General features: G+C 36.7%; 1 protein-coding gene and 1 long non-coding RNA gene across 5 annotated transcripts; both read left to right on the top strand.

Moving 5' to 3' along the window:
• The first annotated feature begins 8052 nt into the window (after positions 1–8052).
• On the top strand, positions 8053–10509 carry LOC149958601 (uncharacterized). The gene is made up of 3 exons (XR_016478636.1): positions 8053–8270; positions 8441–8556; positions 10370–10509. It is a non-coding gene; the product is annotated as an uncharacterized LOC149958601 (long non-coding RNA).
• Positions 10510–10990: 481 nt separating this feature from the next.
• LOC149958600 (uncharacterized) lies at positions 10991–114044 on the top strand. 4 transcript variants are annotated; one of them, XM_090165946.1, is made up of 4 exons: positions 112514–112776; positions 112879–113005; positions 113176–113290; positions 113753–114044. In XM_090165946.1, exons 2-4 carry the CDS (start codon positions 112990–112992, stop codon positions 113940–113942), a joined length of 321 nt encoding a protein of 106 aa, XP_090022072.1. In that variant the 5' UTR covers positions 112514–112776; positions 112879–112989; the 3' UTR covers positions 113943–114044. The 4 variants fall into 4 exon arrangements, with proteins under 4 accessions (XP_090022074.1, XP_090022075.1, XP_090022072.1 ...); XM_090165948.1 differs by lacking the exons at positions 112514–112776; positions 112879–113005 and adding an exon at positions 10991–11013; XM_090165949.1 differs by lacking the exons at positions 112514–112776; positions 112879–113005 and adding an exon at positions 112489–112507.
• The last annotated feature ends 1147 nt before the right edge of the window (positions 114045–115191 follow it).

Genomic DNA, 115191 nt, shown 5'->3' with positions numbered 1-115191 from the left:
TCATTTTGTTTGGCCCCAGCATAGTTTTTTATATAAACATCGTTAGGATTTGAATTGACAACATTTTCCCAGCATTAAACAAATATGAATAGTCTAACTATAATTTGGATAATCATGGTCCAGTTATTACTTCCTTTAAGTGGGTGCTATGGAATTTTTATTTATTTTTTGGTTTAAGTTACGTTGTGAATTTTCACTTATGGAATTCAGGAACGTATGTAATTAAGTGCTTCGTCTTAGAGGGGTAGGGCGAAAAGTTAGGGTTTTGCCTAGTCAAATAGAAAAAGGTTGGTTTTTGGGTTCAAACAAAGTTTAAATAGAGAGGAGCATGCAGTGGCATAGCCAGATGGGTGGACCAAGGGGCAAGTCCACCCCTACGCTACTGAGAGCATGGACGCCGGCAGAAATTATTTCAAGTCATATAGCGAACTCGCCCGATGAAATATACAACCTTTACACATACAAAGATCCGATAAATGAACGAGCTATAGCTAAAGCTTAGTAGGAATAGGGATATAAGTTTCCCGAAATTGATGTAACACACATTTCAAGTAACTGGATCACTCTTCTTCGTCACTGCACTACCCAAAAAGTTCGACAGAAAAAAGAGGTATGGCTAAAGAGAGGGGTGGTGGAGCAATTTCCTCGTTTGCCCACCTCTGCGGGCGCCCATGGAAAAAAACCATTTCCCATTTTCAAAATGGTCATTGTGTCAACTCTAGAAAAAGTTGGTTTGCTAAGCTACCCTCTTACTCCATCCTTGAGTCCTCTACTTGTATTAAAGGGGCCCCCGATAGCCTAGTGCCTAGAGGCCCCCAAGGGTCTTAATCCGGCACTGGTTGTGGCTATTGCTTTGATTTTTTTGACCATCTGCCACACGATGGTGCAGGCATCAGATGATTCGACGAACCAAGAAAATTCGGATGGTAAGTATATTTAACAATTGGTCAATTTTTTTTGGTTGAAAAGATAACCGATAGCGATAGTTCAGTATTTCAACCGAAACCGATAGTTCAGTATTTTAACAGATAGCGATAGTTCAATATTTCAACCGTTATTGATAGTTCAGTATTTCAACCGTTAGTGATAGTTCAGTATTTCAACCGTTAGTGATAGTTCAGTATTTCAACCGATAGCGATAGTTCAGTATTTTAAAAGATACCGATAGTTCAGCATTTTAACAGATACCGATAGTTCAGTATTTCAACCGATAGCGATAGTTTAATATTTCAGCCGATTGCGATAGTTCTAAAAAATTGCCTCGCGCGTAGTCTCTAGCGTTCACCGTAGTCACCATGGTAACCAACGACCAATAGGTTAATACAGCAACCGATCGAAGCCCATTTTTCGGAGGTCAGGTTTCAGTAGTGGGTAAGCGCTTCGTTACAAAACCGTCAATCGGAAAGTTCTCTGAATACCAATCTATGTTCTATATAAACTTCGCTCTCGACGAAATAATTTTAGAAATATCTAGGCAATTTTACGTTTGAGATGATTTTTATTTGGCCGTAGCTACACGTTTATTAAATAATATTGTTTACTAACAAACTAATTACAATGATAGTAGTATTGCCTTCTTGTTTTGTTAAAAATAGCGGGGTTCACGTTTTGGCGCTAAATTGTTCATTTTAATATTAGCAGTTCACATAGTACTAACTATTATTACTAAACATTTTAATTAAAGTTAATGGTTTATTTGGTTGAGCTGCTTTTAATAATGTGAACATTGTTTATTAAAATATTAAAATAACCATAATCTTTTTAAATTAATTATATTTCACTATTAAAAATTTATGCCTACGCACGCATGAATGTAACACGGTAAGAGCTGCAGTATCAAAAATTCCCAGTAAATCAATTATTATTATTTTAATCATTGTTAACTTTTGTCAATTATTAAGGGCTTTACCGTTTAATAAAATTTTTAAATTGGCGCCTCAAAGATAAAAATTAGTATGACATATCTCGTGGGCTATGGGAAAAATAAAACCTTGATCAGTAGAGAGGTGGGTTTAAGAAATATTTCGCTGACCTGCTTGTATCTTGGATAAATTATTTTTACAAGCTTTTTGCCACAAATAAATAAACTATTGTACATAAATGGTAATAATTAGATAAGGGTTCTTACAAGGGTATTCATTCACTATTTTTAATCAATATTACATTACGAAACTGATCTGTAACAATGTTTTCCCTTGTTCATTTTCATATTACATAATCACATTGAGTGCAAATGTCAAAATATTGTTTATTTAATAAAAATAACTTATCCAAGTAGCTTTGTTTTTCAATTTCAATATTAATGACCTTATGCAAAAATAACCAATTACATTCCGAGGATTCAATCTGTGAAATTCTACAATTGTTGATTCCAGATTATCTAACGCTGGGTCACTTTTAATGGGGTTGTTAAATAAAAAGTTTCGCAAAATAAAATCTTCCACTGGGAAATCAAGAGCAGTTTTCTCTGAGATTTGTGTCTTTAACTGGTACTCACGCTCTCGCAGCTGCTTCAACATTATCAACGAGTCAACAATAACTTTTTTAACTAGTCTGGTAAAATTATCGTATTTAACATGGTCACTAGAGCCAGTTAAACATCTATAGCTTGTTATCTAAACCCTAATGTACAATTAAAAGTCAATTTGACATAAAAAATTATACGTTACGTTGAGTATAATATATTTAAAACTATTTTAAATACCGTTAATTACATTCAATAATATAGCACAATATCCTATAGCAAAGTACTGATCTGTAATATTAAAAATAAAAACGTTTTATTTTCCAACTTCTGGCTTTCTTTTACAAATATAAATTTTAGGCAAAATATGCCCTGTGAGGCAGAGAAAATGAATAGCTATTAAATAAAAAATGCTTTAATCAAAGCAGTTGAAAGGTTGAATTAAGGGGAAGTAGTTGAAATCTATGAAGGTGCAGATATTGAAAATGATTTAGGTTTAAAGAGTTTTGTTTTTGGAATTTTCAAAAGCGAAATATATTTCTAAAATAATTTACATCGATTTTCCTTAGCTTTTATATATTTTAAAACTCTTCCCATAAATTTGACACTTGTAACTGTAACAGTAAACTGATAATATTTTAAATTGTAAAGGAGTACGTGTAAAATGACAGCATTTAACTTCTTTATATACATATATAACAGAAACTAACCTAGAAAACAGTCATAAATAAAAGAGTTGCAATTTAATCAAGACTGTGTTCAAGTTAACAGAGAAAATTTGGATGTAACTATAACTTCTATTTTCAGGATCAACAGATGACATTCTCTTCCTATAGAGAGAGCCTGAAAGAGCAAAGAGAGCCGTGTGTCCCTTTGGCTTAGAAAAAAATGATAAGTAATGGTTTTTCTTCCAATAACAATAAATTCTAAAAGGCCTTTTTAGAAAGAAACATGGCTGTTTTAATGTAACTCTTAAGTCACTTTCTTACTACCAGCGCTTACTCGACTTGTGTGGAGCTTCAGATTTCCATTAGGCATGCCAAAACTGTATAAAGCTCTGTGTAGTTATGTGTAATTTTACCATGGATTAATGAGATTAATTAATTCATGATTCTACTTTAGACGAAAGGTTTTTAATAAAATGCAGACCAAGATAGATGGAATTTAGTAAATGACTTATATAACATCCATTAAATGCATCAAGATAATTAGCTTACATAGAACGTTGCCAACTCCTTTAACCATTTAATTTCTTTTATATTCATACAACATTTTTAATTTAAGATATAAAAAAGCAAATTAATTAGGTTATAACTCATTATGAGAACAAATTTGCAAAATAAATTTGCACGATCTAGTTACAACAACCAAAGACAGTATATTTTGTCCTTGCAACAACCAAAGATAATATAACTACGTACCCTAGATTCGAAATCAAGCTCCTTTCAGTTAACGGAGGCTCTTACTGAGTTCCCGGCGGAAGTCGGAAAAAACTGCCTCCATGGAGCTGGCAGGGCTACCGACACATAGTTAAAACGTAAAGTATTAGTGAAAATTGCGCCGTGGTTTTTTGACTTGCGGTTTTCAAGATACCAGATATATTTTTGCGTTATATTGTTTTAAAACAATAATGGATCATGCCTGTAGCTCTAAAAATGTTTCTAAACGAAAGAAAACTAAAGATGAGTAATATAATCTTGGGATATCTATTGAAATTCCTTATTTCTCACCCTGCTATGGAGCTCGATTTTTCCGACTGCCGGCGCGAACTCAGTAAAAGCCTCACGAGAAAACGCGCTATCAAGAAACGCCATGATTCCGAATCTAGGGTACGTAGTTATATTATCTTTGCAACAACGAAGCAGACGTCTATCGGATTGAAAAGCAACGCCAGAAGCCCAGAAATAACCTTTTCATTTGAAAAATATGGTGCCGTATCAACTATCCAGCAATTTAGCCTACCTCGTATTATGGTCATTCTCTTTCTATATTTGGCTCATACAGCCCTAGTATTTATCCATGGCTAAATGCGCGTGATTTTAAAAATTTGTTTAAATATTTCGATTAGAATATAAAAAATTCAGAACTAAACACGCGTACTCCTTTACAATTTAAAATTTTCTCAGTTTGCTGTTACAGTTCAAATTTAAGGGCAGGGTTTTAAAATATATAGAAGGTGAGGAAAATCGAAGGAAATTATTTTAGAAATATATTTTGCTTTTGATAATTGTCACCAATCTAGCTTGCTCGTACAAAACGTTTATTGTAAATTAATTGCATTTTTCCAATATATTCCTGTGATTTCTATGGAATCATCCAATTTATTCTTGTAATTGTAATGGAATTTATTATTTATTTTCCTGTTATTTAAATGAAATATATCCTTTATATTTCTGTTATTTAAATGGAATTTATTCTTTATTTTCCTATATTTTATAATAATTTCTATGAAATTTATCATTTATTTTCCATTAGTTTCAATGGAATTTATTCTAGATTTCCTTTAATTTTAAAGGAATCCATAATGTATTTTCCGGTATTTTTAATGGAATATAGCCTATATTTCCTATAATTTAAATGAAAATTATTCTTTAATTGTCTGACATTGTCTTGGAATTCATCCTAAAAATTTCCTGTAACTTTAATTAAATTTATCCAAAAGTTTCCTCTAATTTAAATGGAATTTATTTTGTATTTTCCAGAAATTTTAGACAATTAATCCTATATTTCTTGTAATTTTATTAACTTTTATCCGATATTTCTTGTAATTTTAAAGAATTTATTGTATATTTCCTATGAGTTTAATGTAATTTATCTTTTTTTCTGTAATTTTATAGAATTTATCTATTCTTACTGTAATTTTAATGTTGTTTATTATATATTTTCCTGTTATTTCAATGGAATTTTATAGAATTTATCTATACTTCCTTTAATTTTAATGTTTTTTATTATTTCAATGGAATTTATTGTAAATTTTCCGATAATTTCAATTGGAATCTATCATATCTCCTGTAATTTGAATAAAATTAATATTATATTTTCCTGTAAATTTAATGGAATTTATCGCACATTTAACTGTTATTTCAATGTTATTTAACCTACATTTTATAACGGAATGTATCCTTTATGTTTTGTTATTTCAATGGAATTTATCATATATTTTCCTCTTTTTCAATAAAGTTTTTTTTATATTTTACAGTAGTTTTAAAGGAATTTATTTTATACTTTCCAGTAATTTTAATGGAGTTGATCCCATTTTCCTGTAATTTCAAGGGAATTTGCCGTATATTTTCCTATTTTCGCAATGGATTTTGTTGTAAATTTTTCTGTAATTCCAATGGAATTTATTCTCAAATTTCCTGTAATTTTTAAATTACATGGGATATTTCCTACATTGTCCTATTTTTTTCCTGATATTGTAAAGAATTTTGTTCTATATCTATCGTAATTTTCCTAAAATAACCGATAAAAACCTTTATTATTTTCTTTTTTTTTTCTTTAAGATTTTTTTTAGTTAATAAGCTAGGCTAGACAAATACCCAAGGCACCGCTTTATGCCCAAGTTATCAAGTGACTTTAAATAAATTTTATTCAGGTTACGATGAGTGGGGTTTGTTGAGTGGCTAGCAGTGTCACCTCGCAGCAAGAGGAGCCGGAAATTACACGAAATTGTGTGGAAAATTCCATTACAATTTCAAGAAAACAGGATGAATTCCATTGAAAATGTTGTGTATATTCGATTAAAATTAGAGGAAAATATAGTTTTTTGAAATTAAAGGAAAATATAGGATAAACTCCATTGAAATTTCAGGAAAATATAGGATAAACTCCATTGAAATTTCAGGAAAATATGGGTTAAATTCTATTAAAATAACCGGATAATATAGGATAAAAACCTTTAAAATTACAGTAAAATGTAAAATATATTCCATAAAAATTACAGGAAATATATGATAAATTCTATAATATTACATGAAAATTGAGGATAACTTACATTAAAATTACAGGGAAATAAATGTTTCAAGTACTTCTAATATTCAAAATTTACTTCAAAAAATCATTGCAAATTAATAGAAAACTTTAAAATATCAATTGAAATCACGACGATTTCGGGCAATTTAACTTCACTCTGTAAGACAGTTCATTTTGCGGAAACATTCAATGAAGCAATAATATTTCGTGGCGATGAATCTAAGAAACACGTGCCATTTTACGACCGAAGCAAGTCGGGCAAGCTCTAGCCGTAGTAGTCGCACATCAGAACAAATATCGTCGGGTTGATGATGTCATGTAAAAGCTACTAATTGGAGGGTTCCCCCAATTTTGCCAGTAGAAGAAACCTCTCTAGAAAATTGTTTCTGGGAGTAACTGCTAAATCAAAGACGTGGAATACGAACTTAAAATGGCTTTTTATTGTACCATTCTGCCTTAAGCCTTGGTTTAGCTGTACGAGATCGATATGGAGAATTTCAATAGCTTATTTGTCCCCGCATTGAAATTTTACAGAAGACTAAATTGAATTCTAGTAATTGCGCGTAGAGATTAAATGTAGAGAATACGTCAATTCAATAACAAACGCGAGTCACATAATTACACCAATCAGATTGCAAGATAGATTGGTGAAAAACGTTGAAGACTAAATGCAATTAACGTTTAGTACGAATAAGATAGATTGGTGACATTTGGCGAATCTTTATAAACAGAAGTCTGCAGACAGACATCACATTTACACTTTCAAGCCACAAACGATCAGCGAATTTTTCTCTACAACAATAGGCAGTAAGTTCATTTTTGAAACCCTTTTCAACCCATCTTACGAGGCTGGTCGCGGAGAATAACACATAAATCAATATCACGTTCTTGAACAAACAATTGTTTCAGATAGAATGAAATCTTCAGTTGTGACTATTGCTTAAATTTTGTTGACCATCTGCCACAATATGGTGCACACATCGGATGTTTCGACGACCACAGCTAATCCGGAGAGTTAGTTTATTTTTGGTTGAAACGATTATCTCTAAAACAGGCGGGCGATAAACTAAGCGATAGTTCCGTATTTCAACCGATACCAATAGTTCCGTATTTCAACCGATACCAATAGTTCAGTATTTCAACGGATAGCGATAGTCCTGAATTTTAACCGATACCGATAGTTAAACAAAAACGTGGTTTTAATTATAAATTTAACAAATTTGATAAGAATGCAACGGTAAATTTGTCATCAAGCGATATTAAATGCTTAAAATTAATATGTGTCCGTTAAGCCGTATAAATAGATACGTTGAAGTGTTCAATGAACACTACGAGAGTAAAATGTTTTTTCCATTCTAATTAACCTAGTTATTAAGGAAGCATAATATTATGTTGCATATGAAGTTATTTCTAAGCAAATAACGAATTTCCAGTGTTAACACAAGCTTCTAAAACATGATTCCACTGTCCGTCATAGCGTTGACCCCCTGTCTCATGGCAAACCCTAGTAAACGCCAATTTTGAAAATTTAGAGTTAGTTGTAAGTATAAATGCGATTTGTACACCTACTGATAAAATTTCAACCCCACGAAATAAATCTTCAAAGTAAGTTCCACTTACATTACCGTTAGAAGTCACGTCACTCAAAACAAAAAATTAACTATCTCAAATTCCAAAATAAATGGCGTTTACTATGATTTGTCATAGGACTGCCGATCTCTAGATTCATTGCTGATCTAATAATTAGACTTTCTAAATGGTGGTTTAGAACCTAATGTAGAGATAGCGCTATAGTACGAATAAAAACGATTACGAGCTATGACAGGAGTTTGCGGTAGGTGGAATCTGTAGTATATTTTCAACCAAATCATCCACTTGCTCTATCTGCTCTTGCTAGAATGGCTATGAGAGCTTTAAATGGCTTCTGGGAAGGACGTTGATGGACCAAATTGGTTTGAAAAGGACGATGCCAAATAAATGTGATTAAATAGTTCTTTTCAATAGGTGAAACATTCGGGAAAGTTGAAAAGCCAGCATGAAGTTCCTTATTATCAGCCTGATACTGACCTCGCTGGCGATTTCCTCTTTGGCAGAAAAGATGTTTCCCAGGCTACATTGGGGTAAGCGGGCCGATTAACACTCTTTCGAAGTTATTGATCCGGCTTAAGACCTATTACAGGGTTGCCTGACCATCTGCGGAGATTTTCCCGAGACTAATTTTGTTCGAAACATTTCCTAATTTAACTCGGAACGGTTTCCTATTGGCAACCGAAATTAAATTCCCTGACCTTTAGACCCATATTCAAATTGCCTGACCTTTCCAGGTTTTCAAGATAACCTGTATTTATACGAGCCACTATTTTTGCTCTGCTTTGTTGATAGTTTAAAGACTTTAATTCGCGAAACGTTGCATTTTCGGGCACACGTTCGATAAAAAATTGTCGAGATTTCGCGGAATAATAGTTAAGAAAACGACGCCTTTAGTTCAAAACGTGTCCAACATGTAAAAATATTTTTCCCTTCTCACGGAGCATCTTGCTTCGGGACTCGTGTTCACCAACAAAGTTTTGCGGAAATGTTTATTCGTGTGGTTAAGCCTCATTATTAAAAAATATGAGCTTCTAGTAGCAACAAGATGGCAAAGACCATATTATTAGCCCTTAACCATTCGTTTTCCAGGGTAACAAATTATTACAATCACCGTGACTGATTGTCTGTGGGTCTGTCTGTCTGGACTGCGCAGGGGCGTAGGATCGTTCTAGAAGTTGGAGGGGGCAAAGATAAACGAAAAGGGGTGTGGAGAATGGTTTTTAATTTTTAATGGAGTGTAGCTTCTCCGAATGCATGTGTACTTGTTACTACTATGTAAATTGGCGGGAAAAGACTGAAATTTAAACACATTTGAGGTTCTATAAACTGTAAATTCTTTTAAAATGATAATTTGAGCCTTTTGGAGATTTCAACTGACCAAAGGTTGGAGGGGGCAATAACATTAGTTGCCCCTCCCAGCAAAATTCTAGGGAGGGGCATTGCCCCCCCCCTGACCCTCTCGGTTCCTACGCCCCTGGGACTGCGAACGTATAATAATAATCAGCTAGGCTAACACCCAAGGGAAAGTGTAATCACTGCGTTTAAAGTTTCTTGGAGTTAGTGGAAAGCTTTTTCATAAACAACCCTCTTTTTATCAGTGGTTGTAGCATAAATTTATTTTCAAATAGCAGAGTATCGTGCTGGACTCGAACCCGAGTCCTACTGCAAGACAGGTTAGTGATCTACCACAGATCTACGGATACATGTTGTAGATATATTTTGGCTTGTTATCATGTTTTTAGATTTATTAGTGGGCGAGGTTGGTGTGGCCTTATTGCTAAAAGATCCTATATAAGACACAGAAATTCAAAATCGTTAAGAGTTGGACAAATTGGTTTTTTGAATTTACATATTTCTTCCGTTTTCAATTTGCGGTGTTTATTACGAAAAACGCTTTATAATGATTAATGTCAAAGAGGAAACAAGCATCACGTAAAACATTAGCCCTTGGCTGCACAGTAAATTGTTGTGTAGAAAATCAAACACTCGTTTCGCTATCAACATATCAATTTTCATTGCATTATCTCAAAGTTAAAGAAATTTCCACGTAAAAAGTTTGAGGGCTGAAACCCCATTCCCCTTTGGGTATTTCAAACGGCGGAACGGCACTGACATGGTAAGATAGAGGGATCTCTTACCGATATAACGACAGCCCAACAAATTTTCTATCATGCACTGTTGAAGGGAATTCAATGTTTAGCGGAGTCACATTCGCACTCACGCCACTACCCACGCCATCGGCAGCGTCGAAAATAAAAACCACATTCCCTTTTATAACTACGGGGTCAATTTCAAATCCTACTTTCTAGCCCCTTTAACATATTTCGTTACCTGTTGTTCTAGGTTGCATCGGGGAGCATGCCAGCTATTGCGGCGCTTACTGTCATTGCAGCGTGTACTACCGCAACTGCCAATGCAACGAACAACAGTACAAGAAGGACATGGAAGCCAAGAAAAAAACAGTAGTCGACGGAGAAGATTAATAATATTAATTTCAAAACGACTTGTCATATAATTTAAATAAAGCAAAATTAGAGCACTAATTCGTGTCTTTTTCAATTATTCGAGTTAGTTCGTTTCGGTGCACTGAAAATTCATCTTCACGAATTCCGAGGATCAAATTTAAATCCAAAATGTGAAATATTCGATATCTATGAAATTTAACTTAATTCAGATTCGATAAAATGTTATCAAATACAAACAATGTGTCTGGTTTCTAATGGCAATCACCATTTTGGACATTGGATTTCGTCCCAAATCTCCAAAATCCAACAATTAGAAAGAGAATAATATAATACAATTTATAATAGCCAACACGAAAGTGACAATAAATTTTGGCAAAATAAGATTAAAATTAAAATAATTTGCAATTGCATCTTGAAAAGAATGCAACAGTAAATTTGTCATTAACCAATATTAAATGCTTCTAGGTAAAACCTGTAGTTGAAAGATATGTGAATGTGTTCCATCAGTTTGACACTACGAGAGTAACTTCTGTCTTTCCATTCTTTTTGGCATAGTGATTAAAGAAAGAGTTATTCTAATAAATAAAATGCTCAACATAGCAAAGCCTAGTAATAGCCAATATTGAAAATTTCAACTTAGTTGAAAGTTTAAATGTGAAAAATTGCAACCCTACAAAAACACTCTTCGAAGAGAGATAACAGAAATTACCACTTACATTACCTTAAGAAGTCACGTCACTCAAAATGAAAAAAACTTAAATATCTCAAATTCCAAAACAAATGGCGTTTACTATGATTTGTCATAGGACTGCCGATCTCTAGATTCATTGCTGATCTAATAATTAGACTTTCTAAATGGTGGTTTAGAACCCAATCTAGAGATGGCACTATAGTATGATTAAAAACGTTTACGAGCTACACCAGGAGTTTACGGTAGGTGGAATCTTTAGTACATTTTCAACCAAATCATCCACTTGGTCTTACTGCTCTTGCTAGAATGGCTATGAGAGCTTTAAATGGCTTCTGGGAAAGTCGTTGATGGCCCAAATCGGTTTGAAAAGGACGATGCCAAATAAATGTGATTAAATAGCTCTTTTCAGCAGGTGAAACATTCGGGATAGTTGAAAAGCCAACATGAAGTTCCTTATAATCAGCCTGATACTGACCTCCCTGGCGATTTACACTTTGGCAGAAGATATGTTCAGACTTAAGACCTTTTACAGGGTTACCTGTAACTAATTATGTTCGAAACATTTCGTTATTTAACCAGCAAAGGTTTCCTATTTGCAACCGAAATTAAATTCCCTGACCTTTTGACCCATATTCAAATTGCCTGACCGTTCCAGGTTTTCAACCCGGAATTTACACGAGCCACTATTTTTGCTCTGCTTTGTTGGTAGTTTAAAGACTAATTCGCGAAACGTTGCATTTTCGGGAACACGTTCGATAAAAATTTGTCGAGATTCGGCGGAGTAATACTTAAGAAAACGACGGCTTTAGTTCAAAACGTGTCCAATATGTAACAATATTTATCCATTCACAATGAGAAACTTGCTTCTGGATTCGTTTCTACCAACAAAGTTTTGAAGAAATGTTTATTCGTGTGAATAAGCCTCATAATTACAAAATTAGCTTTTAGTAACAACGAGATTGGTCCATTAACATTCGTTTTCCAGGGCAACAAATTATTCTGAGATGTATTAGTTAAATTTGGCGAGGATGGTGTCGCCTTATTGCTAAAAGATACTATATATGTGATAAAAATTGAAAATCGAAAAGAGTTGAACAACTTTTTTAAAATGATATATTTCTTCCGGTTTCAAACACAAGACACTCGTTTTGCTATAAACGTAAAAAATTTCATGGACATAGCTCAAAGTTGAAGCAATTATCGCGTAAAAAGAGTGAGAGCCTAATACGAAAAGCGAGATAAGACCCAAAAGTGTGACAGCGCGGTATGGTGTTTAAGGAAACATTTTGCGTAGTAAAAACAGGGAGTGGAGGAGGAGGTTGAAAATACTACATCAAAATCAGAAATTATCTTCATAGCGTATGTCCATGGGAAAGTACATCGAAGCGGGACAATTTTGGACATTGGATTTCAACCCAAATCTCCAATACATTTGGAAAATTATAAATAAGAATTTTGGCTAAATAAGATCAAAATTAAAATAATTTGCAAATTGCTTCTTGATAAGAATGAAACATTAAATTAGTAAAACGTGTAGTTGAAGCCTATAAAAGGATTTGTGTACTTGTTCCTTCATTTGGACACGAGATTAAGTTCTATTTTTTCCATCCTTATTAGCATAGATATTAAAGAAAGTGAGTTGAAATTACAGGAAATTAAAGAATAAATTCCAATAAAATTACAGGAAAATATAGGATAAATTCAATTGAAGTTACAGGAAAATAAAGGATAAATTCAATTGCAGTTACAGGAAAATAAAGGATAAATTCCATTGAAGTTACTGGAAAATAAAGAATAAATTCCAATAAAATTACAGGAAAGTATAGTATAAATTCCATTGAAGTTACTGGAAAATAAAGGTCAAATTCCAATAAAATTACAGGAAAATATAGGATAAATTCCATTGAAGTTACAGGAAAATAAAGGATAAATTCAATTGAAGTTACTGGAAAATAAAGGATAAATTCCAATAAAATTACAGGAAAGTATAGTATAAATTCCATTGAAGTTACTGGAAAATAAAGGTCAAATTCCAATAAAATTACAGGAAAATATTGGATAAATTCCATTGAAGTTACTGGAAGATAAAGGATAAATTCCAATAAAATTACAGGAAAATATAGGATAAATTCCATTGAAGTTACTGGAAAATAAAGGATAAATTCCATTGAAGTTACTGGAAAATAAAGAATAAATTCCAATAAAATTACAGGAAAGTATAGTATAAATTCCATTGAAGTTACTGGAAATAAAGGTCAAATTCCAATAAAATTACAGGAAAATATAGGATAAATTCCATTGAAGTTACTGGAAAATAAAGGATAAATTCCAATAAAATTACAGGAAAGTATAGTTAAATTTAATTGAAATTACAGGAAAATATGGGATATATTCCATATAAATTACAGGAATATATGAGAAAAATTCCATTAAAATTACAAGAAAATATGGTAAAAATTCCATAAAAATTACATTAAAATATGGGATAAATTCCAGAAAAATTACATTAAAATATGGGATAAATTCCAGAAAAATTAAATTAAAATATGGGATAAATTCCACTACAATTACAGAAAAATATGGGATAAATTCCATAAAAATTACATGAAAATATGGGATACATACCATTAAAATTACAGGAAAATATGGGATGAATTCCACTAAAATTGCAAATCTTGTTGAATTTGATATCAAAAGATATAATTGCTACAATTGAAGCGTGATAAATTACACAAATATAGAAAGTTAGTAAATACCGACCTTCGACGATTGAAACGTCCACTCGAGGGTGTAGACACTTCAGAAATCAGATGAACACCTCCGTGGGTAATAATGGTAATTCACTTAAGCAAATCGTTGAAAATTAACAGAAAATTGAGAAAAATCTAGAGAAATCACGAGCACATTTTGTAAAATCGCGGAGGATTTTGAAGTATAATTTCACCCTCAACTTACACTACAGTTCTGTCAGGTTATTTCGTAAGCTGCGGACTATTTCTGCAAAATTGTAACAAACCAAAAACTGACCAAAGACTAAATCGTCGTTTTAAATGAAAGTGGTAATGAGAGTGCTAATGAGAGTGCTACTGAGGGTGCTAATAAGAGTACTTATGAGAATTCGCGTACTCTTGAAAGTCTGCACCTTTAACAGTGTTGAGTACGCGTAATCGATGAACAGTGTCTCTGACCGTTGCTCGCCCTTCGGAAAAGAATGGTTACAGGGCTGCCACGGAACCTGGAAAACTTGGGATTCCTGGAAAAATCATAGACTTTGAAAATGGGTATAAAAATCAGGGAAATGTCAGATAATTTAATTTCTGTTCCAAACCTTTACTAAAATATTGGCTAAAAAATAAAACAATTTGGTACGAAATGAGTCAGGGAAACTTTCCGTTGATAATCTGAGAGAACCTGGAAAAGTCAGGGAATTTGCAAGTGAAAAAACTGTGACAACCCTAAGTGAAGTTAGCAATTACAAGTAGAGTTACACTAGGTTAGTGTTAGTGACATAATAAGATAAAACCTTAGATTTAATAGAGGTGATCTTGAGACATTGAATGGAAATTGGATTTTGAGCCTTGTGAAATGCTTCATGTACCTTCGCAAGCACCACGCAGATTCCATTGGTTTAAAATGTAAAAATTATACCGTGTAGATACATTTAGCTATTAATAGACCATATTGAACGGATGAATTATTAATATTAAATCAATTTTTGACAACCCTTCAGCTTCATGCTCATGTTCAACCGTTAGTTGTTTAGCTAAAGGTTGCACGATCAATTTGGCCACGATAAACTACGTCCGCGCTAACAAACCACGTTGGCAGGGCGTGTAGACGTCACTTTGTCGTAAACAGGCTATGCTCTTACTAGTTCTCCGTACACGATTTATTCATCATTACCAAACTTGGTAGTTTTTTTCGTCATATTTTATTATTATAATTATTCCATCATCAACTTTGATTTTATTTTTTTAAGAGCTCATGCACTTGGAGATTATGTGCTGTCGGTCCGGCACAAATGCAATGCGCCGGTGAAGACGGAACATTCGCCATACAAATACAACCTTTCATTACTTTTATAATCACCCTTTTTCTGTTTTCCCCGCATATGGAAGCACTGCATCTATTGCATTAAAAACCAATGCCAGAAATAAGCGTTTCAAAAATATGGTGCCTTATTAAGCAAAATAACTCAGCTCGTAGTACGTCTTTTTCTTTCGAATTTTTTATCCCACAGCCCTATTTTATATCCATGGCGGCCGATTTTAAAATTCATTTTAAATATTTCCATTTGAATATACATAATTCTGAACTAAACACGCGTACTCTTTTACAATTTAATATTTTCTCAGTTTACTGTTACAGTTTCAAGGCTCAAATTTAAGGAAAGGGTTTTAAAATATATAAAAGGTGAGGAAACATTTATGGAAATTATTTTAAAAATATATTTTGCTTTTTAAAATAATTCCAAAAAATAACTCTTTAATTCCAAAACATTTCCAATATCTGTGCCTTCATTGTTCCCAACTACCGTTTAAATCAACCTTCCAACTGCTTTGATAAAAACATTTTTTTTATTTAATAGCTGTCCCTTTGGTCTGCCTCACAGGGCATATTTTTCCTAAAATTAATAATTTAAAATAAAAGCCATAAGTTAGAAAATAAAGAGGTTTAATTTTAAATATTTTGAACAGAAATTTTAATATTATTGAATGTAATTTAATACATTGAATATTATTTTACTTAACATTGGGAAATAATGATGATAATTGGTTATGTCAAATTGAGTTTTAATTTCCCATTAAGACTTAGATAACAAGATAATAGACCTGTGTATAACTGGTTCTAGTAAGCAAGTGAAATATGCTAATTTTGGTAAAAATTTCAATCAAAAACAGAATTTGATGAGATAGTGTTTATGGGTAGCATAGCATGATTTGTGAAGAACTTTGAATCGTTTACTTTTCCAACTCTGCCGAGCTTTCAAATTAAAAACCAACCATGTGTAATTTAAATTCACCGACGCAAAGTGTAAATTATAGCCAAAAAGGCAAACATTTATCAACAGTACTTGAATGGTGGGTCTCTCTAGCCCTGTTCTGGCTGTACTACCTTACAACGGTATAGCTCGTATACTACTGATGATAACTGATCCTCAAATAACAATAATTTCAGTCTACTTACTCGTTAAGCTTTTGAATAATTAAGACGCCTTTACATGGAGTCATAGAGGATTAAGTTTGAATGCCCAGAACGTTTATTGTTATGAAAAATTATTCAAATATTTACCATACTTCATTACTGTAATTAAAATTCCCAAAATTATTTACACAATGCTAGATGGATACACCTAAATTAAAATTCAATGATTCATTTTTTTAACTATGTAAAAAATCAGCTAGGTAAAAAAACTTATGGAAGAGATAAAACAAAAGTAACTTTAAGCTAAATTTCACTTTCCACAAAATTGTTTCTGGTACTACTAAATTATCTAAATACGTTATTTTTTACCTAGAATATATGATCGGGTTCTACGGGCTAATTTTCCCTACGAAGCAAAGGCTTAACAGGTTAAATGTTAATTACTTTTAAACTGCAATTTAATTAATTACGATAATGATAATTTTTAGTTAAAAAATACTTAATTACGTATAAATAATGATATTCAAATAAAGTTCCCATAAGAAGTGGTTTATTATTTCTTGAGTAAATGGCGAAAAACAACGTTAACTCGACGGACAAAATTTGATTTTCGCATTTTTCCGGGAAACTGGATACAAGCTGATCAGTTGGCCTTCCATGTCAAAAATGGTACACTAACTCATTACAGTACGAAGTTTCTTATCTACAGTCGACTAACTTTCGTTAAATGACGGGATTCTAATACGTTTCTCGCTGAAGTTGACAGTAGCAACAAATGCGTATGGATATCTCTGTACTGTACACCAACGCTGAAACATTAAAATTAATTGTAGTACTGAGAGACAACAATTGTTGACAGTAAGAATAATCCCGCTAGGCATCCACAATACGGAATCTTGGGCATGAAAATCGCTTAAAATAAAGTCTTAAAATTTTTAGCGACCCGACTATTGATTCTCCTGCGCTTGGCTGTATTAATTTTAGCCATAGGAAATCGCGCTGACCCCTTAAATAAGACAGCGTTACATTTTTAAAATCAATAATACAAATAAAACTTATTATACTGTTTAATGTGCGATAATTTTCAACACCCTGACTTGTTTTGTGCCAAAATTTTGTTTTTTAGCCTATATTTTAGTAAAGGCTTGCAACATAAATTAAATTATCTGAAATTTCTCTGATTTTTAGACCCATTTTCAAATTCCCTGATTTTTCCAGGAATCCCAAGTTTCCCAGGTTTCGTGGCAGCCATGTAACTATTCTTTCCGAGGGGTGAGCAACGGTCAGAGAGACTGATTATCGATTACGCGTACTCCCAGGAAGCAAAATTTCGTTGATAACCCGTTGAAAAACGATTGACGAATAGTTGATAATTAAACGTTATTGACTCTTTGATCATGTCCGGCTAAGGTACATGCTAAAAAACGGTTGATAAAACGTTCCTATAAACTCAATTCTAACCAATTATAAACGTTTATTTAAATAACGTAAATTGAACGTAACTTTTGAGACGTATTTTAAATGTTTATTAACGATTTTAAAACCATTTTAGTTATCGTTGATAAACCATTGATAAATAGTTGATGATTAAACGTTATCGACTCGTTTATCATGTCCGGCTAAGGAACGTGTTAAAAACGGTTGATAAATGTTTCTAAAAACTAAAACGTTTATTAGAGTAACGTAAAATATACGTCATTTGCGGAACGGTTTTTAAACGTTTATTTAACTTCGATGAGCTCGACTTAGAGCGAGGGGTCGGTGTATGGTCGCACAGTCGGTTAAGAGTAATCGACGCCACACGGACTTTAAAACGTTCCTACTAAGCGTGCGTACACAAAAGTGTCTGTAGTTTGGAGTCGATTTAAAGTCGGCGCCTAATCGGTTCGGCGACTTCGATGAGCCAGACTTAGAGCGAGGGGTCGGTTAAGAGTCGGTGCTTGGTCGCACATTCGATTAAGAGTTATTGACGCCACACCGTCTTTAAAACGTTCCTACTAAGCGTGCGTACAAAAAAGTGTCTGTAGTTTGGAGTCGATTTAAAGTCGGCGCCTAATCGGTTCGGCGACTTCGATGAGCCAGACTTAGAGCGAGGGGTCGGTTAAGAGTCGGTGCTTGGTCGCACATTCGATTAAGAGTTATCGACGCCACACCGCCTTTAAAACATTCCTACTAAGCGTGCGTACAAAAAAGTGTCTGTAGTTTGGAGTCGATTTAAAGTCGGCGCCTAATCGGTTCGGCGACTTCGATGAGCCAGACTTAGAGCGAGGGGTCGGTTAAGAGTCGGTGCTTGGTCGCACATTCGATTAAGAGTTATCGACGCCACACCGACTTTAAAACGTTCCTACTAAGCGTGCGTACAAAAAAGTGTCTGTAGTTTGGAGTCGATTTAAAGTCGGCGACTAATCGGTTCGGCGACTTCTATGAGCCAGACTTAGAGCGAGGGGTCGGTTAAGAGTCGGTGCTTGGTCGCACATTCGATTAAGAGTTATCGACGCCACACCGCCTTTAAAACGTTCCTACCAAGCGTGCGTACAAAAAATGTGTCTGTAGTTTGGAGTCGATTTAAAGTCGGCGCCTAATCGGTTCGGCGACTTCAATAAGGTCGACTTAGAGTCGGCTTATATCCACGTAGCATTAATGGTTCGGTTAAGAGTCGGTGTCCTAGTACGTCACCCATGCTCTTTCCTATAGATAAAAAATTTGCGACCAAAATGGCGGTCGTGGCCAAAGCTACAGAGTGCTACTACTCTATTAGACTATTAGTCTATTACCAGTGTTTTGGTTTAGCGCGGAATTATCTATAGACTTTCACAAGTTTCATTGCCTTTTCATATGTAAAATTGTAAAATTAAATTGTTTCTTGAAAATATAATATATTTTCAAGAAACAATATATTTAATAAACATAATATATTTAATAAACATAATATATTTAATAAACATAATATATTTAATAAACATAATATATTTAATAAACATAATATATTTAATAAACATAATATATTTAATAAACATAATATATTTAATAAACATAATATATTTAATAAACATAATATATTTAATAAACATAATATATTTAATAAACATAATATATTTAATAAACATAATATATTTAATAAACATAATATATTTAATAAACATAATATATTTAATAAACATAATATATTTAATAAACATAATATATTTAATAAACATAATATATTTAATAAACATAATATATTTAATAAACATAATATATTTAATAAAGATAATATATTTAATAAACATAATATATTTAATAAACATAATATATTTAATAAACATAATATATTTAATAAACATAATATATATAATAAGTTATTTTATTTAATAAACATAATATATTTAATAAACATAATATATATAATAAGTTATTTTATTTAATAAACATAATATATTTAATAAACATAATATATTTAATAAGTTATTTTATTTAATAAACATAATATATTTAATAAGTTATTTTATTTAATAAACATAATAAATATAATAAACATAATATATTTAATAAACATAATATATTTAAGAAACAATAATAATTTATTAAACATAATATATTTAATAAACTTAATATATTTAATCAACTTAATATATTTAATAAACATAATATATTTAAGAAACAATAATATATTTAATAAACATAATATATTTAAGAAACAATAATATATTTAATAAACTTAATATGTTTAAATAAATATATTAAAAGGCTTTAAAAGTCGCTCGATGACTTAGGCCTAGGGTGGTGCCTTGGGTATTAGCCTGGCTGATTTATTTATTATTAACATAATATATTTAAGAAACATAATATATTAAATATTTTTAAAATAAAAACCCAATAAAACCCATAAATACCCAATAAAACCCGAAAAAACCCACTGGGCTGGGTATTTAAAAAAAAAACGGGTTTTTTTAAACCCTGTTTTAAATGGCGGGCTCTGAATCGTTCCTTTTATAGCGGTTCATTAATCCCCATCAAGATATCGGTTATCTTTCAACCGTAATTTGAATTTATATTAATGACAAAACACCATTGATGTAGTGAAATGCGGCGACGAACCAAAATGTGACGAAATGTGACGAAGGTTGTATTTGTATGGCGAATGTTCCGTCTTCACCGGCGCATTGAATTTGTGCCGGACCGACAGCACATAATCTCCAAGTGCATGAGCTCTTAAAAAAATAAAATCAAAGTTGATGATGGAATAATTATATTAATAAAATATGACGAAAATAACTACCAAGTTTGGTATTTCACGAATAAATGATGAATAAATCGTGTACGGAGAAATAGTAAGAGCATAGGCTGTTTACGACAAAGTGACGTCTACACGCCCTGCCAACGTGGTTTGTTAGCGCGGACGTAGTTTATCGTGGCCAAATTGATCGTGCAACCTTTAGCTAAACAACTAACGGTTGAACATGAGCATGAAGCTGAAGGGTTGTCAAAAATTGATTTAATATTAATAATTCATCCGTTCGATATGGTCTATTAATAGTTAAATGTATCTACACGGTATAATTTTTACATTTTCAACCAATGGAAGCCGCGTGGTGCCTGCAAAGGTACATGAAGCATTTTACAAGGCTCACAATCCAATTTCCATTCAATGCCTCCAGATCACCTCAATTAAATCTAAGGTTTTATCTTATTATGTCACTAACACTTACCTAGTGTAACTCACCATGTAATTGCTAACTTCACTTAGGGTTGCCACAGTTTTTTCACTTTCAAATACCTGACTTTTGCAGGTTTTCCCAAAAATTTTCCTGACTTATATTTTCCCAAAATTTTGTATTGTTTAGCCTACATTTTAGTAAAAGTTTGCAACAGAAATTAAAATATCTGACTTTTCCCTGATTTTTAGACCCATTTTCAAATTCCATGATTTTTCCAGGAATTCCAGGTTTTCCAGGTTCCGTGGCAGCCCTGTAACCATTCTTTTCCGAAGGGCACGCAACGGTCAGAGAGACTGTTCATCGATTACGCGTACTCAACACTGTTAAACGTGCAGACTTTCAAGAGTACGCGAACTCTCATAAGTACTCTCAGTAGCACCCTCAGTAGCACTCTCATTAGCACTCTCATTATCAATCTCATTATCACACTCCTAAGCACTTTCATTTAAAACGATGATTTAGTCTTTTGTCAGTTTGTGGTTTGTTACAATTTTGCAGAAATCGTCCACAGCTTACGAAATAACCTAACAGAACTGTTGTGTAAGTTGAGGGTGAAATCCTCCGCGGCTGATTACTGATTTTTGGGAAAGTTTCAGCGATTTTACAAAATATGCTCGTGATTTCTATAGATTTTTCTAAATTTTCTGTTAATTTTCAACGATTTGCTTAAGTGAATTACCATTATAACCCACGGAGGTGTTCATCTGATTTCTGAAGTGACTTCACCCTCGAGTAGACGTTTCAATCGGCGAAGGTCAGTTATGACCAATTTCCTACATTTGTGTGATTTCTCGCGCTTCAATTGTTGCAATTATATCTTTTGATCAGTGTTGCCAATGTGCGGGAAATTTCCCTTTTTGCGGGAATTTTCGTCGTTAAATTGTCGGGAGGGGAAAAGGGACTTTTTCTCGAAATACTCATATTTTGCGGGAATTTTGGGGGGATAAGAGACAAGATAGAAAAAGTGAAGGCAGCATGCGATAGTTTTGTCATGCGCAGTAGATTCCGGTTTTTCTATCCCCTCCAGGTCAAATCTGAAAGTCGCTGCTCCGCCATTGCGGCTCTCAAAACAAAATTATATAGCTCATGCCTGGTTTTTGTTGTCTTTTATTTAATACGTTTTGTCACATATATTTAATTTTTTTTAATATTTTTATAATTTCATTAAAATGTTAAATATTTGGTCGCTCCCGAAATATTGTGCCTGTTTTCCGAGGAGTTTTCACGAATGTAAGGGGGTTGGGGTTATGGAGGGAATTTTTGACCCAAAAAGGGAAATTTTTACCTTCTGAGAGGTAAATCTTACTTTCAGAACTTGGCAACACTGCTTTTGATATCAAATTCTACAAAGTTTGAAATATTCCAAATTCCACCATAAAACCAAGGATTTTCACTCTCTAACTATTTGAAACCTATATTTTCCTGTAATATTAGTGGAATTCATCCCATATTTTCCTGTAATTTTAGTGGAATTCATCCCATATTTTCCTGTAATTTTAATTGTATGTATCCCATATTTTCATGTAATTGTAATAGAATTTATTCCATATTTTAATGTAATTTTTATGGAATTTATCCGATAGTTTAATGTAATTTTTATGGAATTTATCCGATAGTTTAATGTAATTTTTATGGAATTTATCCCATATTTTCCTGTTTTTTAATGAAATTTATCTCATATTTTCCTGTAATTTTTATGGAATTTATCCCATATTTTCCTGTAATTTTATTGGAATTTATCTTTTATTTTCCAGTAACTTCAATGGAATTTATCCTATATTTCCTGTTATTTTATTGGAATTTAACCTTTAGTTTCCTGTAACTTCAATGGAATTTATCATATACATGTTGGACATGTTTTGAACTAAAGTCGTCGTTTTCTTAACTATTACTCTGCGAAATCTCGACAAATTCTCTCGAACGTTTCGCGAATAAAAGTATTAAAACTACCAACAAAGCAGAGCAAAATAGTGGCTCGTGTAAATACAGGTTTGCCGCCGTATGTTGAAAACATGGAAAGGTCAGGCAATTTGAATATGGGTACAAAGGTCGGGAATTTAATTTCGGTTGCAAATAGAAAACCTTTGCTGGTTAAATAAGGAAATGTTTCGAACAAAATTATAGTTACAGGTAACCCTGTAAAAGGTCTTAAGTCTGAAACGTCTGTGGAAGCCGGACCAATAACTTCGAAAGAATGCTAGTCGTCACTCTTACCCCAATATCGCTTGGCAAACAAAGTGGAAATCGACAGCGATGCTGGTATAAGGCTGATTATAAGGAACTTCATGTTGGCTTTTCAACTATCCCGAATGTTTCACCTATTGAAAAGAGCTATTTAATCACATTTATTTGGCTTCGTCCTTTTCAAACCGATTTGGTCCATCAACGACCTTCCCAGTAGCCATTTAAAGGTCTCATAGCCATTCTAGCAAGAGCAGACAGAGCAAGTGGATGATTTGGTATAAAATATTCTACAAATTCCACCTACCAACAATTCCTGTCATAGATCGTAAACCGTTTTAACCATACTATAGTGCCATCTCTAGATTGGTTTCTAAACCACCAATTAGGAAATCAAATTATTAGTTCAGCAATGAATCTAGAGATCGGCAGTCCTATGGCAAAGCATAGTAAATGTCATTTGTTTTGGAATTTGAGATAGTTAAGTTTTTTCATTTTGAGTGACGTGACTTCTTATGGTAATGTAAGTGGTACTTTCTGTTATCTCTCTTCGAAGAGTGTTTTTGTAGAGTTGCAATTTTTCCCGTAGGTGTACAGTTCACATTTAAACTTCAACTCAGTTGAAATTTTCAATATTGGCTATTACTAGGCTTTGCTATGTTGAGCATTTTATTTCTTAGAATAACTCTTTCTTTAATCACTATGCCAATAAGAATGGAAAGACAGAAGTTACTCTCGTAGTGTCAGACTGACGGAACACATTCACATATCTTTCAACTACAGGTTTTACCTAGAAGCATTTAATATTGGTTAATGACAAATTTACTGTTGCATTCTTTTCCAGATGCAATTGCAAATTATTTTAATTTTAATCTTATTTTGCCAAAATTTATTGTCACTTTCGTGTTGGCTATTATAAATGGTATTATATTATTCTCTTTCTAATTGTTGGATTTTATTCGAGATTTGGGACGAAATCCAATGTCCAAAATGGTGATTGCCATTAGAAACCAGACACATCTGTTTGTATTTAAAAACATTTTATCGAATCTGAATTAAGTTAAATTTCATAGATATCGAATATTTCACATTTTGGATTCAAATTTGATCCTCGGAATTCGTGAAGATGAATTTTCAGTGCACCGAAACGAACTAACTCGAATAATTGAAAAAGACACGAATTAGTGCTCTAATTTTGCTTTATTTAAATTATATGACAAGTCGTTTTGAAATTAATATTATTAATCTTCTTCGTGGACTACTGTTTTTTTCTTGGCTTCCATGTCCTTCTTGTACTGTTGTTCGTTGCATTGGCAGTTGCGGTAGTACACGCTGCAATAACAGTAAGCGCCGCAATAGCCGGGATGCTCCCCAACACAAGCTAGAACAACAGGTAACGAAATATGTTAAAGGGGCTAGAAAGTAGGATTTGAAATTGACCCCGTAGTTATAAAAGGGAATGTGGTTTTTATTTTCGACGCTGCCGATGGCGTGGGTAGTGAAAGAAAATTTGTTGGGCTGTCGTTATATCGGTAAGAGATCCATCTATCTTACCATGTCAGTGCCGTTCCGCCGTTTGAAATACCCAAAGGGGAATGGGGTTTCAGCCCTCAAACTTTTTACGTGGAAATTTCTTTAACTTTGAGATAATGCAATGAAAATTGATATGTTGATAGCGAAACGAGTTTTTGATTTTCTACACAACAATTTACTGTGCAGCCAAGGGCTAATGTTTTACGTGATGCTTGTTTCCTCTTTGACATTAATCATTGTAAAGCGTTTTTCGTAATAAACACCGCAATTTGAAAACGGAAGAAATATGTAAATACAAAAAACCAATTTGTCCAATTCTAACGATTTTGAATTTCTGTGTCTTATATATGATCTTTTAGCAATAAGGCCACACCCACCTCACCCACTAATAAATCTAAAAACATGTTGGCAAGTCAAAATATATCTACAACATGTATTCGTAGATCTGTGGTAGATCGCTCACCAGTCTTGCAGGAGGAGATCTAGGCAATATTACGTTTGAGATGATATTTTTGGCCGTAGCTTCACGTTAATTTAAAAATGCTATTGACTAACAAACTACAAATAATGATAGTAGTAGTAACTTCCGTGTTGTGTTTAAAATGGCGGGGTTCACGTTTTGGCGCTAAATTGTTCCTTTTAATAATATCGGTTCATTACTTTAATGCCATCACGATATCGGTTATCTTTCAACCATAATTTGAATTTTTACTAATGACAAAACACCGTTGACGAAGAAAAATGTAGAAAAGACAGTGACAGTGAAGAAGGTTGTTCTTGTTTCAAAAAGGGCGGCGTGGATTTGCGGAAAGTTCCATTTAAATGGGCGTATTGTGTTTGTTTAAGTTCATGGGATGTGGATGAATACGCGGATAAATGGGGACCCTGAAATATGAACCTCGGAGCAAATACGCGATTAATAATGTATTGACGAAATATATATGGAATAAAAATAATATTCGTTAATCTAATTTAGTACTTAATTTAATTTATATCTAAAATGACCCTTTTAAATTGAACCTCCAGAAATATCATTTGGCACGGAATCTACTTGAAGGCCCTTACGAAAACATTGCGGCGGTATTTTACCCGATTTAAGATGCTGCGTACATAACACGCATAATCCCTTTTCGTCCAACATAAAACCAACTCCAACCTTCCAATTCTGCCATATCATTATCTGCAATATAAACCTTTAAAATATCTGTCACTGTGATTTGAGGCTCTTTGAATTGCCAGGCAGCAATTAAAAGCATTAAACCTTCGTGGCTATCTAAATTGTGTGACTGTGTGTGTCAAAACAATTTCCCACAAATTTGAGCTTGCTATTCTTAAAAAGCTTTTCACATCTATCGGAATGCGAATCATGAAACGTATACATCTCTTTATAGCAACTTACTAGCTGCTCGCCATACTTAGATAGCAAATCAGACTCGTCTAATGAAGGTTGCACTACGTCTGAGTCAGATTCAATATTCGCTTTCCGTAAACCTATCTTGAACGCGGCAATGTACTTAATTAGACACTGTAGCTTATCAAAATTACCTATTTTAATAGCCAGACACCGTTTTTGATAAAGGTCAGACCAAGCTTTAACTGTGTAAATATCTTTTAGAAGAGTATACGAAGCGCACTAAGATGTGGAGCTACTTCTCTCAGAATTCTCAAACAACTCGTACATTTCTTAGAATCAAGGCACACTTGTCAATGGTGCTAAATATTTCAAGCTTACTTTTTGGAATAACCTATTGTCTTGAAAAGTTTTACAATTATTTCTACAGACTTAGGCCTAATATAACAAATAGCGCCACAATTCCAAGAATGTTTGTTATCTTTTAGTTTTTCACCATTCCCCTCATCAGCATTTACAATTAGAGGTATTATGTTATGAACTCATCCTTTAACATCAATTACAAGTGGTTTTTCATCCATCATATGTGTGCATGGTTGATACGACGTTTCCCAAAAATACGATTCACTGGTAGCATTGTGATATTTTTTACCACTAAAGTAATCAACTAAATGATCAGCATTTACAGTTGCATTTAATAGATAGTGTTTAACATAATGTATAAAATCTTTTCTGTATTATCGCTTTATAATTTAAAGCTTTCCTAGACAATAATTGGTAAATAATTTTTAATTCAATATATTTGGGGTTACATTTAGAAATAAATCTACCTGGTCCATCTTCAAATTCGTGTTTTAGCATTTTTTATACCAACAAAGTTTGCTGAACACTATGACAATTGTTTTTTTTTTCTTTTAAATAGGAAATATCTAAAAAACCCAAAGATTCATCTGAATTTTTCTTATTATGTAGTCATTTCTAAATCCCGAGCTTCTGTAACACTTTAAATAGCTTTAGTTATACGACACTAACCACACTCAATCGATAATTGATTTTCTAAAGTCAGTATCCTTTTTTAAGGGGTGGAAGGGTAATTTTTTGTACGTTTTCTTTTAATTTTTTAATTTTTTTAATTTGTTGTTGAACAAATTAACGGCCCTGGTTCATTGTATTACCACTAGAATTGTGAACAACCAACCGTTCAAAATTCCAATTATTATTATTATCAGAATTTAAACTACTGAGGTAATTTTTTTCTAATCAGCTAGGCTAACACCCAAGGCACCACCTTATGCCCAAGTCATCTAGCGATTATAATGCAAGCCCTTCATGCCACGCGAGCCAACAGCTCCCTACTCTAACTATTACCGTTAACCTACACAAGTTTTAATGGAAGGGGAAACCGAAGAGCTCGGGAGAAACCCCTTAAACCAGTGGGGAGAGAACTTGTAAACCAGCGTGGATGTTTATCGTACCACCAGTATTACCGCACAAACTCGTGAAAAATTCCGCTTATCGGCCGTGGTGTTGTTGGAGTAGGGAGGACTCGAGACTTACGAGACAATCTGCCTTTTAGATGGCGCACAAAAGTGGGATATTTTCAGTCTTTCGGTTTTCAAGAAATCACAGTATTTTGAGTATTTTAGTATTTTATTTATTTTAAATACTTTATCGTAGGAGTATTTAGTATTTAATACTTTAAAATACTTTATCGTTTGATTATTCAGTATTTTTACCTCTCCGAGTCGACTAAGTCCCCTAGGAGGGGTTATACAACCACCGTGTCTGTCTGTCAGTCGGTAGGACTGTCTGTCTGTCAGGCCTGGGAACGCGCTCGCATTTTCGGGGCAAAGGGTAATCACTGCGTACGCAATTTCTCGAAATTTCTGCGTTCGCAGTTTCTCGAAGGGTTGGCTAAACCACCGTGTGACGGTGAGCTTTAACGGATTGATTTGCGGTTGGCTTTGGTTTCGTTTTTTTTTTTCGTCAACGCTCACCGTCGCGACAGTTTTAACTCAGTTTGATTGGATATTTCGTTATTGTAATGTTTATGTGAAGGTTGTGAAAGTTGAGTTCGTTTTATGACGGTTGTGGGTGTTGAGTTTGTACGGGCGTTACCTCTCCAACTGACCGAGTGCTGATTGTTATGCAAACTTTCAACGTCCAATGCCAGGGTTTCCACCAATTGTACACGGTATTCGTCTTAGTATCAATTTGCGATTTATTGGCGCCAGCTGTGAATCGAACCCGGGTCTGCCTCGTGCAAGAGATTTACTCTAACCACTCAGCCACCAACGCTTGTTAAGTTACGGTGTTTTTCTAAAAAACAGCTTTGGCGAATGTTCTTTACAAAGTTATAACGTTAGGTACTATAATTTATTCTACATCATTTTAAATATTTGTAAATTATATTAATCTTATATTTAATTAAATATTTATAAATTATATTAATCTTATATTTAATTAAATATTTATAAATTATATTAATCTTATATTTAATTAAATATTTATAGATTATATTAATCTTATATTTAATTAAATATTTATAGATTATATTAATCTTATATTTAATTAAATATTTATAGATTATATTAATCTTATATTTAATTAAATATTTATAGATTATATTAATCTTATATTTAATTAAATATTTTAGTATTTTATTGTAAAATTTGATCGTGATCAGGAATTGAACTCGGGTCGCATTGTAACAATGCGGATAGTTCACCGCCGAGTCATTGACTTCCTTAGGGAAAATATTAAAGTAAAGGAACCATTATGATAAGGCGCGTTTTTTTACTAAACGGATTAATACAATAACTGTATATATTGTTTATTGAACTTTGTTTGTTTATTCTTTGGTACGGTTTTTTGTTTTGTTTTAAATTTTTGTTAAATTCTTAACAAAATTTCGTTAAAACACAAAAAGTAGTTCATTGTCAAGGTTGGTAAAAATACTGTGTATTATAAGGTTAGCGTATAACGCGGGTCGGGAATAGAGATATCTGCTGAGAAGAAAACGGGGGGAAAACACGGTGTTTTCCCGGTGTGTGACGTAGCTGGATCCCAGCTAACGATCTACAACGAAAATAAACAGGCGTCGCGTACCTCAGAAACTCCGCGGTGGGAAGACAGCCGATCGGGAGAGCTGACTGTAAACATTCCTCTTCGGCTGGCAGGCCGCGTCTGCCTTTTGATAAAATTCCTTTGTGGATTAAAATTCAGGTAAGCATTAATCGTTTACCCATAAATTAGATCCATTATAGTATTACATTTTTACTAGTGTTAAATGGTATAGTTATATAATAATAGTATTTTTGACTATTTTAAACCATTAATTTTATAGCCGAGGCTTAACTTTTAATTTTTTAAAGGCGGTTATTTTGAATTTTGTTAATAAAGACTTGTCAAGTTGTCATGAACTCAACATAATACAGTAATGCGCGGATTAAAATGCTCGGTTCTCGGGTGCAATATTTCCTTTATTGGCACCCGAAAGAAGAATTTGTCATACCATCGATTCCCATCTCAAATAATTAAAGGGCAAAAATGGATAACCGCTTGCGGACGTTCCCAAGACAAAATAAATGTGAAATATGCAAGGATTTGCTCAGAACATTTCTATGAAGAAGATTATCCAAGAGATCTGAGAGTAGAATTAATGAACCCAATACAAAGAGGTTCTGAATACCCACTGCCATTCCTTCAAAAAAGAACAACAAATGAAATATAGTATAAAGAAAGTGATAAAGTATTAGTAGCGTGTTATTTAAAGTTTAAATATGTACAAATTTAAAATTTACTCAAGTAACAGGAATGTATAGATTTCTGCTAATGTTAAAATTTTAAATTTAAGGTGTTATATTATAAAATTGGTAATTAAAGTTCTAGTTGATTGTTAATGTAAATTTTGAATATGTATAATTAATATACATTAAAATACTTAAAAGTAAAAATCTATAATTTGATTAATTACTGCTATTGTTAACAACTGTATCTAAAAGCCCCATTTTCATGCTCGCTGGTAGCGGATAAAAATCGTCAAAATTCGCTTCCGCCACTCGCAAGCGTGAAAATTAAGCTAAAATATCTGTTTGAAACAGATCGAAGCGGAAAGTGAAAAAGCGTATAGCTGAAGCGGATTTTGACGAATTTTACCCGCTACCAGCGAGCATGAAAATGGGGCTAAAGGCATCACATTACGTTATATAGTTACTGAATGTATAAAATATTAAAAGCGTTAATATATTGAAAGGTGTCACTTAACAAGTATTAATAATTTAATTGAAAGGTGTTTTATCATTTTACATGCCTGTGTGATAAATATTTCTGTACTTGAGAACTATTTTTGGATTTAGTCTATATTAAAGTGTTTTTATGAAAATATAACTTTGGATTATTTAGATGTAAATAAATAAGAGTTCCTATGGCACGCTGTTGAGGACAAAAGTCAATAAAAAAATTGATTTTTTTGTAAATATGGGGGTATTGTTTTAAATATAAAGCTGTTTATAAAATATAAAGTCGTTTTTAAAATATAAAGACGCTTTTAAAATATAAAGGTATTTTTAAAATATAGGGTCTCTGGTTTTGTCCTTTTTCCATTGGTATGCTTAGGAGAAATGATTTAGGGTGTACTCCATTTTTCCTGCATTGTAAGATAAAGTTTTGGTTTATTTGCTGTCTCCTAATACATAGTTGCAGGAAATAAACATAAAAAACTATCCTTGTCAGAAATTCGTCAAAGGGGGTCGAGGAGGGGTGACAATTTAGTACAGTCAAACGTAGGCCTAATGGGGGCGGTGACACGGAAATCCCCCTTGTCTACGCCACTGCCTGTAAGGTATGTGTTACTATAGTGCGTTTGTACCTTCCAGGTAGGTAGTACATTTCTTAAACTAGCCTCGAATGTCTTAGACGAATTCGCCTTATATTTTGAAAAGTAATTTATATTTCAAAAAATATATAAATATTTTTGGTTGAATTTTGTCCTGAACGGTGTGCCATAAGTTCCTTTATAGTCCTAAATTCTTATAAAAACGATTGAAGTTTTTAAAATGACAGACATAAGAGATAAGGGAGTGTGTATACCGATAAGGGGGCACCTGCGGGCGGGGGAAACCGGGGGTGAAACGGGCCCCTGTAGGGGCCCCATTTTGCGTACTTTTTCGGCAGGGTCAAAAGGGCAATAGCTGGAGGCACCCCATTTTAGGTTAGATGATTTACGATGTTACCCTGGGTCAATAGGTTCGGGGCACCTGCGGGCGGGGGAAACGGGGGTGAAACGGGCCCCTGTAGGGGCCCCATTTTGCGTACATTTTCGGCAGGGTCAAAAGGGCAATAGCTGGAGGCACCCCATTTTAGGTTAGATGATTTACGATGTTACCCTGGGTCAATAGGTTCGGGGCACCTGCGGGTGGGGGAAACGGGGGTGAAACGGGCCCCTGTAGGGGCCCCATTTTGCGTACATTTTCGGCAGGTCAAAAGGTTAGCTGTTTTACGAGGTTGATTTACGATGTTATAAAACCTAGGCGGTAACCCATTTTAGGTCAAAAGGTTAGATGATTTACGATGTTATAACCCATAAAACCCAGGTGCTAACCCATTATAGGTCAATAGGTTATCTGCCCCTATGGCGGTGACACGATGTTATGCAAACAGCCTACCCGTCATAGTGAATGTTGGTTTTTCGCCGACAAACACTTTCGGGCCCCTAAGAGTTGTAAAAGGGTACCGTTAAATAGTTTCCGTCAAAACCTATCCGTCATAGTGAATGTCGGGCCTAGGGCACAATTCGAGTTGGTTTTCGCCGACAAACACTTTCGGGCCCCTAAGCGTTCCGTAAAATAGCGGGCGGTCATCGGTAAACGTGTTTTGGAAAAAAAGAGTAGAGTGTATACAAATTATAAGGTTTTATTAAGATATTCAAAGTTACAGTACATTAAGCGGATGAAAAACGCTTAAAGATAAAACAATTTAGTTTTAATATATTTATGGTTGGTAGATACCATAGTAAACAAATTGTAAAAGTTAAATACACAAAACATATTTTGGTTGGCAACTGTTTCTTTAAAATCTTCAATAATTTTAAATGCTGTTACGTAATTGGACGCGTAGCGGACAACGGTATCATACCTTTCATGTTCAACGGATAGAAATAAATTGTTGGGTGCGCATGGTTCTTTATACAATATTTCGTAAATTTTACGATAATTATCGGTTATAACATAACCCATTAATTCAAAGAGTTTTTGGTTCACTTTAAGGAGTTGAATGTGCGAATTAATGAAATATTTGAGTCTGTCCAATTCTCGAGTTTCCGGCGCTTTGATTACGACCGACGCTTCGGATATCGTACTTTGCAAGGTTAATTCTTTTTGGTCAGACATGGCGGCGGTCACTAGCGCATCAGATAGCGGGAACGGTGATCGAAAGGGCAGCCTTTGTGGATCATTTATTTGTTCCCAGTGGCCGTATAAATCATCCCAGGCGCGCGAAGACATCTCAAAGACCTGGTGTGTGATTTTATTGCATAGAGCTACAGATATAACGAGTTCAGACGTAAACCCCGTAGTAACGAAAAGCTCGGATGAAAGTGAATACCGAGGGTTAATTTTCCGCTGAGTCGGGTCAAATTTAGACATTTTAGTGGACCCAGGAACGTTACCTACACAGCTTCGTTTAGACATGATGCTCGAGAAACGGTTTGTAGTGTACTGCCGATGGATGACGGGGATGAATCCCTTATATAGCGATAATAATTTGATGACGTAATCAGGATGACGTAATGGGTTGACTCAATGACTCACGCGATTAGTCAAATTTTGCGGTGTTATGTGTATAGCGACGGCCATATTGGTAAACCAAAGAGATAGAAATTCTACAAGTCCCATTAAAAGTAAAATCAACGCGATTAGTAATGCGTTTTTAGGATTGTAAGCGATAAGGCGAGTAACGGGAAAGGCGGGATCGTCCCTATTCGGTAGGGCTGGTGGAATCATCTGACATGATGTTATGCAAACAGCCAGTAGCTATAAACCCGAGTAATGGGCCCCCTACGGCATCTGTCAAACACTTTTCTCCACGTGCGAGTGGTGTTATGAAATAAATCCAAATAGTTCAATGGGTCGAGCCTTTTGTGTATCTATTCATAACTATTTTCACCGACAAACACTTTCCCCGTGTAACATTATTTTCAAACACTTTTACGATGCGCAAAGCTATCCGTCTTACGGAATATCGGCCCTAAGGGGTAAAGGGTAGATAGAGGATGGCCCTTGCCCCCCGCCGTTAAATAGACACAGCGGGTGTCCCCTCTCGCTAGCTAAAAGTGTCGTTTTTACATCAGGTGTGGATTCTTCGCGCTAAAATGGTTATAACAAACGATTGTTCCCACCAAAAATGTAAAATCCATCTCCGCTGTTCTCGGATGAGGACGTAGCCATGTAAGTTTTTATCAATTTTTATATTTTTAGCTTGGTGATCTATTCCAAAATTAAAGGGTAACCCTGTATGCGTAACAATTTCAAGATGCAAGATACTCGAGAATGGTAAAATAGTCTATATTTAAATTTAAAGTGCGAAAACTATATTTGTATAGTCGAAATTTATTTTAACGTATTAAAAGCAGAATTCACCTTTCTGACAAGAGTCTTACCCATCATACATACACCATCTAATCTGGAATCTATGTTTAACAATTGGATGAATTCGTGTTTACGATAGGCTCTTTTTTAGCATTTGGTGGAAAAACGGGTTAATTTTTCCATAGCGTGAAGCCCATTAGAAAGTCCCATAGCATTTGGTGGAAAAACGGGTTAATTTTTCCATAGCGTGAAGCCCCTTAGAAAGTCCCATAGCATTTGGTGGAAAAACGGGTTAATTTTTCCATAGTGTGAAGCCCCTTAGAAAGTCCCATAGCATTTGGTGGAAAAACGGGTTAATTTTTCCATAGCGTGAAGCCCATTAGAAAGTCCCATAGCATTTGGTGGAAAAACGGGTTAATTTTTCCATAGCGTGAAGCCCATTAAAAAGTCCCATAGCATTTGGTGGAAAAACGGGTTAATTTTTCCATAGCGTGAAGCCCATTAAAAAGTCCCATAGCATTTGGTGGAAAAACGGGTTAATTTTTCCATAGCGTGAAGCCCATTAAAAAGTCCCATAGCATTTGGTGGAAAAACGGGTTAATTTTTCCATAGCGTGAAGCCCATTAGAAAGTCCCATAGCATTTGGTGGAAAAACGGGTTAATTTTTCCATATTGTGAAGCCCATTAGAAAGTCCCATAGCATTTGGTGGAAAAACGGGTTAATTTTTCCATAGCGTGAAGCCCATTAGAAAGTCCCATAGCATTTGGTGGAAAAACGGGTTAATTTTTCCATAGCGTGAAGCCCATTAGAAAGTCCCATAGCATTTGGTGGAAAAACGGGTTAATTTTTCCATAGCGTGAAGCCCATTAGAAAGTCCCATAGAATTTGGTGGAAAAACGGGTTAATTTTTCCATATTGTGAAGTCCATTAGAAAGTCCCATAGCATTTGGTGGAAAAACGGGTTAATTTTTCCATATTGTGAAGCCCATTAGAAAGTCCCTTAGCATTTGGTGGAAAAACGGGTAAATTTTTCCATAGCGTGAAGCCCATTAGAAAGTCCCATAGCATTTGGTGGAAAAACGGGTTAATTTTTCCATATTGTGAAGCCCATTAGAAAGTCCCTTAGCATTTGGTGGAAAAACGGGTAAATTTTTCCATATTGTGAAGCCCATTAGAAAGTCCCTTAGCATTTGGTGGAAAAACGGGTTAATTTTTCCATATTGTGAAGCCCATTAGAAAGTCCCATAGCATTTGGTGGAAAAACGGGTTAATTTTTCCATATTGTGAAGCCCATTAGAAAGTCCCATAGCATTTGGTGGAAAAACGGGTTAATTTTTCCATATTGTGAAGCCCATTAGAAAGTCCCTTAGCATTTGGTGGAAAAACGGGTAAATTTTTCCATATTGTGAAGCCCATTAGAAAGTCCCTTAGCATTTGGTGGAAAAACGGGTTAATTTTTCCATATTGTGAAGCCCATTAGAAAGTCCCATAGCATTTGGTGGAAAAACGGGTTAATTTTTCCATATTGTGAAGCCCATTAGAAAGTCCCTTAGCATTTGGTGGAAAAACGGGTAAATTTTTCCATAGCGTGAAGCCCATTAGAAAGTCCCATAGCATTTGGTGGAAAAACGGGTTAATTTTTCCATATTGTGAAGCCCATTAGAAAGTCCCATAGCATTTGGTGGAAAAACGGGTTAATTTTTCCATATTGTGAAGCCCATTAGAAAGTCCCATAGCATTTGGTGGAAAAACGGGTTAATTTTTCCATATTGTGAAGCCCATTAGAAAGTCCCTTAGCATTTGGTGGAAAAACGGGTAAATTTTTCCATATTGTGAAGCCCATTAGAAAGTCCCTTAGCATTTGGTGGAAAAACGGGTTAATTTTTCCATATTGTGAAGCCCATTAGAAAGTCCCATAGCATTTGGTGGAAAAACGGGTTAATTTTTCCATATTGTGAAGCCCATTAGAAAGTCCCTTAGCATTTGGTGGAAAAACGGGTAAATTTTTCCATAGCGTGAAGCCCATTAGAAAGTCCCATAGCATTTGGTGGAAAAACGGGTTAATTTTTCTATATTGTGAAGCCCATTAGAAAGTCCCTTAGCATTTGGTGGAAAAACGGGTTAATTTTTCCATATTGTGAAGCCCATTAGAAAGTCCCTTAGCATTTGGTGGAAAAACGGGTTAATTTTTCCATAGCGTGAAGCCCATTAGAAAGTCCCATAGCATTTGGTGGAAAAACGGGTTAATTTTTCCATATTGTGAAGCCCATTAGAAAGTCCCTTAGCATTTGGTGGAAAAACGGGTTAATTTTTCCATATTGTGAAGCCCATTAGAAAGTCCCTTAGCATTTGGTGGAAAAACGGGTTAATTTTTCCATATTGTGAAGCCCATTAGAAAGTCCCTTAGCATTTGGTGGAAAAACGGGTAAATTTTTCCATAGCGTGAAGCCCATTAGAAAGTCCCATAGCATTTGGTGGAAAAACGGGTTAATTTTTCCATATTGTGAAGCCCATTAGAAAGTCCCTTAGCATTTGGTGGAAAAACGGGTTAATTTTTCCATATTGTGAAGCCCATTAGAAAGTCCCATAGCATTTGGTGGAAAAACGGGTTAATTTTTCCATATTGTGAAGCCCATTAGAAAGTCCCATAGCATTTGGTGGAAAAACGGGTTAATTTTTCCATATTGTGAAGCCCATTAGAAAGTCCCTTAGCATTCGGTGGAAAAACGGGTAAATTTTTCCATAGCGTGAAGCCCATTAGAAAGTCCCATAGCATTTGGTGGAAAAACGGGTTAATTTTTCCATATTGTGAAGCCCATTAGAAAGTCCCATAGCATTTGGTGGAAAAACGGGTTAATTTTTCCATAGCGTGAAGCCCATTAGAAAGTCCCATAGCATTTGGTGAAAAAACGGGTTAATTTTTCCATAGCGTGAAGCCCATTAGAAAGTCCCATAGCATTTGGTGGAAAAACGGGTTAATTTTTCCATAAAGTGAAGCCCATTAGAAAGTCCCATAGCATTTGGTGGAAAAACCGGTTAATTTTTCCATAGCGTGAAGCCCATTAGAAAGTCCCATAGCATTTGGTGGAAAAACGGGTTAATTTTTCCATAGCGTGAAGCCCATTAGAAAGTCCCATAGCATTTGGTGGAAAAACGGGTTAATTTTTCCATATTGTGAAGCCCATTAAAAAGTCCCATAGCATTTGGTGGAAAAACGGGTTAATTTTTCCATAGCGTGAAGCCCATTAGAAAGTCCCATAGCATTTGGTGGAAAAACGGGTTAATTTTTCCATATTGTGAAGCCCATTAGAAAGTCCCATAGCATTTGGTGGAAAAACGGGTTAATTTTTCCATAGTGTGAAGCCCATTAGAAAGTCCCATAGCATTTGGTGGAAAAACGGGTTAATTTTTCCATATTGCGAAGCCCATTAGAAAGTCCCATAGCATTTGGTGGAAAAACGGGTTAATTTTTCCATATTGTGAAGCCCATTACAAAGTCCCATAGCATTTGGTGGAAAAACGGGTTAATTTTTCCATAGCGTGAAGCCCATTAGAAAGTCCCATAGAATTTGGTGGAAAAACGGGTTAATTTTTCCATATTGTGAAGCCCATTAGAAAGTCCCATAGCCTTTGGTGGAAAAACGGGTTAATTTTTCCATAGCGTGAAGCCCATTAGAAAGTCCCATAGAATTTGGTGGAAAAACGGGTTAATTTTTTCATATTGTGAAGTCCATTAGAAAGTCCCATAGAATTTGGTGGAAAAACGGGTTAACTTTTCCATATTGTGAAGCCCATTAGAAAGTCCCTTAGCATTTGGTGGAAAAACGGGTTAATTTTTCCATATTGTGAAGCCCATTAGAAAGTCCCATAGCATTTGGTGGAAAAACGGGTTAATTTTTCCATATTGTGAAGCCCATTAGAAAGTCCCATAGAATTTGGTGGAAAAACGGGTTAATTTTTCCATAGCGTGAAGCCCATTAGAAAGTCCCATAGCATTTGGTGGAAAAACGGGTTAATTTTTCCATATTGTGAAGCCCATTAGAAAGTCCCTTAGCATTTGGTGGAAAAACGGGTAAATTTTTCCATATTGTGAAGCCCATTAGAAAGTCCCTTAGCATTTGGTGGAAAAACGGGTTAATTTTTCCATATTGTGAAGCCCATTAGAAAGTCCCATAGCATTTGGTGGAAAAACGGGTTAATTTTTCCATATTGTGAAGCCCATTAGAAAGTCCCTTAGCATTCGGTGGAAAAACGGGTAAATTTTTCCATAGCGTGAAGCCCATTAGAAAGTCCCATAGCATTTGGTGGAAAAACGGGTTAATTTTTCCATATTGTGAAGCCCATTAGAAAGTCCCATAGCATTTGGTGGAAAAACGGGTTAATTTTTCCATAGCGTGAAGCCCATTAGAAAGTCCCATAGCATTTGGTGAAAAAACGGGTTAATTTTTCCATAGCGTGAAGCCCATTAGAAAGTCCCATAGCATTTGGTGGAAAAACGGGTTAATTTTTCCATAAAGTGAAGCCCATTAGAAAGTCCCATAGCATTTGGTGGAAAAACCGGTTAATTTTTCCATAGCGTGAAGCCCATTAGAAAGTCCCATAGCATTTGGTGGAAAAACGGGTTAATTTTTCCATAGCGTGAAGCCCATTAGAAAGTCCCATAGCATTTGGTGGAAAAACGGGTTAATTTTTCCATATTGTGAAGCCCATTAAAAAGTCCCATAGCATTTGGTGGAAAAACGGGTTAATTTTTCCATAGCGTGAAGCCCATTAGAAAGTCCCATAGCATTTGGTGGAAAAACGGGTTAATTTTTCCATATTGTGAAGCCCATTAGAAAGTCCCATAGCATTTGGTGGAAAAACGGGTTAATTTTTCCATAGTGTGAAGCCCATTAGAAAGTCCCATAGCATTTGGTGGAAAAACGGGTTAATTTTTCCATATTGCGAAGCCCATTAGAAAGTCCCATAGCATTTGGTGGAAAAACGGGTTAATTTTTCCATATTGTGAAGCCCATTACAAAGTCCCATAGCATTTGGTGGAAAAACGGGTTAATTTTTCCATAGCGTGAAGCCCATTAGAAAGTCCCATAGAATTTGGTGGAAAAACGGGTCAATTTTTCCATATTGTGAAGCCCATTAGAAAGTCCCATAGCCTTTGGTGGAAAAACGGGTTAATTTTTCCATAGCGTGAAGCCCATTAGAAAGTCCCATAGAATTTGGTGGAAAAACGGGTTAATTTTTTCATATTGTGAAGTCCATTAGAAAGTCCCATAGAATTTGGTGGAAAAACGGGTTAACTTTTCCATATTGTGAAGCCCATTAGAAAGTCCCTTAGCATTTGGTGGAAAAACGGGTTAATTTTTCCATATTGTGAAGCCCATTAGAAAGTCCCATAGCATTTGGTGGAAAAACGGGTTAATTTTTCCATATTGTGAAGCCCATAAGAAAGTCCCATAGAATTTGGTGGAAAAACGGGTTAATTTTTCCATAGCGTGAAGCCCATTAGAAAGTCCCATAGCATTTGGTGGAAAAACGGGTTAATTTTTCCATATTGTGAAGCCCATTAGAAAGTCCCTTAGCATTTGGTGGAAAAACGGGTAAATTTTTCCATATTGTGAAGCCCATTAGAAAGTCCCTTAGCATTTGGTGGAAAAACGGGTTAATTTTTCCATATTGTGAAGCCCATTAGAAAGTCCCATAGCATTTGGTGGAAAAACGGGTTAATTTTTCCATATTGTGAAGCCCATTAGAAAGTCCCATAGCATTTGGTGGAAAAACGGGTTAATTTTTCCATATTGTGAAGCCCATTAGAAAGTCCCTTAGCATTTGGTGGAAAAACGGGTAAATTTTTCCATATTGTGAAGCCCATTAGAAAGTCCCTTAGCATTTGGTGGAAAAACGGGTTAATTTTTCCATATTGTGAAGCCCATTAGAAAGTCCCATAGCATTTGGTGGAAAAACGGGTTAATTTTTCCATATTGTGAAGCCCATTAGAAAGTCCCTTAGCATTTGGTGGAAAAACGGGTAAATTTTTCCATAGCGTGAAGCCCATTAGAAAGTCCCATAGCATTTGGTGGAAAAACGGGTTAATTTTTCCATATTGTGAAGCCCATTAGAAAGTCCCATAGCATTTGGTGGAAAAACGGGTTAATTTTTCCATATTGTGAAGCCCATTAGAAAGTCCCATAGCATTTGGTGGAAAAACGGGTTAATTTTTCCATATTGTGAAGCCCATTAGAAAGTCCCTTAGCATTTGGTGGAAAAACGGGTAAATTTTTCCATATTGTGAAGCCCATTAGAAAGTCCCTTAGCATTTGGTGGAAAAACGGGTTAATTTTTCCATATTGTGAAGCCCATTAGAAAGTCCCATAGCATTTGGTGGAAAAACGGGTTAATTTTTCCATATTGTGAAGCCCATTAGAAAGTCCCTTAGCATTTGGTGGAAAAACGGGTAAATTTTTCCATAGCGTGAAGCCCATTAGAAAGTCCCATAGCATTTGGTGGAAAAACGGGTTAATTTTTCCATATTGTGAAGCCCATTAGAAAGTCCCTTAGCATTTGGTGGAAAAACGGGTTAATTTTTCCATATTGTGAAGCCCATTAGAAAGTCCCTTAGCATTTGGTGGAAAAACGGGTTAATTTTTCCATAGCGTGAAGCCCATTAGAAAGTCCCATAGCATTTGGTGGAAAAACGGGTTAATTTTTCCATATTGTGAAGCCCATTAGAAAGTCCCTTAGCATTTGGTGGAAAAACGGGTTAATTTTTCCATATTGTGAAGCCCATTAGAAAGTCCCTTAGCATTTGGTGGAAAAACGGGTTAATTTTTCCATATTGTGAAGCCCATTAGAAAGTCCCTTAGCATTTGGTGGAAAAACGGGTAAATTTTTCCATAGCGTGAAGCCCATTAGAAAGTCCCATAGCATTTGGTGGAAAAACGGGTTAATTTTTCCATATTGTGAAGCCCATTAGAAAGTCCCTTAGCATTTGGTGGAAAAACGGGTTAATTTTTCCATATTGTGAAGCCCATTAGAAAGTCCCATAGCATTTGGTGGAAAAACGGGTTAATTTTTCCATATTGTGAAGCCCATTAGAAAGTCCCATAGCATTTGGTGGAAAAACGGGTTAATTTTTCCATATTGTGAAGCCCATTAGAAAGTCCCTTAGCATTCGGTGGAAAAACGGGTAAATTTTTCCATAGCGTGAAGCCCATTAGAAAGTCCCATAGCATTTGGTGGAAAAACGGGTTAATTTTTCCATATTGTGAAGCCCATTAGAAAGTCCCATAGCATTTGGTGGAAAAACGGGTTAATTTTTCCATAGCGTGAAGCCCATTAGAAAGTCCCATAGCATTTGGTGAAAAAACGGGTTAATTTTTCCATAGCGTGAAGCCCATTAGAAAGTCCCATAGCATTTGGTGGAAAAACGGGTTAATTTTTCCATAAAGTGAAGCCCATTAGAAAGTCCCATAGCATTTGGTGGAAAAACGGGTTAATTTTTCCATAGCGTGAAGCCCATTAGAAAGTCCCATAGCATTTGGTGGAAAAACGGGTTAATTTTTCCATAGCGTGAAGCCCATTAGAAAGTCCCATAGCATTTGGTGGAAAAACGGGTTAATTTTTCCATATTGTGAAGCCCATTAAAAAGTCCCATAGCATTTGGTGGAAAAACGGGTTAATTTTTCCATAGCGTGAAGCCCATTAGAAAGTCCCATAGCATTTGGTGGAAAAACGGGTTAATTTTTCCATATTGTGAAGCCCATTAGAAAGTCCCATAGCATTTGGTGGAAAAACGGGTTAATTTTTCCATAGTGTGAAGCCCATTAGAAAGTCCCATAGCATTTGGTGGAAAAACGGGTTAATTTTTCCATATTGCGAAGCCCATTAGAAAGTCCCATAGCATTTGGTGGAAAAACGGGTTAATTTTTCCATATTGTGAAGCCCATTACAAAGTCCCATAGCATTTGGTGGAAAAACGGGTTAATTTTTCCATAGCGTGAAGCCCATTAGAAAGTCCCATAGAATTTGGTGGAAAAACGGGTTAATTTTTCCATATTGTGAAGCCCATTAGAAAGTCCCATAGCCTTTGGTGGAAAAACGGGTTAATTTTTCCATAGCGTGAAGCCCATTAGAAAGTCCCATAGAATTTGGTGGAAAAACGGGTTAATTTTTTCATATTGTGAAGTCCATTAGAAAGTCCCATAGAATTTGGTGGAAAAACGGGTTAACTTTTCCATATTGTGAAGCCCATTAGAAAGTCCCTTAGCATTTGGTGGAAAAACGGGTTAATTTTTCCATATTGTGAAGCCCATTAGAAAGTCCCATAGCATTTGGTGGAAAAACGGGTTAATTTTTCCATATTGTGAAGCCCATTAGAAAGTCCCATAGCATTTGGTGGAAAAACGGGTTAATTTTTCCATATTGTGAAGCCCATTAGAAAGTCCCATAGAATTTGGTGGAAAAACGGGTTAATTTTTCCATATTGTGAAGCCCATTAGAAAGTCCCATAGCATTTGGTGGAAAAACGGGTTAATTTTTCCATATTGTGAAGCCCATTAGAAAGTCCCATAGCATTTGGTGGAAAAACGGGTTAATTTTTCCATAGCGTGAAGCCCATTAGAAAGTCCCATAGCATTTGGTGGAAAAACGGGTAAATTTTTCCATATTGTGAAGCCCATTAGAAAGTCCCATAGCATTTGGTGGAAAAACGGGTTAATTTTTCCATATTGTGAAGCCCATTAGAAAGTCCCATAGCATTTGGTGGAAAAACGGGTTAATTTTTCCATAGCGTGAAGCCCATTAGAAAGTCCCATAGCATTTGGTGGAAAAACGGGTTAATTTTTCCATATTGTGAAGCCCATTAGAAAGTCCCATAGAATTTGGTGGAAAAACGGGTTAATTTTTCCATATTGTGAAGCCCATTAAAAAGTCCCATAGCATTTGGTGGAAAAACGGGTTAATTTTTCCATATTGTGAAGCCCATTAGAAAGTCCCATAGCATTTGGTGGAAAAACGGGTTAATTTTTCCATATTGTGAAGCCCATTAGAAAGTCCCTTAGCATTTGGTGGAAAAACGGGTAAATTTTTCCATATTGTGAAGCCCATTAGAAAGTCCCTTAGCATTTGGTGGAAAAACGGGTTAATTTTTCCATATTGTGAAGCCCATTAGAAAGTCCCATAGCATTTGGTGGAAAAACGGGTTAATTTTTCCATATTGTGAAGCCCATTAGAAAGTCCCATAGCATTTGGTGGAAAAACGGGTTAATTTTTCCATATTGTGAAGCCCATTAGAAAGTCCCTTAGCATTTGGTGGAAAAACGGGTAAATTTTTCCATATTGTGAAGCCCATTAGAAAGTCCCTTAGCATTTGGTGGAAAAACGGGTTAATTTTTCCATATTGTGAAGCCCATTAGAAAGTCCCATAGCATTTGGTGGAAAAACGGGTTAATTTTTCCATATTGTGAAGCCCATTAGAAAGTCCCTTAGCATTTGGTGGAAAAACGGGTAAATTTTTCCATAGCGTGAAGCCCATTAGAAAGTCCCATAGCATTTGGTGGAAAAACGGGTTAATTTTTCCATATTGTGAAGCCCATTAGAAAGTCCCATAGCATTTGGTGGAAAAACGGGTTAATTTTTCCATATTGTGAAGCCCATTAGAAAGTCCCATAGCATTTGGTGGAAAAACGGGTTAATTTTTCCATATTGTGAAGCCCATTAGAAAGTCCCTTAGCATTTGGTGGAAAAACGGGTAAATTTTTCCATATTGTGAAGCCCATTAGAAAGTCCCTTAGCATTTGGTGGAAAAACGGGTAAATTTTTCCATAGCGTGAAGCCCATTAGAAAGTCCCATAGCATTTGGTGGAAAAACGGGTTAATTTTTCCATATTGTGAAGCCCATTAGAAAGTCCCTTAGCATTTGGTGGAAAAACGGGTTAATTTTTCCATATTGCGAAGCCCATTAGAAAGTCCCATAGCATTTGGTGGAAAAACGGGTTAATTTTTCCATAGCGTGAAGCCCATTAGAAAGTCCCATAGAATTTGGTGGAAAAACGGGTTAATTTTTCCATATTGTGAAGCCCATTAGAAAGTCCCATAGCATTTGGTGGAAAAACGGGTTAATTTTTCCATAGCGTGAAGCCCATTAGAAAGTCCCATAGAATTTGGTGGAAAAACGGGTTAATTTTTCCATATTGTGAAGTCCATTAGAAAGTCCCATAGCATTTGGTGGAAAAACGGGTTAATTTTTCCATATTGTGAAGCCCATTACAAAGTCCCATAGCATTTGGTGGAAAAACGGGTTAATTTTTCCATAGTGTGAAGCCCATTAGAAAGTCCCATAGCATTTGGTGGAAAAACGGGTTAATTTTTCCATATTGCGAAGCCCATTAGAAAGTCCCATAGCATTTGGTGGAAAAACGGGTTAATTTTTCCATAGCGTGAAGCCCATTAGAAAGTCCCATAGAATTTGGTGGAAAAACGGGTTAATTTTTCCATATTGTGAAGCCCATTAGAAAGTCCCATAGCCTTTGGTGGAAAAACGGGTTAATTTTTCCATAGCGTGAAGCCCATTAGAAAGTCCCATAGAATTTGGTGGAAAAACGGGTTAATTTTTTCATATTGTGAAGTCCATTAGAAAGTCCCATAGAATTTGGTGGAAAAACGGGTTAACTTTTCCATATTGTGAAGCCCATTAGAAAGTCCCTTAGCATTTGGTGGAAAAACGGGTTAATTTTTCCATATTGTGAAGCCCATTAGAAAGTCCCATAGCATTTGGTGGAAAAACGGGTTAATTTTTCCATATTGTGAAGCCCATTAGAAAGTCCCATAGCATTTGGTGGAAAAACGGGTTAATTTTTCCATATTGTGAAGCCCATTAGAAAGTCCCATAGAATTTGGTGGAAAAACGGGTTAATTTTTCCATATTGTGAAGCCCATTAGAAAGTCCCATAGCATTTGGTGGAAAAACGGGTTAATTTTTCCATATTGTGAAGCCCATTAGAAAGTCCCATAGCATTTGGTGGAAAAACGGGTTAATTTTTCCATAGCGTGAAGCCCATTAGAAAGTCCCATAGCATTTGGTGGAAAAACGGGTAAATTTTTCCATATTGTGAAGCCCATTAGAAAGTCCCATAGCATTTGGTGGAAAAACGGGTTAATTTTTCCATATTGTGAAGCCCATTAGAAAGTCCCATAGCATTTGGTGGAAAAACGGGTTAATTTTTCCATAGCGTGAAGCCCATTAGAAAGTCCCATAGCATTTGGTGGAAAAACGGGTTAATTTTTCCATATTGTGAAGCCCATTAGAAAGTCCCATAGAATTTGGTGGAAAAACGGGTTAATTTTTCCATATTGTGAAGCCCATTAAAAAGTCCCATAGCATTTGGTGGAAAAACGGGTTAATTTTTCCATATTGTGAAGCCCATTAGAAAGTCCCATAGCATTTGGTGGAAAAACGGGTTAATTTTTCCATATTGTGAAGCCCATTAGAAAGTCCCTTAGCATTTGGTGGATAAACGGGTAAATTTTTCCATATTGTGAAGCCCATTAGAAAGTCCCTTAGCATTTGGTGGAAAAACGGGTTAATTTTTCCATATTGTGAAGCCCATTAGAAAGTCCCATAGCATTTGGTGGAAAAACGGGTTAATTTTTCCATATTGTGAAGCCCATTAGAAAGTCCCATAGCATTTGGTGGAAAAACGGGTTAATTTTTCCATATTGTGAAGCCCATTAGAAAGTCCCTTAGCATTTGGTGGAAAAACGGGTAAATTTTTCCATATTGTGAAGCCCATTAGAAAGTCCCTTAGCATTTGGTGGAAAAACGGGTTAATTTTTCCATATTGTGAAGCCCATTAGAAAGTCCCATAGCATTTGGTGGAAAAACGGGTTAATTTTTCCATATTGTGAAGCCCATTAGAAAGTCCCTTAGCATTTGGTGGAAAAACGGGTAAATTTTTCCATAGCGTGAAGCCCATTAGAAAGTCCCATAGCATTTGGTGGAAAAACGGGTTAATTTTTCCATATTGTGAAGCCCATTAGAAAGTCCCATAGCATTTGGTGGAAAAACGGGTTAATTTTTCCATATTGTGAAGCCCATTAGAAAGTCCCATAGCATTTGGTGGAAAAACGGGTTAATTTTTCCATATTGTGAAGCCCATTAGAAAGTCCCTTAGCATTTGGTGGAAAAACGGGTAAATTTTTCCATATTGTGAAGCCCATTAGAAAGTCCCTTAGCATTTGGTGGAAAAACGGGTAAATTTTTCCATAGCGTGAAGCCCATTAGAAAGTCCCATAGCATTTGGTGGAAAAACGGGTTAATTTTTCCATATTGTGAAGCCCATTAGAAAGTCCCTTAGCATTTGGTGGAAAAACGGGTTAATTTTTCCATATTGCGAAGCCCATTAGAAAGTCCCATAGCATTTGGTGGAAAAACGGGTTAATTTTTCCATAGCGTGAAGCCCATTAGAAAGTCCCATAGAATTTGGTGGAAAAACGGGTTAATTTTTCCATATTGTGAAGCCCATTAGAAAGTCCCATAGCATTTGGTGGAAAAACGGGTTAATTTTTCCATAGCGTGAAGCCCATTAGAAAGTCCCATAGAATTTGGTGGAAAAACGGGTTAATTTTTCCATATTGTGAAGTCCATTAGAAAGTCCCATAGCATTTGGTGGAAAACGGGTTAATTTTTCCATATTGTGAAGCCCATTACAAAGTCCCATAGCATTTGGTGGAAAAACGGGTTAATTTTTCCATAGTGTGAAGCCCATTAGAAAGTCCCATAGCATTTGGTGGAAAAACGGGTTAATTTTTCCATATTGCGAAGCCCATTAGAAAGTCCCATAGCATTTGGTGGAAAAACGGGTTAATTTTTCCATAGCGTGAAGCCCATTAGAAAGTCCCATAGAATTTGGTGGAAAAACGGGTTAATTTTTCCATATTGTGAAGCCCATTAGAAAGTCCCATAGCCTTTGGTGGAAAAACGGGTTAATTTTTCCATAGCGTGAAGCCCATTAGAAAGTCCCATAGAATTTGGTGGAAAAACGGGTTAATTTTTTCATATTGTGAAGCCCATTAGAAAGTCCCTTAGCATTTGGTGGAAAAACGGGTTAATTTTTCCATATTGCGAAGCCCATTAGAAAGTCCCATAGCATTTGGTGGAAAAACGGGTTAATTTTTCCATAGCGTGAAGCCCATTAGAAAGTCCCATAGAATTTGGTGGAAAAACGGGTTAATTTTTCCATATTGTGAAGCCCATTAGAAAGTCCCATAGCCTTTGGTGGAAAAACGGGTTAATTTTTCCATAGCGTGAAGCCCATTAGAAAGTCCCATAGAATTTGGTGGAAAAACGGGTTAACTTTTCCATATTGTGAAGCCCATTAGAAAGTCCCTTAGCATTTGGTGGAAAAACGGGTTAATTTTTCCATATTGTGAAGCCCATTAGAAAGTCCCATAGCATTTGGTGGAAAAACGGGTTAATTTTTCCATATTGTGAAGCCCATTAGAAAGTCCCATAGCATTTGGTGGAAAAACGGGTTAATTTTTCCATATTGTGAAGCCCATTAGAAAGTCCCATAGAATTTGGTGGAAAAACGGGTTAATTTTTCCATATTGTGAAGCCCATTAGAAAGTCCCATAGCATTTGGTGGAAAAACGGGTTAATTTTTCCATATTGTGAAGCCCATTAGAAAGTCCCATAGCATTTGGTGGAAAAACGGGTTAATTTTTCCATATTGTGAAGCCCATTAGAAAGTCCCATAGCATTTGGTGGAAAAACGGGTTAATTTTTCCATATTGTGAAGCCCATTAGAAAGTCCCATAGAATTTGGTGGAAAAACGGGTTAATTTTTCCATATTGTGAAGCCCATTAGAAAGTCCCTTAGCATTTGGTGGAAAAACGGGTAAATTTTTCCATAGCGTGAAGCCCATTAGAAAGTCCCATAGCATTTGGTGGAAAAACGGGTTAATTTTTCCATATTGTGAAGCCCATTAGAAAGTCCCATAGCATTTGGTGGAAAAACGGGTTAATTTTTCCATATTGTGAAGCCCATTAGAAAGTCCCATAGCATTTGGTGGAAAAACGGGTTAATTTTTCCATATTGTGAAGCCCATTAGAAAGTCCCTTAGCATTTGGTGGAAAAACGGGTAAATTTTTCCATATTGTGAAGCCCATTAGAAAGTCCCTTAGCATTTGGTGGAAAAACGGGTTAATTTTTCCATAGCGTGAAGCCCATTAGAAAGTCCCATAGCATTTGGTGGAAAAACGGGTTAATTTTTCCATATTGTGAAGCCCATTAGAAAGTCCCATAGCATTTGGTGGAAAAACGGGTTAATTTTTCCATATTGTGAAGCCCATTAGAAAGTCCCATAGCATTTGGTGGAAAAACGGGTTAATTTTTCCATATTGTGAAGCCCATTAGAAAGTCCCATAGCATTTGGTGGAAAAACGGGTTAATTTTTCCATATTGTGAAGCCCATTAGAAAGTCCCATAGCCTTTGGTGGAAAAACGGGTTAATTTTTCCATAGCGTGAAGCCCATTAGAAAGTCCCATAGAATTTGGTGGAAAAACGGGTTAATTTTTTCATATTGTGAAGTCCATTAGAAAGTCCCATAGAATTTGGTGGAAAAACGGGTTAACTTTTCCATATTGTGAAGCCCATTAGAAAGTCCCTTAGCATTTGGTGGAAAAACGGGTTAATTTTTCCATATTGTGAAGCCCATTAGAAAGTCCCATAGCATTTGGTGGAAAAACGGGTTAATTTTTCCATATTGTGAAGCCCATAAGAAAGTCCCATAGAATTTGGTGGAAAAACGGGTTAATTTTTCCATAGCGTGAAGCCCATTAGAAAGTCCCATAGCATTTGGTGGAAAAACGGGTTAATTTTTCCATATTGTGAAGCCCATTAGAAAGTCCCTTAGCATTTGGTGGAAAAACGGGTAAATTTTTCCATATTGTGAAGCCCATTAGAAAGTCCCTTAGCATTTGGTGGAAAAACGGGTTAATTTTTCCATATTGTGAAGCCCATTAGAAAGTCCCATAGCATTTGGTGGAAAAACGGGTTAATTTTTCCATATTGTGAAGCCCATTAGAAAGTCCCATAGCATTTGGTGGAAAAACGGGTTAATTTTTCCATATTGTGAAGCCCATTAGAAAGTCCCTTAGCATTTGGTGGAAAAACGGGTAAATTTTTCCATATTGTGAAGCCCATTAGAAAGTCCCTTAGCATTTGGTGGAAAAACGGGTTAATTTTTCCATATTGTGAAGCCCATTAGAAAGTCCCATAGCATTTGGTGGAAAAACGGGTTAATTTTTCCATATTGTGAAGCCCATTAGAAAGTCCCTTAGCATTTGGTGGAAAAACGGGTAAATTTTTCCATAGCGTGAAGCCCATTAGAAAGTCCCATAGCATTTGGTGGAAAAACGGGTTAATTTTTCCATATTGTGAAGCCCATTAGAAAGTCCCATAGCATTTGGTGGAAAAACGGGTTAATTTTTCCATATTGTGAAGCCCATTAGAAAGTCCCATAGCATTTGGTGGAAAAACGGGTTAATTTTTCCATATTGTGAAGCCCATTAGAAAGTCCCTTAGCATTTGGTGGAAAAACGGGTAAATTTTTCCATATTGTGAAGCCCATTAGAAAGTCCCTTAGCATTTGGTGGAAAAACGGGTTAATTTTTCCATATTGTGAAGCCCATTAGAAAGTCCCATAGCATTTGGTGGAAAAACGGGTTAATTTTTCCATATTGTGAAGCCCATTAGAAAGTCCCTTAGCATTTGGTGGAAAAACGGGTAAATTTTTCCATAGCGTGAAGCCCATTAGAAAGTCCCATAGCATTTGGTGGAAAAACGGGTTAATTTTTCCATATTGTGAAGCCCATTAGAAAGTCCCTTAGCATTTGGTGGAAAAACGGGTTAATTTTTCCATATTGTGAAGCCCATTAGAAAGTCCCTTAGCATTTGGTGGAAAAACGGGTTAATTTTTCCATAGCGTGAAGCCCATTAGAAAGTCCCATAGCATTTGGTGGAAAAACGGGTTAATTTTTCCATATTGTGAAGCCCATTAGAAAGTCCCTTAGCATTTGGTGGAAAAACGGGTTAATTTTTCCATATTGTGAAGCCCATTAGAAAGTCCCTTAGCATTTGGTGGAAAAACGGGTTAATTTTTCCATATTGTGAAGCCCATTAGAAAGTCCCTTAGCATTTGGTGGAAAAACGGGTAAATTTTTCCATAGCGTGAAGCCCATTAGAAAGTCCCATAGCATTTGGTGGAAAAACGGGTTAATTTTTCCATATTGTGAAGCCCATTAGAAAGTCCCTTAGCATTTGGTGGAAAAACGGGTTAATTTTTCCATATTGTGAAGCCCATTAGAAAGTCCCATAGCATTTGGTGGAAAAACGGGTTAATTTTTCCATATTGTGAAGCCCATTAGAAAGTCCCATAGCATTTGGTGGAAAAACGGGTTAATTTTTCCATATTGTGAAGCCCATTAGAAAGTCCCTTAGCATTCGGTGGAAAAACGGGTAAATTTTTCCATAGCGTGAAGCCCATTAGAAAGTCCCATAGCATTTGGTGGAAAAACGGGTTAATTTTTCCATATTGTGAAGCCCATTAGAAAGTCCCATAGCATTTGGTGGAAAAACGGGTTAATTTTTCCATAGCGTGAAGCCCATTAGAAAGTCCCATAGCATTTGGTGAAAAAACGGGTTAATTTTTCCATAGCGTGAAGCCCATTAGAAAGTCCCATAGCATTTGGTGGAAAAACGGGTTAATTTTTCCATAAAGTGAAGCCCATTAGAAAGTCCCATAGCATTTGGTGGAAAAACGGGTTAATTTTTCCATAGCGTGAAGCCCATTAGAAAGTCCCATAGCATTTGGTGGAAAAACGGGTTAATTTTTCCATAGCGTGAAGCCCATTAGAAAGTCCCATAGCATTTGGTGGAAAAACGGGTTAATTTTTCCATATTGTGAAGCCCATTAAAAAGTCCCATAGCATTTGGTGGAAAAACGGGTTAATTTTTCCATAGCGTGAAGCCCATTAGAAAGTCCCATAGCATTTGGTGGAAAAACGGGTTAATTTTTCCATATTGTGAAGCCCATTAGAAAGTCCCATAGCATTTGGTGGAAAAACGGGTTAATTTTTCCATAGTGTGAAGCCCATTAGAAAGTCCCATAGCATTTGGTGGAAAAACGGGTTAATTTTTCCATATTGCGAAGCCCATTAGAAAGTCCCATAGCATTTGGTGGAAAAACGGGTTAATTTTTCCATATTGTGAAGCCCATTACAAAGTCCCATAGCATTTGGTGGAAAAACGGGTTAATTTTTCCATAGCGTGAAGCCCATTAGAAAGTCCCATAGAATTTGGTGGAAAAACGGGTTAATTTTTCCATATTGTGAAGCCCATTAGAAAGTCCCATAGCCTTTGGTGGAAAAACGGGTTAATTTTTCCATAGCGTGAAGCCCATTAGAAAGTCCCATAGAATTTGGTGGAAAAACGGGTTAATTTTTTCATATTGTGAAGTCCATTAGAAAGTCCCATAGAATTTGGTGGAAAAACGGGTTAACTTTTCCATATTGTGAAGCCCATTAGAAAGTCCCTTAGCATTTGGTGGAAAAACGGGTTAATTTTTCCATATTGTGAAGCCCATTAGAAAGTCCCATAGCATTTGGTGGAAAAACGGGTTAATTTTTCCATATTGTGAAGCCCATTAGAAAGTCCCATAGCATTTGGTGGAAAAACGGGTTAATTTTTCCATATTGTGAAGCCCATTAGAAAGTCCCATAGAATTTGGTGGAAAAACGGGTTAATTTTTCCATATTGTGAAGCCCATTAGAAAGTCCCATAGCATTTGGTGGAAAAACGGGTTAATTTTTCCATATTGTGAAGCCCATTAGAAAGTCCCATAGCATTTGGTGGAAAAACGGGTTAATTTTTCCATAGCGTGAAGCCCATTAGAAAGTCCCATAGCATTTGGTGGAAAAACGGGTAAATTTTTCCATATTGTGAAGCCCATTAGAAAGTCCCATAGCATTTGGTGGAAAAACGGGTTAATTTTTCCATATTGTGAAGCCCATTAGAAAGTCCCATAGCATTTGGTGGAAAAACGGGTTAATTTTTCCATAGCGTGAAGCCCATTAGAAAGTCCCATAGCATTTGGTGGAAAAACGGGTTAATTTTTCCATATTGTGAAGCCCATTAGAAAGTCCCATAGAATTTGGTGGAAAAACGGGTTAATTTTTCCATATTGTGAAGCCCATTAAAAAGTCCCATAGCATTTGGTGGAAAAACGGGTTAATTTTTCCATATTGTGAAGCCCATTAGAAAGTCCCATAGCATTTGGTGGAAAAACGGGTTAATTTTTCCATATTGTGAAGCCCATTAGAAAGTCCCTTAGCATTTGGTGGAAAAACGGGTAAATTTTTCCATATTGTGAAGCCCATTAGAAAGTCCCTTAGCATTTGGTGGAAAAACGGGTTAATTTTTCCATATTGTGAAGCCCATTAGAAAGTCCCATAGCATTTGGTGGAAAAACGGGTTAATTTTTCCATATTGTGAAGCCCATTAGAAAGTCCCATAGCATTTGGTGGAAAAACGGGTTAATTTTTCCATATTGTGAAGCCCATTAGAAAGTCCCTTAGCATTTGGTGGAAAAACGGGTAAATTTTTCCATATTGTGAAGCCCATTAGAAAGTCCCTTAGCATTTGGTGGAAAAACGGGTTAATTTTTCCATATTGTGAAGCCCATTAGAAAGTCCCATAGCATTTGGTGGAAAAACGGGTTAATTTTTCCATATTGTGAAGCCCATTAGAAAGTCCCTTAGCATTTGGTGGAAAAACGGGTAAATTTTTCCATAGCGTGAAGCCCATTAGAAAGTCCCATAGCATTTGGTGGAAAAACGGGTTAATTTTTCCATATTGTGAAGCCCATTAGAAAGTCCCATAGCATTTGGTGGAAAAACGGGTTAATTTTTCCATATTGTGAAGCCCATTAGAAAGTCCCATAGCATTTGGTGGAAAAACGGGTTAATTTTTCCATATTGTGAAGCCCATTAGAAAGTCCCTTAGCATTTGGTGGAAAAACGGGTAAATTTTTCCATATTGTGAAGCCCATTAGAAAGTCCCTTAGCATTTGGTGGAAAAACGGGTAAATTTTTCCATAGCGTGAAGCCCATTAGAAAGTCCCATAGCATTTGGTGGAAAAACGGGTTAATTTTTCCATATTGTGAAGCCCATTAGAAAGTCCCTTAGCATTTGGTGGAAAAACGGGTTAATTTTTCCATATTGCGAAGCCCATTAGAAAGTCCCATAGCATTTGGTGGAAAAACGGGTTAATTTTTCCATAGCGTGAAGCCCATTAGAAAGTCCCATAGAATTTGGTGGAAAAACGGGTTAATTTTTCCATATTGTGAAGCCCATTAGAAAGTCCCATAGCATTTGGTGGAAAAACGGGTTAATTTTTCCATAGCGTGAAGCCCATTAGAAAGTCCCATAGAATTTGGTGGAAAAACGGGTTAATTTTTCCATATTGTGAAGTCCATTAGAAAGTCCCATAGCATTTGGTGGAAAAACGGGTTAATTTTTCCATATTGTGAAGCCCATTACAAAGTCCCATAGCATTTGGTGGAAAAACGGGTTAATTTTTCCATAGTGTGAAGCCCATTAGAAAGTCCCATAGCATTTGGTGGAAAAACGGGTTAATTTTTCCATATTGCGAAGCCCATTAGAAAGTCCCATAGCATTTGGTGGAAAAACGGGTTAATTTTTCCATAGCGTGAAGCCCATTAGAAAGTCCCATAGAATTTGGTGGAAAAACGGGTTAATTTTTCCATATTGTGAAGCCCATTAGAAAGTCCCATAGCCTTTGGTGGAAAAACGGGTTAATTTTTCCATAGCGTGAAGCCCATTAGAAAGTCCCATAGAATTTGGTGGAAAAACGGGTTAATTTTTTCATATTGTGAAGTCCATTAGAAAGTCCCATAGAATTTGGTGGAAAAACGGGTTAACTTTTCCATATTGTGAAGCCCATTAGAAAGTCCCTTAGCATTTGGTGGAAAAACGGGTTAATTTTTCCATATTGTGAAGCCCATTAGAAAGTCCCATAGCATTTGGTGGAAAAACGGGTTAATTTTTCCATATTGTGAAGCCCATTAGAAAGTCCCATAGCATTTGGTGGAAAAACGGGTTAATTTTTCCATATTGTGAAGCCCATTAGAAAGTCCCATAGAATTTGGTGGAAAAACGGGTTAATTTTTCCATATTGTGAAGCCCATTAGAAAGTCCCATAGCATTTGGTGGAAAAACGGGTTAATTTTTCCATATTGTGAAGCCCATTAGAAAGTCCCATAGCATTTGGTGGAAAAACGGGTTAATTTTTCCATAGCGTGAAGCCCATTAGAAAGTCCCATAGCATTTGGTGGAAAAACGGGTAAATTTTTCCATATTGTGAAGCCCATTAGAAAGTCCCATAGCATTTGGTGGAAAAACGGGTTAATTTTTCCATATTGTGAAGCCCATTAGAAAGTCCCATAGCATTTGGTGGAAAAACGGGTTAATTTTTCCATAGCGTGAAGCCCATTAGAAAGTCCCATAGCATTTGGTGGAAAAACGGGTTAATTTTTCCATATTGTGAAGCCCATTAGAAAGTCCCATAGAATTTGGTGGAAAAACGGGTTAATTTTTCCATATTGTGAAGCCCATTAAAAAGTCCCATAGCATTTGGTGGAAAAACGGGTTAATTTTTCCATATTGTGAAGCCCATTAGAAAGTCCCATAGCATTTGGTGGAAAAACGGGTTAATTTTTCCATATTGTGAAGCCCATTAGAAAGTCCCTTAGCATTTGGTGGATAAACGGGTAAATTTTTCCATATTGTGAAGCCCATTAGAAAGTCCCTTAGCATTTGGTGGAAAAACGGGTTAATTTTTCCATATTGTGAAGCCCATTAGAAAGTCCCATAGCATTTGGTGGAAAAACGGGTTAATTTTTCCATATTGTGAAGCCCATTAGAAAGTCCCATAGCATTTGGTGGAAAAACGGGTTAATTTTTCCATATTGTGAAGCCCATTAGAAAGTCCCTTAGCATTTGGTGGAAAAACGGGTAAATTTTTCCATATTGTGAAGCCCATTAGAAAGTCCCTTAGCATTTGGTGGAAAAACGGGTTAATTTTTCCATATTGTGAAGCCCATTAGAAAGTCCCATAGCATTTGGTGGAAAAACGGGTTAATTTTTCCATATTGTGAAGCCCATTAGAAAGTCCCTTAGCATTTGGTGGAAAAACGGGTAAATTTTTCCATAGCGTGAAGCCCATTAGAAAGTCCCATAGCATTTGGTGGAAAAACGGGTTAATTTTTCCATATTGTGAAGCCCATTAGAAAGTCCCATAGCATTTGGTGGAAAAACGGGTTAATTTTTCCATATTGTGAAGCCCATTAGAAAGTCCCATAGCATTTGGTGGAAAAACGGGTTAATTTTTCCATATTGTGAAGCCCATTAGAAAGTCCCTTAGCATTTGGTGGAAAAACGGGTAAATTTTTCCATATTGTGAAGCCCATTAGAAAGTCCCTTAGCATTTGGTGGAAAAACGGGTAAATTTTTCCATAGCGTGAAGCCCATTAGAAAGTCCCATAGCATTTGGTGGAAAAACGGGTTAATTTTTCCATATTGTGAAGCCCATTAGAAAGTCCCTTAGCATTTGGTGGAAAAACGGGTTAATTTTTCCATATTGCGAAGCCCATTAGAAAGTCCCATAGCATTTGGTGGAAAAACGGGTTAATTTTTCCATAGCGTGAAGCCCATTAGAAAGTCCCATAGAATTTGGTGGAAAAACGGGTTAATTTTTCCATATTGTGAAGCCCATTAGAAAGTCCCATAGCATTTGGTGGAAAAACGGGTTAATTTTTCCATAGCGTGAAGCCCATTAGAAAGTCCCATAGAATTTGGTGGAAAAACGGGTTAATTTTTCCATATTGTGAAGTCCATTAGAAAGTCCCATAGCATTTGGTGGAAAAACGGGTTAATTTTTCCATATTGTGAAGCCCATTACAAAGTCCCATAGCATTTGGTGGAAAAACGGGTTAATTTTTCCATAGTGTGAAGCCCATTAGAAAGTCCCATAGCATTTGGTGGAAAAACGGGTTAATTTTTCCATATTGCGAAGCCCATTAGAAAGTCCCATAGCATTTGGTGGAAAAACGGGTTAATTTTTCCATAGCGTGAAGCCCATTAGAAAGTCCCATAGAATTTGGTGGAAAAACGGGTTAATTTTTCCATATTGTGAAGCCCATTAGAAAGTCCCATAGCCTTTGGTGGAAAAACGGGTTAATTTTTCCATAGCGTGAAGCCCATTAGAAAGTCCCATAGAATTTGGTGGAAAAACGGGTTAATTTTTTCATATTGTGAAGCCCATTAGAAAGTCCCTTAGCATTTGGTGGAAAAACGGGTTAATTTTTCCATATTGCGAAGCCCATTAGAAAGTCCCATAGCATTTGGTGGAAAAACGGGTTAATTTTTCCATAGCGTGAAGCCCATTAGAAAGTCCCATAGAATTTGGTGGAAAAACGGGTTAATTTTTCCATATTGTGAAGCCCATTAGAAAGTCCCATAGCCTTTGGTGGAAAAACGGGTTAATTTTTCCATAGCGTGAAGCCCATTAGAAAGTCCCATAGAATTTGGTGGAAAAACGGGTTAACTTTTCCATATTGTGAAGCCCATTAGAAAGTCCCTTAGCATTTGGTGGAAAAACGGGTTAATTTTTCCATATTGTGAAGCCCATTAGAAAGTCCCATAGCATTTGGTGGAAAAACGGGTTAATTTTTCCATATTGTGAAGCCCATTAGAAAGTCCCATAGCATTTGGTGGAAAAACGGGTTAATTTTTCCATATTGTGAAGCCCATTAGAAAGTCCCATAGAATTTGGTGGAAAAACGGGTTAATTTTTCCATATTGTGAAGCCCATTAGAAAGTCCCATAGCATTTGGTGGAAAAACGGGTTAATTTTTCCATATTGTGAAGCCCATTAGAAAGTCCCATAGCATTTGGTGGAAAAACGGGTTAATTTTTCCATATTGTGAAGCCCATTAGAAAGTCCCATAGCATTTGGTGGAAAAACGGGTTAATTTTTCCATATTGTGAAGCCCATTAGAAAGTCCCATAGAATTTGGTGGAAAAACGGGTTAATTTTTCCATATTGTGAAGCCCATTAGAAAGTCCCTTAGCATTTGGTGGAAAAACGGGTAAATTTTTCCATAGCGTGAAGCCCATTAGAAAGTCCCATAGCATTTGGTGGAAAAACGGGTTAATTTTTCCATATTGTGAAGCCCATTAGAAAGTCCCATAGCATTTGGTGGAAAAACGGGTTAATTTTTCCATATTGTGAAGCCCATTAGAAAGTCCCATAGCATTTGGTGGAAAAACGGGTTAATTTTTCCATATTGTGAAGCCCATTAGAAAGTCCCTTAGCATTTGGTGGAAAAACGGGTAAATTTTTCCATATTGTGAAGCCCATTAGAAAGTCCCTTAGCATTTGGTGGAAAAACGGGTTAATTTTTCCATAGCGTGAAGCCCATTAGAAAGTCCCATAGCATTTGGTGGAAAAACGGGTTAATTTTTCCATATTGTGAAGCCCATTAGAAAGTCCCATAGCATTTGGTGGAAAAACGGGTTAATTTTTCCATATTGTGAAGCCCATTAGAAAGTCCCATAGCATTTGGTGGAAAAACGGGTTAATTTTTCCATATTGTGAAGCCCATTAGAAAGTCCCTTAGCATTTGGTGGAAAAACGGGTAAATTTTTCCATATTGTGAAGCCCATTAGAAAGTCCCTTAGCATTTGGTGGAAAAACGGGTTAATTTTTCCATATTGTGAAACCCATTAGAAAGTCCCATAGCATTTGGTGGAAAACGGGTTAATTTTTCCATATTGTGAAGCCCATTAGAAAGTCCCTTAGCATTTGGTGGAAAAACGGGTTAATTTTTCCATATTGTGAAGCCCATTAGAAAGTCCCTTAGCATTTGGTGGAAAAACGGGTTAATTTTTCCATATTGTGAAGCCCATTAGAAAGTCCCTTAGCATTTGGTGGAAAAACGGGTAAATTTTTCCATAGCGTGAAGCCCATTAGAAAGTCCCATAGCATTTGGTGGAAAAACGGGTTAATTTTTCCATATTGTGAAGCCCATTAGAAAGTCCCTTAGCATTTGGTGGAAAAACGGGTTAATTTTTCCATATTGCGAAGCCCATTAGAAAGTCCCATAGCATTTGGTGGAAAAACGGGTTAATTTTTCCATAGCGTGAAGCCCATTAGAAAGTCCCATAGAATTTGGTGGAAAAACGGGTTAATTTTTCCATATTGTGAAGCCCATTAGAAAGTCCCATAGCATTTGGTGGAAAAACGGGTTAATTTTTCCATAGCGTGAAGCCCATTAGAAAGTCCCATAGAATTTGGTGGAAAAACGGGTTAATTTTTCCATATTGTGAAGTCCATTAGAAAGTCCCATAGCATTTGGTGGAAAAACGGGTTAATTTTTCCATATTGTGAAGCCCATTACAAAGTCCCATAGCATTTGGTGGAAAAACGGGTTAATTTTTCCATAGTGTGAAGCCCATTAGAAAGTCCCATAGCATTTGGTGGAAAAACGGGTTAATTTTTCCATATTGCGAAGCCCATTAGAAAGTCCCATAGCATTTGGTGGAAAAACGGGTTAATTTTTCCATAGCGTGAAGCCCATTAGAAAGTCCCATAGAATTTGGTGGAAAAACGGGTTAATTTTTCCATATTGTGAAGCCCATTAGAAAGTCCCATAGCCTTTGGTGGAAAAACGGGTTAATTTTTCCATAGCGTGAAGCCCATTAGAAAGTCCCATAGAATTTGGTGGAAAAACGGGTTAATTTTTTCATATTGTGAAGCCCATTAGAAAGTCCCTTAGCATTTGGTGGAAAAACGGGTTAATTTTTCCATATTGCGAAGCCCATTAGAAAGTCCCATAGCATTTGGTGGAAAAACGGGTTAATTTTTCCATAGCGTGAAGCCCATTAGAAAGTCCCATAGAATTTGGTGGAAAAACGGGTTAATTTTTCCATATTGTGAAGCCCATTAGAAAGTCCCATAGCCTTTGGTGGAAAAACGGGTTAATTTTTCCATAGCGTGAAGCCCATTAGAAAGTCCCATAGAATTTGGTGGAAAAACGGGTTAACTTTTCCATATTGTGAAGCCCATTAGAAAGTCCCTTAGCATTTGGTGGAAAAACGGGTTAATTTTTCCATATTGTGAAGCCCATTAGAAAGTCCCATAGCATTTGGTGGAAAAACGGGTTAATTTTTCCATATTGTGAAGCCCATTAGAAAGTCCCATAGCATTTGGTGGAAAAACGGGTTAATTTTTCCATATTGTGAAGCCCATTAGAAAGTCCCATAGAATTTGGTGGAAAAACGGGTTAATTTTTCCATATTGTGAAGCCCATTAGAAAGTCCCATAGCATTTGGTGGAAAAACGGGTTAATTTTTCCATATTGTGAAGCCCATTAGAAAGTCCCATAGCATTTGGTGGAAAAACGGGTTAATTTTTCCATAGCGTGAAGCCCATTAGAAAGTCCCATAGCATTTGGTGGAAAAACGGGTTAATTTTTCCATATTGTGAAGTCCATTAGAAAGTCCCATAGCATTTGGTGGAAAAACGGGTAAATTTTTCCATATTGTGAAGCCCATTAGAAAGTCCCATAGCATTTGGTGGAAAAACGGGTTAATTTTTCCATATTGTGAAGCCCATTAGAAAGTCCCATAGCATTTGGTGGAAAAACGGGTTAATTTTTCCATAGCGTGAAGCCCATTAGAAAGTCCCATAGCATTTGGTGGAAAAACGGGTTAATTTTTCCATATTGTGAAGCCCATTAGAAAGTCCCATAGAATTTGGTGGAAAAACGGGTTAATTTTTCCATATTGTGAAGCCCATTAAAAAGTCCCATAGCATTTGGTGGAAAAACGGGATAATTTTTCCATATTGTGAAGCCCATTAGAAAGTCCCATAGCATTTGGTGGAAAAACGGGTTAATTTTTCCATATTGTGAAGCCCATTAGAAAGTCCCATAGCATTTGGTGGAAAAACGGGTTAATTTTTCCATAGCGTGAAGCCCATTAGAAAGTCCCATAGAATTTGGTGGAAAAACGGGTTAATTTTTCCATATTGTGAAGCCCATTAGAAAGTCCCATAGCATTTGGTGGAAAAACGGGTAAATTTTTCCATATTGTGAAGCCCATTAGAAAGTCCCTTAGCATTTGGTGGAAAAACGGGTAAATTTTTCCATAGTGTGAAGCCCATTAGAAAGTCCCATAGCATTTGGTGGAAAAACGGGTTAATTTTTCCATATTGTGAAGCCCATTAGAAAGTCCCATAGCATTTGGTGGAAAAACGGGTTAATTTTTCCATATTGTGAAGCCCATTAGAAAGTCCCATAGCATTTGGTGGAAAAACGGGTTAATTTTTCCATATTGTGAAGCCCATTAGAAAGTCCCATAGCATTTGGTGGAAAAACGGGTTAATTTTTCCATAGCGTGAAGCCCATTAGAAAGTCCCATAGCATTTGGTGGAAAAACGGGTTAATTTTTCCATAGCGTGAAGCCCATTAGAAAGTCCCATAGCATTTGGTGGAAAAACGGGTTAATTTTTCCATAGCGTGAAGCCCATTAGAAAGTCCCATAGCATTTGGTGGAAAAACGGGTTAATTTTTCCATATTGTGAAGCCCATTAGAAAGTCCCATAGCATTTGGTGGAAAAACGGGTTAATTTTTCCATAGTGTGAAGCCCATTAGAAAGTCAAATAGAATTTGGTGGAAAAACGGGTTAATTTTTCCATAGTGTGAAGCCCATTAGAAAGTCCCATAGCATTTGGTGGAAAAACGGGTTAATTTTTCCATAGTGTGAAGCCCATTAGAAAGTCCCATAGCATTTGGTGGAAAAACGGGTTAATTTTTCCATATTGTGAAGCCCATTAGAAAGTCCCATAGCATTTGGTGGAAAAACGGGTTAATTTTTCCATAGTGTGAAGCCCATTAGAAAGTCCCATAGCATTTGGTGGAAAAACGGGTTAATTTTTCCATAGTGTGAAGCCCATTAGAAAGTCCCATAGCATTTGGTGGAAAAACGGGTTAATTTTTCCATAGCGTGAATCCCATTAGAAAGTCCCATAGCATTTGGTGGAAAAACGGGTTAATTTTTCCATATTGTGAAGCCCATTAGAAAGTCCCATAGCATTTGGTGGAAAAACGGGTTAATTTTTCCATAGTGTGAAGCCCATTAGAAAGTCCCATAGAATTTGGTGGAAAAACGGGTTAATTTTTCCATATTGTGAAGCCCATTAGAAAGTCCCATAGCATTTGGTGGAAAAACGGGTTAATTTTTCCATAGCGTGAAGCCCATTAGAAAGTCCCATAGAATTTGGTGGAAAAACGGGTTAATTTTTCCATATTGTGAAGCCCATTAGAAAATCCCATAGCATTTGGTGGAAAAACGGGTTAATTTTTCCATATTGTGAAGTCCATTAGAAAGTCCCATAGCATTTGGTGGAAAAACGGGTAAATTTTTCCATAGTGTGAAGCCCATTAGATAGTCCCATAGCATTTGGTGGAAAAACGGGTTAATTTTTCCATAGCTTGAAGCCCATTAGAAAGTCCCATAGCATTTGGTGGAAAAACGGGTAAATTTTTCCATATTGTGAAGCCCATTAGAAAGTCCCATAGCATTTGGTGGAAAAACGGGTTAATTTTTCCATATTGTGAAGTCCATTAGAAAGTCCCATAGCATTTGGTGGAAAAACGGGTTAATTTTTCCATAGTGTGAAGCCCATTAGATAGTCCCATAGCATTTGGTGGAAAAACGGGTTAATTTTTCCATAGCTTGAAGCCCATTAGAAAGTCCCATAGCATTTGGTGGAAAAACGGGTAAATTTTTCCATATTGTGAAGTCCATTAGAAAGTCCCATAGCATTTGGTGGAAAAACGGGTAAATTTTTCCATATTGTGAAGCCCATTAGAAAGTCCCATAGCATTTGGTGGAAAAACGGGTTAATTTTTCCATATTGTGAAGTCCATTAGAAAGTCCCATAGCATTTGGTGGAAAAACGGGTTAATTTTTCCATAGTGTGAAGCCCATTAGATAGTCCCATAGCATTTGGTGGAAAAACGGGTTAATTTTTCCATAGCTTGAAGCCCATTAGAAAGTCCCATAGCATTTGGTGGAAAAACGGGTAAATTTTTCCATATTGTGAAGTCCATTAGAAAGTCCCATAGCATTTGGTGGAAAAACGGGTTAATTTTTCCATATTGTGAAGTCCATTAGAAAGTCCCATAGCATTTGGTGGAAAAACGGGTTAATTTTTCCATAGTGTGAAGCCCATTAGAAAGTCCCATAGCATTTGGTGGAAAAACGGGTTAATTTTTCCATAGCTTGAAGCCCATTAGAAAGTCCCATAGCATTTGGTGGAAAAACGGGTAAATTTTTCCATATTGTGAAGCCCATTAGAAAGTCCCATAGCATTTGGTGGAAAAACGGGTTAATTTTTCCATATTGTGAAGTCCATTAGAAAGTCCCATAGCATTTGGTGGAAAAACGGGTAAATTTTTCCATATTGTGAAGCCCATTAGAAAGTCCCATAGCATTTGGTGGAAAAACGGGTTAATTTTTCCATATTGTGAAGTCCATTAGAAAGTCCCATAGCATTTGGTGGAAAAACGGGTTATTTTTCCATAGCTTGAAGCCCATTAGAAAGTCCCATAGCATTTGGTGGAAAAACGGGTTAATTTTTCCATATTGTGAAGCCCATTAGAAAGTCCCTTAGCATTTGGTGGAAAAACGGGTAAATTTTTCCATAGTGTGAAGCCCATTAGAAAGTCCCATAGCATTTGGTGGAAAAACGGGTAACTTTTTCCATATTGTGAAGCCCATTAGAAAGTCCCATAGCATTTGGTGGAAAAACGGGTTAATTTTTCCATATTGTGAAGCCCATTAGAAAGTCCCATAGCATTTGGTGGAAAAACGGGTAAATTTTTCCATATTGTGAAGCCCATTAGAAAGTCCCATAGCATTTGGTGGAAAAACGGGTTAATTTTTCCATATTGCGAAGCCCATTAGAAAGTCCCATAGCATTTGGTGGAAAAACGGGTTAATTTTTCCATAGCGTGAAGCCCATTAGAAAGTCCCATAGAATTTGGTGGAAAAACGGGTTAATTTTTCCATATTGTGAAGCCCATTAGAAAGTCCCATAGCATTTGGTGGAAAAACGGGTTAATTTTTCCATATTGTGAAGCCCATTAGAAAGTCCCATAGCATTTGGTGGAAAAACGGGTTAATTTTTCCATATTGCGAAGCCCATTAGAAAGTCCCATAGCATTTGGTGGAAAAACGGGTTAATTTTTCCATAGCGTGAAGCCCATTAGAAAGTCCCATAGAATTTGGTGGAAAAACGGGTTAATTTTTCCATAGCGTGAAGCCCATTAGAAAGTCCCATAGAATTTGGTGGGAAAACGGGTTAATTTTTCCATATTGTGAAGCCCATTAGAAAGTCCCATAGCATTTGGTGGAAAAACGGGTTAATTTTTCCATAGCGTGAAGCCCATTAGAAAGTCCCATAGAATTTGGTGGAAAAACGGGTTAATTTTTCCATAGCGTGAAGCCCATTAGAAAGTCTTATAGAATTTGGTGGAAAAACGGGTTAATTTTTCCATAGCGTGAAGCCCATTAGAAAGTCCCATAGAATTTGGTGGAAAAACGGGTTAATTTTTCCATAGCGTGAAGCCCATTAGAAAGTCCCATAGAATTTGGTGGAAAAACGGGTTAATTTTTCCATATTGTGAAGCCCATTAGAAAGTCCCATAGCATTTGGTGGAAAAACGGGTTAATTTTTCCATAGCGTGAAGCCCATTAGAAAGTCCCATAGAATTTGGTGGAAAAACGGGTTAATTTTTCCATATTGTGAAGTCCATTAGAAAGTCCCATAGCATTTGGTGGAAAAACGGGTTAATTTTTCCATAGCGTGAAGCCCCTTAGAAAGTCCCATAGCATTTGGTGGAAAAACGGGTTAATTTTTCCATAAAGTGAAGCCCATTAGAAAGTCCCATAGCATTTGGTGGAAAAACGGGTAAATTTTTCCATATTGTGAAGCCCATTAGAAAGTCCCATAGCATTTGGTGGAAAAACGGGTTAATTTTTCCATAGCGTGAAGCCCATTAGAAAGTCCCATAGAATTTGGTGGAAAAACGGGTTAATTTTTCCATAGCGTGAAGCCCATTAGAAAGTCCCATAGAATTTGGTGGAAAAACGGGTTAATTTTTCCATATTGTGAAGCCCATTAGAAAGTCCCATAGCATTTGGTGGAAAAACGGGTTAATTTTTCCATAGCGTGAAGCCCATTAGAAAGTCCCATAGCATTTGGTGGAAAAACGGGTTAATTTTTCCATAGCGTGAAGCCCATTAGAAAGTCCCATAGAATTTGGTGGAAAAACGGGTTAATTTTTCCATATTGTGAAGCCCATTAGAAAGTCCCATAGCATTTGGTGGAAAAACGGGTAAATTTTTCCATATTGTGAAGCCCATTAGAAAGTCCCATAGCATTTGGTGGAAAAACGGGTTAATTTTTCCATATTGTGAAGCCCATTAGAAAGTCCCATAGCATTTGGTGGAAAAACGGGTTAATTTTTCCATAGTGTGAAGCCCATTAGAAAGTCCCATAGAATTTGGTGGAAAAACGGGTTAATTTTTCCATAGTGTGAAGCCCATTAGAAAGTCCCATAGCATTTGGTGGAAAAACGGGTTAATTTTTCCATAGTGTGAAGCCCATTAGAAAGTCCCATAGCATTTGGTGGAAAAACGGGTTAATTTTTCCATAGCGTGAATCCCATTAGAAAGTCCCATAGCATTTGGTGGAAAAACGGGTTAATTTTTCCATATTGTGAAGCCCATTAGAAAGTCCCATAGCATTTGGTGGAAAAACGGGTTAATTTTTCCATAGTGTGAAGCCCATTAGAAAGTCCCATAGAATTTGGTGGAAAAACGGGTTAATTTTTCCATATTGTGAAGCCCATTAGAAAGTCCCATAGCATTTGGTGGAAAAACGGGTTAATTTTTCCATAGCGTGAAGCCCATTAGAAAGTCCCATAGAATTTGGTGGAAAAACGGGTTAATTTTTCCATATTGTGAAGCCCATTAGAAAGTCCCATAGCATTTGGTGGAAAAACGGGTTAAATTTTCCATAGCTTGAAGCCCATTAGAAAGTCCCATAGCATTTGGTGGAAAAACGGGTAAATTTTTCCATATTGTGAAGCCCATTAGAAAGTCCCATAGCATTTGGTGGAAAAACGGGTTAATTTTTCCATATTGTGAAGTCCATTAGAAAGTCCCATAGCATTTGGTGGAAAAACGGGTTAATTTTTCCATAGCGTGAAGCCCATTAGAAAGTCCCATAGCATTTGGTGGAAAAACGGGTAAATTTTTCCATATTGTGAAGCCCATTAGAAAGTCCCATAGCATTTGGTGGAAAAACGGGTTAATTTTTCCATAGCTTGAAGCCCATTAGAAAGTCCCATAGCATTTGGTGGAAAAACGGGTAAATTTTTCCATATTGTGAAGCCCATTAGAAAGTCCCATAGCATTTGGTGGAAAAACGGGTTAATTTTTCCATATTGTGAAGTCCATTAGAAAGTCCCATAGCATTTGGTGGAAAAACGGGTTAATTTTTCCATAGTGTGAAGCCCATTAGAAAGTCCCATAGCATTTGGTGGAAAAACGGGTAAATTTTTCCATAGTGTGAAGCCCATTAGAAAGTCCCATAGAATTTGGTGGAAAAACGGGTTAATTTTTCCATATTGTGAAGCCCATTAGAAAGTCCCATAGCATTTGGTGGAAAAACGGGTTAAATTTTCCATAGCTTGAAGCCCATTAGAAAGTCCCATAGCATTTGGTGGAAAAACGGGTAAATTTTTCCATATTGTGAAGCCCATTAGAAAGTCCCATAGCATTTGGTGGAAAAACGGGTTAATTTTTCCATATTGTGAAGTCCATTAGAAAGTCCCATAGCATTTGGTGGAAAAACGGGTTAATTTTTCCATAGCGTGAAGCCCATTAGAAAGTCCCATAGCATTTGGTGGAAAAACGGGTAAATTTTTCCATATTGTGAAGCCCATTAGAAAGTCCCATAGCATTTGGTGGAAAAACGGGTTAATTTTTCCATAGCTTGAAGCCCATTAGAAAGTCCCATAGCATTTGGTGGAAAAACGGGTAAATTTTTCCATATTGTGAAGCCCATTAGAAAGTCCCATAGCATTTGGTGGAAAAACGGGTTAATTTTTCCATATTGTGAAGTCCATTAGAAAGTCCCATAGCATTTGGTGGAAAAACGGGTTAATTTTTCCATAGTGTGAAGCCCATTAGAAAGTCCCATAGCATTTGGTGGAAAAACGGGTAAATTTTTCCATATTGTGAAGCCCATTAGAAAGTCCCATAGCATTTGGTGGAAAAACGGGTTAATTTTTCCATAACGTGAAGCCCATTAGAAAGTCCCATAGCATTTGGTGGAAAAACGGGTTAATTTTTCCATAGCGTGAAGCCCATTAGAAAGTCCCATAGCATTTGGTGGAAAAACGGGTTAATTTTTCCATAGCGTGAAGCCCATTAGAAAGTCCCATAGAATTTGGTGGAAAAACGGGTTAATTTTTCCATATTGTGAAGCCCATTAGAAAGTCCCATAGCATTTGGTGGAAAAACGGGTAAATTTTTCCATATTGTGAAGCCCATTAGAAAGTCCCATAGCATTTGGTGGAAAAACGGGTTAATTTTTCCATATTGTGAAGCCCATTAGAAAGTCCCATAGCATTTGGTGGAAAAACGGGTTAATTTTTCCATAGTGTGAAGCCCATTAGAAAGTCCCATAGAATTTGGTGGAAAAACGGGTTAATTTTTCCATAGTGTGAAGCCCATTAGAAAGTCCCATAGCATTTGGTGGAAAAACGGGTTAATTTTTCCATAGTGTGAAGCCCATTAGAAAGTCCCATAGCATTTGGTGGAAAAACGGGTTAATTTTTCCATATTGTGAAGCCCATTAGAAAGTCCCATAGCATTTGGTGGAAAAACGGGTTAATTTTTCCATAGTGTGAAGCCCATTAGAAAGTCCCATAGAATTTGGTGGAAAAACGGGTTAATTTTTCCATAGTGTGAAGCCCATTAGAAAGTCCCATAGCATTTGGTGGAAAAACGGGTTAATTTTTCCATAGTGTGAAGCCCATTAGAAAGTCCCATAGCATTTGGTGGAAAAACGGGTTAATTTTTCCATAGCGTGAATCCCATTAGAAAGTCCCATAGCATTTGGTGGAAAAACGGGTTAATTTTTCCATATTGTGAAGCCCATTAGAAAGTCCCATAGCATTTGGTGGAAAAACGGGTTAATTTTTCCATAGTGTGAAGCCCATTAGAAAGTCCCATAGCATTTGGTGGAAAAACGGGTAAATTTTTCCATAATGTGAAGCCCATTAGAAAGTCCCATAGCATTTGGTGGAAAAACGGGTTAATTTTTCCATAGCTTGAAGCCCGTTAGAAAGTCCCATAGCATTTGGTGGAAAAACGGGTTAAATTTTCCATATTGCGAAGCCCATTAGAAAGTCCCATAGCATTTGGTGGAAAAACGGGTAAATTTTTCCATATTGTGAAGCCCATTAGAAAGTCCCATAGCATTTGGTGGAAAAACGGGTTAATTTTTCCATATTGTGAAGTCCATTAGAAAGTCCCATAGCATTTGGTGGAAAAACGGGTAAATTTTTCCATAGTGTGAAGCCCATTAGAAAGTCCCATAGCATTTGGTGGAAAAACGGGTAAATTTTTCCATAGTGTGAAGCCCATTAGAAAGTCCCATAGCATTTGGTGGAAAAACGGGTTAATTTTTCCATAGCTTGAAGCCCATTAGAAAGTCCCATAGCATTTGGTGGAAAAACGGGTTAATTTTTCCATATTGTGAAGTCCATTAGAAAGTCCCATAGCATTTGGTGGAAAAACGGGTTAATTTTTCCATATTGTGAAGCCCATTAGAAAGTCCCATAGCATTTGGTGGAAAAACGGGTTAATTTTTCCATATTGTGAAGCCCATTAGAAAGTCCCATAGCATTTGGTGGAAAAACGGGTTAATTTTTCCATATTGTGGAGCCCATTAGAAAGTCCCATAGCATTTGGTGGAAAAACGGGTTAATTTTTCCATATTGTGAAGTCCATTAGAAAGTCCCATAGCATTTGGTGGAAAAACGGGTTAATTTTTCCATAGCTTGAAGCCCATTAGAAAGTCCCATAGCATTTGGTGGAAAAACGGGTTAATTTTTCCATAGTGTGAAGCCCATTAGAAAGTCCCATAGCATTTGGTGGAAAAACGGGTTAATTTTTCCATAGCTTGAAGCCCATTAGAAAGTCCCATAGCATTTGGTGGAAAAACGGGTTAATTTTTCCATATTGTGAAGCCCATTAGAAAGTCCCTTAGCATTTGGTGGAAAAACGGGTAAATTTTTCCATAGTGTGAAGCCCATTAGAAAGTCCCATAGCATTTGGTGGAAAAACGGGTAAATTTTTCCATATTGTGAAGCCCATTAGAAAGTCCCATAGCATTTGGAGGAAAAACGGGTTAATTTTTCCATATTGTGAAGCCCATTAGAAAGTCCCATAGCATTTGGTGGAAAAACGGGTTAATTTTTCCATATTGTGAAGCCCATTAGAAAGTCCCTTAGCATTTGGTGGAAAAACGGGTAAATTTTTCCATATTGTGAAGCCCATTAAAAAGTCCCATAGCATTTGGTGGAAAAACGGGTTAATTTTTCCATAGCGTGAATCCCATTAGAAAGTCCCATAGCATTTGGTGGAAAAACGGGTTAATTTTTCCATATTGTGAAGCCCATTAGAAAGTCCCATAGCATTTGGTGGAAAAACGGGTTAATTTTTCCATAGTGTGAAGCCCATTAGAAAGTCCCATAGAATTTGGTGGAAAAACGGGTTAATTTTTCCATAGTGTGAAGCCCATTAGAAAGTCCCATAGCATTTGGTGGAAAAACGGGTTAATTTTTCCATAGTGTGAAGCCCATTAGAAAGTCCCATAGCATTTGGTGGAAAAACGGGTTAATTTTTCCATATTGTGAAGCCCATTAGAAGGTCCCATAGCATTTGGTGGAAAAACGGGTTAATTTTTCCATAGTGTGAAGCCCATTAGAAAGTCCCATAGCATTTGGTGGAAAAACGGGTTAATTTTTCCATAGTGTGAAGCCCATTAGAAAGTCCCATAGCATTTGGTGGAAAAACGGGTTAATTTTTCCATAGCGTGAATCCCATTAGAAAGTCCCATAGCATTTGGTGGAAAAACGGGTTAATTTTTCCATATTGTGAAGCCCATTAGAAAGTCCCATAGCATTTGGTGGAAAAACGGGTTAATTTTTCCATAGTGTGAAGCCCATTAGAAAGTCCCATAGAATTTGGTGGAAAAACGGGTTAATTTTTCCATATTGTGAAGCCCATTAGAAAGTCCCATAGCATTTGGTGGAAAAACGGGTTAATTTTTCCATAGCGTGAAGCCCATTAGAAAGTCCCATAGAATTTGGTGGAAAAACGGGTTAATTTTTCCATATTGTGAAGCCCATTAGAAAGTCCCATAGCATTTGGTGGAAAAACGGGTTAAATTTTAAATAGCTTGAAGCCCATTAGAAAGTCCCATAGCATTTGGTGGAAAAACGGGTAAATTTTTCCATATTGTGAAGCCCATTAGAAAGTCCCATAGCATTTGGTGGAAAAACGGGTTAATTTTTCCATATTGTGAAGTCCATTAGAAAGTCCCATAGCATTTGGTGGAAAAACGGGTAAATTTTTCCATAGTGTGAAGCCCATTAGAAAGTCCCATAGCATTTGGTGGAAAAACGGGTTAATTTTTCCATAGCTTGAAGCCCATTAGAAAGTCCCATAGCATTTGGTGGAAAAACGGGTAAATTTTTCCATATTGTGAAGCCCATTAGAAAGTCCCATAGCATTTGGTGGAAAAACGGGTTAATTTTTCCATAGTGTGAAGCCCATTAGAAAGTCCCATAGCATTTGGTGGAAAAACGGGTTAATTTTTCCATAGCTTGAAGCCCATTAGAAAGTCCCATAGCATTTGGTGGAAAAACGGGTTAATTTTTCCATAGTGTGAAGCCCATTAGAAAGTCCCATAGAATTTGGTGGAAAAACGGGTTAATTTTTCCATAGTGTGAAGCCCATTAGAAAGTCCCATAGCATTTGGTGGAAAAACGGGTTAATTTTTCCATAGTGTGAAGCCCATTAGAAAGTCCCATAGCATTTGGTGGAAAAACGGGTTAATTTTTCCATATTGTGAAGCCCATTAGAAGGTCCCATAGCATTTGGTGGAAAAACGGGTTAATTTTTCCATAGTGTGAAGCCCATTAGAAAGTCCCATAGCATTTGGTGGAAAAACGGGTTAATTTTTCCATAGTGTGAAGCCCATTAGAAAGTCCCATAGCATTTGGTGGAAAAACGGGTTAATTTTTCCATAGCGTGAATCCCATTAGAAAGTCCCATAGCATTTGGTGGAAAAACGGGTTAATTTTTCCATATTGTGAAGCCCATTAGAAAGTCCCATAGCATTTGGGGGAAAAACGGGTTAATTTTTCCATAGTGTGAAGCCCATTAGAAAGTCCCATAGAATTTGGTGGAAAAACGGGTTAATTTTTCCATATTGTGAAGCCCATTAGAAAGTCCCATAGCATTTGGTGGAAAAACGGGTTAATTTTTCCATAGCGTGAAGCCCATTAGAAAGTCCCATAGAATTTGGTGGAAAAACGGGTTAATTTTTCCATATTGTGAAGCCCATTAGAAAGTCCCATAGCATTTGGTGGAAAAACGGGTTAAATTTTAAATAGCTTGAAGCCCATTAGAAAGTCCCATAGCATTTGGTGGAAAAACGGGTAAATTTTTCCATATTGTGAAGCCCATTAGAAAGTCCCATAGCATTTGGTGGAAAAACGGGTTAATTTTTCCATATTGTGAAGTCCATTAGAAAGTCCCATAGCATTTGGTGGAAAAACGGGTAAATTTTTCCATAGTGTGAAGCCCATTAGAAAGTCCCATAGCATTTGGTGGAAAAACGGGTTAATTTTTCCATAGCTTGAAGCCCATTAGAAAGTCCCATAGCATTTGGTGGAAAAACGGGTAAATTTTTCCATATTGTGAAGCCCATTAGAAAGTCCCATAGCATTTGGTGGAAAAACGGGTTAATTTTTCCATAGTGTGAAGCCCATTAGAAAGTCCCATAGCATTTGGTGGAAAAACGGGTTAATTTTTCCATAGCTTGAAGCCCATTAGAAAGTCCCATAGCATTTGGTGGAAAAACGGGTAAATTTTTCCATATTGTGAAGCCCATTAGAAAGTCCCATAGCATTTGGTGGAAAAACGGGTTAATTTTTCCATAGCTTGAAGCCCATTAGAAAGTCCCATAGCATTTGGTGGAAAAACGGGTAAATTTTTCCATATTGTGAAGCCCATTAGAAAGTCCCATAGCATTTGGTGGAAAAACGGGTTAATTTTTCCATATTGTGAAGCCCATTAGAAAGTCCCATAGCATTTGGTGGAAAAACGGGTTAATTTTTCCATATTGTGAAGCCCATTAGAAAGTCCCATAGCATTTGGTGGAAAACGGGTTAATTTTTCCATATTGTGAAGCCCATTAGAAAGTCCCATAGCATTTGGTGGAAAACGGGTTAATTTTTCCATATTGTGAAGCCCATTAGAAAGTCCCATAGCATTTTGGTGGAAAAACGGGTTAATTTTTCCATAGCTTGAAGCCCATTAGAAAGTCCCATAGCATTTGGTGGAAAAACGGGTAAATTTTTCCATATTGTGAAGCCCATTAGAAAGTCCCATAGCATTTGGTGGAAAAACGGGTTAATTTTTCCATATTGTGAAGCCCATTAGAAAGTCCCATAGCATTTGGTGGAAAAACGGGTTAATTTTTCCATATTGTGAAGCCCATTAGAAAGTCCCATAGCATTTGGTGGAAAAACGGGTTAATTTTTCCATATTGTGAAGCCCATTAGAAAGTCCCATAGCATTTGGTGGAAAAACGGGTTAATTTTTCCATATTGTGAAGCCCATTAGAAAGTCCCATAGCATTTGGTGGAAAACGGGTTAATTTTTCCATATTGTGAAGCCCATTAGAAAGTCCCATAGCATTTGGTGGAAAACGGGTTAATTTTTCCATATTGTGAAGCCCATTAGAAAGTCCCATAGCATTTGGTGGAAAAACGGGTTAATTTTTCCATAGCTTGAAGCCCATTAGAAAGTCCCATAGCATTTGGTGGAAAAACGGGTAAATTTTTCCATATTGTGAAGCCCATTAGAAAGTCCCATAGCATTTGGTGGAAAAACGGGTTAATTTTTCCATATTGTGAAGCCCATTAGAAAGTCCCATAGCATTTGGTGGAAAAACGGGTTAATTTTTCCATATTGTGAAGCCCATTAGAAAGTCCCATAGCATTTGGTGGAAAACGGGTTAATTTTTCCATATTGTGAAGCCCATTAGAAAGTCCCATAGCATTTGGTGGAAAAACGGGTTAATTTTTCCATATTGTGAAGCCCATTAGAAAGTCCCATAGCATTTGGTGGAAAAACGGGTTAATTTTTCCATATTGTGAAGCCCATTAGAAAGTCCCATAGCATTTGGTGGAAAAACGGGTTAATTTTTCCATATTGTGAAGTCCATTAGAAAGTCCCATAGCATTTGGTGGAAAAACGGGTTAATTTTTCCATAGTGTGAAGCCCATTAGAAAGTCCCATAGCATTTGGTGGAAAAACGGGTTAATTTTTCCATAGCTTGAAGCCCATTAGAAAGTCCCATAGCATTTGGTGGAAAAACGGGTAAATTTTTCCATATTGTGAAGCCCATTAGAAAGTCCCATAGCATTTGGTGGAAAAACGGGTTAATTTTTCCATAGCTTGAAGCCCATTAGAAAGTCCCATAGCATTTGGTGGAAAAACGGGTAAATTTTTCCATATTGTGAAGCCCATTAGAAAGTCCCATAGCATTTGGTGGAAAAACGGGTTAATTTTTCCATATTGTGAAGCCCATTAGAAAGTCCCATAGCATTTGGTGGAAAAACGGGTTAATTTTTCCATATTGTGAAGCCCATTAGAAAGTCCCATAGCATTTGGTGGAAAACGGGTTAATTTTTCCATATTGTGAAGCCCATTAGAAAGTCCCATAGCATTTGGTGGAAAACGGGTTAATTTTTCCATATTGTGAAGCCCATTAGAAAGTCCCATAGCATTTTGGTGGAAAAACGGGTTAATTTTTCCATAGCGTGAAGCCCATTAGAAAGTCCCATAGCATTTGGTGGAAAAACGTGTAAATTTTTCCATATTGTGAAGCCCATTAGAAAGTCCCATAGCATTTGGTGGAAAACGGGTTAATTTTTCCATATTGTGAAGCCCATTAGAAAGTCCCATAGCATTTTGGTGGAAAAACGGGTAAATTTTTCCATATTGTGAAGCCCATTAGAAAGTCCCATAGCATTTGGTGGAAAACGGGTTAATTTTTCCATAGCGTGAAGCCCATTAGAAAGTCCCATAGCATTTGGTGGAAAAACGGGTAAATTTTTCCATAGCGTGAAGCCCATTAGAAAGTCCCATAGCATTTTGGTGGAAAAACGGGTAAATTTTTCCATATTGTGAAGCCCATTAGAAAGTCCCATAGCATTTGGTGGAAAACGGGTTAATTTTTCCATAGCGTGAAGCCCATTAGAAAGTCCCATAGCATTTTGGTGGAAAAACGGGTTAATTTTTCCATAGCGTGAAGCCCATTAGAAAGTCCCATAGCATTTGGTGGAAAAACGGGTTAATTTTTCCATATTGTGAAGCCCATTAGAAAGTCCCATAGAATTTGGTGGAAAAACGGGTAAATTTTTCCATATTGTGAAGCCCATTAGAAAGTCCCATAGCATTTGGTGGAAAACGGGTTAATTTTTCCATAGCGTGAAGCCCATTAGAAAGTCCCATAGCATTTTGGTGGAAAAACGGGTTAATTTTTCCATAGCGTGAAGCCCATTAGAAAGTCCCATAGCATTTGGTGGAAAAACGGGTTAATTTTTCCATATTGTGAAGCCCATTAGAAAGTCCCATAGAATTTGGTGGAAAAACGGGTTAATTTTTCCATAGCGTGAAGCCCATTAGAAAGTCCCATAGCATTTGGTGGAAAAACGGGTTAATTTTTCCATATTGTGAAGCCCATTAGAAAGTCCCATAGAATTTGGTGGAAAAACGGGTTAATTTTTCCATAGCGTGAAGCCCATTAGAAAGTCCCATAGCATTTGGTGGAAAAACGGGTTAATTTTTCCATATTGTGAAGCCCATTAGAAAGTCCCATAGAATTTGGTGGAAAAACGGGTTAATTTTTCCATAGCGTGAAGCCCATTAGAAAGTCCCATAGCATTTGGTGGAAAAACGGATTAATTTTTCCATATTGTGAAGCCCATTAGAAAGTCCCATAGCATTTGGTGGAAAAACGGGTTAATTTTTCCATATTGTGAAGCCCATTAGAAAGTCCCTTAGCATTTGGTGGAAAAACGGGTAAATTTTTCCATAGTGTGAAGCCCATTAGAAAGTCCCATAGCATTTGGTGGAAAAACGGGTAAATTTTTCCATATTGTGAAGCCCATTAGAAAGTCCCATAGCATTTGGTGGAAAAACGGGTTAATTTTTCCATATTGTGAAGCCCATTAGAAAGTCCCATAGCATTTGGTGGAAAAACGGGTTAATTTTTCCATAGCGTGAAGCCCATTAGAAAGTCCCATAGCATTTGGTGGAAAAACGGGTTAATTTTTCCATATTGTGAAGCCCATTAGAAAGTCCCATAGAATTTGGTGGAAAAACGGGTTAATTTTTCCATATTGTGAAGCCCATTAAAAAGTCCCATAGCATTTGGTGGAAAAACGGGTTAATTTTTCCATAGCGTGAATCCCATTAGAAAGTCCCATAGCATTTGGTGGAAAAACGGGTTAATTTTTCCATATTGTGAAGCCCATTAGAAAGTCCCATAGCATTTGGTGGAAAAACGGGTTAATTTTTCCATAGTGTGAAGCCCATTAGAAAGTCCCATAGAATTTGGTGGAAAAACGGGTTAATTTTTCCATAGTGTGAAGCCCATTAGAAAGTCCCATAGCATTTGGTGGAAAAACGGGTTAATTTTTCCATAGTGTGAAGCCCATTAGAAAGTCCCATAGCATTTGGTGGAAAAACGGGTTAATTTTTCCATATTGTGAAGCCCATTAGAAAGTCCCATAGCATTTGGTGGAAAAACGGGTTAATTTTTCCATAGTGTGAAGCCCATTAGAAAGTCCCATAGCATTTGGTGGAAAAACGGGTTAATTTTTCCATAGTGTGAAGCCCATTAGAAAGTCCCATAGCATTTGGTGGAAAAACGGGTTAATTTTTCCATAGCGTGAATCCCATTAGAAAGTCCCATAGCATTTGGTGGAAAAACGGGTTAATTTTTCCATATTGTGAAGCCCATTAGAAAGTCCCATAGCATTTGGTGGAAAAACGGGTTAATTTTTTCATAGTGTGAAGCCCATTAGAAAGTCCCATAGAATTTGGTGGAAAAACGGGTTAATTTTTCCATATTGTGAAGCCCATTAGAAAGTCCCATAGCATTTGGTGGAAAAACGGGTTAATTTTTCCATAGCGTGAAGCCCATTAGAAAGTCCCATAGAATTTGGTGGAAAAACGGGTTAATTTTTCCATATTGTGAAGCCCATTAGAAAGTCCCATAGCATTTGGTGGAAAAACGGGTTAAATTTTAAATAGCTTGAAGCCCATTAGAAAGTCCCATAGCATTTGGTGGAAAAACGGGTAAATTTTTCCATATTGTGAAGCCCATTAGAAAGTCCCATAGCATTTGGTGGAAAAACGGGTTAATTTTTCCATATTGTGAAGCCCATTAGAAAGTCCCATAGCATTTGGTGGAAAAACGGGTTAATTTTTCCATAGCTTGAAGCCCATTAGAAAGTCCCATAGCATTTGGTGGAAAAACGGGTTAAATTTTAAATAGCTTGAAGCCCATTAGAAAGTCCCATAGCATTTGGTGGAAAAACGGGTAAATTTTTCCATATTGTGAAGCCCATTAGAAAGTCCCATAGCATTTGGTGGAAAAACGGGTTAATTTTTCCATATTGTGAAGCCCATTAGAAAGTCCCTTAGCATTTGGTGGAAAAACGGGTTAATTTTTCCATATTGTGAAGCCCATTAGAAAGTCCCATAGCATTTGGTGGAAAAACGGGTTAATTTTTCCATATTGTGAAGCCCATTAGAAAGTCCCATAGCATTTGGTGGAAAAACGGGTTAATTTTTTCATAGTGTGAAGCCCATTAGAAAGTCCCATAGAATTTGGTGGAAAAACGGGTTAATTTTTCCATATTGTGAAGCCCATTAGAAAGTCCCATAGCATTTGGTGGAAAAACGGGTTAATTTTTCCATAGCGTGAAGCCCATTAGAAAGTCCCATAGAATTTGGTGGAAAAACGGGTTAATTTTTCCATATTGTGAAGCCCATTAGAAAGTCCCATAGCATTTGGTGGAAAAACGGGTTAAATTTTAAATAGCTTGAAGCCCATTAGAAAGTCCCATAGCATTTGGTGGAAAAACGGGTAAATTTTTCCATATTGTGAAGCCCATTAGAAAGTCCCATAGCATTTGGTGGAAAAACGGGTTAATTTTTCCATATTGTGAAGCCCATTAGAAAGTCCCATAGCATTTGGTGGAAAAACGGGTTAATTTTTCCATAGCTTGAAGCCCATTAGAAAGTCCCATAGCATTTGGTGGAAAAACGGGTTAAATTTTAAATAGCTTGAAGCCCATTAGAAAGTCCCATAGCATTTGGTGGAAAAACGGGTAAATTTTTCCATATTGTGAAGCCCATTAGAAAGTCCCATAGCATTTGGTGGAAAAACGGGTTAATTTTTCCATATTGTGAAGCCCATTAGAAAGTCCCTTAGCATTTGGTGGAAAAACGGGTTAATTTTTCCATATTGTGAAGCCCATTAGAAAGTCCCATAGCATTTGGTGGAAAAACGGGTTAATTTTTCCATATTGTGAAGCCCATTAGAAAGTCCCATAGCATTTGGTGGAAAACGGGTTAATTTTTCCATATTGTGAAGCCCATTAGAAAGTCCCATAGCATTTGGTGGAAAACGGGTTAATTTTTCCATATTGTGAAGCCCATTAGAAAGTCCCATAGCATTTTGGTGGAAAAACGGGTTAATTTTTCCATAGCGTGAAGCCCATTAGAAAGTCCCATAGCATTTGGTGGAAAAACGGGTAAATTTTTCCATATTGTGAAGCCCATTAGAAAGTCCCATAGCATTTGGTTTAAAACGGGTTAATTTTTCCATATTGTGAAGCCCATTAGAAAGTCCCATAGCATTTTGGTGGAAAAACGGGTTAATTTTTCCATAGCGTGAAGCCCATTAGAAAGTCCCATAGCATTTTGGTGGAAAAACGGGTAAATTTTTCCATATTGTGAAGCCCATTAGAAAGTCCCATAGCATTTGGTGGAAAACGGGTTAATTTTTCCATAGCGTGAAGCCCATTAGAAAGTCCCATAGCATTTTGGTGGAAAAACGGGTTAATTTTTCCATAGCGTGAAGCCCATTAGAAAGTCCCATAGCATTTGGTGGAAAAACGGGTTAATTTTTCCATATTGTGAAGCCCATTAGAAAGTCCCATAGAATTTGGTGGAAAAACGGGTTAATTTTTCCATAGCGTGAAGCCCATTAGAAAGTCCCATAGCATTTTGGTGGAAAAACGGGTAAATTTTTCCATATTGTGAAGCCCATTAGAAAGTCCCATAGCATTTGGTGGAAAACGGGTTAATTTTTCCATAGCGTGAAGCCCATTAGAAAGTCCCATAGCATTTTGGTGGAAAAACGGGTTAATTTTTCCATAGCGTGAAGCCCATTAGAAAGTCCCATAGCATTTGGTGGAAAAACGGGTTAATTTTTCCATATTGTGAAGCCCATTAGAAAGTCCCATAGAATTTGGTGGAAAAACGGGTAAATTTTTCCATATTGTGAAGCCCATTAGAAAGTCCCATAGCATTTGGTGGAAAACGGGTTAATTTTTCCATAGCGTGAAGCCCATTAGAAAGTCCCATAGCATTTTGGTGGAAAAACGGGTTAATTTTTCCATAGCGTGAAGCCCATTAGAAAGTCCCATAGCATTTGGTGGAAAAACGGGTTAATTTTTCCATATTCTGAAGCCCATTAGAAAGTCCCATAGAATTTGGTGGAAAAACGGGTTAATTTTTCCATAGCGTGAAGCCCATTAGAAAGTCCCATAGCATTTGGTGGAAAAACGGGTTAATTTTTCCATATTGTGAAGCCCATTAGAAAGTCCCATAGAATTTGGTGGAAAAACGGGTTAATTTTTCCATAGCGTGAAGCCCATTAGAAAGTCCCATAGCATTTGGTGGAAAAACGGGTTAATTTTTCCATATTGTGAAGCCCATTAGAAAGTCCCATAGAATTTGGTGGAAAAACGGGTTAATTTTTCCATAGCGTGAAGCCCATTAGAAAGTCCCATAGCATTTGGTGGAAAAACGGGTTAATTTTTCCATATTGTGAAGCCCATTAGAAAGTCCCATAGAATTTGGTGGAAAAACGGGTTAATTTTTCCATAGCGTGAAGCCCATTAGAAAGTCCCATAGCATTTGGTGGAAAAACGGGTTAATTTTTTTATATTGTGAAGCCCATTAGAAAGTCCCATAGAATTTGGTGGAAAACGGGTTAATTTTTCCATATTGTGAAGCCCATTAGAAAGTCCCATAGCATTTTGGTGGAAAAACGGGTTAATTTTTCCATAGCGTGAAGCCCATTAGAAAGTCCCATAGCATTTTGGTGGAAAAACGGGTAAATTTTTCCATATTGTGAAGCCCATTAGAAAGTCCCATAGCATTTGGTGGAAAACGGGTTAATTTTTCCATAGCGTGAAGCCCATTAGAAAGTCCCATAGCATTTTGGTGGAAAAACGGGTTAATTTTTCCATAGCGTGAAGCCCATTAGAAAGTCCCATAGCATTTGGTGGAAAAACGGGTTAATTTTTCCATATTGTGAAGCCCATTAGAAAGTCCCATAGAATTTGGTGGAAAAACGGGTTAATTTTTCCATAGCGTGAAGCCCATTAGAAAGTCCCATAGCATTTTGGTGGAAAAACGGGTAAATTTTTCCATATTGTGAAGCCCATTAGAAAGTCCCATAGCATTTGGTGGAAAACGGGTTAATTTTTCCATAGCGTGAAGCCCATTAGAAAGTCCCATAGCATTTTGGTGGAAAAACGGGTTAATTTTTCCATAGCGTGAAGCCCATTAGAAAGTCCCATAGCATTTGGTGGAAAAACGGGTTAATTTTTCCATATTGTGAAGCCCATTAGAAAGTCCCATAGAATTTGGTGGAAAAACGGGTAAATTTTTCCATATTGTGAAGCCCATTAGAAAGTCCCATAGCATTTGGTGGAAAACGGGTTAATTTTTCCATAGCGTGAAGCCCATTAGAAAGTCCCATAGCATTTTGGTGGAAAAACGGGTTAATTTTTCCATAGCGTGAAGCCCATTAGAAAGTCCCATAGCATTTGGTGGAAAAACGGGTTAATTTTTCCATATTGTGAAGCCCATTAGAAAGTCCCATAGAATTTGGTGGAAAAACGGGTTAATTTTTCCATAGCGTGAAGCCCATTAGAAAGTCCCATAGCATTTGGTGGAAAAACGGGTTAATTTTTCCATATTGTGAAGCCCATTAGAAAGTCCCATAGAATTTGGTGGAAAAACGGGTTAATTTTTCCATAGCGTGAAGCCCATTAGAAAGTCCCATAGCATTTGGTGGAAAAACGGGTTAATTTTTCCATATTGTGAAGCCCATTAGAAAGTCCCATAGAATTTGGTGGAAAAACGGGTTAATTTTTCCATAGCGTGAAGCCCATTAGAAAGTCCCATAGCATTTGGTGGAAAAACGGGTTAATTTTTCCATATTGTGAAGCCCATTAGAAAGTCCCATAGAATTTGGTGGAAAAACGGGTTAATTTTTCCATAGCGTGAAGCCCATTAGAAAGTCCCATAGCATTTGGTGGAAAAACGGGTTAATTTTTCCATATTGTGAAGCCCATTAGAAAGTCCCATAGAATTTGGTGGAAAAACGGGTTAATTTTTCCATAGCGTGAAGCCCCTTAGAAAGTCCCATAGCATTTGTTGGAAAAACGGGTTAATTTTTCCATATTGTGAAGCCCATTAGAAAGTCCCATAGAATTTGGTGGAAAAACGGGTTAATTTTTCCATAGTGTGAAGCCCATTAGAAAGGGCCATAGCATTTGGTGGAAAAACGGGTTAATTTTTGCATAGCGTGAAGCCCCTTAGAAAGTCCCATAGCATTTGTTGGAAAAACGGGTTAATTTTTCCATAGCGTGAAGCCCATTAGAAAGTCCCACAGCATTTGGTGGAAAAACGGGTTAATTTTTCCATAAAGTGAAGCCCATTAGAAAGTCCCATAGCATTTGGTGGAAAAACGGGTTAATTTTTCCATAGCGTGAAGCCCATTAGAAAGTCCCATAGCATTTGGTGGAAAAACGGGTTAATTTTTCCATAGCGTGAAGCCCATTAGAAAGTCCCATAGCATTTGGTGGAAAAACGGATTAATTTTTCCATATTGTAAAGCCCATTAGAAAGTCCCATAGCATTTGGTTGAAAAACGGGTTAATTTTTCCATAGTGTGAAGCCCATTAGAAAGTCCCATAGCATTTGGTGGAAAAACGGGTTAATTTTTCCATATTGTGAAGCCCCTTAGAAAGTCCCATAGCATTTGTTGGAAAAACGGGTTAATTTTTCCATATTGTGAAGCCCCTTAGAAAGTCCCATAGCATTTGGTGGAAAAACGGGTTAATTTTTCCATATTGTGAAGCCCCTTAGAAAGTCCCATAGCATTTGGTGGAAAAACGGGTTAATTTTTCCATAGCGTGAAGCCCATTAGAAAGTCCCATAGCATTTGGTGGAAAAACGGGTTAATTTTTCCATAGTGTGAAGCCCATTAGAAAGTCCCATAGAATTTGGTGGAAAAACGGGTTAATTTTTCCATATTGTGAAGCCCCTTAGAAAGTCCCATAGCATTTGGTGGAAAAACGGGTTAATTTTTCCATATTGTGAAGCCCATTAGAAAGTCCCATAGAATTTGGTGGAAAAACGGGTTAATTTTTCCATAGTGTGAAGCCCATTAGAAAGTCCCATAGCATTTGGTGGAAAAACGGATTAATTTTTGCATAGCGTGAAGCCCATTAGAAAGTCCCATAGCATTTGGTGGAAAAACGGGTTAATTTTTCCATAGCGTGAAGCCCATTAGAAAGTCCCATAGCATTTGGTGGAAAAACGGGTTAATTTTTCCATAGCGTGAAGCCCATTAGAAAGTCCCATAGCATTTGGTGGAAAAACGGGTTAATTTTTCCATATTGTGAAGCCCATTAGAAAGTCCCATAGCATTTGTTGGAAAAACGGGTTAATTTTTCCATATTGTGAAGCCCATTAGAAAGTCCCATAGAATTTGGTGGAAAAACGGGTTAATTTTTCCATAGCGTGAAGCCCATTAGAAAGTCCCATAGCATTTGGTGGAAAAACGGATTAATTTTTCCATATTGTAAAGCCCATTAGAAAGTCCCATAGCATTTGGTGGAAAAACGGGTTAATTTTTCCATAGTGTGAAGCCCATTAGAAAGTCCCATAGCATTTGGTGGAAAAACGGGTTAATTTTTCCATATTGTGAAGCCCATTAGAAAGTCCCATAGCATTTGGTGGAAAAACGGGTTAATTTTTCCATATTGTGAAGCCCATTAGAAAGTCCCATAGCATTTGGTGGAAAAACGGATTAATTTTTCCATATTGTAAAGCCCATTAGAAAGTCCCATAGCATTTGGTGGAAAAACGGGTTAATTTTTCCATATTGTGAAGCCCATTAGAAAGTCCCATAGCATTTGGTGGAAAAACGGGTTAATTTTTCCATATTGTGAAGCCCATTAGAAAGTCCCATAGCATTTGGTGGAAAAACGGGTTAATTTTTCCATATTGTGAAGCCCATTAGAAAGTCCCATAGCATTTGTTGGAAAAACGGGTTAATTTTTCCATATTGTGAAGCCCATTAGAAAGCCCCATAGAATTTGGTGGAAAAACGGGTTAATTTTTCCATAGCGTGAAGCCCATTAGAAAGTCCCATAGCATTTGGTGGAAAAACGGGTTAATTTTTCCATAAAGTGAAGCCCATTAGAAAGTCCCATAGCATTTGGTGGAAAAACGGGTTAATTTTTCCATAAAGGGAAGCCCATTAGAAAGTCCCATAGCATTTGGTGGAAAAACGGGTTAATTTTTCCATATTGTGAAGCCCATTAGAAAGTCCCATAGCATTTGGTGGAAAAACGGGTTAATTTTTCCATAAAGTGAAGCCCATTAGAAAGTCCCATAGCATTTGGTGGAAAAACGGGTTAATTTTTCCATAAAGTGAAGCCCATTAGAAAGTCCCATAGCATTTGGTGGAAAAACGGGTTAATTTTTCCATAAAGTGAAGCCCATTAGAAAGTCCCATAGCATTTGGTGGAAAAACGGGTTAATTTTTCCATAAAGTGAAGCCCATTAGAAAGTCCCATAGCATTTGGTGGAAAAACGGGTTAATTTTTCCATAGCGTGAAGCCCATTAGAAAGTCCCATAGCATTTGGTGGAAAAACGGGTTAATTTTTCCATAAAGTGAAGCCCATTAGAAAGTCCCATAGCATTTGGTGGAAAAACGGGTTAATTTTTCCATAAAGTGAAGCCCATTAGAAAGTCCCATAGCATTTGGTGGAAAAACGGGTTCATTTTTCCATATTGTGAAGCCCATTAGAAAGTCCCATAGCATTTGGTGGAAAACGGGTTAATTTTTCCATAAAGTGAAGCCCATTAGAAAGTCCCATAGCATTTGGTGGAAAAACGGGTTAATTTTTCCATAAAGTGAAGCCCATTAGAAAGTCCCATAGCATTTGTTGGAAAAACGGGTTAATTTTTCCATATTGTGAAGCCCATTAGAAAGCCCCATAGAATTTGGTGGAAAAACGGGTTAATTTTTCCATAGCGTGAAGCCCATTAGAAAGTCCCATAGCATTTGGTGGAAAAACGGGTTAATTTTTCCATATTGTGAAGCCCATTAGAAAGTCCCATAGCATTTGGTGGAAAAACGGGTTAATTTTTCCATAAAGTGAAGCCCATTAGAAAGTCCCATAGCATTTGGTGGAAAAACGGGTTAATTTTTCCATATTGTGAAGCCCATTAGAAAGTCCCATAGCATTTGGTGGAAAAACGGGTTAATTTTTCCATAAAGTGAAGCCCATTAGAAAGTCCCATAGCATTTGGTGGAAAAACGGGTTAATTTTTCCATAAAGTGAAGCCCATTAGAAAGTCCCATAGCATTTGGTGGAAAAACGGGTTAATTTTTCCATAAAGTGAAGCCCATTAGAAAGTCCCATAGCATTTGGTGGAAAAACGGGTTAATTTTTCCATAAAGTGAAGCCCATTAGAAAGTCCCATAGCATTTGGTGGAAAAACGGGTTAATTTTTCCATAGCGTGAAGCCCATTAGAAAGTCCCATAGCATTTGGTGGAAAAACGGGTTAATTTTTCCATAAAGTGAAGCCCATTAGAAAGTCCCATAGCATTTGGTGGAAAAACGGGTTAATTTTTCCATAAAGTGAAGCCCATTAGAAAGTCCCATAGCATTTGGTGGAAAAACGGGTTAATTTTTCCATAGCGTGAAGCCCATTAGAAAGTCCCATAGCATTTGGTGGAAAAACGGATTAATTTTTCCATATTGTAAAGCCCATTAGAAAGTCCCATAGCATTTGGTGGAAAAACGGGTTAATTTTTCCATAGTATGAAGCCCATTAGAAAGTCCCATAGCATTTGGTGGAAAAACGGGTTAATTTTTCCATATTGTGAAGCCCATTAGAAAGTCCCATAGCATTTGGTGGAAAAACGGGTTAATTTTTCCATATTGTGAAGCCCATTAGAAAGTCCCATAGCATTTGTTGGAAAAACGGGTTAATTTTTCCATATTGTGAAGCCCATTAGAAAGCCCCATAGAATTTGGTGGAAAAACGGGTTAATTTTTCCATAGCGTGAAGCCCATTAGAAAGTCCCATAGCATTTGGTGGAAAAACGGGTTAATTTTTCCATAAAGTGAAGCCCATTAGAAAGTCCCATAGCATTTGGTGGAAAAACGGGTTAATTTTTCCATAAAGTGAAGCCCATTAGAAAGTCCCATAGCATTTGGTGGAAAAACGGGTTAATTTTTCCATATTGTGAAGCCCTTAGAAAGTCCCATAGCATTTGGTGGAAAAACGGGTTAATTTTTCCATAAAGTGAAGCCCATTAGAAAGTCCCATAGCATTTGGTGGAAAAACGGGTTAATTTTTCCATAAAGTGAAGCCCATTAGAAAGTCCCATAGCATTTGGTGGAAAAACGGGTTAATTTTTCCATAGCGTGAAGCCCATTAGAAAGTCCCATAGCATTTGGTGGAAAAACGGGTTAATTTTTCCATAAAGTGAAGCCCATTAGAAAGTCCCATAGCATTTGGTGGAAAAACGGGTTAATTTTTCCATAAAGTGAAGCCCATTAGAAAGTCCCATAGCATTTGGTGGAAAAACGGGTTAATTTTTCCATATTGTGAAGCCCTTAGAAAGTCCCATAGCATTTGGTGGAAAAACGGGTTAATTTTTCCATAAAGTGAAGCCCATTAGAAAGTCCCATAGCATTTGGTGGAAAAACGGGTTAATTTTTCCATAAAGTGAAGCCCATTAGAAAGTCCCATAGCATTTGGTGGAAAAACGGGTTAATTTTTCCATAGCGTGAAGCCCATTAGAAAGTCCCATAGCATTTGGTGGAAAAACGGGTTAATTTTTCCATATTGTGAAGCCCATTAGAAAGTCCCATAGCATTTGGTGGAAAAACGGGTTAATTTTTCCATAGCGTGAAGCCCCTTAGAAAGTCCCATAGCATTTGGTGGAAAAACGGGTTAATTTTTCCATAAAGTGAAGCCCATTAGAAAGTCCCATAGCATTTGGTGGAAAAACGGGTTAATTTTTCCATAGCGTGAAGCCCATTAGAAAGTCCCATAGCATTTGGTGGAAAAACGGGTTAATTTTTCCATATTGTGAAGCCCATTAGAAAGTCCCATAGCATTTGGTGGAAAAACGGGTTAATTTTTCCATAGCGTGAAGCCCATTAGAAAGTCCCATAGCATTTGGTGGAAAAACGGGTTAATTTTTCCATAAAGTGAAGCCCATTAGAAAGTCCCATAGAATTTGGTGGAAAAACGGGTTAATTTTTCCATATTGTGAAGCCCATTAGAAAGTCCCATAGCATTTGGTGGAAAAACGGGTTAATTTTTCCATAGCGTGAAGCCCATTAGAAAGTCCCATAGCATTTGGTGGAAAAACGGGTTAATTTTTCCATAAAGTGAAGCCCATTAGAAAGTCCCATAGCATTTGGTGGAAAAACGGGTTAATTTTTCCATAGCGTGAAGCCCATTAGAAAGTCCCATAGCATTTGGTGGAAAAACGGGTTAATTTTTCCATAAAGTGAAGCCCATTAGAAAGTCCCATAGCATTTGGTGGAAAAACGGGTTAATTTTTCCATAAAGTGAAGCCCATTAGAAAGTCCCATAGCATTTGGTGGAAAAACGGGTTAATTTTTCCATATTGTGAAGCCCATTAGAAAGTCCCATAGCATTTGGTGGAAAAACGGATTAATTTTTCCATATTGTAAAGCCCATTAGAAAGTCCCATAGCATTTGGTGGAAAAACGGGTTAATTTTTCCATATTGTGAAGCCCATTAGAAAGTCCCATAGCATTTGGTGGAAAAACGGGTTAATTTTTCCATATTGTGAAGCCCATTAGAAAGTCCCATAGCATTTGGTGGAAAAACGGGTTAATTTTTCCATATTGTGAAGCCCATTAGAAAGTCCCATAGCATTTGTTGGAAAAACGGGTTAATTTTTCCATATTGTGAAGCCCATTAGAAAGCCCCATAGAATTTGGTGGAAAAACGGGTTAATTTTTCCATAGCGTGAAGCCCATTAGAAAGTCCCATAGCATTTGGTGGAAAAACGGGTTAATTTTTCCATAAAGTGAAGCCCATTAGAAAGTCCCATAGCATTTGGTGGAAAAACGGGTTAATTTTTCCATAAAGGGAAGCCCATTAGAAAGTCCCATAGCATTTGGTGGAAAAACGGGTTAATTTTTCCATATTGTGAAGCCCATTAGAAAGTCCCATAGCATTTGGTGGAAAAACGGGTTAATTTTTCCATAAAGTGAAGCCCATTAGAAAGTCCCATAGCATTTGGTGGAAAAACGGGTTAATTTTTCCATAAAGTGAAGCCCATTAGAAAGTCCCATAGCATTTGGTGGAAAAACGGGTTAATTTTTCCATAAAGTGAAGCCCATTAGAAAGTCCCATAGCATTTGGTGGAAAAACGGGTTAATTTTTCCATAGCGTGAAGCCCATTAGAAAGTCCCATAGCATTTGGTGGAAAAACGGGTTAATTTTTCCATAAAGTGAAGCCCATTAGAAAGTCCCATAGCATTTGGTGGAAAAACGGGTTAATTTTTCCATAAAGTGAAGCCCATTAGAAAGTCCCATAGCATTTGGTGGAAAAACGGGTTCATTTTTCCATATTGTGAAGCCCATTAGAAAGTCCCATAGCATTTGGTGGAAAACGGGTTAATTTTTCCATAAAGTGAAGCCCATTAGAAAGTCCCATAGCATTTGGTGGAAAAACGGGTTAATTTTTCCATAAAGTGAAGCCCATTAGAAAGTCCCATAGCATTTGTTGGAAAAACGGGTTAATTTTTCCATATTGTGAAGCCCATTAGAAAGCCCCATAGAATTTGGTGGAAAAACGGGTTAATTTTTCCATATTGTGAAGCCCATTAGAAAGTCCCATAGCATTTGGTGGAAAACGGGTTAATTTTTCCATAAAGTGAAGCCCATTAGAAAGTCCCATAGCATTTGGTGGAAAAACAGGTTAATTTTTCCATAAAGTGAAGCCCATTAGAAAGTCCCATAGCATTTGGTGGAAAAACGGGTTAATTTTTCCATAAAGTGAAGCCCATTAGAAAGTCCCATAGCATTTGGTGGAAAAACGGGTTAATTTTTCCATAGCGTGAAGCCCATTAGAAAGTCCCATAGCATTTGGTGGAAAAACGGGTTAATTTTTCCATATTGTGAAGCCCATTAGAAAGTCCCATAGCATTTGGTGGAAAAACGGGTTAATTTTTCCATAAAGTGAAGCCCATTAGAAAGTCCCATAGCATTTGGTGGAAAAACGGGTTAATTTTTCCATATTGTGAAGCCCATTAGAAAGTCCCATAGCATTTGGTGGAAAAACGGGTTAATTTTTCCATAAAGTGAAGCCCATTAGAAAGTCCCATAGCATTTGGTGGAAAAACGGGTTAATTTTTCCATAAAGTGAAGCCCATTAGAAAGTCCCATAGCATTTGGTGGAAAAACGGGTTAATTTTTCCATAAAGTGAAGCCCATTAGAAAGTCCCATAGCATTTGGTGGAAAAACGGGTTAATTTTTCCATAAAGTGAAGCCCATTAGAAAGTCCCATAGCATTTGGTGGAAAAACGGGTTAATTTTTCCATAGCGTGAAGCCCATTAGAAAGTCCCATAGCATTTGGTGGAAAAACGGGTTAATTTTTCCATAAAGTGAAGCCCATTAGAAAGTCCCATAGCATTTGGTGGAAAAACGGGTTAATTTTTCCATAAAGTGAAGCCCATTAGAAAGTCCCATAGCATTTGGTGGAAAAACGGGTTAATTTTTCCATAGCGTGAAGCCCATTAGAAAGTCCCATAGCATTTGGTGGAAAAACGGATTAATTTTTCCATATTGTAAAGCCCATTAGAAAGTCCCATAGCATTTGGTGGAAAAACGGGTTAATTTTTCCATAGTGTGAAGCCCATTAGAAAGTCCCATAGCATTTGGTGGAAAAACGGGTTAATTTTTCCATATTGTGAAGCCCATTAGAAAGTCCCATAGCATTTGGTGGAAAAACGGGTTAATTTTTCCATATTGTGAAGTCCATTAGAAAGTCCCATAGCATTTGTTGGAAAAACGGGTTAATTTTTCCATATTGTGAAGCCCATTAGAAAGCCCCATAGAATTTGGTGGAAAAACGGGTTAATTTTTCCATAGCGTGAAGCCCATTAGAAAGTCCCATAGCATTTGGTGGAAAAACGGGTTAATTTTTCCATAAAGTGAAGCCCATTAGAAAGTCCCATAGCATTTGGTGGAAAAACGGGTTAATTTTTCCATAAAGTGAAGCCCATTAGAAAGTCCCATAGCATTTGGTGGAAAAACGGGTTAATTTTTCCATATTGTGAAGCCCTTAGAAAGTCCCATAGCATTTGGTGGAAAAACGGGTTAATTTTTCCATAAAGTGAAGCCCATTAGAAAGTCCCATAGCATTTGGTGGAAAAACGGGTTAATTTTTCCATAAAGTGAAGCCCATTAGAAAGTCCCATAGCATTTGGTGGAAAAACGGGTTAATTTTTCCATAAAGTGAAGCCCATTAGAAAGTCCCATAGCATTTGGTGGAAAAACGGGTTAATTTTTCCATAGCGTGAAGCCCATTAGAAAGTCCCATAGCATTTGGTGGAAAAACGGGTTAATTTTTCCATATTGTGAAGCCCATTAGAAAGTCCCATAGCATTTGGTGGAAAAACGGGTTAATTTTTCCATAGCGTGAAGCCCCTTAGAAAGTCCCATAGCATTTGGTGGAAAAACGGGTTAATTTTTCCATAAAGTGAAGCCCATTAGAAAGTCCCATAGCATTTGGTGGAAAAACGGGTTAATTTTTCCATAGCGTGAAGCCCATTAGAAAGTCCCATAGCATTTGGTGGAAAAACGGGTTAATTTTTCCATATTGTGAAGCCCATTAGAAAGTCCCATAGCATTTGGTGGAAAAACGGGTTAATTTTTCCATAGCGTGAAGCCCATTAGAAAGTCCCATAGCATTTGGTGGAAAAACGGGTTAATTTTTCCATAAAGTGAAGCCCATTAGAAAGTCCCATAGCATTTGGTGGAAAAACGGGTTAATTTTTCCATAGCGTGAAGCCCATTAGAAAGTCCCATAGCATTTGGTGGAAAAACGGGTTAATTTTTCCATAGCGTGAAGCCCATTAGAAAGTCCCATAGAATTTGGTGGAAAAACGGGTTAATTTTTCCATATTGTGAAGCCCATTAGAAAGTCCCATAGCATTTGGTGGAAAAACGGGTTAATTTTTCCATAGCGTGAAGCCCATTAGAAAGTCCCATAGCATTTGGTGGAAAAACGGGTTAATTTTTCCATAAAGTGAAGCCCATTAGAAAGTCCCATAGCATTTGGTGGAAAAACGGGTTAATTTTTCCATATTGTGAAGCCCATTAGAAAGTCCCATAGCATTTGGTGGAAAAACGGGTTAATTTTTCCATAGCGTGAAGCCCATTAGAAAGTCCCATAGCATTTGGTGGAAAAACGGGTTAATTTTTCCATAAAGTGAAGCCCATTAGAAAGTCCCATAGCATTTGGTGGAAAAACGGGTTAATTTTTCCATAAAGTGAAGCCCATTAGAAAGTCCCATAGCATTTGGTGGAAAAACGGGTTAATTTTTCCATAGCGTGAAGCCCATTAGAAAGTCCCATAGCATTTGGTGGAAAAACGGATTAATTTTTCCATATTGTAAAGCCCATTAGAAAGTCCCATAGCATTTGGTGGAAAAACGGGTTAATTTTTCCATAGTGTGAAGCCCATTAGAAAGTCCCATAGCATTTGGTGGGAAAACGGGTTAATTTTTCCATATTGTGAAGCCCATTAGAAAGTCCCATAGCATTTGGTGGAAAAACGGGTTAATTTTTCCATATTGTGAAGCCCATTAGAAAGTCCCATAGCATTTGTTGGAAAAACGGGTTAATTTTTCCATATTGTGAAGCCCATTAGAAAGCCCCATAGAATTTGGTGGAAAAACGGGTTAATTTTTCCATAGCGTGAAGCCCATTAGAAAGTCCCATAGCATTTGGTGGAAAAACGGGTTAATTTTTCCATAAAGTGAAGCCCATTAGAAAGTCCCATAGCATTTGGTGGAAAAACGGGTTAATTTTTCCATAAAGTGAAGCCCATTAGAAAGTCCCATAGCATTTGGTGGAAAAACGGGTTAATTTTTCCATATTGTGAAGCCCATTAGAAAGTCCCATAGCATTTGGTGGAAAAACGGGTTAATTTTTCCATAAAGTGAAGCCCATTAGAAAGTCCCATAGCATTTGGTGGAAAAACGGGTTAATTTTTCCATAAAGTGAAGCCCATTAGAAAGTCCCATAGCATTTGGTGGAAAAACGGGTTAATTTTTCCATAAAGTGAAGCCCATTAGAAAGTCCCATAGCATTTGGTGGAAAAACGGGTTAATTTTTCCATAGCGTGAAGCCCATTAGAAAGTCCCATAGCATTTGGTGGAAAAACGGGTTAATTTTTCCATATTGTGAAGCCCATTAGAAAGTCCCATAGCATTTGGTGGAAAAACGGGTTAATTTTTCCATAGCGTGAAGCCCCTTAGAAAGTCCCATAGCATTTGGTGGAAAAACGGGTTAATTTTTCCATAAAGTGAAGCCCATTAGAAAGTCCCATAGCATTTGGTGGAAAAACGGGTTAATTTTTCCATAGCGTGAAGCCCATTAGAAAGTCCCATAGCATTTGGTGGAAAAACGGGTTAATTTTTCCATATTGTGAAGCCCATTAGAAAGTCCCATAGCATTTGGTGGAAAAACGGGTTAATTTTTCCATAAAGTGAAGCCCATTAGAAAGTCCCATAGCATTTGGTGGAAAAACGGGTTAATTTTTCCATAGCGTGAAGCCCATTAGAAAGTCCCATAGCATTTGGTGGAAAAACGGGTTAATTTTTCCATAGCGTGAAGCCCATTAGAAAGTCCCATAGAATTTGGTGGAAAAACGGGTTAATTTTTCCATATTGTGAAGCCCATTAGAAAGTCCCATAGCATTTGGTGGAAAAACGGGTTAATTTTTCCATAGCGTGAAGCCCATTAGAAAGTCCCATAGCATTTGGTGGAAAAACGGGTTAATTTTTCCATAAAGTGAAGCCCATTAGAAAGTCCCATAGCATTTGGTGGAAAAACGGGTTAATTTTTCCATATTGTGAAGCCCATTAGAAAGTCCCATAGCATTTGGTGGAAAAACGGGTTAATTTTTCCATAGCGTGAAGCCCATTAGAAAGTCCCATAGCATTTGGTGGAAAAACGGGTTAATTTTTCCATAAAGTGAAGCCCATTAGAAAGTCCCATAGCATTTGGTGGAAAAACGGGTTAATTTTTCCATAGCGTGAAGCCCATTAGAAAGTCCCATAGCATTTGGTGGAAAAACGGGTTAATTTTTCCATAAAGTGAAGCCCATTAGAAAGTCCCATAGCATTTGGTGGAAAAACGGGTTAATTTTTCCATAAAGTGAAGCCCATTAGAAAGTCCCATAGCATTTGGTGGAAAAACGGGTTAATTTTTCCATAGCGTGAAGCCCATTAGAAAGTCCCATAGCATTTGGTGGAAAAACGGATTAATTTTTCCATATTGTAAAGCCCATTAGAAAGTCCCATAGCATTTGGTGGAAAAACGGGTTAATTTTTCCATAGTGTGAAGCCCATTAGAAAGTCCCATAGCATTTGGTGGAAAAACGGGTTAATTTTTCCATATTGTGAAGCCCATTAGAAAGTCCCATAGCATTTGGTGGAAAAACGGGTTAATTTTTCCATATTGTGAAGCCCATTAGAAAGTCCCATAGCATTTGTTGGAAAAACGGGTTAATTTTTCCATATTGTGAAGCCCATTAGAAAGCCCCATAGAATTTGGTGGAAAAACGGGTTAATTTTTCCATAGCGTGAAGCCCATTAGAAAGTCCCATAGCATTTGGTGGAAAAACGGGTTAATTTTTCCATAAAGTGAAGCCCATTAGAAAGTCCCATAGCATTTGGTGGAAAAACGGGTTAATTTTTCCATAAAGTGAAGCCCATTAGAAAGTCCCATAGCATTTGGTGGAAAAACGGGTTAATTTTTCCATATTGTGAAGCCCATTAGAAAGTCCCATAGCATTTGGTGGAAAAACGGGTTAATTTTTCCATAAAGTGAAGCCCATTAGAAAGTCCCATAGCATTTGGTGGAAAAACGGGTTAATTTTTCCATAAAGTGAAGCCCATTAGAAAGTCCCATAGCATTTGGTGGAAAAACGGGTTAATTTTTCCATAAAGTGAAGCCCATTAGAAAGTCCCATAGCATTTGGTGGAAAAACGGGTTAATTTTTCCATAGCGTGAAGCCCATTAGAAAGTCCCATAGCATTTGGTGGAAAAACGGGTTAATTTTTCCATATTGTGAAGCCCATTAGAAAGTCCCATAGCATTTGGTGGAAAAACGGGTTAATTTTTCCATAGCGTGAAGCCCCTTAGAAAGTCCCATAGCATTTGGTGGAAAAACGGGTTAATTTTTCCATAAAGTGAAGCCCATTAGAAAGTCCCATAGCATTTGGTGGAAAAACGGGTTAATTTTTCCATAGCGTGAAGCCCATTAGAAAGTCCCATAGCATTTGGTGGAAAAACGGGTTAATTTTTCCATATTGTGAAGCCCATTAGAAAGTCCCATAGCATTTGGTGGAAAAACGGGTTAATTTTTCCATAGCGTGAAGCCCATTAGAAAGTCCCATAGCATTTGGTGGAAAAACGGGTTAATTTTTCCATAAAGTGAAGCCCATTAGAAAGTCCCATAGCATTTGGTGGAAAAACGGGTTAATTTTTCCATAGCGTGAAGCCCATTAGAAAGTCCCATAGCATTTGGTGGAAAAACGGGTTAATTTTTCCATAGCGTGAAGCCCATTAGAAAGTCCCATAGAATTTGGTGGAAAAACGGGTTAATTTTTCCATATTGTGAAGCCCATTAGAAAGTCCCATAGCATTTGGTGGAAAAACGGGTTAATTTTTCCATAGCGTGAAGCCCATTAGAAAGTCCCATAGCATTTGGTGGAAAAACGGGTTAATTTTTCCATAAAGTGAAGCCCATTAGAAAGTCCCATAGCATTTGGTGGAAAAACGGGTTAATTTTTCCATATTGTGAAGCCCATTAGAAAGTCCCATAGCATTTGGTGGAAAAACGGGTTAATTTTTCCATAGCGTGAAGCCCATTAGAAAGTCCCATAGCATTTGGTGGAAAAACGGGTTAATTTTTCCATAAAGTGAAGCCCATTAGAAAGTCCCATAGCATTTGGTGGAAAAACGGGTTAATTTTTCCATAGCGTGAAGCCCATTAGAAAGTCCCATAGCATTTGCTGGAAAAACGGGTTAATTTTTCCATAAAGTGAAGCCCATTAGAAAGTCCCATAGCATTTGCTGGAAAAACGGGTTAATTTTTCCATAAAGTGAAGCCCATTAGAAAGTCCCATAGCATTTGGTGGAAAAACGGGTTAATTTTTCCATATTGTGAAGCCCATTAGAAAGTCCCATAGCATTTGGTGGAAAAACGGGTTAATTTTTCCATAAAGTGAAGCCCATTAGAAAGTCCCATAGCATTTGGTGGAAAAACGGGTTAATTTTTCCATAAAGTGAAGCCCATTAGAAAGTCCCATAGCATTTGGTGGAAAAACGGGTTAATTTTTCCATAAAGTGAAGCCCATTAGAAAGTCCCATAGCATTTGGTGGAAAAACGGGTTAATTTTTCCATAGCGTGAAGCCCATTAGAAAGTCCCATAGCATTTGGTGGAAAAACGGGTTAATTTTTCCATATTGTGAAGCCCATTAGAAAGTCCCATAGCATTTGGTGGAAAAACGGGTTAATTTTTCCATAGCGTGAAGCCCCTTAGAAAGTCCCATAGCATTTGGTGGAAAAACGGGTTAATTTTTCCATAAAGTGAAGCCCATTAGAAAGTCCCATAGCATTTGGTGGAAAAACGGGTTAATTTTTCCATAGCGTGAAGCCCATTAGAAAGTCCCATAGCATTTGGTGGAAAAACGGGTTAATTTTTCCATATTGTGAGGCCCATTAGAAAGTCCCATAGCATTTGGTGGAAAAACGGGTTAATTTTTCCATAGCGTGAAGCCCATTAGAAAGTCCCATAGCATTTGGTGGAAAAACGGGTTAATTTTTCCATAAAGTGAAGCCCATTAGAAAGTCCCATAGCATTTGGTGGAAAAACGGGTTAATTTTTCCATAGCGTGAAGCCCATTAGAAAGTCCCATAGCATTTGGTGGAAAAACGGGTTAATTTTTCCATAGCGTGAAGCCCATTAGAAAGTCCCATAGAATTTGGTGGAAAAACGGGTTAATTTTTCCATATTGTGAAGCCCATTAGAAAGTCCCATAGCATTTGGTGGAAAAACGGGTTAATTTTTCCATAGCGTGAAGCCCATTAGAAAGTCCCATAGCATTTGGTGGAAAAACGGGTTAATTTTTCCATAAAGTGAAGCCCATTAGAAAGTCCCATAGCATTTGGTGGAAAAACGGGTTAATTTTTCCATATTGTGAAGCCCATTAGAAAGTCCCATAGCATTTGGTGGAAAAACGGGTTAATTTTTCCATAGCGTGAAGCCCATTAGAAAGTCCCATAGCATTTGGTGGAAAAACGGGTTAATTTTTCCATAAAGTGAAGCCCATTAGAAAGTCCCATAGCATTTGGTGGAAAAACGGGTTAATTTTTCCATAGCGTGAAGCCCATTAGAAAGTCCCATAGCATTTGCTGGAAAAACGGGTTAATTTTTCCATAAAGTGAAGCCCATTAGAAAGTCCCATAGCATTTGGTGGAAAAACGGGTTAATTTTTCCATAAAGTGAAGCCCATTAGAAAGTCCCATAGCATTTGGTGGAAAAACGGGTTAATTTTTCCATAGCGTGAAGCCCATTAGAAAGTCCCATAGCATTTGGTGGAAAAACGGATTAATTTTTCCATATTGTAAAGCCCATTAGAAAGTCCCATAGCATTTGGTGGAAAAACGGGTTAATTTTTCCATAGTGTGAAGCCCATTAGAAAGTCCCATAGCATTTGGTGGAAAAACGGGTTAATTTTTCCATATTGTGAAGCCCATTAGAAAGTCCCATAGCATTTGGTGGAAAAACGGGTTAATTTTTCCATATTGTGAAGCCCATTAGAAAGTCCCATAGCATTTGTTGGAAAAACGGGTTAATTTTTCCATATTGTGAAGCCCATTAGAAAGCCCCATAGAATTTGGTGGAAAAACGGGTTAATTTTTCCATAGCGTGAAGCCCATTAGAAAGTCCCATAGCATTTGGTGGAAAAACGGGTTAATTTTTCCATAAAGTGAAGCCCATTAGAAAGTCCCATAGCATTTGGTGGAAAAACGGGTTAATTTTTCCATAAAGTGAAGCCCATTAGAAAGTCCCATAGCATTTGGTGGAAAAACGGGTTAATTTTTCCATATTGTGAAGCCCATTAGAAAGTCCCATAGCATTTGGTGGAAAAACGGGTTAATTTTTCCATAAAGTGAAGCCCATTAGAAAGTCCCATAGCATTTGGTGGAAAAACGGGTTAATTTTTCCATAAAGTGAAGCCCATTAGAAAGTCCCATAGCATTTGGTGGAAAAACGGGTTAATTTTTCCATAAAGTGAAGCCCATTAGAAAGTCCCATAGCATTTGGTGGAAAAACGGGTTAATTTTTCCATAGCGTGAAGCCCATTAGAAAGTCCCATAGCATTTGGTGGAAAAACGGGTTAATTTTTCCATATTGTGAAGCCCATTAGAAAGTCCCATAGCATTTGGTGGGAAAACGGGTTAATTTTTCCATAGCGTGAAGCCCCTTAGAAAGTCCCATAGCATTTGGTGGAAAAACGGGTTAATTTTTCCATAAAGTGAAGCCCATTAGAAAGTCCCATAGCATTTGGTGGAAAAACGGGTTAATTTTTCCATAGCGTGAAGCCCATTAGAAAGTCCCATAGCATTTGGTGGAAAAACGGGTTAATTTTTCCATATTGTGAAGCCCATTAGAAAGTCCCATAGCATTTGGTGGAAAAACGGGTTAATTTTTCCATAGCGTGAAGCCCATTAGAAAGTCCCATAGCATTTGGTGGAAAAACGGGTTAATTTTTCCATAAAGTGAAGCCCATTAGAAAGTCCCATAGCATTTGGTGGAAAAACGGGTTAATTTTTCCATAGCGTGAAGCCCATTAGAAAGTCCCATAGCATTTGGTGGAAAAACGGGTTAATTTTTCCATAGCGTGAAGCCCATTAGAAAGTCCCATAGAATTTGGTGGAAAAACGGGTTAATTTTTCCATATTGTGAAGCCCATTAGAAAGTCCCATAGCATTTGGTGGAAAAACGGGTTAATTTTTCCATAGCGTGAAGCCCATTAGAAAGTCCCATAGCATTTGGTGGAAAAACGGGTTAATTTTTCCATAAAGTGAAGCCCATTAGAAAGTCCCATAGCATTTGGTGGAAAAACGGGTTAATTTTTCCATATTGTGAAGCCCATTAGAAAGTCCCATAGCATTTGGTGGAAAAACGGGTTAATTTTTCCATAGCGTGAAGCCCATTAGAAAGTCCCATAGCATTTGGTGGAAAAACGGGTTAATTTTTCCATAAAGTGAAGCCCATTAGAAAGTCCCATAGCATTTGGTGGAAAAACGGGTTAATTTTTCCATAGCGTGAAGCCCATTAGAAAGTCCCATAGCATTTGGTGGAAAAACGGGTTAATTTTTCCATAAAGTGAAGCCCATTAGAAAGTCCCATAGCATTTGGTGGAAAAACGGGTTAATTTTTCCATAAAGTGAAGCCCATTAGAAAGTCCCATAGCATTTGGTGGAAAAACGGGTTAATTTTTCCATAGCGTGAAGCCCATTAGAAAGTCCCATAGCATTTGGTGGAAAAACGGATTAATTTTTCCATATTGTAAAGCCCATTAGAAAGTCCCATAGCATTTGGTGGAAAAACGGGTTAATTTTTCCATAGTGTGAAGCCCATTAGAAAGTCCCATAGCATTTGGTGGAAAAACGGGTTAATTTTTCCATATTGTGAAGCCCATTAGAAAGTCCCATAGCATTTGGTGGAAAAACGGGTTAATTTTTCCATATTGTGAAGCCCATTAGAAAGTCCCATAGCATTTGTTGGAAAAACGGGTTAATTTTTCCATATTGTGAAGCCCATTAGAAAGCCCCATAGAATTTGGTGGAAAAACGGGTTAATTTTTCCTTAGCGTGAAGCCCATTAGAAAGTCCCATAGCATTTGGTGGAAAAACGGGTTAATTTTTCCATAAAGTGAAGCCCATTAGAAAGTCCCATAGCATTTGGTGGAAAAACGGGTTAATTTTTCCATAAAGTGAAGCCCATTAGAAAGTCCCATAGCATTTGGTGGAAAAACGGGTTAATTTTTCCATATTGTGAAGCCCATTAGAAAGTCCCATAGCATTTGGTGGAAAAACGGGTTAATTTTTCCATAAAGTGAAGCCCATTAGAAAGTCCCATAGCATTTGGTGGAAAAACGGGTTAATTTTTCCATAAAGTGAAGCCCATTAGAAAGTCCCATAGCATTTGGTGGAAAAACGGGTTAATTTTTCCATAGCGTGAAGCCCATTAGAAAGTCCCATAGCATTTGGTGGAAAAACGGGTTAATTTTTCCATATTGTGAAGCCCATTAGAAAGTCCCATAGCATTTGGTGGAAAAACGGGTTAATTTTTCCATAGCGTGAAGCCCCTTAGAAAGTCCCATAGCATTTGGTGGAAAAACGGGTTAATTTTTCCATAAAGTGAAGCCCATTAGAAAGTCCCATAGCATTTGGTGGAAAAACGGGTTAATTTTTCCATAGCGTGAAGCCCATTAGAAAGTCCCATAGCATTTGGTGGAAAAACGGGTTAATTTTTCCATATTGTGAAGCCCATTAGAAAGTCCCATAGCATTTGGTGGAAAAACGGGTTAATTTTTCCATAGCGTGAAGCCCATTAGAAAGTCCCATAGCATTTGGTGGAAAAACGGGTTAATTTTTCCATAAAGTGAAGCCCATTAGAAAGTCCCATAGCATTTGGTGGAAAAACGGATTAATTTTTCCATAGCGTGAAGCCCATTAGAAAGTCCCATAGCATTTGGTGGAAAAACGGGTTAATTTTTCCATAGCGTGAAGCCCATTAGAAAGTCCCATAGAATTTGGTGGAAAAACGGGTTAATTTTTCCATATTGTGAAGCCCATTAGAAAGTCCCATAGCATTTGGTGGAAAAACGGGTTAATTTTTCCATAGCGTGAAGCCCATTAGAAAGTCCCATAGCATTTGGTGGAAAAACGGGTTAATTTTTCCATAAAGTGAAGCCCATTAGAAAGTCCCATAGCATTTGGTGGAAAAACGGGTTAATTTTTCCATATTGTGAAGCCCATTAGAAAGTCCCATAGCATTTGGTGGAAAAACGGGTTAATTTTTCCATAGCGTGAAGCCCATTAGAAAGTCCCATAGCATTTGGTGGAAAAACGGGTTAATTTTTCCATAAAGTGAAGCCCATTAGAAAGTCCCATAGCATTTGGTGGAAAAACGGGTTAATTTTTCCATAGCGTGAAGCCCATTAGAAAGTCCCATAGCATTTGGTGGAAAAACGGGTTAATTTTTCCATAAAGTGAAGCCCATTAGAAAGTCCCATAGCATTTGGTGGAAAAACGGGTTAATTTTTCCATAAAGTGAAGCCCATTAGAAAGTCCCATAGCATTTGGTGGAAAAACGGGTTAATTTTTCCATAGCGTGAAGCCCATTAGAAAGTCCCATAGCATTTGGTGGAAAAACGGATTAATTTTTCCATATTGTAAAGCCCATTAGAAAGTCCCATAGCATTTGGTGGAAAAACGGGTTAATTTTTCCATAGTGTGAAGCCCATTAGAAAGTCCCATAGCATTTGGTGGAAAAACGGGTTAATTTTTCCATATTGTGAAGCCCATTAGAAAGTCCCATAGCATTTGGTGGAAAAACGGGTTAATTTTTCCATATTGTGAAGCCCATTAGAAAGTCCCATAGCATTTGTTGGAAAAACGGGTTAATTTTTCCATATTGTGAAGCCCATTAGAAAGCCCCATAGAATTTGGTGGAAAAACGGGTTAATTTTTCCATAGCGTGAAGCCCATTAGAAAGTCCCATAGCATTTGGTGGAAAAACGGGTTAATTTTTCCATAAAGTGAAGCCCATTAGAAAGTCCCATAGCATTTGGTGGAAAAACGGGTTAATTTTTCCATAAAGTGAAGCCCATTAGAAAGTCCCAGAGCATTTGGTGGAAAAACGGGTTAATTTTTCCATATTGTGAAGCCCATTAGAAAGTCCCATAGCATTTGGTGGAAAAACGGGTTAATTTTTCCATAAAGTGAAGCCCATTAGAAAGTCCCATAGCATTTGGTGGAAAAACGGGTTAATTTTTCCATAAAGTGAAGCCCATTAGAAAGTCCCATAGCATTTGGTGGAAAAACGGGTTAATTTTTCCATAAAGTGAAGCCCATTAGAAAGTCCCATAGCATTTGGTGGAAAAACGGGTTAATTTTTCCATAGCGTGAAGCCCATTAGAAAGTCCCATAGCATTTGGTGGAAAAACGGGTTAATTTTTCCATATTGTGAAGCCCATTAGAAAGTCCCATAGCATTTGGTGGAAAAACGGGTTAATTTTTCCATAGCGTGAAGCCCCTTAGAAAGTCCCATAGCATTTGGTGGAAAAACGGGTTAATTTTTCCATAAAGTGAAGCCCATTAGAAAGTCCCATAGCATTTGGTGGAAAAACGGGTTAATTTTTCCATAGCGTGAAGCCCATTAGAAAGTCCCATAGCATTTGGTGGAAAAACGGGTTAATTTTTCCATATTGTGAAGCCCATTAGAAAGTCCCATAGCATTTGGTGGAAAAACGGGTTAATTTTTCCATAGCGTGAAGCCCATTAGAAAGTCCCATAGCATTTGGTGGAAAAACGGGTTAATTTTTCCATAAAGTGAAGCCCATTAGAAAGTCCCATAGCATTTGGTGGAAAAACGGGTTAATTTTTCCATAGCGTGAAGCCCATTAGAAAGTCCCATAGCATTTGGTGGAAAAACGGGTTAATTTTTCCATAGCGTGAAGCCCATTAGAAAGTCCCATAGAATTTGGTGGAAAAACGGGTTAATTTTTCCATATTGTGAAGCCCATTAGAAAGTCCCATAGCATTTGGTGGAAAAACGGGTTAATTTTTCCATAGCGTGAAGCCCATTAGAAAGTCCCATAGCATTTGGTGGAAAAACGGGTTAATTTTTCCATAAAGTGAAGCCCATTAGAAAGTCCCATAGCATTTGGTGGAAAAACGGGTTAATTTTTCCATATTGTGAAGCCCATTAGAAAGTCCCATAGCATTTGGTGGAAAAACGGGTTAATTTTTCCATAGCGTGAAGCCCATTAGAAAGTCCCATAGCATTTGGTGGAAAAACGGGATAATTTTTCCATAAAGTGAAGCCCATTAGAAAGTCCCATAGCATTTGGTGGAAAAACGGGTTAATTTTTCCATAGCGTGAAGCCCATTAGAAAGTCCCATAGCATTTGGTGGAAAAACGGGTTAATTTTTCCATAAAGTGAAGCCCATTAGAAAGTCCCATAGCATTTGGTGGAAAAACGGGTTAATTTTTCCATAAAGTGAAGCCCATTAGAAAGTCCCATAGCATTTGGTGGAAAAACGGGTTAATTTTTCCATAGCGTGAAGCCCATTAGAAAGTCCCATAGCATTTGGTGGAAAAACGGATTAATTTTTCCATATTGTAAAGCCCATTAGAAAGTCCCATAGCATTTGGTGGAAAAACGGGTTAATTTTTCCATAGTGTGAAGCCCATTAGAAAGTCCCATAGCATTTGGTGGAAAAACGGGTTAATTTTTCCATATTGTGAAGCCCATTAGAAAGTCCCATAGCATTTGGTGGAAAAACGGGTTAATTTTTCCATATTGTGAAGCCCATTAGAAAGTCCCATAGCATTTGTTGGAAAAACGGGTTAATTTTTCCATATTGTGAAGCCCATTAGAAAGCCCCATAGAATTTGGTGGAAAAACGGGTTAATTTTTCCATAGCGTGAAGCCCATTAGAAAGTCCCATAGCATTTGGTGGAAAAACGGGTTAATTTTTCCATAAAGTGAAGCCCATTAGAAAGTCCCATAGCATTTGGTGGAAAAACGGGTTAATTTTTCCATAAAGTGAAGCCCATTAGAAAGTCCCATAGCATTTGGTGGAAAAACGGGTTAATTTTTCCATATTGTGAAGCCCATTAGAAAGTCCCATAGCATTTGGTGGAAAAACGGGTTAATTTTTCCATAAAGTGAAGCCCATTAGAAAGTCCCATAGCATTTGGTGGAAAAACGGGTTAATTTTTCCATAAAGTGAAGCCCATTAGAAAGTCCCATAGCATTTGGTGGAAAAACGGGTTAATTTTTCCATAAAGTGAAGCCCATTAGAAAGTCCCATAGCATTTGGTGGAAAAACGGGTTAATTTTTCCATAGCGTGAAGCCCATTAGAAAGTCCCATAGCATTTGGTGGAAAAACGGGTTAATTTTTCCATATTGTGAAGCCCATTAGAAAGTCCCATAGCATTTGGTGGAAAAACGGGTTAATTTTTCCATAGCGTGAAGCCCCTTAGAAAGTCCCATAGCATTTGGTGGAAAAACGGGTTAATTTTTCCATAAAGTGAAGCCCATTAGAAAGTCCCATAGCATTTGGTGGAAAAACGGGTTAATTTTTCCATAGCGTGAAGCCCATTAGAAAGTCCCATAGCATTTGGTGGAAAAACGGGTTAATTTTTCCATATTGTGAAGCCCATTAGAAAGTCCCATAGCATTTGGTGGAAAAACGGGTTAATTTTTCCATAGCGTGAAGCCCATTAGAAAGTCCCATAGCATTTGGTGGAAAAACGGGTTAATTTTTCCATAAAGTGAAGCCCATTAGAAAGTCCCATAGCATTTGGTGGAAAAACGGGTTAATTTTTCCATAGCGTGAAGCCCATTAGAAAGTCCCATAGCATTTGGTGGAAAAACGGGTTAATTTTTCCATAGTGTGAAGCCCATTAGAAAGTCCCATAGAATTTGGTGGAAAAACGGGTTAATTTTTCCATATTGTGAAGCCCATTAGAAAGTCCCATAGCATTTGGTGGAAAAACGGGTTAATTTTTCCATAGCGTGAAGCCCATTAGAAAGTCCCATAGCATTTGGTGGAAAAACGGGTTAATTTTTCCATAAAGTGAAGCCCATTAGAAAGTCCCATAGCATTTGGTGGAAAAACGGGTTAATTTTTCCATATTGTGAAGCCCATTAGAAAGTCCCATAGCATTTGGTGGAAAAACGGGTTAATTTTTCCATAGCGTGAAGCCCATTAGAAAGTCCCATAGCATTTGGTGGAAAAACGGGTTAATTTTTCCATAAAGTGAAGCCCATTAGAAAGTCCCATAGCATTTGGTGGAAAAACGGGTTAATTTTTCCATAGCGTGAAGCCCATTAGAAAGTCCCATAGCATTTGGTGGAAAAACGGGTTAATTTTTCCATAAAGTGAAGCCCATTAGAAAGTCCCATAGCATTTGGTGGAAAAACGGGTTAATTTTTCCATAAAGTGAAGCCCATTAGAAAGTCCCATAGCATTTGGTGGAAAAACGGGTTAATTTTTCCATAGCGTGAAGCCCATTAGAAAGTCCCATAGCATTTGGTGGAAAAACGGATTAATTTTTCCATATTGTAAAGCCCATTAGAAAGTCCCATAGCATTTGGTGGAAAAACGGGTTAATTTTTCCATAGTGTGAAGCCCATTAGAAAGTCCCATAGCATTTGGTGGAAAAACGGGTTAATTTTTCCATATTGTGAAGCCCATTAGAAAGTCCCATAGCATTTGGTGGAAAAACGGGTTAATTTTTCCATATTGTGAAGCCCATTAGAAAGTCCCATAGCATTTGGTGGAAAAACGGGTTAATTTTTCCATAGCGTGAAGCCCCTTAGAAAGTCCCATAGCATTTGGTGGAAAAACGGGTTAATTTTTCCATAGCGTGAAGCCCCTTAGAAAGTCCCATAGCATTTGGTGGAAAAACGGGTTAATTTTTCCATAGCGTGAAGCCCATTAGAAAGTCCCATAGCATTTGGTGGAAAAACGGGTTAATTTTTCCATAGCGTGAAGCCCCTTAGAAAGTCCCATAGGATTTGGTGGAAAAACGGGTTAATTTTTCCATAGCGTGAAGCCCCTTAGAAAGTCCCATAGCATTTGGTGGAAAAACGGGTTAATTTTTCCATAGCGTGAAGCCCCTTAGAAAGTCCCATAGCATTTGGTGGAAAAACGGGTTAATTTTTCCATAGCGTGAAGCCCCTTAGAAAGTCCCATAGCATTTGGTGGAAAAACGGGTTAATTTTTCCATATTGTGAAGCCCATTAGAAAGTCCCATAGCATTTGGTGGAAAAACGGGTTAATTTTTCCATAGCGTGAAGCCCCTTAGAAAGTCCCATAGCATTTGGTGGAAAAACGGGTTAATTTTTCCATAGCGTGAAGCCCCTTAGAAAGTCCCATAGCATTTGGTGGAAAAACGGGTTAATTTTTCCATAGCGTGAAGCCCCTTAGAAAGTCCCATAGCATTTGGTGGAAAAACGGGTTAATTTTTCCATAGCGTGAAGCCCCTTAGAAAGTCCCATAGCATTTGGTGGAAAAACGGGTTAATTTTTCCATAGCGTGAAGCCCCTTAGAAAGTCCCATAGCATTTGGTGGAAAAACGGGTTAATTTTTCCATAGCGTGAAGCCCATTAGAAAGTCCCATAGCATTTGGTGGAAAAACGGGTTAATTTTTCCATAGCGTGAAGCCCCTTAGAAAGTCCCATAGCATTTGGTGGAAAAACGGGTTAATTTTTCCATATTGTGAAGCCCATTAGAAAGTCCCATAGCATTTGGTGGAAAAACGGGTTAATTTTTCCATAGCGTGAAGCCCCTTAGAAAGTCCCATAGCATTTGGTGGAAAAACGGGTTAATTTTTCCATTGCGTGAAGCCCCTTAGAAAGTCCCATAGCATTTGGTGGAAAAACGGGTTAATTTTTCCATAGCGTGAAGCCCCTTAGAAAGTCCCATAGCATTTGGTGGAAAAACGGGTTAATTTTTCCATAGCGTGAAGCCCCTTAGAAAGTCCCATAGCATTTGGTGGAAAAACGGGTTAATTTTTCCATAGCGTGAAGCCCCTTAGAAAGTCCCATAGCATTTGGTGGAAAAACGGGTTAATTTTTCCATAGCGTGAAGCCCCTTAGAAAGTCCCATAGCATTTGGTGGAAAAACGGGTTAATTTTTCCATAGCGTGAAGCCCCTTAGAAAGTCCCATAGCATTTGGTGGAAAAACGGGTTAATTTTTCCATAGCGTGAAGCCCCTTAGAAAGTCCCATAGCATTTGGTGGAAAAACGGGTTAATTTTTCCATAGCGTGAAGCCCCTTAGAAAGTCCCATAGCATTTGGTGGAAAAACGGGTTAATTTTTCCATAGCGTGAAGCCCATTAGAAAGTCCCATAGCATTTGGTGGAAAAACGGGTTAATTTTTCCATAGCGTGAAGCCCCTTAGAAAGTCCCATAGCATTTGGTGGAAAAACGGGTTAATTTTTCCATATTGTGAAGCCCATTAGAAAGTCCCATAGCATTTGGTGGAAAAACGGGTTAATTTTTCCATAGCGTGAAGCCCCTTAGAAAGTCCCATAGCATTTGGTGGAAAAACGGGTTAATTTTTCCATAGCGTGAAGCCCCTTAGAAAGTCCCATAGCATTTGGTGGAAAAACGGGTTAATTTTTCCATAGCGTGAAGCCCCTTAGAAAGTCCCATAGCATTTGGTGGAAAAACGGGTTAATTTTTCCATAGCGTGAAGCCCATTAGAAAGTCCCATAGCATTTGGTGGAAAAACGGGTTAATTTTTCCATAGCGTGAAGCCCCTTAGAAAGTCCCATAGCATTTGGTGGAAAAACGGGTTAATTTTTCCATATTGTGAAGCCCATTAGAAAGTCCCATAGCATTTGGTGGAAAAACGGGTTAATTTTTCCATAGCGTGAAGCCCCTTAGAAAGTCCCATAGCATTTGGTGGAAAAACGGGTTAATTTTTCCATATTGTGAAGCCCATTAGAAAGTCCCATAGCATTTGGTGGAAAAACGGGTTAATTTTTCCATAGCGTGAAGCCCCTTAGAAAGTCCCATAGCATTTGGTGGAAAAACGGGTTAATTTTTCCATAGCGTGAAGCCCCTTAGAAAGTCCCATAGCATTTGGTGGAAAAACGGGTTAATTTTTCCATAGCGTGAAGCCCCTTAGAAAGTCCCATAGCATTTGGTGGAAAAACGGGTTAATTTTTCCATAGCGTGAAGCCCCTTAGAAAGTCCCATAGCATTTGGTGGAAAAACGGGTTAATTTTTCCATAGCGTGAAGCCCCTTAGAAAGTCCCATAGCATTTGGTGGAAAAACGGGTTAATTTTTCCATAGCGTGAAGCCCCTTAGAAAGTCCCATAGCATTTGGTGGAAAAACGGGTTAATTTTTCCATAGCGTGAAGCCCCTTAGAAAGTCCCATAGCATTTGGTGGAAAAACGGGTTAATTTTTCCATAGCGTGAAGCCCCTTAGAAAGTCCCATAGCATTTGGTGGAAAAACGGGTTAATTTTTCCATAGCGTGAAGCCCCTTAGAAAGTCCCATAGCATTTGGTGGAAAAACGGGTTAATTTTTCCATAGCGTGAAGCCCATTAGAAAGTCCCATAGCATTTGGTGGAAAAACGGGTTAATTTTTCCATAGCGTGAAGCCCCTTAGAAAGTCCCATAGCATTTGGTGGAAAAACGGGTTAATTTTTCCATATTGTGAAGCCCATTAGAAAGTCCCATAGCATTTGGTGGAAAAACGGGTTAATTTTTCCATAGCGTGAAGCCCCTTAGAAAGTCCCATAGCATTTGGTGGAAAAACGGGTTAATTTTTCCATAGCGTGAAGCCCCTTAGAAAGTCCCATAGCATTTGGTGGAAAAACGGGTTAATTTTTCCATAGCGTGAAGCCCCTTAGAAAGTCCCATAGCATTTGGTGGAAAAACGGGTTAATTTTTCCATAGCGTGAAGCCCATTAGAAAGTCCCATAGCATTTGGTGGAAAAACGGGTTAATTTTTCCATAGCGTGAAGCCCCTTAGAAAGTCCCATAGCATTTGGTGGAAAAACGGGTTAATTTTTCCATATTGTGAAGCCCATTAGAAAGTCCCATAGCATTTGGTGGAAAAACGGGTTAATTTTTCCATATTGTGAAGCCCATTAGAAAGTCCCATAGCATTTGGTGGAAAAACGGGTTAATTTTTCCATAGCGTGAAGCCCCTTAGAAAGTCCCATAGCATTTGGTGGAAAAACGGGTTAATTTTTCCATAGCGTGAAGCCCCTTAGAAAGTCCCATAGCATTTGGTGGAAAAACGGGTTAATTTTTCCATAGCGTGAAGCCCCTTAGAAAGTCCCATAGCATTTGGTGGAAAAACGGGTTAATTTTTCCATAGCGTGAAGCCCCTTAGAAAGTCCCATAGCATTTGGTGGAAAAACGGGTTAATTTTTCCATAGCGTGAAGCCCCTTAGAAAGTCCCATAGCATCTGGTGGAAAAACGGGTTAATTTTTCCATAGCGTGAAGCCCCTTAGAAAGTCCCATAGCATTTGGTGGAAAAACGGGTTAATTTTTCCATAGCGTGAAGCCCATTAGAAAGTCCCATAGCATTAATAAATTAAATTTATAAATAAAACAACTTTTTTATTACAGGTACTGATTTTAGTCATGGTAGAATCAAGAATCTATTAAGCTAACATGCTTCTCCATAGACTTTGAAAGCACTATCAATGCTATCAAAAGATTTTTTTTCCACTATTAAATTTTAAGCGATTTTCATGCCCAAGATTCAGTATTAGGGAGGTATTGGTGTCAACTTGAAATATAAAACACTTCATAATCTCAAAAAATTACATGGTTTTCTCGACAGTAGGTAAAAGCCTTCCTATGGCTTTGCTTTATTGAAACATTTTTGACATGACGGCATAACTTATCGGCTGGGAAGTTCATGAGCAGCCCTGTTCCAAAATTTGAAAATAAAAATTTTAGTCGATGCCGCCTTAAAAGTTTGAAATCTTTTCAGTGTTAATAAACGTATTATTTATAAATAAATTTGGTTGTGGTGCATTTAATTATTCATCAATAATTAATTAAAAAATAAAATAACAATAATCTTGTTTAAAATAATTGTAATGAAGATTTCAAAACTTAAGCCTTTGCACGCCTGTACGTATACGATAATAGCTAAATTATACAACTTTCTTATTATATAATCATTAATCATTCTGGATCGATTAGTTTTTACATATTTAATGTACGCTATCACATAGTACTAACTATTATTACTAAACATTTTTATTAAAGTTAATGGTTTATTTGGTTGAGCTGCTTTTAATAATGTGTACATTGTTTATTAAAATATTAAAATAACCATAATCTTTTTAAATTAATTATATTTCAGCCTCACAGTCATAAATAAAAGAGTTGCAATTTAATCAAGACTGTGTTCAAGTTAACAGAGAAAATTTGGATGTAACTATAACTTCTATTTTCAGGATCAACAGATGACATTCTCTTCCTATAGAGAGAGCCTGAAAGAGCAAAGAGAGCCGTGTGTCCCTTTGGCTTAGAAAAAAATGATAAGTAATGGTTTTTCTTCCAATAACAATAAATTCTAAAAGGCCTTTTTAGAAAGAAACATGGCTGTTTTAATGTAACTCTTAAGTCACTTTCTTACTACCAGCGCTTACTCGACTTGTGTGGAGCTTCAGATTTCCATTAGGCATGCCAAAACTGTATAAAGCTCTGTGTAGTTATGTGTAATTTTACCATGGATTAATGAGATTAATTAATTCATGATTCTACTTTAGACGAAAGGTTTTTAATAAAATGCAGACCAAGATAGATGGAATTTAGTAAATGACTTATATAACATCCATTAAATGCATCAAGATAATTAGCTTACATAGAACGTTGCCAACTCCTTTAACCATTTAATTTCTTTTATATTCATACAACATTTTTAATTTAAGATATAAAAAAGCAAATTAATTAGGTTATAACTCATTATGAGAACAAATTTGCAAAATAAATTTGCACGATCTAGTTACAACAACCAAAGACAGTATATTTTGTCCTTGCAACAACCAAAGATAATATAACTACGTACCCTAGATTCGAAATCAAGCTCCTTTCAGTTAAAACGTAAAGGTTTAGTGAAAATTGCGCCGTGGTTTTTTGACTTGCGGTTTTCAAGATACCAGATATATTTTTGCGTTATATTGTTTTAAAACAATAATGGATCATGCCTGTAGCTCTAAAAATGTTTCTAAACGAAAGAAAACTAAAGATGAGTAATATAATCTTGGGATATCTATTGAAATTCCTTATTTTTTACCCTGCTATGGAGCCCGATTTTTCTGACTTCCGGCGCGAACTCAGTAAAAGCCTCACGAGAAAACGCGCTATCGAGAAACGCCATGATTTCGAATCTAGGGTACGCAGTTATATTATCTTTGCAACAACGAAGCAGACTCAAATTTAAGGGCAGGGTTTTAAAATATATAGAAGGTGAGGAAAATTGAAGGAAATTATTTTTGAAATATATTTTGCTTTTGATAATTGTCATCAATTTAGCTTGCTCGTACAAAACGTATATTGTAAATTAATTGAATTTTTCCAATATATTCCTGTGATTTCTATGGAATCATCCAATTTATTCTTGTAATTGTAATGGAATTTATTATTTATTTTTCTGTTATTTAAATGAAATATATCATTTATATTTCTGTTATTTAAATGGAATTTATTATTTATATTTCTGTTATTTAAATGGAATTTATTATTTATTTTCCTGTTATTTAAATGAAATATATCCTTTATATTTCTGTTATTTAAATTGAATTTATTCTTTATTTTCCTGTTATTTAAATGAAATATATCATTTATATTTCTGTTATTTAAATGGAATTTATTCTTTATTTTCCTGTTATTTAAATGAAATATATCATTTATATTTCTGTTATTTAAATGGAATTTATTCTTTATTTTCCTATATTTTATAATAATTTCAATGAAATTTATCATTTATTTTCCATTAGTTTCAATAAAATTAATATTATATTTTCCTGTAAATTTAATGGAATTTATCGCACATTTAACTGTTATTTCAATGTTATTTGTCCTACATTTTATAACGGAATTTATCTTTTATGTTTTTGTTATTTTGATGGAATTTATCCTTTATTTTTTGTTATTTTAATGGAATGTATCCTTTATTTTTGTTATTTCAATGGAATTTATCCTTTATTTTTGTTAATTCAAGGAAATTTATCATATATTTTCCTGTTTTTCAATAAAGTTTATCATATATTTTCCTGTTTTTCAATAAAGTTTATTTTATATTTTCCCGTAATTTTAATGGAATTTACTTTATATTTTAAAGTAATTTTAATGGAATTTATCCCATTTTCTGTAATTTCAATGGAATTTCTCGTTAATTCTCCTGTTATTTTAATGGAACTTGTCGTATATTTTCCTGTTATTACAATGGAATTGGTCGTACATTTTCCTGTTTTTCAAATGGAATTTGTCGTTAATTTTTCTGTTATTCCAATGAATGGAATTTGTCGTTAATTTTTCTGTTATTCCAATGAATGGAATATATAAGTCATTTTTTTCTCATTCTTCCTGTAATTTTTATGGAATTAATACCACATTTTCCTGTTAGTTGAATGGAATTAACCCCCTTATTCCCTGTTAATTACATGGGATATATCCTACATTATCCTATTTTTTCCTGATATTGTAAAGAATTTTGTTCTATATTTATCGTAATTTTCCTAAAATAACCGATAAAAACCTTTATTATTTTCTTTTTTTTTCTTTAAGATTTTTTTGAGTTAATAAGCTAGGCTAGACAAATACCCAAGGTTACGATGAGTGGGGTTGTGGAGAGGCTAGCACTTTCACCTCGCAGCAAGAGGAGCCGGGAATTACACGAAATTGTGTGGAAAATTGCATTACAATTTCAAGAAAACATAGGATGAATTCCATTGAAAATGTTGTATATATTCGATTAAAATTAGAGGAAAATATAGGATATTGAAATAACAAGAAAATGTGTGCTAAATTCTATTAAAATAACCGGAAAATATAGGATAAAACCTTTAAAATTACAGTAAAATATAAAATATATTCCATAAAAATTACAGAAAATATATAATAAATTCTATAATATTACATGAAAATAGAGGATAACTTTAACGAAAATAGAGGATAACTTTAACGAAAATATAGGATAACTTACATTAAAATTACGGGGAAATAAAGGTTTCAAGTACTTAGAAATTGAAAATTCATAGGTTTAAGGTAAAATTTCGAACATTTAAAATTTACTTCTATTGCGAATTAATAGAAAACTTCAAAAAAAAGAAAACAAAAAAAACAATTGAAATGACGACGATTTCGGCCAGTTTGAAACAAACCACAAATTGACCAAAGACTAAAGCGTCGCTTTAAACTGAAAATTAACGATTTTTACCGATGAAAAGTAAATTTATAAACGCTTTGTACAGGGTGATTCGGCGATCTTCTAACACTTAAGCGGGAAAGCTGCTGTCAATCAACGTTTTATTAGGCGTAAGAGAGATCGTTTTGTGGAAACATTAAATGATCCAATAATATTATAATTCGCTTTCGTGGCGTGGAATCTAAAAACACATGTCATTTTACGCCCGAAGCAAGTCGGGCAAGCTCTAGCCGTAGTAATCGCACATCGAAACAAAAAAAGTGGGCTTGATGAAGTCACGGAAAAGCTACCAATTGGAGGGTTCCCCCAAATTTGCCAGGAGACGAAACCTCTCAAGGAAATTGTTTCTGTGTGTAACTGCTTATTACGAACTGAAAATGGCTTTTTATTGTACTATTCTGTCTTAAGCCTTGGTTTAGTTGTACGAGTTCGTTATAGAGAATTTCAAGAGCTCGCCATCAGTAACATTTCAACGCTGCGACAAATAAATTAAACTCTTGTAATTGTAATTCACGTGGTGAATACGTCTCTTCAATACACATGGCTTTTGAAAACGGGAGTCACTTAATTATACCTTTCAGAAAAGAAGATTATCGTTGAAGACTAAATGCAATTAACGTTTTGTACGAGCAAGATAGATTAATGAGACTTTGCGAATCGTTATAAACTGTAGTCTGCAGACAGCCATCACATTTACACTTTCAAGCCACAAACGATCAGCGAAGTTTTCTCGACAACAAAAGGCAGTAAGTTCGCTTTTTAAACGCTTTTCAACCCATCTTACGATGTTTGCGCGGTGTATAACAAATAAATCAATGTCACGTTCTTGAACAAAACATTGTTTCAGATACAATGAAATCTTCAGTTGTGGCTATTGCTTTGATTTTGTTGACCATCTGCCAAAATATGGTGCAGGCATCGGATGTTTCGACGACCACAGCTAATCCGGAGAGTTAGTTTATTTTTCGTTGAAACGATAAACTGATTATCTCTAAAACAGGCGGGCGATAAACTGAATGATAGTTCCGTATTTTAACCGATACCGGTTGTTAAACAAAAACGTCGTTTTAATTATAAATTTAACAAATTTGATCTAAGAAAGATATCTTTTATTTACGGTTGAGTCTTTAGAATAAATTGCCCTCGATTCGAAATCACAGCCTCACGCCTCGTCAATAGCGTTTGCCCGTTTCGTGCCGGAACTCCGAAAACATTTATCCCGTAGTTACCATGGTAACCAACCATAAATAAGGAAAAACAGCGAGCGATCGAAGCCCATTTTTCGGAGGTCAGGTTTCAGTAGTGGGTACGCGCTTCGTTACAAAACCGTCAATCGGAAAGTTCTCTGAATACGAAACTAGGTTACGGAGTTCAATATTTCCTTCTCTTTAACCGAAATAATTACTGAATGTTAGAAATATCTGGGCAATATTAAGTTTTTGGCCGTAACTACACGCCAATTTAATAATGCTGTTTACTAACAAACTACAAACAATGATAGCAGTGTTGCCTATCGTGATTTGTTTGAAATGGTGGGGTTCAAGTTTCCGCGCTTAATTGTTCCTTTGAAAGTTCCATATAAATGGGCGTATTGTGTCTGTGGTCCTCAATGGCCAACTTAGACGAGGAAATCGCCTTTTAATCTACTTTAGTACTTAATTTCCATTAAATCAAAAATTTAAATCAAAAATGGTTCGAGATAACATTGAATCCCTTAAATTTTTATAAATTCTAAAATTATCTGAACTTTCCCGGATATTTACAGCGTAATATCAAAGACCCGGACTTTTCCCTGGCCCGTGGCCAAATTTGAATTTCCAACGTGAAAAATTAAACTTTATTTCGAATTGATCCAAATTATTGAATTGAAACAGATGGGTCTTCTTTCAAACTGCATTAAAAAACCGAGCAATTATTCCCAAACCTCAAATACCAGCGGTTATTTAGGAAGAACAATTTGATTTTAAATAACCAGCGTCACGAGTCCTCCTTTAGCCAACACGAAAAAGATTATAAATTTCGCGAAAAATTCAAAATGAAATTAATTAACAATTGTTTGCACCTGGATAAGAATGCAACGATAAATTTGTCATCAAGCGATATTAAATGCTTAAAAATAATACGTGTCCGTTAAGCCGTATAAATAGATACGTTGAAGTGTTCAATGAACACTACGAGAGTAAAATGTTTTTTCCATTCTTATTAACCTAGTTATTAAGGAAGCATAATATTATGTTGCTTATGAAGTTATTTCTAAGCAAATAACGAATTTCCAGTGTTAACACAAGCTTCTAAAACATGATTCCACTGTCCGTCATAGCGTTGACCCCCTGTCACATGGCAAACCCTAGTAAACGCCAATTTTGAAAATTTAGAGTTAGTTGTGAGTATAAATGCGATTTGTACACATACTGATAAAATTTCAACCCCACTAAATAAATCTTCAAAGTAAGTTCCACTTACATTACCGTTAGAAGTCACGTCACTCAAAACAAAAAATTAACTATCTCAAATTCCAAAATAAATGGCGTTTACTATGATTTGCCATAGGACTGCCGATCTCTAGATTCATTGCTGATCTAATAATTAGACTTTCAAAATGGTGGTTTAGAACCCAATCTAGAGATGGCGCTGTAGTATGAATAAAAATTATTACGAACTATGACAGGAATTGTTGGTAGGTGGAATCTGTAGTATATTTTCAACCAAAACAACCACTTGCTCTGTCTGCTCTTGCTAGAATGGCTATGAGAGCTTTAAATGGCTTCTGGGAAGGACGTTGATGGACCAAATTGGTTTGAAAAGGACGATGCCAAATAAATGTGATTAAATAGCTTTTTTCAACAGGTGAAAGATTCGCAAAGTTGAAAAGCAAGCATGAAGTTCCTTATAATCATCCTGCTACTGGCCTCGCTGGCGATTTCCACTTTGGCAGAAAAGATGTTTCCCAGGCTACATTGGGGTAAGCGTGGCGACTAGCATTCTTTCGAAGTTATTGGTCCGGCTTAAGACCTATTACAGGGTGTGGCCTTATTCCTAAAAGATCCTATAAAAGTGACTAAAATTCTAAATCTTTAAGAGTTGAAATTGGGGTGTGTATTACGAAAAACTTGTTACAATGCTTGATGTCAAAGACGAAACCAGCATCACGAAAACCTTAAACCTTGGCTGCACCTCTCAACGGGCGCCAAGAGAGAGTTGGCACACTTTTGGGTATGAGGTCGCTTTTGCTAACACGCCGCCTTTTCACGTTTAGCGGAGTCCCATTCGGACTTACGCCAGGACCCGCGCCAACGACAGCGCCCAAAATAACACCCTCATTTCCCTTAATAACTACAGGGGAAAAGGATAAAAACGTGAAATTCGTCGAATTGGAATCCTTCTTGCTACTCCCTCTAACATATTTCGTTACTTGTTGTTCTAGGTTGCATCGGGGAGCATGCCAGCTATTGCGGCGCTTACTGTCATTGCAGCGTGTACTACCGCAACTGCCAATGCAACGAGCAGCTGTACAAGAAGGACATGGAAGCCAAGAGGAAGCGAGAAGAAAATTACGAGCCCAAAGACCCATGGTCATAATATTAATAAAAAAACGACGTGTCATATATATTTAATAAAGCAATATTAGAGCATTATTTCGTGACCTTTTCAATCATTCAAGTTAGTTAATTTCGGTGGACTGAAAATTCATCTTCACGAATCTCGAGGATCAAATTTGAATCCAGAATGTAAAACAATTGATAAATATGTACAAAATTAAATACAAACAGATGCGTCCGGTTTCTAATGGCATTCACCATTTTGGATTTCGTCCCAAATCTCGAATAAAATCCAACAATTACAAAAAAAAACAATAATACAATTTACAATAGCCAACACGAAAGTGACAAAAAGATGATAAAATTTGCGAAAATACGATCAAAATAAAATTAAATTGCAATAGAGCGTTCTATAAAATCGGTGTGGTGTGCTTTCCCCCTTTTGAGTTCGGAGGCGGTGAAGGTTTCGCCGGTTTTTCGTGTGAGAGAAAAATATTTATCTGGCAAACCCGTAAGAAATTGAGAGCAGTCAATTTTTAGGAGTAGCGTAGTTGCTAGCCTAGGCTTCACTAATTTCCGGCTTTCCGCGCAATTTTTCTTATTTTAAATGATTTTTGGAATAAATGTATATTGGCCAATAAGCAAAATACTAGTCAAAAAGAAACTTAGATCATGAAAATATTCTTAACCCCAAACATACTTCAACACCTAGGGTCCCTCCTACAACTCCTAAAAGGTACGTCTTTAAAATATTCATATAAAGACAGGACATAAGCCGAATTCACTTAAACCAAAGAATAACAAAAGTTGTTAGTCCTGCTGAACTAGCTCTATAGTCTGTATGAAAAGTTTGGCCGGTTTTGGGCCGATTTTATAGAACGCTCTATTGCATCTTGTTAAGAATGCAACAGTAAATTTGTCATCACCCGACATTGAATGATTTAAAGTAATACGTGTCGTTAAGCCTACAAAAGGACACAATGACTTGTTCCGTCAGTTGAACAATACGATATTAAGTTCTGTCTTTTCATTCTTATTGAAATTGTTATTAAACAAAGAGTTATTCTAAGAAATTAAATGTCAATCATAGAAAAAGTCGCTCGATGGCTTAGGCCTAAGGTAGTGCCAGGAGTATTAGCCCAGCTGCTTATTATTATTAAAACCAAATAATCGCCGATTTTGAAAGAACGCTAAGGAAAACTCTGGTACATTATTAAACTAAATTATCCACTCTCTCTGTCGGCGAAACACAACATGGTTGATTCCCTTCGCATAGCCATCAGATGGTTCTTCGCGCCTGGAATGTACCAATAATAACTAATCA

This window comes from Leiobunum rupestre, chromosome 2 (assembly GCF_980474605.1).
Source record: "Leiobunum rupestre chromosome 2, qqLeiRupe1.1.hap1, whole genome shotgun sequence".
In the NCBI taxonomy this organism is placed as follows: domain Eukaryota; kingdom Metazoa; phylum Arthropoda; class Arachnida; order Opiliones; family Sclerosomatidae; genus Leiobunum; species Leiobunum rupestre.
The sequence above is the reverse complement of the archived record's forward strand: the minus strand, read 5'-3'. Positions and strand labels throughout refer to the sequence as shown.

Bases quoted from the DNA above. Each gene is read 5' to 3' on its own strand.
- LOC149958600 (XM_090165946.1), top strand. The intron at 113,291-113,752 runs GTAAGCGTGGCG...TTGTTGTTCTAG, and splicing joins GTTTCCCAGGCTACATTGGG to GTTGCATCGGGGAGCATGCC.